Below are 105,667 nucleotides of genomic sequence, written 5' to 3'. Positions count from 1 at the left end.
ACCATGTCCTGCCCTGAAAGACCTTCAGAAACGAGTACTGATACAATCTGGACCACTTCCCGTACTGAGGCGGCATCTCTGTGAATCTGCCTGGGTGGGTCTGCTTCAGTCACAAAGCGCTAACACCTCCACACAGGTGTGCAACTCTGACTTTCTAAACACTGCCTGACGATGCAACTGATGCTGTCTGGTGTAAAGAAGTTTGCTTCTTCCTTTTTTTTTTTTTTTGTCCTGATCATGCTGATTAAACAATTGCATTTTCAGAAACCTATTTTTAATTAAATTTTTACGTGACTCTCCTTAACATTGTTTACAGATAGAAAATGTTTCTCATTTCAGTTAAACTAATAATACCATTGTATACCAACCGCTTTAAACTAGACTATCTGCACAGGTTAAAAATATACAAAGACATCCATTTTAAGAAACACAAATCAAGCAGCACCAATTTTACTTTATAGCATTTATTATAGTAAAAGTTGCTCTTGTAAAACACTAGTGATTTTTGGTCCGTATCTTATTTTCCATTTGACGTTGAAACATTTTACATTATTTACAAAATAAATTGCAATATTTATGATACATAATTTTTTCTTCCTGACCTTTGGAACATTACAGTTTCAAGTAACTAAAAAATAAAAACATGGCGACTAGATGTACTGAAAAGTACATACTGAACATATTTAATCACCACAGTAATTTAAAAGTCCTGATCTTTACTTCTTAAGATTAAAATTCATTAACATGAAGTCATTCAGGAATCTCCGGGATTTCTCTATTATCCACAATGAGAGTATGAATAATCCCTTCTTTCCGCTTCCCACTACTGACAGCCTTTATGTAACAGTCATGGTTCCCAATACTGAAGTGAGTTTCAGTCCCGTCATCTACAAACTCACCCTGGGCAAACAAAAGAAGGAGGAATTAGTGTTCCAGAAACATTTATCTTTGTCTAGAGCATTAACATCACCTAAAAAGGGAGGTATAATGAAGTACATATTAGTTCAATGTTAAACTTTGCAAGATTAAAGTTAGAAGCTTGTATTTAGATGCTTTTATGTCTCTGTTATGAAGGTTTCTTATTTGTACCCCCTACAATCTTTAAGAATCTTAAGTTGCAGAGAAAAAAAAAAGTGTATCTAATGGCTATGTGTCTATAACATATACTATGTAGACAATGTAGACTATTTTCAAAAGTAAAAATAATAAACCTGATAGCAAACATTTATTAGTGATTTATTCTATACAAAGAATGGTTTACATGCATTATTTTATTGCATCCTCACAATAACCTGATTGGAGTACGATTACTATCCACATTTGATATGTGAGGAAACTGAGGCACAGAGTGGTTAAATTACTTGCTGAAGGCCCCAGTCAGTAAGGGATGGAGTGTTCTTAACCACTCTGAAAATCTGATTCCCCAGTGTATAAGGTGGCTTACAATAAATACATAACATAAAAAATAACATAAAACCAAACACTACTGAGTCTAGACTTGCTCTGTCCAGTACAGTAGCCACTGGCCACATGTGGCAACTGAGCATGTAATGAGGTGGGTCTAAAATGAGATACTCTGTTAAGGGTAAAATATACACTGGATTTGGAAGACTTAGTATGAAACAAAGAATGTAAAATAACTCAGTAGAAACTTTTTATATTTATTACATGTTAAATGATATTTTTGATATACTGATTTAAATCAAATTTTTATTAAGATGAACTTCACTGTAAAACTTTTGAAATCTGGCTACTAGAAAAGTTATATATGAAGCTCATATCTGTGGCTCATATTTCTATTGAACAGCACTGATCTAGAGTAAAAAGATAGGGGCCAAGTAGTACAGAGAAGGAAGGAAGAACAGGAGGCTTAGAGGATAAAAATGAATTATGCAAGGAAGCACCATCAGACTCACAACCTGGCTATGAGCTTCCTGGCAGCCAAAACAGACAGAGCAAGGCCCCGTAGCTAACATTATCTAACCAAAGAAAGCACAGGAGGCATCAGAGAGGGAAGATTTTTCTTAGCTCTGGGAAGAGTCTGGCCAACACGGAGGTGTACTGACCACAAGGACTGGGGGTGCTGGTCCTGGAGTCTAGTGTGTTCTTTTTACCCCTTTTCACATTGAGCTTTGAAAAAATCCTTCAGGTCATACTTCTGTAAAAATCAATTTAGAGGGCAGAGGAAGGGTTGAATAATACAATCCTTGTAAGTAGCTTCTTGGTAATATGACAGATACATAGTCTTGGTCACGATGCTTTGAGATGAAAAGGAAATGGAGAAAATAAGCTGTAACTCACAGGCAGCAAGAGCAGGTGTACATAGTGCTGGGGAAGACTGCCCGGATATGGAGCTGCCAAAACTGCCCTGCAAACTAGGTTGTAGTTACAATGAGGAGGCAACTGGGTGAGACAGAGCTATTGTCCAAACACTTGTGGTTTCTTGTCAATTACTGAGAAACAAAGACATTGTGGATGGACATTATTTTCAACTTCCTACTTATTTACAACCACATTTTTAAATCTCTCTTTACATTTGCACTGGAGAATTCCTGGAGGGTGGAAGGAATGTGATCCCAAACTGCAGACTCTCCATCTAGAGAATTCCAGGGTAGGAAAGAAAGAATAGGAAGGACTAGCAGATGTGGCGTCGGGCACACAGTAGGCATGGAAACTTAAGCTGGTCCAAAAGGAGACATAAAATACTGAAGAGCTCTCCAAGCCTCTCTGCATAAAAGTCTCGATGGGTAGGTTTAACCCAGAGGGTGGGTCAAACTCTGGAGGATCAATTTTGAGTGAGCCCTGGTTACACTTCCCTTCAAGAATTAAAACTAGGATTAAGAAAGAGAAAAGCATTAATCTTTGTAACTTTTGATTTCTGGCTTGGGCACTTCCTTAGAAGCAGATTGGCTATAAGACCCAGCTAGTCTGCTGAATAAATTCATCCCAGACCTTCCCTCCAAGCACATCTCCTCACCTTCCCAGACCTACAATAGAGAAGGGAGGTAACAGCAGCAACCACAACTTGCAGCTAGCTAAACTGTGCCAGGGGAAGAGAGCTTCTCCTGATCTCTAGCCCTGGTGTTCATGTCTGAAGCCATGAAAGGGGACACCAGGGCTGGTATACCGCCTGCTTTCCAGCTGACCCCAGAACACATGGGAATTTCCACCCAAAGATTTCAGCTCCTGCTCCCACACTCCCAGCTGTCCAGGACCGCCTCCCCTGCTTCACTTCCTCCCCTGCTGTACATACCACTATTATTTCCTTCCCGCTTGAGATGCACTCCTATATTCATCCCACCACAGCCCTAACAGTGCAAGCAGCAAAAGCCCTACACACTGGGGTTTGGATGGGGATTTCATTGTGCTCGGCTTCAATGGGTGGGGTAGCCTCTTAGCACTGCTACTCTACAAATTCCACTTGTCTTCTGGGGTTCATGACAGTGCCTTTAGACAGCTACCTGCCTTTGTGTCACCTGACATTGTGTGCATCATTCCTTTTTCACAACCTCTGCTTTTAGAAAAGTACTATCTGCTTTGAGTGTATGGTGTAAAGCCTTCCTATTCAAAGTGTGACCTGTGGACCAGCAGCTCTGGCAACACCTGAGGACATGTTAGAATATGCATTTTAACAAGATCCCAACTGATTCTATGCATGTAAGTTTGAGAAGCAATGGTATAAAGCACCCCTTTAACCTGGATAAATACAGGAGGACGCAACCTCTGGGGAGGACTTTTTTTTTTTTTTTTTTTTTACAAACCCTTGTGTCGAGGGCTGACTTTCAATAATAGTTTGCAGCAAGGGAGCTGCTCTGCTAGGTACGAAACCCGGACCCAGAAGCAGATCGTCTACGAACGGTTTAGCACCAGGGTCCCCACGAAACGGGCGTGATGGGCGAGGGGGCGGCCACCTTTCCAGCCGCGCCCGTGACCCAGGACGAAGGGCTCTCCGCACCGGACCCCGGTTCCGAAGCGCGGCAGATTGCGCTGCGCCTCCCCGGGGAGGATTTTGTAAATGCCGGAACTCTTTTCAGGGTAGAGGCTGGTCCAGGAGAGGAAAGGTAGAGTATGAGGTTGGTGCCGGACATAAGTTGTTACCAAACTCTCACTGCCCCAGGCACTGCCCAGGAACGGTCTTCAGATTTTGGAGTCAGGATTACTTCATCTCTTTTTTGTTTTTAACCAACAGGACCTTCGTTACTTATAAAATCTCCATAGTTAGGAAACACGGCAACGTTTCAATGGTCACTCACGCACATGGTGAGAGTAATCAAAAGGTAAACTTACTGCTGTCTCCATTTTTTTACCATTGCACCATACATCCATAGTGTCTTTTTCTGTAAAAGTAACAGATGAAAAAAAAAATTATAATCTGTGATTTAAAGTTAACACTTTATTATTTTAAGAAGAGTTTGTTAAACTGGATTTTGAAAACTCCATTAATTCCATTCATGGCTTTGAAATTCTTCCAAATTTGAAGAAACTGTGTTTATCTTTTGTTCGCAGACAAAATAAAAATGAAAGCAATCTTTTAAGAGAAAATCATGATCCCAATACAAATTAATGAAGACTTGTTAAAGAAAATCTTTAAAGGAGGATGCAGACAAATGAATGCGAAGAGGGACCTTTCCACACAGAATGTCTTTTTTTTCATATCATCTGAAATGTTTTAATAAAATTTTAAGGTCTGGTTGTGAATCAAAGAAGGGTTTACACACTCCCAGGATTACAATGTGTTTCCATTTAGGATACCAATATATTTTAGCAAATTAAAGAGTGCTTTTGGCTTTTTAAAAACCTATGTACTTCAAGTAATGTAATATTTGACCTTATCCCTTTTATATTTTTATTTTTTGGATTATAGCAAGTATTGCTTTTCTTTCTTTTTTTTATTGGAGTATAGTTGATTTACAATGTTGTGTTAGTTTCAGGTGTACAGCACAGTGATTCAGTTACACACACACACACACACACATACTCTTTTTCAGATTCTTTTCCCTTATAAGTTATTACAGAATATCGAGTAGAGTTCCCTGTGCTATACAGTAGGACCTTGTCATTTATCTATTTCATATATAGTAGTGTGTATTTGCTAATCCCAGACTCCTTATTTACCCCTCCCAGAACGTCCTTTAACATCAGTGACTAGATGATTCCTCCTGCCTCTCACTAACCCAACCGGATGATGGCACAAAGAGACCACCAGAAAAGGCTACCTTGCTGTTCATACAGGACAGATAGCAATTTAGCCTTAAATTTCATACTGGATAGCACAATAATCTCTATTCATTTTGTTATGGTTTCACTTTGGGGAAAATTACTGGATCATAAGAAAAAAAATATAGGTATGGTACTTGATGGACTGTTCAGAGTACAGTGCTGACACAATAGAGCAAAATGTTGCCACAATACACTTGGGCATTAGCTAAGCGGCCGCAGCTCACTCCAGGGAGGTGTGTACATGTATGCGCGTGTCACAAACGCATGTGCATTTTGGGGGAGGATCCCTAGAGCCACTTGTGAATGTCAGTGTCCCAGGGAGTGGCAAGAGGGAGGACTGCACTCATTAAGCAGCCAGAAGATGAGCTTCAGGGTTATTACGAAGACTAGAGAGAAGCGGGACCTGTGTGTGCACACGGAGCCCAGGGGTCAAAACCTGCCTGGGCCCCAATGTTCACCGCAGCATTTATAATTTATAATAAATTATAATAAATTATTAGCTATTTATAATAGCCAGGTCATGGAAGCAACCTAAGTGCCCATCAACAGATGAATGGATAAAGAAGATGTGGTACATATATACAATGGAATATTACTCAGCCATAAAAAGGAACGAAATTGGGTCATTTGTAGAGACGTGGATGAACCTAAAGACTGTCATACAGAGTGAAGTAAGTCAGAAAGAGAAAAACAAGTATTGTATATTAACGCATATATGTGGAATCTAGAAAAATGGTACAGATGAACCAGTTTGCAAGGCTGAAATAGAGACACAGATGTAGAGAACACACATATGGACACCAAGGGGAGAAAGGAGGGGTGGTGGTGGGATGAACTGGGAGATTGGGATTGACATATATACACTAATATGTATAAAATAGATAACTAATGAGAACCTGCTGTATAAAAAATAAATAAAATTAAATTTAAAAATTCAATTAAAAAAAAATTACATGCTTTCTTCTGGTAATTGTTTGCATTTAAATTTCAAATCATTAAAAAGTACTATTCACATTTAAAAAAAGAAAAAAAAAAACCTGCCTGGGTGTCAAGGCTGAGATGCCTTGACACTGACAAGCCGTCTACTCCAGGAACACGGTCTCTTCTCCCTGCACCTCGAGATGCGAGCCTCACTTAGAGAGTGCAGAAAGGACTTTGAGCTGGGCTAGAGGGAGAGAGAGAAGGGCAGAGGCGCCCAGGAGGTATGGGAGGGGAAGCCCAATGGCAGCCTGAGTGGGAAGCATCTATGGCCACAGTTGTGGGCAAACCCAGCTCAGCCGCCTGGATCAGAGCATACGGTGCTCAAATAAACCACGACAGTGGTGACAATCGGAATTTTATTTAGTGGGACAACTGAACGTGTACATGTACTCAGATTTTCTATAATAGCAGTTATTAACATGCCTCTGAAGAACACTGCTAATCCAGAAGCCATAAAAGAAAAGGGGTAGGTAAATCTGACTACATGAAAGTAAAAAAGATTTCTTCATGATTAAAAAAATACATGCATACGTATAAGCAAAGTCGTATAATAAATGACAGACTGGGAAAAATACTTGAAGCTCACAATACAAAGAGCTAATTTTAGTAATATAAGGACTCCTAGCAATCAAGGAGAAAAAGACCAACAACCCAAGAGAAAACAAGTCAAAGGACACATACTGGCATTATCAGAAATGAAAGGACCTTAAACACATGAAAAGAGGCTCAACCTCACCCAATTTTGAAAAAGGCAAATAAAAAACATACTGGAATACCATTTTTCACCTAAAAGTAAAGTAGCTGGTAAGCCACTACATTTCTAAACACAACACTGTAAAATTCTGGAAGATAAAGATGAGCCCACAAAAGCTTCCAGAAAGAAGAAACTAATGAGATTCAGACTGGCATAGAACTTCTCATTCAAAACAATGGAGAACAGAAGACACTGGAACAAGGCTTTCAAATTTCTCAGGGGAAAAAAAAAAACACATTTTAAAGCTAGAACTCTATACTAAGCAAAAGTATCAACTTCGTTTAAGGGTCACATAATATTTAGCTCCTAGACACCCTTTATTAGGAAATCACTTAAGGATATTTTCCAGTAAACAAAGGTGAAACTGGCAGTTGTGGGATTCAATAACTGATGGAACTAAAGCCAGGGTTCCATGAAAGCAAGCCCAGGACGGCCACTGGGCAGCAGGCCTGGGAAGCAACTATCTAGTTTTGAACAGGAAGTCAACAGACGCCCAGGAATACTGTCATTAAGAATGAGAAGATTTCGAAGCAATAGATAATACGAGTAAAAAATGCAGACAGACATTAGGAACATTAGCAAAGAAGATATATTTCCATTTCCAACAAGAAAAGAGAAAAGCCACCAGAAGAGCCCAGAAAAACAAAAGACTAAAAAAAAAAAAATTAAGGTCCAATTGTGAAGAAAACAAAAAATGAGGTATAATTTTGAGAAACTGGTAGATTATAGAACAGAAAACCCACTTGACCTTGACACTAAAAACAGCTTCCTTTGAGTGGCACAGGGGGTGTGACAATAATACAGAGAAAGAATGTAACCATGGCCCACTCCAAAAATATTTACAAAATCACAATAATATAAATGTTATTTATTGGTTTTTAATTTTAGAATCAACCTATAGAAAAAATACAGGAGAACACAGTTATGGCTACAGAACAGAATACAAATATTAACTACTCTGATGATGTCAAAGAAAAGGTAGAGAAGACAGAAGTTGAAGGTGGTGAAGGTGGGAGAGGAGCGGCGGGGGAACTATATGTTCACAGCCTCACCTTACTCAACCGGGGATGAAGTAAATTTGAAAGCTGATGATGAAGATGGTGGTAGTGGCAGCAGAGGCATGAGTTTTTTACTGTCTCCAAATTTCCCCTGCTAAAACAGACAGGGCAACAGAACAGAACCAAAGACCCCATGGACAGTATCTACGCCACAAACTCTACAATACCAATAGGTGGGGGAACCACGGGCAACTACGAGACCGTAGCTGTAGTATTGGCAACCACGCAGAAGGAAGCAGAGGGAAGCAGCAGAGCCCCTGGTGGACCTAAGAATCCCCAGACGGCAGTCCCGGTTCTAACTGGAGTGTTCGGAGGGGCGATGTGTGAAGAGCAGCTGAACTAGAAGGGGTTTTACATCCTGACAGTGGATGGGGTGTGGCAGCGGCGGGAGGGGTCTGAAAGGGCTACAGCAGTCTGGGCCCCAGGAACCCTCAAACCAACCCGCCGAAGCTCCCTTCCAGTACAAACCCCACACTGAGAAGAAACCTGTGGGAAGACAATCCAAACTGAGCACCCAGGGACACGAGAGTTAAAGAAAGAGAAAATCTAGAAAAAATGGGGTAAGGAAACAGCAGCCATCTCAGAAAGTGTGCCCCAATGATTTTAACATCATCCAAAAACGACAGAAAAGGGAACTCAAGAACCTGAAGTTTAAAAAGCTACACAAAACCACACTCCCTTCTAAAAATTCAGAAAAACTAAGATCATATAAGAATTATCAAAGAAAGGTATTGAGCTCTAGATCCATACAAAATTGTAAGAAAAAAGAACAGACTACCATCATTACAGAAAATAGAAGCATCAGAAAGACATGCTTACGTGAAAGGTAAAGCTGTAAAATACTATTTCAAAATGAGCTGAAAGAAATTAAGAAAATCATACAAGATATGAAAGAATGACTAAACAATGATTAGAAAAACTCTGAGAAATGAAGTATAGAACTCAGTAAGAATTAGAAATAAAAATAATTTCAGAAATGAGGACTAAACTAAAAGGAACACAAAACAAACATAATAATTCCTTAATAGAAACAGAAAATGAAGAGGAGGAAAATTTTTTAAATCAAAAAGAAATAAAGATGACAGTACAAGTCACAGGCTGGAAGAAAATAACTGCAAAACGTATCCGATAAAGAATGTGTATCTAAATATCTTTGTTACATTTTTAGAATTACTGATTGACAGGAAGTATTTAAATGGCAACCTAGACACAGTCTTTTAAATATAACTGAAGCCAAAATGGTTGAAAAAATTAATCTGCTTTTTCCTCATGATACGTAAAACAAATCTCATAATGCACTAAAGATTATGGTTCCAATTTTTTTAAACTTGTTATCTAAAATATACTAAGAACTCTTAAAACTCAACAGTAAGAAAACAAACCACCCAATTGAAAAATGGGCAAAAGCTCTATAGAAACAGCTCACCAAAGAAGATACACAGATGGCAAATAAGCATATGAAAAGATGCTCAACACCACATATTATTAGGGACTTGCAAATTAAAACTGAGATATCATTACACACTTATTAGAATGACCAAAATCCAAAACACTGGCAACACTGCTGGCAAAGATGTGTAGTAACGGGAACTCTCACTCATTGCTGGGAGGAACACAAAATGGTACAGCCACTTTGGAAGACAATTTGGTGGTTTCCTATCCTCTTCAAGAAAAATTGACCCAATTTCTTTAATAAATAAACCATACAGGAGTTTTTTGGTTTCCTTTTTTTCCAACTATGTGCATTTATTACCTGATAAACATTTTTCATTCTTAAAAAAAAAATTTTAAGGTACTTTCTAGCATTCAACTAGACTATATACTCTTTTTTTTTTTTTTTAAATAAATTTATTTATTTTTGGCTGTGTTGGGTCTTTGTTGCTGCACGCGGGCTTTCTCTAGCTGCGGCGAGCAGGGGCTACTCTTTGTTGTGGTGCGCGGGCTTCTCATTGCGGTGGCTTCTCTTGTTGAGGAGCATGGGCTCTAGGTGCAAGGGCTTCAGTAGTTGTGGCACGTGGGCTCAGTAGTTGTGGCTCACGGGCTCTAGAGCACAGGCTCAGTAGTTGTGGCGCACAGGCTTAGTTGCTCCGCGGCATGTGGGATCTTCCCAGACCAGGGCTCAAACCCGTGTCCCCTGCCTTGGCAGGCAGATTCTTAACCACTGCGCCACCAGGGAAGCCCTAGACTATATACTCTTAAAAGACACAGACAAAGTCTCTTCATTTATGTATCCTCAAGGCCTGGTACACAAACTGCCGTTTAAGAGGTTCTCAATAATAACTAAATAAATGAATCAATGAATTAATGAGATGATCTACATAGTCTTAACTTAGTGATATGAGAAGCAGGAAATACTAAGAGTAACCAGAAGAGTGAAAAGGTAGTAAATATTTGTCTTGCAAGTTTTGTAGGCCCAACAGAAACTGAGAACACAGATGGCAATCTGTAATAGCAGAACTTAGCTTAAAGAGCAATGGCTTACTTTTTATTTTTTAATCTACTTTATCTGGACTGATGATTTTGATCTGCTGCAGTTCTAAACCTATTGCTACCTAGAGAAAAATTCCCTTTTTACTGATGTATCTTTAATTTCCAACTGCCTTTAGACATGCTTTTAAAGAGAAATATCAATTAATAACAAATGTCTACATCAATATTTCTTTTTTTAAACCCAAGTTTATAATCCTCGAATCCATCACTATAAAATCTGGCTCTCATATTCTCCATATAAATCAGTCGATTCAATGAATACTTCATTTCCACAGGACACATGAGAAATACAACTGCACTTAACATTCTGTCCTATTCAAAGCTCCCATAAAAGGTCTGGACAGTTAGAGGAACTAATTAAATGGCCACCATAAAAAGCCAATAAATTCTGCAGAAACGGCTCTCACTTACCCAGCACAACTCTAAAGTCCTCACCATCCAAATGTAATACCCAAGTATTGGTGGTTTTTGATCTGTTCTCCATATACTTCTTGAGACTTTTCCCATTAATTTCCAGAGTATATTCATAAGCAAAACCACTGACAGCATCTATATTTATGGTTGCTTTCATCTTTGCAGCTCCAACACAGAAGGTTTCTTTGCCCACTAATTTGAACATCCATTCTTTTCTTATCTCTTCCTAAGTAATAAAATATAAAAGTTGAAAACACATAAATGGAAGAAAATTTAATATTTTCACGATACAAAGGTTTTAGAAAATAAAGTCATTTTAAGTTTAAATATTAGATGTTATAGTCTATGAATTGCACAACTATTATTAGTTTGCTTTGTATGGCAAAATGATACAGGCCAATATATAAAGATAACCACTGTAAGAGAAAAGCCTTGCATTCACATATGAAGAATCTACATTAGCAAAATCCAGCTTCCCTGTACACAGTATGTACACATATTTTACAAAGTAACATTTTTCCCTACCTTTCCATCTACATATACTACTCGTTTGCCTGATGTGGTCCCATGTTCGAATTCAATCTTATGGACTCCATCACTTAAAGCAACATCCCAAACAGCTACGAGATCTGTCATTTTTTCCAGGCTGTAAGGAGGGCTAAGGGAATAAAATTAAGCAATTATAATAGGCCAAAACAGTAATAGAAAAACCAATTAATCCTTCCAAGGTGAAAATATCAGATTTTAAAAAGCCCTGAAATTATAAAATATTAAAGTGATATTAGCTAAGAAAGCCTACTTACAGCACATGTAACTATCTTCTCCCTCTTATGCATTCTTCTTTTAAGATGAAATTACTATATATGGGTATATAGACAGATAATTCCAAAGTCACCTTAATATAATAGGATTAAGAATCAGTCAGTTTATCCACGACAGTATTCTAAGCTAGGCCACAGAATAATGCTTGGAAAGGTCAGTAAAAAGTTTCTACTTCTCCCTCCCGTCACTTAAAAAGCACAGTATTTAATTTTGGTTTTACTTTTTCAGATCCAATCACTCTAAAGCAAGAATTCTCAAAACATTTTATACTTAAACCAATAACCAGGGATTAATTTTAACAAAAAAGGTTCTAATTTATAATACTAAGACTGAGGAAAAAAGAAGTCATGGAAGAAATGTTCTATAATGGATATAAAAATGTTATGGAAGATAGTAATCTTGTCATTATTACAGGAAATCTTATTAAAAATATAAAAGATTCTGTTTTGTCAAGTTTCTGGCACAATTTAAACACATAGTTTATATTAATATTTTAATATAAAATATATATTATATGTGTGTCCTATGTGAATAACCTGTTATGTATAATGCGTATGTAACATGTAAGTACTATTTTGATACTGATATAGATCTTTAGCTTTGAGAGAAGTAACATTTATTACAGCAATAATGATCATAGCTAGCAGTTATTTAGTACTTACTGTGTGTCAATCACTGTGCTAAGAGCTTTATATATATTAACTCAAAGAGTCCTCACCATGAGGTGGGTACTATCATTATCTCTATTTATAGATGAGGAAACTGAGGCTCAGAGAGGCTAAGGGCTTGTTTAAGGTCACAATGACAGTAAGTGGCAGATGGGATGTAAACTTAGTAGGACTCTGGCTCCAGAGTCTGTTCTCTTAACTACATCCTGCTCTTCATTCACTCTAATCTCCTTTGTAGGCTCTAAATCAGAGACAGTAAATGGATTTTATATCATTTTGAAGTGACTGCCAAGAATTTTGTGCTGAGACGGATTTGGAGACCTTACATCCAGGTCCTATGGAAAAGGATGCCACATTAGTGCTGGCCACCTCTATGCCAGGTGTTTACCGCCCTTTCTCGAAATCACAGAAAAGCAAAACTATGTGTTCTGCAATATTACAAAATGTGTCCTTTAAAAAGTAGCCTGGATAAATAACTCTCCTGAATGATTAAAACCATCTTGAAAGTTTCATAAGCTAGTTTTATTGCAATGCAAGACATTTACCTTTCGTCATCTTCAAAGATAGGACTGTCATCTCCAGATGCCATGGTTGGCAAAACAGTCTTTAATCCAATTAGCAGCCAGGAAAGAGAAAAGGAGAATTGCAGCAAAGAAAGACTGAGAGCAACAAAGATGACATTTGCAAAGAGTTTTTCTAACTCTGCAATCCATTTCTTAAATTGCATGCAGTTTCTGATGAAACAGCATTTACATACAATAGAATTGCAATATCTAATTTTCAGGGAAAGAAGTTAAATCACGCAAATTAGCCAATCATATTTTTACCTGTTATGGATTTATAATTTCCTAAAACCAGAGAATAAACTCTAGTTTATGCCACTGAACTAGGGAAGCCAGGGAAGCCCCCTGAACTGTATATTTTAAAACGGCAAATTTTATGTCATATATATTTTATCACAACTTAAAAAATTAATACTGTAATATACAAAAAAACCTATTGAATTATATACCCTTTAAATGGGTGAAACGTATGGTATATGTGTTAAGCTTGCAAGAAGCATCCAAGGATATGCCAGTTTGCTTTCTAAGAGCAAACTTAATTTGCCCACTTACTCAAGCCCACTTAATTTACTAGTGCCAATAATGAATCCATAAAAGTTACGTAGTTTGCTCAGGTCACTAGAAGAGCCCAAGCCAAAACTAATGTCCAGAACTCCTGTGTAATTAACTAAACAGTATCTGGGCTGTAATGCTAAAATCAGAAGCACACATAATACTCACACGCATAGGAAACCCCCCACATTTGAAGATTTGGGATTAACAGTTGTACCCCTGCCAAACCTACTGAAAAATAATTTCAGCTATTTTTTTGCTCCCAAGATCTACTCTAGTCTAGCCTTTTCTGTATAGATGTCCAAGGGTGCTCACTCCTTGTAAAAAACGGGAGATTGACAATCTTTTTGGTCTGGAAACAGCCAGAAGCCACAAATTGTTTTTAAAAAGATATTAAGGGCTTCCCTGGTGGCGCAGTGGTTAAGAATCCGCCTGCCAATGCAGGGGACACAGGTTCGAGCCCTGGTCTGGGAAGATCCCACATGCCGCGGAGCAACTAAGCCCGTACGCCACAACTACTGAGCCTGCGCTCTAGAGCCCGTGAGCCACAACTACTGAGCCCAAGTGCTGCAACTACTGAAGCCCGTGCGCCTAGAGCCCGTGCTCCGCAACAAGAGAAGCCACCGCAATGAGAAGCCCGCTCACCGCAACGAAGAGTAGCCCCTGCTCCCCGCATCTAGAGAAAGCCCGCGCGCAGCAACGAAGATCCAACACAGCCAAAAATAAATAAATAATTAATTTAAAAAATTTAAAGATATTAAAGAAGACCTTAGCACCCATAAAAGTGATCCAACAGGCAAAGAAAAAAGCTAAGCATCTTGGAATGAAAGCTAAAGATTCAAAACATATTGTACCTAAAATAAATCCCTCTTTTTTTTAGCACCTTATATATTTGTGGATTTTTCTAGTCTGAAAAGTATTTCTTAGGGGGACTTCCCTGGTGGTCCAGTGGTTAAGGCTTTGCCTTCCAATGCAGGGGGTACGGGATCCATCCTTGGTCAGGGAGCTAAGATCCCGCGTGCCTCGTGGCCGAAAAACCAAAACATGAAACAGAAGCAATACTGTAACAAGTTCAATAAAGACTTCAAAAATGGTCCACATCAAAAAAAATCTTTAAATGAAAATTTCTTAGGATATCTCCTATGAAAGTGGAGGGTATCCTGCAACTATCAAAGCAAAGAGAATACATAGTAATAGAGTAAGCCAACAGCATAATATAAACTTAAATCAGCATCCTTTGTAAATCAGAGTAGACTTTGGGATATCATTCAAAATTTGCTCTACAACTTTTAGAGACTCTAGAAAGTTCAGTAATTCAGCAAACTTGAAAGAACTGCCCAATTTTCCATTATAAGGAACTTCAAATATTATCACACTAAGATAAGGCATGGTACCATATTAATTATAATTATATTTTATATAAAGTATAAAAGACAACACAGCAAATTAGAAAGGTTAGAAATCAAGATCACAGAAAAAAATTTTTTCCCTCAACTATCAACATTCATTTATACATTCAACATTTATTTACAGAGTATCAGTTTAAGGTGTTGAAGAAGTTTTGGAAATAGTGGTGACGGTTGCACGACATCATGAATGTACTTTATGCCACAGAACTGTACATTTTAAAACAGCAAATTTTATGTCATATATATTTTACCACAACTTAAAAAATTAATACTGTAATATACAAAAAACCCGTTGAATTATACCCTTTAAATGGGTGAAGTGTATGCTATATGAATTATATCTCAACAAAACTGTTTTAAAAAAAAACCCCAGGTGCCCTGCCAGTAGTGTTTCTTGGAATATGATTACACCTATAACCAAGAGATGATCACAGCTGTCCATGTCCCCGATTTCTACCTTACTCATATGAATAATGAGAAATATCTGTCTCACACACATCTCTAAGCTACAAATTGGACTTAATAAACACATGTCATATTCTAAATTCATCCACCATACATACATTTAATTATCACGACCATGTGACCAAACTGGAAAATGATCATTACAAAGAAAAATCCCCTGTATTTCAGCACAAAGTTTTAAGAATGTAAATAAAAAGGATGGAAAAACAAATTCCATTTATTTTCACTGATAAGGACAATGTCACTCACTCACTTGAAACTTTACATGTCTTCAAAGGAAGCTTTCTGAGTATCTGGTGATATACCCATCAGCATAATCCTTTAAAATCCCTTCCCTAGCAACCCAGCATCCATGTATCAGAGAGTATGACTTAAATATAAAACAGTTTCCACTGTTCATTTAACCCCAGCTTGAATTTTGCTTTAACTTAGGTTTAGTCGTATTGGAGACTGTAATGGTTTATCCAAGCTAAACCTAAGTCAGTTTTAAAAATTACTAAGGTACTCACAGTTCCTTTTCAGCAAAGCTCTAGGTAAGGCCAGCTACAAGGCAGGTCAAACTTAAAGAGGTGTTGACACCGTCCGCCCGATCCCTTGTGAAGCACTGGGATCTCCAGCAAAGTCTGTCAGAAAGCTCCCTAAGCCAGGTGTTCCCAAATGCGAGGCACAAAAACGTAAATAACTTTTCCGAGGTGCATTTTTGCAACGTATACCACAAGCCTTACGAGGGATTCTCTCTAAACAAACAATCGTGCTCAAAAAACCAGACGGAACAGTGCTCAACGAATTGCTTTTTGTAATAGCTAAGAACTCAAAACCACCTGTACGTTCACCATCAGAGAGATAATCCATTAAGTAAATCACAGTCCTGTCACTCAGCGAGCGTCAAGCCCCGGCCTGGCGCGGTCAACCCGGCCCCAACACAGCCTAGCGCGGCCAATGAAAAGGATGGAGAAAAACATCGAAAGCCGCGCGCAGACGCGTAGGATGTATTAGCAAGACAAAGAAGCCGAGCTGCGGCACTTTATGATCCAGGTTCTGCAAAAATACAGCCCGCTCATGCTTGCAGGGAAAAGGGGACTGGAAGGAAATACACCTTAATGTTAACCCGAGTGTCTCCCGGGAGCGGGGGTTCGGCTCCTGCGCTTCCTTGCTCGTGCTTTTCTGCTCCACTTTTCCGACGGCGACAAGTATGAATTTATACTCGGGGAGAGGCCGGAGCCGCGGGTCACGGGGCCTGGTCGGGTAGGGGCGCCCCGCCGCCCGCCCCGGTCCCTGCCCCGGCCGCGGCCCGGCCGCCGGGAGACACCAGGAGCCCCCTCCCCGCCCCCCGTGCGGGCCCGGGCCTCACCGCAGGGTCGCCAGGCCGCGGAGACACCGCCCACCGCTCGGCGCGCCCACCGCCGCCGCAGCCGCCGCCGCCGCTGCCGCCCGGAGATGGCGGCCGCCAGCGCCGCGGCGGGGTCGCCTGGGGCTGCGGGCAGGGGCTTCCGGGCCGGCCGGGCCGCCCCACCTGGAGCGCGGGGCTCACCTGGGCGCTGTGGGCCGCGGTGGGGCTCTGGGCCCAGCGACCGGTGGGTTCCGCCGACTCGGCCACTTAGGCCGCGTGGCCTCGTCCCTTCGCCGAGAACCAGACGCAGCCTCCGCGGAAGCGAGAGCTCGGCAGGCGCGAGTCCCGAGCGCGCCGACTCTCTGTCGCGCTTCAGGTCCCCGGGGGGTGCCCCGCGGAGGCCGCCGTCCGCCTCCCCGCGCGGCGACCCAACCCCGCCCGCCGCTCCAGCCGCCGGCTTTGCGTTCTCGCCCCCTCCCTAGACGCCTCGGTAAGAACCAGCGGATAGCCGGCGCTGGTCGGACGCTGGGGAAAACCAGGTGGGCCAAACCCTACCTGCTCTGTAGCCGCGGGGCAGGTAAATCCGATCGTGGCATTCGCTCTTTGAAACCCTGTAAGGCCTCTGGCTATTTCTTTAAAGATCAAAACTCCTTAGGGTTGGCGCGAGGCCCTGTGTTTGATGTTGCCCCTGCCTCCTCTGGCTTCATTTACATCATCAAATGTTGCAAGGTCCTTCTCACCCAGGGCCTCTGCAGGTGCTCTTCCCTCGGCCTGGACGCTCCTCCCTGCCTCTTCCCTTAGTTAACCTCCATTTTGCTGTTGAGAGTGTTCTTCAAATATCATTTCTTAAGGAAAACTACGCTGGCCCCTAAGGCTTGCAACACCTGGAATTCTCCTCAGCTCCATTCAGGGTGTGCAAGTATTCTTTGTAATCTTTGCTGAATGTGCAGTGTAATTGTACACCGAGGTCCGAGAAGGCGGGGACCGTGGCTGTCGGTTCTCACTCTAGCATCTCCCACGTCTGCACAGTGCAAGGCTCTGATAAATGTTTGTTGAATGAATGAATGAAGAACAGGCCTGAGTAATGTTTTAGGTGGCCTCGATTTTTTTCACTTTAAGGAAGAGACAGCATCACTGCAGGGAGGGAGGACGGTGGGTGAGTGGGCCATCTGAGAAGAGCAGTGAGTGGTCCCTGTGGAGAGTGGGCCCCAGCAACAAAATGGAGACATGTGAAGGGATTCTCCGGGGGTCCTGGGGCTCTGAAGATTTGGAGGTACAGGGACATCTAGGCCCCATAGTGTAATTTCTTCCTGCAGCTTGATGTTAACGTTAAAAAGGATTCTTTCACCTCTGGGATTGGTAGTGAGGATGCCGAGCAAGTGTGTGAGAGAAGGGGAGTTAAGAAACAATAAAGAACAATCTATTGATTAGGTCAACCTGTCTGCAAAGTAGTAGACTGAATCTCAGAGAGCACTGATTTCTTGTTTGCCACCCTGTATTGAAAGCTCCCTGAAGACAAAGACTTTTCATATTTGTATTTTTTTCTGCACTAGTGTCCTGAAAAGAGAGTTTTCAATAAATGATTGTTAAAAGAATGAATTAGGGGACAAAGGTAAAAGGCCTCAGAGTGGTGATTTCCAGAGATGAGACAAGGCTAGCTGAAGATACCTCCCTAATTCCTTTCTCCCAATCCTTAGTTCTTCTGAGAAACAGCTGTGAGTTGTTGGGCTAGGACCAGGAAACCCTGGTTGGGCAGCAGCTCAAAAATGTTGTTTAATGAAGAGTCATATTTTCTTATAAAACTTTGGGAATCAGAATATCTTTTACAGGACCAATGATGTGTAATTTATCGAATGCTTGCTTTGTGTATCATTGCCTGTAGTTCTCACAACAGTCCAGTGATTATACTTAGACCCATTTTGCAGAGACCCAAAGCCCTTCAGAAGTTGTAGAGACAGGCCTGTGGGATTTGAAAAGTTCATATTAACAAGGCCTGTTATTAGAAAAGTATTAATCGTGCATGAACAGAAATATAGGTCCTGTCTTAGAGGCCTGGGGAACCCCTCTGCCCAGGGGCCCCAGAACGTAGTGGGGGTCAGCCCACTCATGAAGTGTACCCAAGTCTGTCCCCAGAATAGGCGAGGCAGTCTGATTTCTCCGCTGGCTTCTTCTGTGCCACTGTTTCCTCCTTGGGTATAGGTTCTGGGATACCTGGAATTAAGGAACATACCAGTTTGGGCTGTATTTTCTACCTACTCATTCCCTGGGCCCAGGACACTGGAGATAGGAATAGTCGCTTGGTATCAAACAGGATTGTCCTGGAAAGAAAGTCTGAACAAAATGCTGTGAAAGGTATTGAACTGAGTGTGAAACGTACTTATGTGGCTGATCCTGCTTTTGACTTTATTTCCACTCTCAGAGTGTCTTCTCGTTTCCCAAGAAGTACCTAAATGTTGCTTTAACCTCTTAAGCTGCCTCTCACCAACCTGCCCATGGACGTCAGTGATTTATCTTAAGAGAGCAGCTAAAACTGCCTTCATTCACAATAGTCCATGTTTTCATCGGGCCTCCATTGGAAAAGGAAATTGTTAATGGATTGACTGATTTTCTGAACTTACTACTTAAACAGCGTGAATGGACATCAAAATAAAAGGGAAAAGTTGCATAATCTGATACCTACAGGTTTAAAACTTTCCATGTGCCCTTCCAGTGTTGGTCCAGCGTGACTGTTGGCTGTGTGTTAAAGGAAGAGGCACCAGTGCTTTTCAAACGAGCCCAGGGCCCAGGACTCTGGCCTCAGAGGATTGTATGTCAGCACCAGTGCCAGTAACCACAGCCTCCTGTTGCCAGCCAGGCTGCCGCTGCTGCTTGGGTCTCTCTCCTTCGGCCCACGGAGGCTCTGGCTCCATCTACACAAAACACAGAAAGTGGAGAAGCAGCGAACCAAGGTGATTTTGTAGAACTTCAACCCAGAAAAGTTTGACAATTTCAGGAGAAAATAGGTTTTGGTCTGAGTCATCTGGAGAGTGGGGTTTGTAGATACCCCCTTAATTAGAGCAAAGAGCCAAAGGAAGGCACTTTTTAAGTGCCTAAGGAGCATTCCAAGGCACATGTTCCAATTGGTTAAGACTAAAAATCTGTATCTAGTTCATTTTGAGAAATTTTAAAAATATGGAAAAGTACAGAGAAAAATACGCATATTCCCACCACCCAGAATTGACCATCATTAAATGTTGGCTCAATAAAAAAATCCCAGTAGAAGATAAAGCCATATCTGACTTTCATCCCCAGCACCATTACTTTCTTCTCCTCCCCAAAGGCCAGCATTCTCATGAATTCGGTGTGTTTGCTTCCAAGTCCACGTTCTATAGTTATATAGAAATTATATACACGAGTACATGTTTTAGGGCATGATATAGTTCTGCTTTTAAAAATTATTTACATGGTACCATAAGTGGCAACTGGGAATTTCTGTGAGAGCAGGATGGGATTATAGGAAGCCACCCTTTGGAATTCCTGTTGTTGCCAGAGCTGCTCCTGGTCTCTGCTCACGACCCTTCAACCCCGACACCTTTAGCACGAGTTAACCTAAATCTTTAAGTTAAAGGGTCCAGAGATAAGAAAGGAATCTATAAACAAAAAAAAAACAGATGGAACCAGCTGGGACCAAGATGGTGATGAATCTGACCTACAACAGACCCTGAGTCTCATTATACGTTGATTTAACTACCTTAGCATATTAAATGACACACCCTACCAGCCACCATGACTGAACATTATAGAACAAAAAGGATAAAAATGGGGTGGCACGCCACTCCCTTGGAAAAAGCCCTGCCCCTTCCCTGGTAGAGTAATGCACATGCCTCCCTATCATTAGCCTCACTCCTCCTCCCTTTGTCTTTACAGTACTCTTTAACATTAAGTCCCTCTTGCCAGGTGGGTGAGAAGATGATCTGTGAACTTAGTTCCCCCCTTCTCTATTCTTTGGCCACTGAATAAAGCCTGTGCTGTGTTCATCTCAGCTTTGGTTTCATTATTCACTCAAACCCAAACGGAAAAAGAACCCTCCCTGACAAAGCAGAGAGCCTTGGCCGGACTATGGCCTGAGTAGGGTCCATACAACTTAATTCAGTAACAGTATCACCATCATCATTACATTTATTCACTATTTATTGACAGTCTGTTATATGGCAGGCAGCGTGTAAGGGGATATGACAACGAGAAGCACTGATGGCTTTTCCCCACTCTTGAAGTTTACATTCTAGTGGAGAAGACAGTCACAAAAATTAGCAAACGGACTGAGGTAGGTTGCCTCCACGATGGCTCCCGGAGCTCCCTACTTCCTAGTATCCACATCCTTGTATAGCCCTTGTCCAAGTGTTAGCAAGGTTGGTTTGTGCGATCAGTAGCATACAGCAGAAGTGATGCTATATCACATCCAAATCAGGTTATAAAAAAGACTTCAGCTTCTGTCTTAGGTGCTCACACATCCTCTTCATCACTTCCTCTGTGGGAAGCTGCTATGTATGTGGACACTCAGGCAGCCTGTGGAGAGGTTCACTTGACAAGGAATGAACTGAGGCTAGCCAGCAACCACATGAGTGAGCTTGGAAATGGATCCTTCAGTCCACTTGAACCTTGCGATGACTCTAGCCCCGGCCAACCCGTTGAGTGCACCATCACGAAGGAGTCTGTCCAGACCATACAGTTAGCCTACTCCTGTATTCCTGACCCACAGAAACTTCCAGATAATAAGTGTTTGGCTTAAGCTGCTATGAGTAGGGGTAATTTGTTATGCATCAATAGGTAACTAATACAGAGACAGATGAAATAATTGCAAGTTGGAATAAGTGCCTGCACCAATCCTACGGTAGAGCAGATGCCCGTTGGGAGAAGTGGTATGATCGAGTGGTTAATGAAGTGGTTCATGGAGTCTGAATGCTGGTTTCAGATCCTGGATCCTGGCTCAGCCACATACTAGCAGTGTGACCTTAGCAAGTCATTTCTCTAAACTTCTATTTTCTAATTTGATCATTTGTAAAACAAAGATAATAACGGTACTTACATTAAAGTTGTGAAGCATCAACAAGTTAGAAAATGAAAGTGCTTAGCCCAGAGCCTGACACATTTTAAGGGCTCAATTCATTTAACTATTGTTATGCTGTATGGATTCTTAAGCATTTGTTATTAATATATTTGCCTGAGCTGTTTGCTTATTGTCTTTCATACTGGAAAATGGCTACTGAAGGTGAATGCTGCCGTATAAATCTGACTCAGATGTAACAATATAATTCAGCACTGTATTGAGCACCTACTGTGTGCCAGGGACTAAGCTAGGTGCTGGAAAAAGATTAGGTATGATCCATGTCCCCATGGATCATTCCTCCCCAGGGGAGGTAGAGCAAATGTATTGGTGTAATAAAGGATTCTAAGTCTAAAAGACTTGTGAGTTGAAGAATCTGCAAGAATTCCTCACCAAATGCCATTCATATTTGGTATACTTTTTATTGTGGGGAGACACCTGATAGTTCTCTACTCAGGAGAAAATTTGAGAATCAGTTTAGAAATTTAGAAAATAGATCTGTTTTAATTGCTAATGTAGGCTATAAATTACACTGCGGGGGACTTCCCTGATGGTCCAGTGGCTAAGACTCTGCCCTCCCAATCAGGGAGCCCGGGTTTGATCCCTGGTCAGGGAACTAGATCCCACATGCCTCAACTAAGAGTTCGCAAGCCACAACTAAAATATCCCGCATGCTGCAACAAAGATCATGCACACGGCAACAAAGATCCCACGTGTTGCAACTAAGACCCAATGCAGCCATGTTAAATACATACATACATACATACATACATAAAACCTTAAAAAAATTATACTGGGAAGTCAGCACAGAGGAAAGCAGTACGACGAAATGAAGACAGGCTTTGGATCTCAGCTTAAATGTCACTTCCTCAGGTAGGTCTCCTGTATGTAACCCTATTCTCTTCCTTCATAGCAATTATTATAATTATATGCTTATTTGTATTTGTTCCATATTGCTCTTCCCAACTATACTGTAAGCTCCATAAGGGCAGGAACCACATCTAGTTTACTCACCACCGTAGAAAGTATCTAGTTCAATCCGTGGTACGTAACAGGTGCTTAATAAGTTTTTGTAAATGAACGAATGTTAAATGAGTGTTAGAACCATTAGAATCCTGGTGGGTAGATGAGGTCCATAGAAGACTCTTGAGACCAGTGCAGCAGGATGCTGACCTAAAGACTGAACTTGTGTGCAGGGCCCTTTCCTTTTCTAGCAGAGAGGTGCTAGAAAAGCCTTAGGGGTTCAGAAGAAGGAATTCCTTTGGAGGACAGTGCTCTAGAGCTTCCTCCCCTCCACTTGCTACATACAAAATCCAGGAGTGATGGGAGAGAGGTTCTATTGTTAGGAATTAGAGAATAAACAGCCTTTTTTGCTTTGAAGATTGTGAGGGATACTGGTGATCATCCATCTAGCGTCCATTTTCCTCTTGATCCTTACAGAACTCCAATTTTACCCAAGTAGCCATGCTTCCTTCTTGTAATCCATGTGACTCAAGGAGCACCCACCCCAGAGGGTAAACTTTTCCTTGGTAACTTGATAAACTTGATATCCTGTACTTTCCAATAACTTATCCTTGGTAACTTGTTGAACCACTGCATCAACCAAGTCCAAAGTCTATCTTGCCCCTGGACTTCCTGTTATGTGAGATAATCAATTTCCTTATTGCTTAAGAAGACAGTTTGAGTCAGATTTTCTATTCTATTTGCAGGCCAAATAATCCTAATTGACCAATGATGTTTGGCCTCCTAGCTATATTTAGGGCAGCTACACTCAGAAAAGTGGGTAAGTCACCCTATTACCCTGGAAGAGTCAAGCAGTGAGACTCTTTGTGTTCCAAGTGTTGAAAATGAAAATCTGCCAACCAGACTAGTGTGAATAGCTAAGTATGGAAAGGGCACGGGGTGGCGGTGGGGTGAGGACATGTTTGCATGGGGCAGACAGACACAGAGATCAAACTCACAGTGGCTCCAGCTGCCTGGAAGAAGGCTGAGTATGGGCCTGAAAGTTGAACCCTAAAAGCTGTGACCCTGAGACCTCCTTGTGAGAGACACCATGCCCTCCGTGGAAGATCCCTGTTGGCCATTGTGGGACCTGCTGGCTACAGACTTGCATCCTTTGACCAATTGGAAAGTACAGGTTGTCAACAGTGACATCGTGTGGCTATAAGATGCAATGACAGAGGCCACCAGGCCTTCCCTTCGGGTGTGTCACAGCTGGATTTTCCTTTGGGAATTTTTGGATCGCTTAACCTGCTGTGAGTTTTTGAAAAAGGTGGGCAGGGGCCCTATTTGTAGATTCTGAATTTATTAAAGTGCTACAGAGGGGATTGAGATGATTTCCTTTTGTGGAGAAAAAGAACACTGATCATATTTGTACACTGTGGAGCCCCCCCCCCCTTTTTTTTTTTTTTTTAGTTTTTACTTATATATCAGGATGCAAGAAAGTTAGGCTTGAAAAAACCCAGACAAAAGCCTTTCCATTTTATACTCCTTTTGAAAACTCATCTATGTTTCCCCATCACCTCCAGGACAAAGTCCCAGCTCCTTAGCACGCCTGCTAAAGGCCTTCCTCCTCTGATTCTCCAATGATGCAACATACGCCTCAGCTTCTTCAGGAAGCCCATTGTATTGGCCAGTGCTTTGGGAGTTAGGTTTTTGGGGAGGGCAGATATGAGCTGTACCAAAGGAGTCCAGGTTTAATTAGAGAGAGAGAAAAAAAGTAAGGTTTACTGAGCACTTGTGAACTAGGCATTATAATAACATGCTTTGGAGTTATTATCTTAATTTGCACATGAAGTTTTCTCTAAATACTGATAGGGACAGAGTAAACGGCCAAAGTAGGTGATTAAATAGTTAATTCCACTAGGGGATTGTAAGGAAAAAGTATGGGAGACCCCTGTAAGTTAATGATCACTCAAGAAAGCAGGCTTGGGACTTCCCCGGTGGCACAGTGGTTAGGAGTCCGCCTGCCAACGCAGGGGACACGGGTTCGAGCCCTGGTCCAGGAAGATCCCACATGCCGCGGAGCAACTAAGCCCATGTGCCACAACTACTGAGCCTGCGCTCTAGAGCCCGTGAGCCACAACTACTGAGCCCGTGTGCCACAACTACTGAAGCCTGCGTGCCTAGAGCCCATGCTCCCCAACAAGAGAAGCCACCGCAATGAGAAGCACGCGTACCGCAACGAAGAGTAGCCCCCGCTCGCCGCAGCTAGAGAAAGCCCACGCGCAGCAACAAGGACCCAACACAGCCAAAAATAGATAAATAAAATAAATAAAACTTTAAAAAAAGAAAGCAGGCTTGCTTAGCAACAAAACCATGCAACAGAAGCATGACTTGCCCCCCAAAAAACAGTGGTGGCATGAGACACACATCCTGCCCAGTGAGGTCAGTAAATTAATGATTCCTAGGACATGCTTCTCTGTGCACACTAAAAACAAAAATATAAGGAAAAGGTGACATTATACTGAAACCCGAGATGATTTATCATATTTTAGTATGTTACTGCCTTTTTGCTCATTTCCATTGCGCCATGACAGTCCCAGTTCGACCATGTGGGGACAAGAAAACTCCTCCGCCTGATGTGGAAGTGGAACTGATGATGGAAGCTTGATATCTACTCAAGAATGAGGAAGAAGGTGGTCTTCTTTTCCTTTGATTATAAAACTAGCCCACTAAGTTCTCGGAGCGGCATTCCCTTGCCCACCGGCTTGTAAGCCTCACAAGCGTCCTACTCTAATAAATCACTTCTGATCTATCACTTTGTCTCTCAATGAATTCTTTCTGTGCTGAGACATAAAGAACAGGAGGTCCTTGAACCCCCTCTCCCTCCACGCATTTCTGCGGTTTCAATACCTTTCCTATCTGTATTGCTGGGGAACTCTTCACCATTCAGAATCATTCTTCTTATGCATCACTCTAGGTTTGTAGTTCTCTACCTTGGCTGCACATTGGAATCACCTGGGGAGCTTTACAAACTACCAATGCCTGGGTCCTACCCAGCAGATTCTGATATACTTAACTTGGGGTCTGAACATTGTTTTCAAAGCTCCCCAGGTGATTCTAATGTGCAGCCAGGGTTGAGACCCACTCGGGGACCGAGGTAAATCCTTTTCTTTCCCCTCTGTGCCCTAGACACCTTTCTCTGATCATGCCTATCACACTGCACCTTAATTTCAGGGTGTATACCTATCTCCCTAACTAGATTTTGAACATCTCCAGCCAGACACTTTTGCATTTTTGGAGCTCGATGTATGGCCTGACACTTCGTGTTGATTTGGAAAATGTTTAATGGGAGGGTAAAACGTCATCAACAAACACTTATTTGCGTCCTCCAAATGCCAGGCGCTGCACCGCTCAGCCAGGTCTGGAACATAGAGAACACGCTGACGAGACCCGCAGCAAGAGCTAGCAGACACGACGTGTGTGCGTGTGTGTGTGTATGGAGGGCAGTCTGCAGCGGCCACGTGGCCCGGGCCTCACTTTCACCGACAGCCTCAAACGTAAATTTCTTAAATCTTCCAGGCAAATAAGGATCCAGGTAAGTGAGACAACTTGAGCCAGAGCCTATTTTCAGCTGCAATGGATGTGCGCAGGCGCAGACGACAAAGCCAGCCCCGTACACACAGGTCTAAGTCAAAGGTAGGCCCCGCCCCCAGAAGCGGAGCCAACCAGAGGGCGCGGGGCAGGCCCAGCCTCCCCGGGCTGTCCGAGAAAATCGCTCCGGCGTTTAAGCCAGAGCATAGGCAGGTCCCTCGACGCGCTCGGGCTCGATTGGCCGGCCTCCCACGGCGTGGTAACGGTCGCAGAGGCGGGGCCGGAGGCCGCTGAGCCGGCGGGGTTGGGCGCGCTGCTGGAGGGCGGCGGCGGTTGAGTAAGGTGAGCGGCTCTCGGGGTTTACAGAAGCGGCCGCTGGAGGCCCTGCCTGAGGAACCCCGGGAACTGACCACACCTGCGCCCTGCGAGTGGTCAGACTGACCCTTGCTGGGGTTCCCAGAGAGGAGCAATGAAAATCCCAGTATAAAGGCCGGGGGGAGCGGGGTGACCTGAGAAACCTGGTTCAAGTCTGGCTTCCCGCCCTTTGTGATCTTTGGCTTCCCGTTTAACGTCTCAGCGCCTCAGTTTCTTCATTTGTAGGACACAGCTGGTAATTCTTGCCTTACATGGTGGTTGAAGGTTAAATGAGGTAGTAAGTGTGAAGCGTGGAATGATTGCCGGCGCAGCCTGGATTCTGGATAGGTTGTAGTTACTCCATGCCCAAGCGTCCACTAGGGCCGACCCGCTCCACTTTGCAGTTGTCAAGGTGTCTGAGAAGGTCGCTTGACTAGTGAAGGCTCGTAGCAAAAGATGGGGGATACGCGGACGGGTAGAGTAGGTATCTCCTTCTCCGGTTTATTAGGCCCATTTCAGAATCGGAGGGGCCTTTTTATGCGGAGCCTAATTTGATTTTATTAAGAAAATCAATGAGGTGAAAATATTGCAAGGCTAAGAGACCCGTAACACGCAGACCAAACAGGTTTTTGTACCACTTTATTTTCTAACCGTAATAATGTTAAACACTGGGCACGCATTACCTCTGTTGGTTTCAGTCCTCTGTATGAGGTTTTGTTTTGTTGTGTTGTGTTGTTTTACTTTTGGTATTGCCAAGTAGACCCGGGCCTTCCCCGCCCTACTTTGGGGAAGAGGTGGCTGACTAGGGTTTTGCCCGCAGCTTCTGCTTGGAGGCGTGTTCTGACCCTTTATGTAACCTCTCGCGGGGCGGAATGATTTGGTTGAGATGAGATCCAGTGCTAATTCCGTTTCCTTATTTGCGGTAGATTCAGTTCTTTTTAGGAACGTTAAACAGCATGTTGGCATATTTTTGGAATAGAGCTTTTGCACTTAATAGACAATAGAGACTTTGAAAGCATTGGATGTTCCATTTATTGCAGTAAAAGTGAAATATGTACTTTTGAGAAAGCTAATTGCACATTTTGATGTGACTCACTTGTAGTGAAAAATAATTACATTTTAATTTATGGTGCATGTTACAGGGGCTTCAGACCTATAAAGGGCAAGTTACCAAAGGACTCTTGGGAGACCTGGACAGTGCAAGGAGATAGAAATGTGTTTTGCTTCTCTGCGCTTGGCTTTCTATGCCGTGTACAAATGAACTCCAACCCTGCAACTCCTATTCTCACAGTCTTACTTTAGGTGTGTTATGACACTGATTAAAGCAAGCTGCACCTTCTGCTTTGGCTTTGGGAAGCATTGGGTCTCTTCTGACTCAGAGTTCCAGACCTATGTCCTGTTACAGCTTGTAGTGGGGTAAAGGCAGCTGCAAACTATTGGCACATTAATTTCACAGTATGGACTTCTGAAAAGGAGGGCTCGGTCACAGGTGAAATTGTGAAAGTTGTTCTCCCTGCCTTTGCTTTTTGTGTTCAGTGGTATTGTCTATCTGAGAGTACCCCTGCCAATGAGAATTATTCTACCTTTGAAGCCAGAATCAGAATTGATGCTAGATGATGATGGAATTGGACTCCCAGCTAAATGTTTCAACAGAGCGGGGACAGGAAAGATAAGGGGAAAGAAGACAAGGGTGAAGGCACGTGGTGGTGAGCATCGGAGGCCATTAGCTAATTCAGTTGTTCCAGCTTCTGTTTAGTGGTTACCACCAGTACGACGGATGCCTGTTCTGGGAATAACACATGACCATTCTTACTAGGAGATGAACTTTTTAAGATTTGGGTTTCTTTATCTTTTTGAAACTTAGATGAAGATCCAGTTTCAGATATGAGAGTCACTGAGTGATCATTTCATTGAGATCAACTTGAATGACCAGGTGAAAAGTACAAGAGGAATGTGCCATGACTGAGGTATGTCTAATGTGACAGATAACTCTCTCTGGATGTTGAGAGACTGTGGAAAGGATCTACTAATTGTGGAATACTATACGTATATTTCCTTTTGACCTCCTCATAATCCTGTCAGATACTTTAATTTTTTTTTTTTTGGCCACACCCCACCACAGCATGTGGGAATCTTAGTTCCCCAACCAGGGATCGAACCCATGCCCCTGCATTGGAAGTTCAGAGTCTTAACCACTGGACTGCCAGGGAAGTCCCTCCTATCAGATATTTTAAACTCAGTTAAGGAAACTGAAGCCCAGAGTGGTTAAATAACTTTTTAAGATAACACAGATAGCTGGTCACCAACTCTGATCACCACTTTTGTCCTGTGTGCCAGGCACTGTTCTATTTGTCCTTTCTATATTAACTTTCCTAATCTTCACAAACACCTATGAGCTAAGTACTTTTATTATATTCATTTTATGATAAGGAAATTGAGGCACAGAGAGATTAGTACTTTCTTGGTTGCATGGCAGAATCCATGATTCGAACCTAGGCATTCTGGCTATACCAGCCTTTTAGTTAGTATTTCCTTTCCTTTTGCTTTTATTGTTATTTAACAAAATCTTTTTATTAAAAAATGAATTTTTATTATGAAATCAAACAGAAAAGAACATACATAAAGATGTGTAGCTTAATGAATTACTAAAAGACGATACCACCTAGGTCAGGGTGAAGAACCATGCTAGCTGTGTTAAGACTTTGCTCCATCCCAATTACAACTACTTGTGTACTCCCATTAGTAGCCATTCTTCTGACTTTTATAGTATTTGCTTCCTTGATGAATAAAATTACTTACAAGCAGTTTTTGTTAGCAGTAACTAGAGAATGGGTAACTGACCATTCTGGTGAATGTAGTGTTAGTCCTGCACCTGGTCCTTCTTGTGGCATTTCTAAAAGAGCCCCCACACAAAGATCCACCTTGTCAACTCTAAGGTAAAATGAAAGAACATATCGTAGAGGAAATAATCCCCACAGGACTAAAAAAAAAAATACTGCCAGAAAGTGTAGAGTCTGCTCTTCCAGGGGAAAGTGCAGTGAAACATGGTGTATTTGTAATAGATGTTCTGTTCCCCTGCACAGAGGTGCCTCCTATACTCCCTGTCAAACTCTAATGAAATAATAGAATGCTTTAGTGAGACATGTACAAAGTTTCAAATAAATACATTAAGTGCAAAAATAGTTGTTGATATTTACTCAAACATGGGTGTTTCAGTATTCACTTACATAACAAATTGATGGCCACAGGCGTTAGTTTCTGCAAAAATCCCCTGGTCAGTAATGTGTTAAATCATGTAGAAAACAAAAAGTGGAGCTACACATCTTTGTCATAATAATAGTAGCTTTTATAATTGCCCATGTATTTACCATGCCATTTACTTTTACTGAGAACTTTAGTTTTTCATATGGCTTTGATTTACTGTCTAGTGTCCTTTCATTTCAACCTGCAGGACTCCCTTTACCATTTCTTGTAGGGCAGGTCTAATGGTAACGAACTCCTTCAGCTTTTGTTTATCTGAGAATGTCTTAATTTTGTTCTCTCTTTTGAAGGACAGTTTTGCCAGATATGGGATTCTTGATCGACAATTTCTTTCTTTCAGCACTTTGAATGTATCATCTCACTACCTTCTGGACTCCAAAGTTTCTGTTGAGAAATATGCTGGTAATCTTATTGATGATTCCTTGTATGTGATATGTCACTTCTCCCTTGCTGCTTTCAGGATTCTCTCTTTGTGTCTTTCAAAAGTTTGATTATAATACTTGCTGGTGTAGGTCTGTCTGAGTTTACCTTTCTTGGAGTTTGTTGACCTTCTTGAATATATATATTTGTATTTTTCAACAAATTTGGGAAGTTTTCAGCCATCATTTCTTTAAATATTCTCTCTGCCACTTTCCCTCCCTTTTCTCCTTCTGGGACTCCCACAGTTTGTATGTTGGCCTGCTTGATGGTGTCTCACAGGTCCTTTAGGCACTGTTCACTTTTTTAAAAAAATATTTATTTATTCATTTGGCTGTGTCGGGTCTTAGTTGCGGCATGTGGGATCTTTTGTTGCAGTGTGCGGGCTCTTCTTTGCAGTATGCAGGCTTGCGGCATTTGGGCTTCTCTCTAGTTGTGGTGCGCAGGCTCCAAAGCACGTGGGCTCTGTAGTTGCGGCACTTTGGCTCTCTAGTTGCGGCGCGCAGGCTTAGTTGCCCTGCAGCATGTAGGATCTTAGTTCCCTGACCAGGGATAGAACCAGCGTCCCCTGCATTGCAAGATGGATTCTTTTTTTTTTTTTTAATTAAAAAAAAATTTTTATTTATTTTTTGGCTGCATTGGGTCTTTGTTGCTGCACGCGGGCTTTCTCTAGTTGCGGCAAGTGGTGGCTACTCTTTGTTGTGTTGCACGGGCTTCTCATTGCAGTGGCCTCTTGTTGCAGAGCACAGGCTCTAGGCCGGCGGGCTTCAGTTGTTGCAGCACTTGGGCTCAGTAGTTGTGGTGCACGGGCTTAGTTGCTCCGTGGTATGTGGGATATTCCCAGACCAGGGATTGAACCTGTGTCCCCTGCATTAGCAGGTGGATTCTTAACCACTGTGCCACCAGGGAAATCCCTGCAAGATGGATTCTTAACCACTGGACCATCAGGGAAGTCCCACACTGTTCACTTTTATTCAGTCTTTTTTTCCTGTTCCTTAGACTCGATAATTTCTATTGTCTTATTGTCACATTTACTGATTCTTTCTTTTGCCTGTTCAAATTGCCTTTGAATGCCTCTAGTGAGTTTTTCATTTCAGTTATTGTACTTTTCAACTCCAGAATTTTTTTGATTTCTTTTTAGGTTTCCCATCTCTTTATTGATATTTCCGTTTTGTTCATATATTTTCTCTTAATTTTTCTCCACATCTTTCTTTAGTTCTTTGAATATTTTTAAGGTGGTGGTTTTAAAATCTTTGTCTAGTAGTTCTGCCATCAGGTCTTTTTTTTCAGGGACAGTTTCTGTAGATTTGTTTTTTTCCTTTAAATGGGCCATAGTTTCCCGATTCTTTGTATCCCTTATTTTTTGTTGAAAACTGAACATTTCAATCTAATAATTTGGTATGTCTGGAAATAAGATTCTCTTCCTTCACCAAGGTTTTCTGTGTTTTGTTTTTGTTTGTTTGTTTGTTTTAAATTGTCATGGCTGTCTCTGTGCTGAGGATCAGCCTGAGGTATAAACTTAAGGTCTTTTTTTAGCCTGCACCTTTCTGGGCATGTGCAGTGACTTTCTAATTTCGCATATGTGCATTTAGTTTTATTTTTTTTAATTATTATTTTAAAAATGTTGTCTGCATTGGGTCTTCGTTGCTGCACGTGTGGTTTCTCTAGTTGCGGCGAGTGGGGCCTACTCTTCGTTGCAGTGTGTGGGCTTCTCATTTGTGGTGGCTTCTGTTGCAGAGCACGGGCTCTACGCGCATGGGTTTCAGCATTTGCAGCATGTGGGCTTAGTAGTTGTGGCGTGGGGGCTCTAGGGCACGCTGGCTTTAGTAGTTGTGGTGCATGGGCTCAGTAGTTGTGGCTTATGGGCTCTATAGTGCAGGCTCAGTAGTTGTGGTGCATGGGCTTAGTTGCTCCACGGCATGTGGGATCTCCCCAGGCCAGGGATCAAATCCGTGTCCCCTGCATTGGCAGGTGGATTCTTAACCACTGCGCCACCAGGGAAGTCCCTGCATTTGCTTTTAAATGTCCTAGTTTTTGAAGGTATGGTTTCCAAAAGGGGAAAAGAGAAAAATGAAGAGAAGAAAAGGACAATGGTCCTTTAAATCCCCGGTAAGTCACTTTAACCAGCCTGAGAGGAGCTTATAACAATGCGAGGAAGTACAGTAACACCCTTGCCTCTTTGTCTGCTCCTCTGAGATCAGAAGCAGCAATCAGTCAGATCACAGAACCCCAGAATTTGGAGGACAAGGTCCTTTTTGCCCACCCTGACTCACATAAACTGGGTATAACCTGCTCCTGGTACATTGTGCACAGCTGCCTGCCTTAAAGCTGAGGGTGGGGAATAGGTGGCTTTTACCCTGCCCAGAGGTGAAATTGACTGAAATTAACCACAAATCATCATTTAATCCTTCAGTGGAATTTGCAAGCCTCAATAGACTCAGAGTTCCAAAATAGTTAACATGAGACAGATTCTGCCAGTGAAGTTTTTTCCTAGTTGGGGAGACTCATTCCTGATGCTTCCTACTCTGCCATCTTCCCAGAATCATCTCTTCCTGATCTTGAAGAAATGGATGATTTCAGATTTGGAGCGGAACTGGTTCAAGATATCAGACAACAAGGAAGCTACTAGTGGAGTCATATCAAAAGGATAGGCTTGAATAGCCTTCCCCCAGCCAAAGATGAGACCACATAAGCTTTAATAATAATAATAATAATAATAATAATAATAATAATAATAGTGAACTGAAATCCATAAAATATGTTTAAATTCATGACCTCATACTGATATTAGATTAAAAAATTTTTCTTCAGTAGGTCCTTGTTGGTTATCTATTTTAAATATAGCAGTGTGTTTTTGTCAGTCTCAAACTCCCAATCTATCCCTGCCCCCCCAACCATAAGTTCATTCTCTAAGTCCGTGAGTCTCTTTCTGTTTTGCAGATACGTTCATTTGTATCATTTTTTTTTAGATTCCACATATAAGTGGTATCATATGATATTTGTCTTTCTCTGTTGGACTTAACTTCACTTAGTATGATAATCTCCAAGTCCATCCATGTTGCTGCAAGTGGCATTATTTCATTCTTTTTAATGGCTGAGTAATATTCCATTTTATATATACCACATCTTCTTTATCGATGGACATTTAGATTTTCTTCCATGTCTTGGCTATTGTAAACAGTGCTGCACTGAACATTGGGGTGTATGTATCTTTTCGAACTGTGTTTTTCTGCAGATATATGCCCAGGAGTGGGAATGCTGGATCATATGATAGCTCTATATTTTAGTTTTTTAAGGAAGCTCCATACTGTTCTCCACAGTGGCTGTACCAATTTACATTCCCACCAACAGTATAGGAGGGTTCCCTTTTCTCCACACCCTCTCCAGCATTTATTGTTTGTAGATTTTTTGATGATGACCATTCTGACTGGTGTGAGGTGGTATCTCATAGTTTTGATTTGCATTTCTCTAATAGCAATATTGGACATCTTTTCAGGTACCTCTTGCCCATCTGTATGTCTTCTTTTTAAAAATAAAAAATTATTTATCTATCTTTGGCTGCGTTGGGTCTTCGTTGCTGCGCGTGGGCTTTCTCTAGTTGCAGCAAACTGGGGCTAGTCTTCGTTGCTGTGTGTAGACTTCTCATTGCAGTAGCCTCTCGTTGCAGAGCATGGGCTCCAGGTACGTAGGCTTCAGTAACTGTGGCACGTGGGCTCAGCAGTTGTGACGCGCAGGCTCAGTAGTGGTGGCACACGGGCTTAGTTGCTCCACGGCATGTGGGATCTTCCCAGACCCGGGCTTGAACCCGCGTCCCCTGCGTTGGCAGGCGGACTCTCAACCACTGCGCCACCAGGGAAGTCCCTGTATGTCTTCTTTGGAGAAATGTCTGTTTAGGTTTTCTGCCTATTTTTTGACTGGGTTGTTTGTTTTTTGGATGTTGAGCCGCATGAGCTGTTTGTAAATTTTTGAGACTAATTCCTTGTTGGTTGCATCGTTTGTGAATATTTTCTCCCATTTTGTGGATTGTCTTTTCATTTTGTTTGTGGCTTCCTTTGCTGTGCAAAAGGTATTGAGTTTAATTAGGTCCCATTTGTTTATTTTTATTTTTATTTCCATTACTCTAGGAGATGGATCGAAAAAGATATTGCTGTAATTTATGTCAAAGAGTATTATGCCTATGTTTTCCTCTAAGAGTTTTATGGTACCTGGTCTTACATTTAGGTCTATAATCCATTTTAATATTATTAATAATAATGATAATAATAATAATTGCAGTGAACTGAAATGTATAAAATATGTTTAAATTCACAGCCTCATACTAATATTAGATTTTTAAAACAGGATTATCTTCAGAAGATAAAGAACCAATTCATTTTCTTGAAAATTGGTACATCAGTGGAATCACTATTAATGTGGGACCTTCTTGACGTATAACAATGACCCAGAGGAGAGGAAGCTAGGTTTCAGAGGTGGTTTACCCTTATTCTGAGAGTTATAGCCCATCTAGGTAACAATTTTAAATGGGGGAGTGACTTTGATTTTAGCATTCATTTTCACAGATTTTTCTTTGGATTTGGCAAATGCCTTCAGGGAAAAAGTGAGTTTTCATCTTCTTGATTTTTTTTCCCTTGATAATTCGTCATTATCTTATTAGTTCTTTAATGCTTTTAAGAAGAAGACATTTCTTCAACATAGTTTATTCAGCTTTTTTCATTGTCTTTGGAGGCAGAGTTGCCCACTCTACTATTACCAAAAAGTAGGCTACTTACCTCATGGAATTTAGTCTTATCTAGACGTATTCATATAAAACAAATTACACAGGTAATTAAGCTGTGTAATTGTAGAAGAAGTCTAAGATAATATACAGTGGTAAGATTAGGTAAGATCTATTTCATTCAGCATACTAATATATGGCAATGACACCAATTATCTATTAGTTTCTGTTTCAGGTTCTCCATACTTTCTATATGTTATCTGACTTAATTCAACCTATGAGATATAGGTATTACTATGTTTTCTCTTTTACAGATGAAGAAATTAAGGCTCAAAGATGTTGAGTTTGTCCATGTCACACAGTTTAATAAATGGTTAAGCTGCTAGTCACTCAGGCCACCTGACTCTGAACTGTAAACCTTTATACTTTACTCTTTGTAGTGCTAGAAGAGCATATAAAAAGAGGACCTGATCTAGTCATGGGATCAGGGGAGATTTCCCTGAAGAAGGAAATATGAGTCGAGAGCTGAAGGTCAAGTATGAGTTAACTAAGTGAAGAGGATAAGAGTGCCTAGGCCTAGAACCTGGAGGGAGATGACACTTTGAAGACTTGAAAGAAGTCTGGTGTGGCTGTTAGGGAGATTGTCAGAATATGTGGCTCCACACTCTTGGGGAATTCTCTTACATTGATATTTACTCCCCTTATGTCTGCTACAGACGTATTCTTCCCACTTTAGAACTGGCTGACTCCTGATGGTGATGCAGTAGGAAGAACACAGCATCACCTCTGAAATATTCTTGCCAAAAAGTACTGAACCTGAATTTAGTAAAGCCTTTAGATGTAACTAGTTTACAAGAAACATAGGGGATGAAGAAATATGTTAAATGATAAGAATACAATAAGCCAAATCCGAAATGTGAGTAATTCTATAAGACAAATGGCCTATTCAACAAATAAATGTCAGGTTAAAAAAAAAAGCGGGTGGGGGGAGACGAGTGAGATTGTTACAGATTAAAAGAAATTTAGGAATACTATATGCATTCCTTGAAAAAAAAACCCCAAAAGACATTTTTAAGACATTTGGGGGAGAATTGAACATGGACTAGATATTAAGTGATAGTAAGGGATTATTACTATAATTGGGTGTGACAGTGGTATTGAAGTTGGCTGTTTAAAAAGGGTCTGTATTTATTAGAGATGAATACTGAAATATAAGTGGGTAAGGAAGAAATGAAACAAGTATGGAAGAATGTTGGTTATCATTGAACCTGGATTAATGAATACTTGGGTTCATTGTACTCTTTCTCTACTTTTATGTATTTTTGAAAATTTCTCTAATGAAAAGTTTAAAAACTAGCTAAAAGGTGATAGCCGTTGAAGTTGGCTGATATTTTTGAAAAGTATCTTTATTTAAAATAAAGGTGGGAGGGATGAACATAGTGGGTGACTTAGTTGTTGGAGCCCAGAATTTAAAGGGGAGAGAGTACTCTGTGATGTCAAGCAGCAAAAATGGCAGAATTTGAGAATTTGTAACGTGTTACTAGGTTTAGCTGAAAATGAATTATTGGTGGCTAGTAAATTGTTGAGTTGGATTTCACTACCTGAAGCAGATATAGAAGGACAGAATGGTGCTTTGCAAGAAGTACTGAACTAGCAGCGGGGAGACTTACTTCTAAGGAATCCTGGGAAGATCATTTTACCTCTCTGGGTCTCAGATGGTTTTAGCATCTGATATATTCATACAAGTCTCCCAACACTCTCTCTTGCCAGCTCTGGGCAGCTAGAGATTTTGGATTAAACAATTTCCGAGGTTCTCTCAAGCTCTGAGATTCCATGCTGCTAATGAATGTGTGTGTGTGATTGTGCCTCTGCACAGGAGCAATTAGATATCAAAAAATCCAAGGAAATATTTTCATACAGAGTGGCACAGTCTTAGACAACAAGAGCAAGTGATGGGAGGGTCAACTTAATATAAACCTTTGTGTGTGCCATACAGAATCCTTTGTTGCTAGCTTCTTAGCTACTTAATAAATAAAGACCACCTAAGAATGTGACACATCATTTACCCTTCGAGTTAGTCCAGTGAATTGTTAGACTGGCCTATAACTTTGGGTCAGACACAGTTCTTTTAGTTTTTTTGGGAAGCAGCTTCCAAAAAACATCAATTTATTTATTAGCATCACTTGCTTTTCACATTATCTAGTTAAAACAAATAGTTTTCTTTGTGTGTATGTATGTAAAACCCCATAATGCTTTATTTCTGGAGGAGAACATTATAAAATTCTTAAAATCAGTTTTCTTAGAAGTCATAAAAGTTTTGACACAGGAATACTTAAATTGCCTAAGAGTAGTAGGTTCTTTTAGGTGTAATTTCCTTTAACACCTGTTGCACTTTTTTCTTAATTTAGGCAACTCACAATTTTTTATTGCCAACCTCTACTTCCTTTGACTCTACAAAGAAAATTGTATCTACAGCAGCCCCTAAAGCCCAGGAGTCCAGCAAATCATCACACAGACTCATGACTGAAAAAGAGGTAAACCTAAAATATTTGAAGCCAGTGTTTGTCAAAGTATATGTCAAAGAATACCACATCTACAAATGTGAAAAATCTTACTCTCAAAGGCTGCTTTAGTAAAATCATTTTGGGAAATGATGGGTTAAAGACTATTAAGTGATACCGTTATTCTAAGACTTCACAATACAATAAGTCCCCTACATACGAACCTTCAAGTTGCTAACTTTCAAAGATGTGAACGTGCATCTGGTTCCAGCAAGGAACCAGAACCTGTGCCATCAATGTCGGGCGTGAGTGAAATTGCAGCTTGCCCTCCGTCTCCTATTGCTGACGATTCTTCAGCTCTACCATCTCCCACCTCCTCTCCCTCCTCCAGTCAGTAACTCTTCCTGCCCGTTCATGTGATACCAGCCCCTGTATGCCAGCTGTTGTACTGTACTACTGTACTTTGCAAGGTAGTGTACTGTAGGATTAAAAATGTTGTGTTTGTTTGTTTTTTATGTATTATTTGTGTGAAAAGTATTAGAAACTTATTACAGTACAGTGCTGTATAGCCAATTGTGTTAGTTGGGTACCTAGGTACCTAGGCTAACTTTGTTGGACTTAAGAACAAATTGGACTTACGAACACGCTCTCGGAACAGAACTCGTTTGTATGTAGGGGACTTATTGTACTATCAGTCTCCAAAAAGAGGCTTTAGTATACAGTATTTCCTACTTATTTAACACTAATCTGATGAATATTTCATTAGACTGGTGTTCTGCAGCACATACTTTGGAAAATACCATTCTCAACTATTTTCAGAATTTGCAAACAGTTATGTTTTTCTTTCTCTTAAAAGAGCTATCAGGGAACGATATGTGTAATTGGGTCATTCAAAATGTGTGACATTGTTATTTATAGAGTATTTTGTTTTTATGAGTCATAGTAGGCATCCACTTATATACCCACACAGAGGTTTTGGCTCCTAAAACAGATACTAGCAATAATTTTAGTTCTGTGTCATTAATCTTTGTGACCAGAAGACATAAATAAGGGAAAAGGTTGTGGGAGGGAGGAGAGTTATAGAAAGGATAAAGAAAGGGAAGAAAGTCAGCAGTCAAAAGGAAAGATTTGTTTGGCACTGTGAGTCATAGTGCTATCAGAGAGCCATCATAATAATTTGTTTTTTGTCGTGATAGATTTTTTTTTAATTGAAGTATAGTTGATTTACAGTACTATATTAGTCTCCGGTGTATAACATAGTGAATCAGATTTTACTCCATTAAAAAATATTATAAGATAATGGCTATAATTCTCTAGCTGTATGGTGTATCCTTGTTGCTTATCTATCTTGGTAGATTTTTTAATGTCTGAGGGGCATTTGGATGTGGAGAATACTTTTAAAAATTGTCTAGGAGGTTGAGAGGGGAAAAATTGTCTAAATTATTAATCTTAAAGTTATTATGATATTTACATACTCTACACTAATGAAAATGTATAAAGTATATTTTTTCAAGCATTTAAATAGATTGAAAATTCACTCAAATTATGTTTTCACAAATAAGTAAGGTACTTAAGGTATTTTAAAAAGAACGCAAAGTACCTCACACAGTGATTTCAAAATTGATCATTGTACTTAAATTAAGAGCCCGTTATAAAACTGTTAATATCATGGATTTAAATGTGTCATTTAAAAAGATCTCCATTTCTGTTCTTATCTGTATTTTATGTTCTTATTTTTCTTCCCATTGTTAGGTTTTTATTTATTTTAGTTTTTATTCTTTTTTAATCTAGAGAGTGAGAGTTACCCTCTCAGGTTTATGGTGTAAATACATATTTAGAATCAGCAATACAAAACTTGAGTGTCTTTCAGAATGATTCTACTAGAATCAGTTACCTGGATGGGCAGACTCCTTTTCATAGTTAGTTCCTTGTATAATAGACAAGTTCTATCTAAATTACTGGCTCTGTCAAGTCAGATATGTTTTGATTTTGTTGTGACCCTAGTCATGGTTAAAGTAACACTTGTTTCTTAGTGACTCAACCTTTCTTTACTCTTCAATTAATATAACCTAATTTGCAGCTTTTTATTTTGATTGGGGCCTGGTCTGGTTCAGTTAAATAAAAAACCTAAGGGCGGGACTTCACTGGTGGTCCAGTGGTTAAGACTTGGCCTTCCAATGCAGGGGGGCTGGGTTCGATCCCTGGTTGGGGAGCTAAGAACCCGCATGCCTCCTGGCCAAAAAACCAAAACATAAAACAGAAACAATATTGTAACAAATTCAATAAAGACTTTAAAAAAACAAAAAACCTAAGTTCTGTTTGTTTCACTGAAATTACAAGGTTTTTTATTTTTATTTAATTTATCCATTGAAGGCCTATATGTGAGTGTTCTGGAATTATGTAATTATCTGTGCTTATTTGCATCCTTTTTAGTCTCTTAATTTTGTTAGAAACAAATTTGTTTTAATTTTAATCATTATATGTGTATAAAAATTCCTATTAAAGCTTTTGGAGAAGTCTGTTATTCTGGAAACAAAGGTAATTATATACAAGGGTATTTCTTCACCTTATGTCTTAAAGTTGATCCTTTTCTCCCTCGTAATTGTAGCTGGAAGAAGCAGAATGGGAAAGCATAAACGTGCTGTTGCTGATGCATGGCTTAAAACCTTTATCTCTAGTCAAAAGAACAGATATGAAAGGTAATCAGGTCCTATTCTTGCTTCTTAAGATAAAAATGTTCTTCTTCTGTTAAAAAATTTTTGATGTTAAATTTTTTTCCTTTATTTTTACTATGTGTATTACATTTCAAAAAATGTAGATCTCATCATTTTTGACAAACAATCATCACAAAGGATGAGGGAGAATTTAAAAACTTTGATGGAAGAAACATCACGTCAACAGAACATGATCCGGGAGCTCATAGAAACTAATAAGCAGCTTAAGTAAGAAAATGGAAAAAAAAGATCTCTTTTGAATTGTTTGTGTACAAGTGGTATGCATTCTAAAAATAACTCCCTTGAAAAAAATCTTGAAATTTAATTTTCCATTTTGATTAAATATTAAATTAAAAATGCTTTTAGTAGGTAAATCTTTTGGTAATAGCTTAGCTTAGATATGTAATGGTATCCTATATTTCTTCAGTTGGTTTGTGTTATAGGATAGAAATTTTAAGAATGCAAAGAAATTTTAGAAACTCATTGTGTTGTTAGGTGGATATGTTTGTTGATATGTTTTATTTTTATTACTAAGGGAAGGAATTGTGTGTCTGTTATTAGAAATGAACTTCAGCTACAACAAAGCCGAGCAGCAGATCAGGAGCAACGAGCTAATGACTTGGAACAAATTATGGAGAGTGTGAAATCCAAAATTGGTGAAATGGAGGATGAATCCCTAAATAGGGTTTGCCAGCAACAGAATAAAATAAAAGAACTTCAGAAGGAGCATAAAGTTTTACAGGTACTGAGCTAAACATTTTCTTACATGATAGTATTAAGACAGCTTGTCAGGGTTACAGGTGACTTCCGTGTTGCTTAATTCAGTGGTCCTTATCTTACTTGACCTATCATTGTCGTTGCCTTGAAATACTTTATTTGCTTCGTTTCCAGAACATCCTCTCTTCTGGTTTTCCTCAACCCCACTGGTTATTTTTCAGCTCCCTTCCTGATTCTTCTCATCTTCCTAACCTCTTAGTGTTGGATTCCCCAGACTTTTCTCTTTCCTATAAATTCTAACTCCCTTGGTGATGCTCAGTCTAATTCACAGCACTTTTAAATCCATAGCGCACACCTCTTCCCTTAATTTCAGACTCACGTCCTACACCCTACTTGATATCTCTACTGGATGTCTAATAGACATCTAGAACTTGTTTACATGTCTAAAACTGAGTTCCTGAATTTCCTCCCCAAACTTTCTTCTTTTAGTCTCCATTCTGATCCAAGTCACCTTCATTTCTTGCCTGCTTCTCTCTTGGTTTCCCTGCTCCCACCCTTGCCTTTTTCAATGTGCTCTCAACATAGTAGCTCAAAACACTCCAATGACTTTCCTTTTTTGTTTTTTAAGAGGAAAATCCAAAACTCTTACCATGGACTTACATGATCTGGCCCCGTGTTACCTTCTGACTTCATCTACTATACCTCTCGCATATTTTGCTCCAGCCACAATGATACTCTTGCTTTTCTTTGGAATTTTCCTTGACCATTCTCACCTCAGGGATTTTGTACATTTTGTTCTTCCTTTTCCCTCTGCCATGCATACTTTTTTAAAGATAGCTGCATGGTTTGTTTTCTGTCTCCTTACTCAAGTGTCACATCACCATCTCTCAGGGATTCCTTTTTTGACTACTTTGCTTACAGTTGGCAGTCCTGTCCCCCACATATCATATTGCCTTCCGTGCTTTGTTTTATCCATAGTTCTTAGCACCATCTAACATGCTAATATACTATATACACGTTGTTTTGTTTATATATCTCTCTGTGTTAGAATGTAAGCTCCATGAGGGCAAATATTTTTGTCTATTTTGTTTAGGGCTAAGAAAGTGTCTGCTTTATTATTAGTTGTAGATGCTCAATAAATACTTGAATTATTGAGTTAAATTTACATAACATTTATATGGAACATACTTTGTGATTTTAAGTTGTTTTATTACTTTTTATTGAAATAACAGTGTTATAACATTGAATACTTAATTTCCTAATTTAAAAAACCTCTTATTTCAAACCTCTGGTGTTCATTATGATTAAACGAAATAAATCTTTTGTAGTGATAACCAATATTTAGTTTTATGAGACGTTACAGATACTTAGAAACATTATATCATTATAAATGCTTTTTGTCGGCACAACACTATATGTACCTATTGCACACAGGCAGTTCAGGCTGCCTAAAAGGGACCACTACTCCTCAGGCAGGGTCTGGATGTCCCCTCAGTTTATACTGGCAGAATTGGAAGCATCTGATGAGTTAGTATAAATTTCAGGAGCCAGAGAGAATCAACCAGAGATATAAGAAGTTCTGGTATGAGGCCGCAGGCAGTTGGTGTTCTGCCCTCATTTAGACTGCCAGCTTGGGGCGGACAGTGCTCTACCTGCTGGTATTGATCATTGTTCTGGAGAAGACACTGTCATTCTTTGATGGCCAAGTCTGTTTCTGTTATTCATCAGTCAACAAAATCTTTTACTGTTAGAACTTTACATTTTTAGGTTTGCTTTGTTAGGTTGCTTTCCTCATCAACGGTACATTCTATACTCTCTCTACAGGGAGGGGGATTTTGGAAATATTTCTGTATGCATTTGATTTTGACCTTGCTCTCAGATATAGGACATGCGGAAACCTGAAGCTCTTTAACTCGTTAACTTACTGATGTGAGAAAGCAGCCATCAGGTGGTACTGACAGAGGGAGATGAGAGCAGGGGAGAGCAGTGTTGTTTTTTGTTGTTTTTTTTTTTAAGGACGATGCCTATTTTTTTGCAGAGAGGTTGATCTATAAAAAAATCACAAAGTCAAATTATTAAAATATAAGACTTATGAATGTACCAGGGTTTTAGGCAGTTGAAAGAATAGATGCTTGAGGATTCATTGGTAAGAAGTGACTTGGGAGTGGCATGTATTTTCTGTCAAGTAGTTCATCTGTTTTAAATGAATTATGGGCCATTAACTTTTTGTTTCAGGTCCCAGAGATTTGTTATGTAGCTTATAAATTGGTACAGAGGAGGTCTCATGTTCCAGTCTGCCATGGGGGACAGGATTGGGGTGTGAAAACCTGGTGTTGGGGTAGGGTGTCTATGCTAATTTGATCAGTTGAAATTAGTTGCTTGCTTGTTTGCCGTTTAAGTACCTAAAGGGTACTTTTTATAGAATGTAACAGAAATTGGCAAACCCAAGGAACTGCTGCCCCTCAATGTTGCCTGATTGTCCAATTCTATTACAGACTAGTCATATATTCTGTACTGTACTAGTTAATCTGTACTTTCTTGGGGAAGATGGAAGTGCCCCTGGAGAACAATTATTTCACAGTTTGAGGCACATTTTTCTTTTTTTGGCATATGCTTGTTTCCAATTTTAGAATGGTTTAGTGCTGCATATTTTGCAGTTGAGAGAAAGGAAACATTGATTTTGTGTGTATGTGGCAAAGAGATCTAGGAAATTAACAGATGTTCGACAATAATATTTTGAAAGATTGCTGTTGAGAGATTGCTGGGGAAATGCAGAAACTAAAAGAAAACATTGTATTTGCAGTTTCTATGCTCTTCAGTACAGTTTCCCTTTTTCTGTACTTAGCTTCTGTGGATAAAGTTTGATAAACTTTTGGGTCCTCTAAAGATCTAAGCAGATAATTTCAGTTTTAAGTCAACGTGAACAGTATCAGGTAGTTAGTTCTCCCTCTTCTTTCTTCATAGAGAGTATATGGATCCGGAAACTGATTTTTACTATTCTTTTAGTGGTTACCTCAAAGATTAAAATATGCACTCTTGACTTCTCAAAATGTAATTTTACTTTGTATTATTTACCTTATTCCATGACATTGTAACAATCATAAAACAATTTTTAACATTCTCCAACTTATATTATTGTTGTATATTTCAATTCCATATTTATTTTTATTTTCTCTCCATACATTTATTTACTGCTGACAGTTGAAATAGCACAAAATACTTCTTTCCTGTTATTATTTAAACTTTTAAAAAGCAGGAAAAAAATTTAGCTCTATACTCTGTGCCCTAATTATTATGTATTATCCAAACCACCTGGTGTAAAGCCACCAAGCTCTTTTTTACACTTCTCCACAAGTTCTTTAGCTTCAATTTTTTTTTTTTTTAACTTTGTGTTGGATTCCTCTATTGACTTTAGCTTTCTAAAATACACAGGGAGCCGTGAAACTTGAGTGGTTTTTAGGGCCAAATGAAAAAATAGATCTAATGTATATTAAAGTCAGCAAGATATTCTTAATACATGACTGCCTTATAAGTAACTGATATCTAGGTAGGGAGGAAAGAGATATAGGAAGGATGGCATGGGCTGTTAAAATTGTTACTGCACCCTCTCCAGATTCTTGGACAGCAATACCATAGAAATGAATATCGCTCCCTCAAGATTCTTAGGCAAGCAAAGCTTTTTATTGAAAGGATAGCTTGAGCACAAGAGAGAAGGTGGAAAAGAGTGCCAACTCCTTGAGGACTTTCAGGGAAAGGGTTTTAAAGGCCGGGTGAGGGAGGGGGCCGCAGAGTGCCTGATCAGCTTGTGCTCAATTCTTGCACTGGTTGGCATCAAGGTGAAGTTTCAGGTATCATCAACCTTCTAGTTTCAACCAGTCTGGTGTCTACATGCTTGCAGTCAGCAGTTTTCCTCTGGCGGGGGTCTGCTTCCTGCAAAAATAACTTAGGAATGTGTGTCAGGCCTTTATCTGTATCTGTCAGGGAACTGGGAGTTCAGTGACTCTGCTGTGTGGCAGATTTATAGTCCCACTTTTGTCTTTTGGAAACTATGTACATAACATCAGTGGAACAGAGATAATCTTTTATTCCTATGGGTCTTTGGGTATTATCTCACAGGCCCCAGCCTTTAGGCAATTTGGGTTTTTTTGTTTTGTTTTGTGTTTTTGTCGTTTTGTTATTTATTTATTTATTAGCTGTGTTGGGTCTTTGTGGCTGTGCGCAGGCTTTCTCTAGTTGCGGCGAGCAGGGGCTACTCTTCGTTGCGGTGCGCGGGCTTCTCATTGCAGTGGCTTCTCTTGTTGTGGAGCACGGGCTCTAGGCCCGCGGGCTTCAGTTGTTGCAGCACACAGGCTCAGTAGTTGCAGCACACAGACCCCATCAATTGAGATGATCATGTTTTTTTTTTCCTTTTATTCTGTTAATGTAGTCTATTACATTGGTTCAACATATGAAAAACCCTTTCTTGCATTCCAGGAATAAATCCCACTTGGTCATGGTGTATCATCCTTTTAATATGCTGCTGAGTTTGGTTTGCTAGTATTTCGTTGAAATTTTGCATCATTGTTTAAGAGATATTGGTTTGTGGTTCTCTTTTTTTGTGTGTTGTCTGGTTTTGGTATTAGGGTAACACTAACCTCATAAAATGTCTTAGGAGAGATACAGTTGATTCTTGTATCTTGCTTTTACACCCTGCAACCTTGAAAAATTCAATCATTCTAGTTTCATGGCTAATTTATAGAGGTGGAATTGGGACCCAAGTCACTTGGCTGTAGAGCTCCTGCCTGGCTTCCAAGGTGGGGCTGAGGCAGAGGGTAAATTCTGGGTATAGCTGGTGGTTACTGACAGAAGGTATGGTACCAGAAGCTGGGTCTCCTTTTTCCCCCGAGGGTCTCTTAAGTCTGTGCAAACTTGACCCTATGGGCAGGTGAACATGTGCTTAGATATGGCATTGTCTTCTGAAAGTGGTGTGTCTTAGTATTGTGCAGGCCAGATGGGGATAGGGTTTCTCACTGAGCTTTATAAAAAGTGTATTAATAATAACGGTGATGGTACTGTTGATTATGAGCTTTCTAAGGACACTGAGGGATAGACACTATCGAATAATGGAAAACCAGGCCAGTGATATTTCACTGAAGGCAAGAGAGTGTTCAAGATTTACATTCCCTTGTATAAATCTTGGGGTACATGTTATTTCTGAACAAATTCCTGGTTTCTCTGAGTTTGCAGTCTACCACATTACATGAATGCCTAAGTTGATTAAACCATCTGAAATCCTGAATTATCATTGATCACTTAAGAATATTAATTTTAATTCTTGGTTCTTTTTGACATCCTTAATATTGGTCTCTTCCTGATTATTATTTTCATCTAAACATATATATATATAAAATTATATCAGTTTTATGGAGATTGAGTTCTTTTACTCATTATGAAACCTTGAATGCATGCAATTATAAACTATATTTTCCCCATTTTACACTGATTTTACTTGTTATAGTTTTTGCATTTATGACATATCAGTGTTTCTGGAGCTTGCACCCATTTAAAAACAGCCTCAGTACTGAAGTTCTTGAATGAAGCTGCCTGATAGAAATTGTGAGGATAGCTTTGTGTACAATATTGTTAGGACAGCATGTCCTAGATGTATATATCATAATTATATTTTTTGAAAAATTTCTTACAGGCAAAATGTGAGCATTATGAGAAAAAACAAATGGAGCAACAAGAGACTATTGCTTCTTTGCAGAAGGATATCTATACATTAACAAAGGAGGACGAAGAGCGCGTCATCACTCGAAACAGAGTGTTCTCCTACCTCTGCAAGAGAGTTCCTCATACCATCTTGGATAGACAGTAATGTTTGCTACGTAAATTGATATGTAGCTAGAGTCATCATTTTTTTAAAAACAGATTTCATCTTGGGTGTGGTTATATCTCTTTTAAACTGGTTAAGTATTCCTCTCCCTCTTCTCTGCTGTTTGTTGGTTTGTTGGTTTGTTTTAAATGTCATTAACTTTTTGAAGAAAATGGTCAGTTGTCCTGGAGTACATGCTAGATTTGTCTGTTTGCTTCCTTATTATGTCATTTAATTTATTCTTCTGTCTCCTATATTTGCTCTAAACTGGAAGTTAGAGCTAAATTCAGATGCAAGTATTTTTGGTGAAATACTTCGTAAGTGGTAATTTATGCTTCTAATTATAACATATCAGGAGGCACATAATATCTAGTTGACCTACTCTCAGGGATGCTTAGATTGTTCAGGGGTTTAAATAATAACAATCTGATCCTTCCACTGTAAAATTTCTCATTGTCCTTTCATCTAATGGTTTCCCCCATTGATGATCTTGTTTTCAATTCTGCTATCCCTTTTTTTTCTTTTTCTTTTTTTCCCGGAAGTCTTCCATTAAAAAAAAGAACCTTTCCTTTTGAGTAGGGGCTATTTGGTTGCCCTATATGGTTTGTTACAGGGAAGCACAATGCTTAGTTCTTTCTCTTTAATTCTAATTTTTTAGAGTAAACAGTTGTTGCCCTGATGATCTCCAATGATAAGCAGTAAGATTTTTTGTTTGTGCCTATCTCTCTTTTTTCAAAGGTTGTTATTAACTTGTGGGGTTTTAATGATCAAATTATCTTGTCTTTGGCCGGTGGGGCCTTTTTCATGTTGGTATTATATCCCTTTGACCCAACTCTATTAATCTTTGTTAGATTTCTTACTTTTAGGCAGAAGATACATCCTGTACATTTTTCTGCCCTAGGAGCTCTTTTGAGGAATGGAGTTAGGTATTTGTTAAAACTAACACTAAACATTTAAAATTAACTCATTTAAAATGAATTAATTAGACATTTCGCAAAAGAGCTCTGGTTCCTTTTAGTCAGGAATGGTTTTTAGAGACCACAGTTTGAGTGTTTAGGTTGCTTATCTTATGTTATTGATTTTAGGGCTTTTTAGTGGCAAGTACTAGGAACTATATATATTTCTGAGAAAAATTTCTAACTGAAGTTAACACTACTGGGTTTTTATTTAAACTCTGATTTTACATTTGTAACGGTTTTCTTTTACACTGAAAATCCTTATTCCTAAGAATAATATAATTATTTATTGGCCTTATCCTATAATATATAAAAATAGTTTCAAAATAATAATACCAGAATTGCTACTAACAATAAGCCAACTGAATGAAATTTAAATTTCTTTGCAATTATCTTTGACATTAATAATATATTCCACTATGGGTACAGTCAAAATATAGTGTTCTAAAATATCTTGAAATATTTCTTTTCTGTGTGTTTGTGGCACCAAATTAATATACAGTTAGGTTTACTTGTTTCAGTTTGTTTTCAGTTTTTAGGGCTGGCTTTTTAAATTTATTTACTTTTGAATATGTAAGACGTTTATACAATTATAAAGTCAAAACTGTAATTATTTATATTTGGAGAGGTTTTGTTTTCATTCCCGTCCCCTTAACCCTATTCCTTACTTCTCCCTATAGATAATTTTTTAGTGTTATTTTTAGCAAATACAAACAGTATGGATATTATATTCATATTTCTTTTTTTTTCTATAAAAGATAGCACCTTGTTCTTTTCACTTAATAGTATAAACTAGTTACATTTTAACTAGTCTTATGTGTTTACATAGTAGGATTGGGGATTTTTACTAATTAGGTATGTCTGTTTTATACTATAAAAATAAATGAAGTCACATATAAGTTAAAAACAAGTTGAAACTATAGATTGTTTCAATAATTATTTGAGAGATAATGCACACATATACATGTACACATATATATACAGTTTTTATCCTTTTGAAGGACGAACAAGGATAAAAATATAAATAATAAATAATTTAAATAACAAAATGTAGTTGGAGGTAGGTGTGAATAAATGGAAAAGCAAAGAAAGGAAAATAGGAGTAAGGAAGAACAAAAAGAAGGAGAGAGATAATTACAGTGGGAGAATAAAGTAGGAAGAGAGATGGAGGAAGAGGAATGAAAACAAAAACAAATAACAGGCAATTTGAGTGAGTGAGAGGGCAAGAAAAAGGGAGAGAAGCATTGAGAAAACTTACCAAGTACCAGATGAAGTCAAGCTAATTCAGGTGTGAATTTGTCTGATGGCCTAGAGATTCTCCACTTTATTTGGTTTTTAATAAAACAAATTTTCAGTTTGAGCACAGAACTTAAAAATTGTGAATTAACCCTTATATAAAAATGCATCAGTTGTAGCCACTACAGCTATTGTCAAAAGTTACAAAGGCTTTGGACAAAACAATATAGGACATACACAGATGAGTAAAGCCATGTTTGCTGCATTTATGGACCTGATAGCTTGTTGGGTAGATAGACACATACTCAGGTAAGTAAAATAAAAGGCACATTGGTATGTGCTGTAATGGTAAGGCCAACAGGATACTAACTGGGCGTGGCATAAGGAGAGCTTAGTTTCCACTGAGGAAGAAGATGGGGATGACCAGAAAGACTTCATGAAGGAGATGACTTGTAAACTAGGTTATTAGGAACTGTAGAATTTTTTTTTAAACACAATAAAAGAGTTTAATAAGGTGTCCAGTTTACAAAATAAATCTATAAAAATCAATAGCTTTTGTTTTATACCAATAATAACCTGGCAGAAAATGTAATGGGAGGAAAATTCCATACACAGTCATACTCAGTAAATATGAAATACCCAGGAACAATTCTCCTGAGGTGTGTTGAAGTCCTAGAGGAATGCTTTAAAATTTATTTGCCGATGGAAGACATATCATGTTCCTTAAAGGGAGCAGTTGATAGGTAGTTTGAATTTTGTGTGTTGTAATTCTCATTACACTTGTATTAATTTGTTCTGGCATCTGTATTCCCCACGATGCTGTAAGCTCAATGATGCCAAAGACTCCGTGTCATTCCCTGCTGTGTTCTAGTGCATGTCCACGAGGAACTGTAGAATTTTAATAGACGTTAATGAGGAAAAGGGTATTCTAGTTAGAGAAATATGGTGGCTGGGAAACAAAATGTATTTGGGAGTGGCAAGTAGTCCAGGTAGTCCGAGAGGTCTGGAGCATAGGGTGCACAAGGTGATGGTACCTTAGGAGACAGTATGGAAGGAAAGGTGTGCTAAAACTTTGAGGGGCTTCAACTCCAGGCTGAAGAGTTTAGGTTCTACTTTCTGTGTAGCAGGATAAAAAAAAACCAGGATTTATGAGCAAAGAAATTAAACCCAGAGACAGACAAGTTAGTGATCAGTTTTAATTGTCTAGTTGGGAGATAACAGAGGTCTATAAAGAAAAAAGAAAGAGAGGTACTGAGAGATGGACAGGAATTGTCTAGACTGACTGACTGTAGATGTTGAAAGAAGAGCAGTCAAAGATAGCCAGATTTCAAGCTAGGTTTGGGGAATGGGGAAGGAGGATAATGGGTTCATTTACGAACATGTACTTAGGCACTTTCCATCAGCCACAGAGAGATATCAGGCCTACAGTTAGAAAGGCTGAACTCCAGAGAACTTTAAAATTTAGAGAGAGAAAGAAGAGGCAGAAGAGGAGTTATGTTTGGGTGTCAGGCTAACCAAGGAACAAGAGTGTTTGAAGAAGGAGAGGGTGGTAAGAAGTGTTACATGCCACCTCATTGGTTTGTGTTTGCCTTCCCACTGTCTTATTTGCTCGGAATTCCTGGTTTGACACATAATAAGTCCTCTTTAAAAGTCTATTGAAGGTAGAGGTAACAGTCATTCAGGATGAATGAAGTTTGCTATGAAGGAAAAAGATAGACATGGAATGGTAGCATGGGGGAAGGAAGGGGTGAGAGGGCTTGTGAAGTGTATAAAGGAAATTAAAGCATATTTGCAGGATAATATGAAAGCTGGTACGCGTTGGGATGGGGAAAGTTGAAGAGAAAGAATAATCCAGAAAGTTATGGTATTAAAAGCACAGTTGGTTGAATTAGCACTGAAAAAAAGGAGATGGGTAAGTTTCTCAAGATAGGAGTGAAATACTATACATTCTTGCTTTGAGAAGAATAATATGTGAAAGTATAGTGTTATTTTATTTTTCTTTGAGGATTTTTTGAATTACAAAAGCAATATGTGCTTTTAGAAATTCAAACAATACAAAAGTATGTAAAGTAAAATGTTATAGACCTGCTTACCCTCCTAATTTCCACATCCCAGAGATATCACTTTTAACAGTTTGGTTTTTGTCCTTCCTAGTGTTTCACAGCAATAGTGCTGTTGGCTTTTGGGTGGGACCATTCTTCATTGTGTAGGGCAGGATGAGCATTCATCATGTTCATTGATGAACTTTTAAGCATCGTTGCCCCCTCCCCAACTATTCAGTGTGACAACCAACACTGTCCCCTAGTTGTGGTATTATCCCTCAGTTAAGAACCCATAGAGTTCATTTTCAATACATATACAGATTCATTTACAACTGTTTTCTTATAAAAATAGAGTGATATTATACATTTGGCTATGCAACATTTTTTTCCGTTATCAATTCTCATTAGGATGTACAAATTTACATTGTCTCTTCTCATGCCTCATCATTTTCTATAATATGGATGTGCCATTATTTATTTAACTTTTCCCTTGTTGGCGAGTATTTAGATTGTATCTGAGTTTTCACTCATAAATAATGGTGCATCGAGCAACTTTGTTCATCTTGAGTTACAGCCTTAGGCACATATTTCTGTGGGAGTGATTGCTAGAGGTAGAACTGTTTGGACAATATGCATTTAATAATTTGAGATTTAATGTCTGTGGTTATTTAAAAATATATACATTAAAATTAAAATATATGGCATAGTATGATACTTGCTTCTGGCAAAAATCACTTAAATTTTTTATGAATTTGCAGATAACCTGTATGTTTATCACTGTAATTTGCAATTGTATAGAGAGAATAGTAAATGTTCCAATACCACATTTGAAAATAACTCAACTTATCTGTTTTCTAGGTTGCTTTGCCTAATTGATTACTATGAATCTAAAATTAGAAAATTTCATAAACAAAGGTACGACTAGTCCGGTATTACAATTTTTAAAGTTATTATCTAGTCATGAATTACAACAAAAGTTTCTATGGACTTTTGAAACAAATATGCTTTGGAAATCTACCTGATATATGTATAATTTACCTAATATGTTTAACTACAAATTTCTTTTTTTATAAAGATCTTCAAGACTGTACCACTTATGTTAAAATATATTGTTGCATTTATATTAAAATATGTATATTTAATATCACCAAAGTATCGGTCACAGAAGAAATAGTATTTTTCTTTTGTTGAAGTATTATAATTTGTTCTACTGATGTCATCTAACCACTAGATAGTTACTGAGTGTATCCACAACGTGTGTAGGATTGGATTAGCTGCCTGCCAAAGTACAGCCTAATTAGTATGCAGATTTATATGAGATAAAGATAAAATGTCATAGTGAAAAATCAAGTATATAGAGTAAAACATAGTTGTCACATCTGATTAAAGAAATAAGGGTAAAGTTTAAAAATAATGGTCTTTGACTAACCAAAAATAGCTGAATGATATCTAAGGCCAAATAATCTAAAGTGCTTTAATATAAAGTCATTAAAACGGTGGCTATTCTGTTTCATTGTTTATAAATGGAACAGTTCTTTTAACAAATATTTGAGCACCTACTTTCTGCCAAGTTCTGTTTTTGTTACTGAACAGATAAAATAGATAAACTAGAATAAAGCAGATAAGTTCTCTGCTTTCATTAAGCATACATTGTCTAGTATTCTTGCCCCAAGAGTACTGACTCCAGAAACTCAGGAAGACTGATGGCAGAGCTGTGCTGGTTGCTGATTCCTTCTAGCACCTTGGGGACTCTTAAAAAAGAGCAGGATGCAGGGAAGAAGGGAAGAAAGAAGTGAAAAATGAAGGAAGGGAAGATGAGAAAAGAACAACTAATGATAGAGCAACTCCTTGCTTTGTTCTATTCAGAAAGTAGTATTATACCAAATAACTTCAGGGACCTTCTGATTTTCAAATGAAACTGTGTCGTTTAGATGGTAGGCATGGTGTTAGATTGATTCTAGAGATAAGACAACGTTTTATTTATTTGTTTGTTTATCTTGGCTGCATCAGCTCTTCCTTGCAGCATGCGGGGTCTTTTTTTTTTTTTTTTTGCGGCGCACAGGCTCTTCGTTGATGCACGTGGGCTTCTCTCTAGTTGTGGCGTGCTGGTTTTTTTTTCTCTCTTTAGTTGTATCACGTGGGCTGCAGAGTACGTGGGCTCTCTAGTTGAGGCATGCAGACTTAGCTGCCCCGCGGCATGTGGGATCTTAGTTCCCCCACCAGGGATCGAACCTGCATCCCCTGCATTAGAAGGCGGATTCTTTACCACTGGACCACCAGGGAATTCCCTAGGACAACGTTTTGAACACAGTTCTTACCTTCCAGGAGTTTGCAATCTAGTAAGGGAGATTAAATATAAACACATTAATAGTTAAAAATAATATGAGACTTAAAAGACACTAAGACATAATGTCACAATAGAGTAATTACTAAAAACTGTACAGACAGTAACTAATACAGGAGTTGATAACAGGAACAAATTTGTTTTAGATGGAGTAACCAGGGAAGCCATTACAAAGCAGATGGGGGTTGTGCTTGAGGTTGAAGAATAAGTAAAATTTGGGAAAGTAGAAAGGCAAAAAAACCCACTGCTTATATGCTTTGAGCAAAAGTTCATAGATGTAAGAGAGTAGACTTTTTTATGGTACTATAAGCCAGTTTGGCTGGACTTCATACAGGACCAAGAGTAAGCTATAAATGAACAAAAAGACATCATTTGCCTTGGAAAGAAGGAAGGCGCTTTTTCCTTTGATACAGAAAAGCTGGGTGAGATGGGGTTGTAGGTATGTGTATTAGTCAGGGTTCTAGAGAGAAACAGAATCAATAGAATGTACATTTATATGCAGAGAGAGATTTATTTTAAAGTAGTTGGTTCATGTGATTGTGACGCTGGCAAGTCTGAAATCTGTGAGGCCGGCATGCAGGCCGGAGACCCAGGGAAGAGTTGACGTTGCAGTGTTGAGGCTGAAGGCAACCTGAAGGCAGAATACCTCCCTTCTTGGAGATTTCAGTCTTTGCTCTTAAGGTCTTTAACTAATTGCTCAAGGCCCACCCACATTATGAAGGGTAATCTGCTTTATTCAAAGTCTATTGATTTAAATATCACATCTAAAGCATACCTTATGACCATATCTAAATTGGTGTTTGACCAAGTAGCAGGGCACCATAGCCTAGCCTAAAATGAACAATCATAGTATGTAAGAGTAAAGAGAAGGTAAATGAAGAATTTCATTTGAGAGGTTGTAAGCTGTTAGGCTCACAGAATCAGGAAAGTAATGAAAATGAGTAAAGCAGGTTAGGTGGGAACTGTGGCAAATTGGAGAGCTGTGTACCATCTGTCTTAAGGGGGCAGTTAAACTGTACACTCCGGCCAGTTGATGCCATGCAGGAATGTGAGCCCACTGTGGTTAAATCTGCTTTTTGAGAAGTTAGAATGTTAGGTTTATAAATGAAATCAGATTTTTAATGTTTGCAACTAAAACTCAGTGCTCTGCAACATATTATATGGTCCCGACTGAATATTATTTGAAACCTTTGCTCTATATCTTTAGTAAATTGTAATCTGGATTCAGGAGTTGGTTGACTTTTTTTCTGTAAAGGGCCAGACCGTATGTATTTAGGCATTTTAGTCTATATAGTCTCTCACAACTACTCAACTCTGCTGTTGTAGCATGAAATGAGCCATAGACAATAAGTAAATGAATTGGCATGGCTGTGTTCCATAAAACATTAATTTAAAAAAGCCTGCTAGATGTAGCCCACAGGCAACAGTTTGCTGACCACCGATCTAGATGATGAAGAGAGAACATTTGGGATTTGTAGTAAGAGTAGAGAAGATTTAGTATAGCCATCATTGAAATGTCTTGTGTAGAATGTGGTGTGAGAGGTTGCCTCTGAAGTTGTGCAAACTGGCATTCTCTGACTAAAAATAATAAAAGGATTGAGCCATTGGGGGTGGTGGTGTTGAATCTGGTTGTCTTGAATTTGTAGTGAAAATCTGGGGTTGAGGAATGAGGACCTTGGAGGAAAGGAATTACTTTTTTGCTTAGCAATCCTATCATCACTGGTCTAGCTGAAGTGAAATATAATACTTTGGCCGGAACAAACTACGCTCAGGTCAGATACTTGGATTGAATGTCTCTCATTAAGGGAGAAGGATACAGGAAGAAAACAGGGGCTGCATTATACATAATGTTCTCACGGGTGGAAAATTAGAAGTCATTTATACTTTGCAGTGATGAAGAGTCTGCCCTGAGGAGAGTTTTTCATAGTTCATTGACTGAACAACGTTTATCAGTCTCTTTTCTAAGAGTAAATACTAACTTGATAGATTGTAGCAACTTCAAGGTGGATTTTGAGATCCACTTGATTATTTATATAATATTTATATGAATATTATATATATTATATTAATAATATAATTATTTATATTAATTATATCACTTAAAAAAGAAGGCGAAAGAGAAGAGAAAATGAAGGAAGATGGGCTATGATTTGGAGGCCTAAGTGGGATAAACAGGAAGCAGAGGAGGAGGACGTATACACCTGTAGAGCTAGGGGAGCAAGACCAAAGGAAGAAGACAGATGAGACATGGGCCTCTTGCAGAGGTAGAAGCCCTCTGTTTAGCACCCATTTTTTAAAGGCAGCATTGTCCAAAGTTTTTCTCATCATGAAACACAGAAAGTGATGTTTGTGTACCACACTGGGGTCTGGCCAGTTGTCCTGAGGGCTGAGAGAGATGAATATCTTGGCACATTTGTATTTCCTTTGCACAGCACACCTATGGCACACCATCTGGACCCTCATTTTAGGGCGCAGGCTTGAGAAGGCCTCCAGAGAGCTCGTGAAAGGCAGTTTCTGAATACTATGGACTGGTATTCCTTTCTGCCTCCATACATGAGAAAACTCAGGGAAAGCAAAGGAAGCTGCAATCAAGGCAGCAGATATTTGAATCAAGTGTTAAGCAGTTGGAAATCTTAGAAAACTGCAAACATGGTATAACCTCTGAAACAGGAAAAGTAAATTTTAAAATGATAAGCTCTCAGCTATGTTACTTTACCTACTTTTTAAAAAAAATTAATTAATTTATTTATTTTTGGCTGCATTGGGTCTTCGTTGCTGCGCGCGGGCTTTCTCTAGTTGTGGCGAGTGGGGGCTACTCTTCGTTGCGGTGTGCGGACTTCTCGTTGCGGTGGCTTCTCTTGTTGTGGAGCACGGGCTCTAGGTGTGTGGGCTTCAGTAGCTGTGGCACGTGGGCTCTCAAGTGCAGGCTCAGTAGTTGTGGTGCACGGGCTTAGTTGCTCTGCAGCGTGTGGGATCTTCCCAGACCAGGGCTCGAACCCATGTCCCCTGCATTAGCAGGCAGATTCTTAACCACTGTGCCACCAGGGAAGCCCCTACCTACTTTTATTTACCCAGAAATATATATCACTGTAGATTACTATATCACTATATGGTAATATAGATTAATATATCACTATAGATTACATGGAATATATTGCTGGCTTTTTCTATTAGTATTTCCCTGGCTTGGTAGATAGAGTAAAGAGCCAAGGAAAGTAACGTAGGAATAAAACCTACAGGCCTCAGATTGAGTTTCTTCTGAGATGTCAGAGACATTTGGAAAGTTACCCCAGGGAAAACCGTTCTATAATGAATTAGTAAAGTGAAGTCCCCTTGTCTAATTCCATCCTTCTTTTTAGATAGAAATTTTTAAAGTGGTCTTGGGAAATGGAAGCAGGTGGCTTTGAGGTTAACCTCTGGCTGAACATGATTTGGATTAGGCAAGAAAATAAAACACAGGATTTCTCTAGTTTTGCTCTTTCTCTCCACGCCTAAGGAGCACGATCTTCACCACTGGGTCCCTCCTGAGGCTTCTGGAGGCCATTGGAGAAAGGGTGGGAGGAATTTGGCTGTGGGGATCCCATGTCCAAATGAGAGTTTGTGGATGCTTAGAATTGTTTTTACTTCAAGAAAACCACAAAATCTGTCAATGCTAAATAAAGAACTACAGGAAAAGAAAGTGAGGATTCTGTACTGAAACTCATTTCCCTTTAGGTCTGCATACATTTAAAATTGGTCTCCTCTACTATATTCTTATATTAGGTTTCTCTTGAGAACAAGTGTAGCCATAGTGGCAGGTATTTGAGAGTATATATAGGGAATGATGTGAGTGCATAGGCTTTGGGGCCAGAGATTTCAATTTGAATCCCACTACTACTACTAACTATTTGAGTGGCTTTGAGCAAGTTAAATACGCAAACTCCTCACCTGTTAAATGTGAAATAGTTTGTATAAAACATCTATCTTAGTACTTGTTATATATAGAGGCTACTCAGTCATCCTTATTTTAGTCACCTTTCCTAAAATGGTCATTTGTTCAAGGCTAGCATGTGTTTTAGAAGAAGGTCTGAGGGATATATTAGTACCGCTGTCTCGAATAGAAATGTAATGCAAGCCACATACATAATTTTGCATTTTCATGTAGCCAAGTTAAAAAGTAAAAAGAAACCAATGAAATACATTTTAATATATTTTATTTACTATCCAAAATATTATCATTTCAACATGTAATCAATAACATTATTAGATATTTCACACTCTTTTTTCATTCTAAGTCATTGAAATATGGTATATATTTAATTTACAGCACACCTCAATTCAGATGCTAAATTTTCATCAGAAATATTTGATCTGTATTTAGATTTCATGAAGCCTAGTTCAAAAATAGACTTACATACTCAAATTGTTCTATACATACCTAAAAGTTTTCTAGCACCTGAATCAAGTACAGAAAACTTCTTTAATATTTACATCCACATTTACAAAACTGGCTCATCTTTTTTAGAATAATTGGTTTGACTGAATTAAAGGTATATCTGCTTGAAAACTATACCCACCTTAAATTCACTAACTCTTCTATTTAATTCAGGGTACTGCAGAATTGAAAAGCAGCTCTAAATCAGTCAATAGCAACAAAAAGTTCTTCAAAGTTTTCTTGTCGTTTTTACAGCCAATTTATATGCACTGTGGATTAAAACTAAAATCTTCTACCATAATATTAGAAAATGTGTGTAAACTCAATATTTATTTGTGTTATGAAAAGTTTTCATTTCAGTGTAAATTCTCATAACCTATTAGCTTGTCACAGATCTGGCTTTCCTTTCTTTGGAGCTTCAAATATATTTTTATTTTATTTTATTTTGTTTTATTTTTAAATATTTATTTATTTATTTATTTTTGGCTGCGTCGGGTCTTAGTTGCAGCACGTGGGATCTTTCCTTGTGGTGCATGAGCTTCTCTCTAGTTGTGGCGCGTGGGCTCCAGAGTGCATGAGCTCTGTAGTTGTGGAGCTTCAAATTTAGCTTACTCATATGTAGAGTGATGTTGGTGAGAAAACATAAACCACACTACCATTTTTGTGTTTGGTTATTGAGCCTCTGGCAAGCATTTTGTTTGTTTGTTTCAAGAAAATATTGAATTCAGGTTAACAGTACAGTTAGTCTTTGTAACTCTTCCATGACTCAACCAATAATCATTGGCAAAATACACAAGATTGTTAAAGTCATTGTTTTCTATTTGTTTCAGTGGTTCTGCAAACTGGTATAGCATTTACACAGGTGCTGTATAATTTTAACAACTATATTCATGACACTGTCATAGTCTGCTTCAGAAAACTGAGCACATTTCTAATATGTATTATACAGTATAACAAAGCAATGAGAAACATCAGTCTTTTGAACATTCCAGTAAATCTGGATTTTTGACATTACAAAGCTAGAGCACCTTCCATTGTGGAAAAAAATGATTTTTTCATATCTAGCTGAAATTCTTCTTTGATAGATACGTAAAATTCAAAGACACACCTTAAGTGTGATTTTTTTTTTAAGACCTCAAATTGTCAACATTTCTTGGTAAATCTGGAAGTCCTCTGAGACAGAACATTCCCAAAGTGTTAATTGAGATATGATTCATCTAAAGATAAAGAAACATATTTGCAATTTTTTAATTAAATCAATTCATCTTTGATGTTTTAAGAAGGGTCTTGTATTCTCCAGGCAATTGTTCGTGGGCTTAATTGAAGATCTTTCACTTTTTTATAAAAATAACTTTTGTTTTCTCATAACTTTCCAACAAAATTTCCATAACAAATAATTTATTTCATGTAAGGACAGTTTCTGTTTTTGTGCAACACTTCAAAATGTTTTTTATAGGTGGCCAAAATAAGCTCAGATTTTGCTAAAAAATTATTTTAAAAGTTTTTGTTGTATGGTTAATTTTTTCGGTGACTTTCGTTCTTTTTTGACTGTTGAGAGGAAACTTCTTAATATATTCATTATGATTTGCTGAAAATACTTCCTATCGTTATCTACTTTATTATCCTAAAAGATTTTTTATATAACAGCTTTTTAAAATAAAAGCTTTATTGAGATATAATTCACATGCCATAAAATTCACCATTTTAAAGTATACAATTCAGTGATTTTAGGATATTCACAAAGTGTGTCATCATCTCCACAGTCAATTTTAGAACATGTTCATCACCCCATTGAGAAACCTCATTAGCAATCACTCCCCGCCCTGAGCCCCTACTCTGCTGCAACCCAACATCACAAAATATACAATTCCATTTACATGAAATGTCCAGAATATGCAAATCCATAAAGACAGAAGTAGATGAGTGGTTGCCTAGGAATTGAATTGTAGTGGAGTAGGGACTCAGGGCAGAGAGGAGATGGGGAGTGATTGATAATGGGTACGGTATTTCTCAGTGGGGTGATGAACATGTTCTAAAATTGATTGTGGAGATGGTGACACAACTTTGTGAATATCCTAAAGGGATATCTCATTGTGGTTTTGATTTGTGTTTCCCTAAGGACTGATGATGAGTGTCTTTTTATATGCTTATTGTCCATTTGCATATCTGTTTGGGAGAAATGCCTACTCACATCCTTTGCCCATTTTTAAATTGACTTTTTTGTCTTTTATTGTTGAATTGTAAGAGTTCTTTATTAATTCTGGATACAAGTTGCAAATATTTTATCCCATTTTGTGGGTTTTCTTTTTTCTCTTGATGGTGTCCTTTGAAGCTCAAGAATGTTTTAATTTTGATGAAGTCCAGTTTATCTGTTTTTTTTCTTTTGTATCGTGAACCAGCAGCTTTTCCATTTTGTTCTGCAGCAAATTATAGTAGCATTCATTAGGAAATTTGCGGCATACGTTCTTTCAGTCTCTTTTCTTTACCGTTCCAATTATTGTACTGTGTCAGATGTTATCATCTCCACTTGATTCTGTTAAAAATCTGTCCGTAATTATTTTTTAAACCCAAAAAGTTTAGTTCTTATAATTAAAATAATAACTATATCATTATAAATTATGATTTATATAGGTATCACCATAAATATAGTATCAGAACAAACACCTTACAGTGTTATATTGGTATATAGGAAAAAAAATCATTCTAACTGAATCAATCCATTGATACTGACTAGACTGGTGGTGTGTTTGTATATAGTACTACAAACCACCCACGCACCCAGTGCACAACTAGCCCACAACATTAATACCTTAACATGATGCATGGTAGTGGTATGTAGTCCTAAACAATAAAGTCGTGTTTAACAGAAGAATATTTTACACTGCTTCAGTTTTTAAATTCTAATTAAAATGAAATAGAAGTAAAAGTCTAGTTCTTCAGTTGCATTAGCTGTATTTCAAGTGCTCATTGCCCGTGTGTACCTAGTGTTTACCGTATTGGACAGCCCTGTGTTAGTGTATCAGGATTTTTAAAAACATTAATACTGATTTTCTAGTCCTTTATAGCTCACAGAATGCTTTGATGTCTTTTTTACTTTTAACATCAATTCTATGAGGTAGATGTGACAGAAATTATCTGTTTTATAGATGAGAAAACAAATTTTGAGAGACTGACCTACCCAAATAACACAACTGGTTAATGGTGATGTCAAGACTTGAATCGGGGCCACTAAGTCTGTGGCCTTGTCCACTTATACTCTGCATTTTTTTAAAAAAAAAATTTATTTATTTATTCTTGGCTGCATGGGGTCTTTGTTGCTGGGTCTTAGTTGCTGTGCGCGGGCTTTCTCTAGTTGCAGTGAGCGGGGGCTACTCTTCGTTGCGGTCTGTGGGCTTCTCATTGCGGTGGCTTCTCTTGTTGCAGAGCTTGGGCTCTAGGCACGCAGGCTTCAGTAGTTGTGGCACGCGGGCTCAGTAGTTGTGGCTCACGGGCTCAGTAGTTGTGGCTCGCAGGCTCTAGAGCGCAGGCTCAATAGTTGTGGTGCACGGGCTTAGTTGCTCCGCAGCATGTGGGATCTTCCCAGGCCAGAGCTCAAACCTGTGTCCCCTGCATTGGCAGGCAGATTCTCAACCACTGCGCCACCAGGGAAGTCCCTGCATTTTTTGATATAGATTTTTTGGTGACCTAAAAGTACTAGACGGAAAAAACAATATGCTTTGTTTGTTTATTCATTCAACAAGTGTTTTTTCACCACCTCTTATGCCCCATATTCTTCTGGGCAGTGACATACAATGGTGAACAAGACAAAGTTCTGGTCTTCATGGATCTTACCTTCCGATTAAGGCATTGGTGAACAAATATATACTATAGTACTAGGTAGTAAGTAGTATGTTCTAATACCATTTTCTGTGAGAATAAGTAGGAAATTTGGCTTAAGTTTTAGTTCATGTTTAGGTTATCAAACCCTTATTGTATTGATTTAATTTTTGTTAGCTAGATTTGTTTTCTTTGAAGATAAATTTTTCATAAATAACACTGCATGTATCTTTTCATAGGCAATATAGAGAAGATGAAAGTCAGTCAGAAGAAGACTACAGAAGTCTGAGTGCTTCACCCACTTATAAAGGCCTTCTAATGGTATGGGGACTATATGACTGATAAATACTTTTTTTATAAAGCAAAATGATAATCTAAATAATCTCCCAGGAAAGTTAACTATTTTTTTATGAAATGTGTTGCAGTCATTACAGAATCAACTCAAGGACTCGAAATCTAAGATAGATGCACTTTTAAGTGAAAAGGTGAATCTCCAAAAAGATTTGGAAACCAGGTGAGAGAAACTTAAGTCATTTTTATTTAACTTCCATTTAAGCATAAACTGGAATTTTGAATATTAAATAAATCATTCTGTCACCTTTACTCTAAAACTAATGTTGGGGACCTCATACTCATACTCATTTTAGTCATTTGTCTCTCATATCATGGAAAGAGCAAAAACACATACATAGGCAAGGGAAGTGAGAAAATAGGAAGAAGATAAAACTGGGTAGGAACTCAGAATAGATTCAGTCTTATGCCAGCAGGTTTCCCTTTCCCAAATAACTATTTTTTATTTTAATTTTTTTTTTCCAAATTACTTTAGAATGTCTTATTACTTCATCTTATGCCTGTGTTGTGGGAAGGGGGGGAATTAAAAAGTTTAAATGGCATACAACAGAAAGGTTTATTTATGTACAGCATACTACCACAAAAGGATGGCACTCTACCTGTTAACAGAGAGTAATAAGGAATGCACACTGTTTAGACTTTTTTATTCAACAAATATTTGTTGAATACCTACTGTAAGTTATACATGGTCTTAAGTTCTGGGATAATATATAATAAGCAAAACAAATACCTTGTTCTTGTAAATCGTATACTTTAATGGAGAGGAGACTGATACCTACAGTAAAAACCATTTCTATAAAGTTTAAAAGCCTGCCACATAATAATATGTAAATTTATGGTTATATAAGTATGAGGTGAAAATTTATAAAGCATGCATGGGAAGAATGAAGAGTGAATTTCGGATAGTGGTTACCTGTGGTATGGGAAGGAGAGCAATGACAGTAATCAGGGTCACACATGGAGTTTTAAGTACATGTATAATGTTTTAGTTAAAATATTTGAAACAAATTACTGTTCAAGTTTGATAAAGCTTGAGGGGTGGACACAGCACTATTTGTCTTACTATCCTCTATTCTTGTCTCTACATTTGAGATAATTCACTATAAAAACAAGCAATAGATTAATAACAATAAAAATGGGTAGAAAGTTTTGAACAGGGAATACACAGAAGAAGAAACCCAGTGGCCAATAAATACCTCATTATCAGTCATGAAATATTTTTTTAAATTAATTAATTTATTTATTTTGGTTGTGTTGGGTCTTCGTTGCTGCACTTGGGCTTCAGTAGTTGTGGCACGCGGGCTCAGTAGTTGTGGCTCGCGGGCTCTAGAGCACAGGCTCAGTAGTTGTGGAGCACGGGCTTAGTTGCTCCATGGCATGTGGGATCTTCCCGGACCAGGGCTCGAACCCGTGTCCCCTGCATTGGCAGGCAGATTCTTAACCACTGTGCCACCAGGGAAGCCCAGCAATCATGAAATATTTTAAGAATTTTTAAGCATATTTGTGACAAGTAACAGGGTATACACTATTGTTTATTATTAAATATCTTTACAGTATAGTTTTATTAAATAAAAATAAGTGCATTCAACATGATTTATTTTCTACAGGCCCACACAGCATGAATTAAGACTTTATAAACAACAGGTGAAGAAGCTGGAGAAAGCCCTTAAGAAAAGCATCAAGTAATTATATTTTACCAAAGTTACAAATTTATTAGGATTTCGTATCTTATTATTTATTTTTATTACCTGTCAGCTTACCTCATAGTGACCTTGGCTCAAAATTACCAGGCTGATGGGGGGAAATGACGTTAAAAAGGGATATTTCTGGTTCCACAGTTTTAAAAGCTTCTACTGTATTGGATTTGGCTGTATATGCATCTTAAGTAAGAACAAGGAAAAGGTAATTGTCTGATATAATAAAAGGCAAAGATTTTAATTAGAAAGTTGTCTTTGGAAGTCATGGAGGAATTGCAAGAGAATCATTGAAATTAGAGGTGACAAGGCCCAAATTTTTGTGGTGGTAGTTATGACATGAATAATATATAGCCTCATCATATTTTAAAACTAAAGGTACCAGAATGAATGCAGTGTGCCATTCATATCCACCACCTCTCTTTTATGACTTTGAAAAGCATGTACTCAGAGGAGTTTCAAAAAGTTGGTCCTCAAATAGTGATAGTATTTTCTGAAGATTAGTTATGTGTACTCTTTGATTCAAGGGAATGGGACTTGAAGTAGTGCATTGGGACTTGAAGTAGTGAGCATTGAGATGAAATATTTTAAAAATGACATGAGTTAAAATATGCATTAGATGTATTAAATCAGTTGTATTAGCGTATGTTGATTCAATTTTCAGTGACAGCTGTTTCCTCCTTCTTATGGCAGCACATGCCACAGTGAAAGGCAAGTATTCTGGCCATCCAGGAATTACATATTGAGTTAAATTAAGGAAGGAAAACTAAAAAAGAAAAGAGAAGTGGAAGGTTTGGAAAGGTTACATTCATTCATTCAATTAATATTTTTTCCCTTCCTACTATTGCTTGATATTTTAGGTACCTGTAGTACCTCTTCCTGTCTGCTTGGCATTCTGCATACTGAAATTACAGTGGTAAATCAAATAGAAAAGGTTCTTGCTCTCATGAAGGTTACGTGAAGGGGGAAGGGCAATGAAAAAAATAAATAAGACAATTTTGATATAGTATAAGTACTGAAGATAAAATAGTGTGAGAGTTGCTATTGTATGAGTTTGGACAAGAAGTGGTAGTGACATGGTCAAAGGTGACAGTAGTGGAGATAGAACTGATAGGACTTGGTGATGGATTGGGGATATAGGCAGCTGAGGGGAGGGGTAGAAAAATCAAGACTCAACTTAAAAAAATCAAAAAATTAACTAATCAAGACTAAGTTTTAGTCCTGAATAACTAGGTAGTTGTTGGGGCATTAACTGAGATAGGAAAATTGGTCAAGGAGCAGCTGGGAAAAGGAGGATGTAAGGGAGATAAAAAGTCAGAGAAGAAGGTGTAGGGGAGGAAAACTTCTCCTCAGCCCTCTTAGGGTCTCTGGCTGGGCCTGAAAATTAAACTGACAAAGACAGATTAACATGTGAAAAGTGTGTAAATTTATTTAATGTAAGTTTAACCTGACCTGAGAAGAAATGAAGGCTTGAAGAAACTGTTAAGCCTGAGCATTTTACTACTAGGTTTGATGAAGAGTGGAAAGTTGTGGGAAAATGTGATAGTACAAGAGGGTATAAGCTAAGGGTGATAAACTGGGGGAAATTCAGATTCCTCGTCTTCAGAGATAAAGATGCTCCTTTCCTCTGGGTACAGGGAGGGCACCTGTCACATGAGGGTCTTATGGTCTGCTTCAGGGGAGAAGGGGGAGGTCAGAGAGTCCTTCCTGCTCCTGCCATTTCTCAAATTCCTTTAGCTTAAAACATTTCTTATGTCAAAGTGGCATATTTTGGATTTTTTGTTTGTTTTTGTTTTTGGCCACACCATGCAGATTGTGGGCCCTCAGTTCCCCAACCAGGGATTGAACCTGGGCCACGGCAGTGAAGCCCGGAATCCTAAGCACTAGGCCACCAGGGAACTCCCTCAAAGTGGCATATTTTGGAGTGGCATATCCTGATCCCCTTCAAAGGAATCTTAGGACTTCAGTGTAAATGTATCAGTGAAGATACACACACACATAAAGGCATGCACATATATTCATAGAGATATCTAGTCATTTCCTCATTATTCACAGATTGCATATTTGTGAATTTGCCTATCTGCTGAAATTTGTTTTTAATCCCCAAATCAGTAGTGGTGGCACTTTCACAATCATTCATGGACGTGCCCAGTATACACATTTTCAGCTGTTGAACAAGGTGATGCTCTGCCCTTTTGTTTTAGCTTTCATAATGTAAACAGTCATTCTTTTTGCTGTCATATGCCACTTTTATTTTTTCATTTTTTGCTTTTTGTTGGTGATTTCTCCAAGATGGTCCCAAGCATGGTATTGAAGTGCTATGTAGTGTTCTACACACAAGAAGGCTGTGATGTACCTTACAGAGAATATACATGTGTTAGAGAAACTTCATTTAGGCATGAGTTATAGTGCTGTTAGCCATGAGTCCAATGTTAATGAAACAACAATATTTAAAAAGATGTCTTTATAAACATTAGCACACATAAAACAAGGTTATATATATTGATCAGTTGAGGAAAATGTGACCAGAGGCATGCAGGAACCTGATCCTGTATTTCCCCTAGCAGCAGTGGTTCAGTCTTCACTAATTCAGTGTACATGGTAACTTTATAGAGTATAACTACCATGAATAATGAGATTTGATTGTGTATATGTTTTATGTTATTCATTTGGGAACTGGTTTTTAGAGTGACTTCACTATCAGACTTTAAAATTGTGATTCAGAACCAATCCCTGCTATATATTTCTGTTGAATTTTGAAGAAATGATTTGCATTTTGAAGAAAGGATTTGTGTTTTTAGAAATTTACATTTGGAATTTTAAAAAATCTATCATTAATTTGTTTTTAAGTTTGGAACTTTTGTAGTATCTAGATGTGAAACAGAGAATTAGGAATGTTAGATAACTTGCCCATATTGCACAGGTGGTACGTGGAAGAACTTGGAAAGAAATCAGATCCAAACCCAAGCATTTGGACTCTCAAGCTCACTCTTAACCACCACACTGATAATTAAAACCAAACAAAACACCCAATGAAAAAAACTTCTTCAATGTAAAAAATTTTCAAATTTTTATTTTCTGCAGGGGCATAGGTAGAATATTTTTTTCAAAGAACTACTGTGATGTTAGGGAATAATCAAAAATAAAAATCTCCAGGGGGATGCGCCGGTCCCCAGCATAGCGGCCGCTTGGCCCTCTGGGCCGGTTGCTTCCGAGACTGCTGCTGCTTGGCTCCTGGCTGTCCTGTGGGCCGTGTCAGTAACCACGGGACCTTGGGGAGCTGCCGCCGGCGGCAGCGAGGAGTCACTTAAGTGCGAGGACCTCAAAGTGGGAAAAAATATTTGTAAAGATCCAAAAATAAATGATGCTACACAAGAACCAGTTAACTGTACAAACTACACAGCTCATGTTCCATGTTTTCCAGCACCTAACATAACTTGTAAGGATTTTGGTGGCAATGAAACACATTTTACTGGAAACGAAATTGGTTTTCTCAAGCCCATATCTTGCCGAAATGTGTTTGTTAAAGTTTTGCACTGTAGGATTTTGTGGAATTTGGAGCCTACTTGATTTCATTCTTATTTCAATGCAGATTGTTGGACCTTGAGATGGAAGTAGTTACATTATAGATTATTATGGAACCAGACTTACGAGACTGAGTATTACCAATGAGACGTTTAGAAAAACGCAGTTATATCCATGAATATTGTTTAAAAGAAACAGATTTGGGTCTCCTTGATTTTAATAGAGAACTCTCAGTGTGTAGATTTCCAGATTTTCCTTTTTCCGTCTTCACATACCACATTATGGATTCTGTTTAATTTTTTGTTGTTGCTGATGTTTTTGTTTTGTTGTGTCAGTTAAAAACATATTATTCTGAGATTTATTTAATAGAACTTTGAGATTTATATGATAATACAGCCTTTCTTAGGCTACTCTCTCTATAAGATAGATAGCTTATTACTCTGATATTAATGTATTTTCCAAAGGCAAGTTGCCACTTGTCCTTTTTGCTTCTGAAAAATAAAAGTATGACTTATTCAAAAAATTAAAAAAAAATCTCCTGTCAACCCAGTGAATTCTCTCCACATATGTAGGAAAAAAAAGAAACAGTTTTATATAACAGTTGGAATAAATATCCAGCCAGACTGCAGTGTGCATTAGAGGCAATCTGCTAAAGAGATTTCAAAGACCGAAAGAAATCTCACCCTTTAACATAGCCAGGCAGATATGCAGTCCATCACATACATGGAATTGTCTTTAGCCAAAGGAAAAATGAAACGTATTGTATCTTCATGACAAGGAGGAAGTTACAATTTAGAGCCAGGAGCATAGGCTAAGCTCCAACAGGGAAAAGGGAACAAGGCACCCTCTTCCCTGATGTCCACCTTTCGAAGCGATGGTTCTAAGGTTCCCAAGAAAGACATTGCTAGGATATAAAATTGGCAGGAGGCTTACGTAAATTTTAACAAGATCTACGTACTTCTTAGAAAGGATTTATAACTACAGGTTTTCCAAAGGAAATGCTACAAGAAAAGGAGGGGAAAGTCTCTCCCCCCCTTTTTTAAAGAAATTTATTTATTTATTATTTGTTTATTTATGGCTGTGTTGGGTCTTGGTTGCTGCGCACAGGCTTTTTCTAGTTGTGGTGAGTGGGGGCTACTCTTCGTTGCGGTGCGCGGGCTTATCGTTGCGGTGGCTTCTCTTGTTGCGGAGCACGGGCTCTAGGCATGAGGGCTTCAGTAGTGGTGATGCATGGGCTCAGTAGTTGTGGCGTACAGGCTTAGTTGCTCCGCGGCATGTGGGATCTTTCCGGACCAGGGCTTGAACCTGTGTCCCCTGTATTGGCGGGCGGATTCTTAACCATGGTGCCACCAGGGAAGTCCCTCTTTCCCTTTTATAACTAGAGAAAATTAAATTTTTTGCTTTAGTCTGTAGTTACCTTTCAACTAACCAATCTTCAATATCAAATTATATTAATTTAACGTGGGAAAGCTTCTTGTTTGAGTTAACATTACAAACAAGTTGGTTATAAAATTCTGTTGCTGGGAAGTGATCAAATAGGTCTGCCAGTGCAAGATAACCAAAGGTACTACACTAATTCCATTTAATTTTTCAGTCGTATTTATATTTTGCTAGAAGAAAATAAAATCAGAATTTCATCACCCTAGTGTTGAGCTGACGGGAGTTGAGGTGGTCAGTTAGGACAATGAGCCAAACTGAAATTAAAAATCAAGGCTTTATTGACTTACTGCAATAATATAAGAAAGAGGCCAAAAAAGGACTGGCTCCTCGGTATTCCATTTTTCCCCATGGAATGGCACCAGGTAAGGGTCAGTCAGTGACATGCTGCACACATGACTCCTGTTGTTTCATGGGCCTAGGGGAAGGGCAGGAAGTGGAAAAATACTGAGTCAGAGTGGAAAAAGTATTTTAGTTAAGGCTCCCCCATCCATCCCCCAAAGAGAACTCCAGAACAGGAGTCACCATGAGATTATGGAAAGGCTTCAACAGACACAGTTAAAAGCTATAAAGTGTCTGCACATAGAAACTTATCAACACAGTGTTTAAAGTTGGGAGTGCAGTTTTCTGGATTTCCCAGACTCCACAAAGAAACATAGCTGTTGCTGCTAGCATTGTGGAATGGGTGTCTGCTAAGTATGTGAAGAATTCCTTAGCCATTTTAGGGGATTTTTATGGCCTTCAGGCTCTGCTCACTACTCTGGAGACTATAAAACAACCCTGGAATATTTCTGAGTACAGCATATTCTGTTCAAACACAGGTTTCTAAAACACCAATTAAGTCATATGCAATTGGAAAATAAGGGAATGATTAATAGTATAACATAGAAGTTGCATTGTTTACATGCACTTTTTCCCTAGGTACAAGGAGTTAGAATAGCAGTATAGTATAGACTTCAGGAAGGGGAAAGCTTTGCTAGTACATAGGCACCTGCCCTTTCAGATCTATCTTAAGAAAATTTAAAATGAGAAACTGCACCCAGGGCTCCCTCCCTGACCCTCAGCATTAGACAGACTATAGGCTGGAGGCAGGTTGCACTTCTTTCCTCACCTATTTTAACCTCAGCTTCTTTGGCCAGGAGCTCCACTTCGATCTTCATAGTTTTGGCATCCTCAAGCCAACATTTCTGCTCTGTTGGCTATGCATTTGTAATATCGCCTGAGGCAACCTCCAGACATACTTGAGCTGTCTGACTTATCTCCTGAGGCACCAATTATTGTTTTTGTTAGTTGTCTAGTTATAAAGCTGCATCAGTTTTAAATAGTCTGGTTGCTAACACTTACTTTTCTCCTGAACCCTGTTATCTTCACATGTGTGGTTTTGCAGAATACAAAAGTTTTCAGGAGTATTATGCTGTGGCAAATATTTACTGTGAGACTAGGTGAACCAAAGGTCAATTCCCCATGAATCCCTAGCTTTTACTAATCCTTACCTTCTGTAAATTTAGAAAAACAATGGGATTAAATAAATTAATACATGTGAGTGCTTAGAAGAGTTCCTGCATAGAGAAGTTTCTCAATAAACACTAATTATCGTCATCACCAGGCTCCCAATATATGTTAGTTATTATCATTATTACATTGAGGGTATCTCTTTATTCACCTAATTAATTGAATCACATTTCATTTCCCAGAGTGACTGTAAGCTGGTACATGCAATGATATATTCAGGTTACTATACTGGCAGTTAAAATATTGTATATCCATAGTATAATATTTATTAATCATACTTGCAAACAGTTCATTGATAAATTAAACTTTTCCACCTGAATGAAAGGTTAACTAACATTTAAATTCAGATATGTCAGTTTACTTGTAGTCCCACTATAGAGCTGTTGGCTTTTCTGTGTCACTTTTGTATTCTAGACAGTATGCTCCTGGCACTGCCTTTAGGCAAAACTGCCAAATATGTGAATATGCTAAATAGATGGGAAGTCAAGTGGAAAATAGATTGTGAGGTCTCTGTGTCTATTAGAGGAAGGAGGTTGACTTTTTATCTAGAGCTAATTTTGTTTATTTTGTTTCTGGCATATGCTCACCAGAGAGCAGAGAAAAGCAATTGAGTGAAGATCAAGGGGAATACATGTGAGTGAAGGAGATAATTGTAAGGTGGTAGTAAGAGATGAGGTAAGAAAGGAGTCGGGAGGAATATTGGAGAAGTTCAAACCTAACCCAAGGAGATTGGATTTAGTTCTAAAAGTAGTGGGAAGCCACTGTTTTTTAGTAGGCAAATGACAAGATAGACTATCGCTATTCTATTTTGCAAACAGCAAGTCAAGCTTATTAACGAGTGTTGGAATCAGTTTAATGGGTCAGGGTTCCACAGGAAACTGATAGGCGTACTGGTTAATTTGAAGTGGGTTTAATAAGAGACTTTTTTCTAAGGCATGGTGGGTGGGGGAGAAATGTTTACTACAGCCTTGACTTCAGAGATATTTGGAGAAGGGCTACTAGGTGGATACACTCATGTTTTTAGGTTTCTGGACAAAGAGACTTTCCCCCAGAGTTCTGGTAGCCACCTGAGACAATGGTCTTTTGGGTTTTCATGCCCTCTTGACTGGCAGGTATCACTGTTGTCTTCTCTTTGGCACAAGAGACGTATGAAGAAGGAAGGACCAAACTGCCTAGCTCTTGCTGCTGCAGTGCCCAAACTGTTTTCCCTACCCATTGTTTGTTGATTCCCTTACCTACAGCATCAAGCTTGGAGCACCTTGGAAGTTGCTTTCATCCTTTACTGTAGTTCTTTCCTCTTCTATTTTTTATAAGTGCTGGGGAATGGTTAGAACTTTCTTCATCAGTCTGATCCCTTTAGTTTTCAGGGATGCCTTCTATATTGTGTCTATTAAGAGGGTCTTCTTGTTTTCCAGTGACAACGTGGCTTAAAATTTAAAAAAAATTTATGTATGCATATATGCATGTATGTGCATGCACATAAACACACATATATATGGAAAATGACAAAGCTTTTGGGAGGGTAGCTGGATCATTGGCTTATTTTGTCATCTTAATCCAGTGTCTAGTAAAGCATTTTGTATTATCTTGGTTTTTTTCCCCTTTAGATTACAGGATCTTATCAGTCAAAAAAAGGCTGAGGACAAAGAGGGAAAAGATGAGCCCAGCAAAGATAACCAGCAGCAGACCCTAATTGACCAGAGATACTTTCAGGTATTGAACAGTTGACAGAAAGACTGGTGTTTACAGTGAACCTTGGTTACAATCACAGTATAACAAATTATCAATTGGTAAGGAATACTTGTATCCTTTATTTGTGTTGCTTAGCCTGTCTTGTCTTGGCGTGACATGCTACTTGGCTAAAAGTTGGTAACTTGACTGAGAATTTGTCTTACCCTTGAAAAGAGACTTTGGCCTAGTTCAAAGTAGGGTAGTGAAAAGCTGGTAAGATTTTAACAGATTTTATAATCCTTTTCTCTACCTGCTTAAGCCATTTCCCTTTTTATTGTTTTTGTTTTTGCTCTTGTTGATATTATTATTATACAAGTAAATCTATTTCTTAAGGTTCTTGTATGCTTTTTTTAAATTTAGATATTTAGTCCATCTGAAATTTAATTTTCTATGTGGTATGATGTAAAGATCTAACTGTACTTGATTTATAGACCATTTATTATTGAATAAATGAGCAATTAAGCCTGGTAGTTTACTGACTGAACTGGGCCTGCACTCATATTTTATTGGGCCCATACAGGTTTTTTTAAACTTTGAATTAATTACTAATTTTTTTTTAATTAAGAGATTTTTATTTAAGTCCTTATTTCTAGTTTCTCTTAAAAAGCCAAAGAATCTGCAAATTCTTGCATAGTCGTTATCAGCACAGAATTAGGCCTTTCGCCTGTCACGTATGGGCATGTGCTTTTCAGTTAGCCACAGTCCCACCCCATCCTTGCTTCACTCATTTATGCTCTTACCTGGCTTCTATAGGCATTTGAGTTTGCAGCTTCTAGTTGACCATTCTTTCTCTACTTTATTGAATTGAAACGTATATCATATACCATATGCCCTTAGATGCATAGGTTTGTTTCTAGACTAGTCTCTTCCATTTCTATACTAATTTCTGTAGTTTTATAGTAGGTTTTGATACCTTTTAAGGTAAGTGTCTTGTTATTGTTCTTTTAAATTTTTTCCTTGGATGTATTTTTAGCACATTTATTTTCCTGTATGAATAATTTGTCAAATTCAAAAATAGATCCCATTGAGATGAGCTGAAATTGAGTTAATGTTTTAGACTAATATTTGGAAAAATAACACATTTACAGTTTTTTAAAAATATTTATTTATTTATTTGGCTGCGCCAGGTCTTAGTTGCGGCATGCGGGATCTTTATTGCGGCATGAGAACTCTTAGTTGCGGCATGTGGGATCTAGTTCCCTGAATAGGGATCGAACCTGGGCCCCCTGCATTGGGAGCGTGGAGTCTTAGCCACTGGACCACCAGGGAAGTCACCACATTTACAGTTTTGAATCATCTCAGAAATATGTCTCTAATTTTCTTTGGGTCTTCCTTTCTAGCTTTCAATAAAGTTTTATATATTTTTAAATTTAGCTTTTGCCTATTTTTTGTTCTGTTTATTTCCTAAGTTATCTAGTTATCTTATAACTTTTATTGCTATTATGAATAGGATCCTTTTTCCATTACATTTTCTAATTGATTGTTGCTGGTTCTTCATACATCTCTGTGTTGACTTTATGTTCAGGCACCTTTGTGAAAACTGTTTTGTTTTAGATAACTCTCTTGTATCCACTATGTAACTAAATTTCATTTTGTTTCTTAGATTTACTTTGAGAGGCTTTGTTCTTTCAACAGGGGAATTAAACCATTCATGGACACTGAGACCAACTTATATATCTTCTTTTATTCCTGATATCTTACTTTCTGTTTTCTATTTACATGGTTTCTTGTTCCATTCTTTTCTTTCCTGAGATTTGCTAGGTGGAGATTCCTTTGCTCTTCTTTTCTCTTCAACTAGTTAGGACAGTCATCATCTTAATTCTTTTCTATTCTTGTAAGGATTACCCTTAAAAACCTTTTTTTTTTTTTTTTTTACCCATACCAAGAGTTTGTCAGTACCTGCAAACTCTTTCTGAATAAGATGAGACCTGTATTGTGACTTTTCTTTCATAAATTCTAGTCTCTCTGGGAATTTTTATTTTGCCATTTATTCATTGTTAATACATCTTTTGCTGCCAGTCATCAGAGTGTGGCTAAGTTATAAAGAAGAATATAGACCTCTAGGAAATCTTGGGGTTTTGCTCTATTGAACGTGCTCGTCTGGGTGATTTTTGGGCACCACCATCCAGAAGTGCTGGTATCCAGATGCATTTCCCTTTGCAATGAAGAGTCATTCACTTCAAAACCCTCTGAGACGGATTATTAATCCTGCTTTGCAGGAAAGGAAAACCCTCATTCTCGGCCACTGGCCACCCCTCTCCAGAGGCCAGGTGCTAGTGTGAAATGGTGTGCTATCTAGCTATAGCTAGTGTGCTATCGCCCAGGTGTTCCGAGCCAGAAGGGGACTTTTTGGGAATGACCATGCTCCATGGAGGGACAGAGCCGGCCCCCAGCTTCTCTACACAGAGCCCCCTCCACTAAAGCTCCAGAAATCAAATACTGTAATTGCCAGAAGAATCATTAAAAAAAAAAAAAAGTCCAGCCACTAACCTCACATGCAAATGGAATAATCACTCTGGATTCCTCATTGTGAGCTGCTCTCCATACCCTGAATTACCTTTGAATTCCATCTTGTTTTTCCTTTGAATTTGCGTCTCTTCAAGACACAAGATTAAAACAAAATTCACACTAAATTGGATTTTAAATGATCTTCCTTTTATTTATCCTTCGTCTTTCTTATGTGGATATGCAAGTGAGAAGACTGAGACTGGATAGTCCCAACATGCTCACTCCCTTAATCTGTCCGTCTAGAGGTTTGGCTTCTACAAACCAAGGCAAGACTTCAGCATCCATGACCTTCCCTGAATTCCAAAGGGCAGATTTGAACAGTTGCTAATCAAGGGAGGAGGAGCAAAGAAACCACCTGAGGCAGGATTGAAGGGACCAGAGAAGATCATCACGATTAGGAGAGATGAGATTAAAGGAGTGCAGGCCCTGCTCACACCCTAATCTTGTCAAAGACCCCACCTTTGCACCACTGTTACAAAACCCCTCATCAAATCCTCCCAGATCAATTGCAGTGTGGAGCATAGTGCTCGGTAGATGGCCTGCCAAGCTGAGGTGATGGGCACAGCCGTTTCACACTAGGAACTCTCGTCTGAAGAGTGGGGTGCACTTCAAGTGAAACTAGACAAGCACGAAGGAAAAGGAAAAAAAGATACACAGGTATTCCACCAGATGTGGCTCTGCCCACCAGAAGCACAAGATCCAGCCCCACCCACCAGAGCACAGGCACCGTGCAGTCCCCTCCACCAGGAAGCCTACACAAGCGACTGAACCAACCTTACCCACTGGGGGCAGACACCAAAAATAATGGGAACTATGAACCTGCAGCCTGCGAAAAGGAGACCCCAAACACAGTAAGTTAAAATGAGGAGACAGAGAAATACGCAGCAGGTGAAGGAGCAAGGTAAAAACCCACCTGACCAAACAAATGAGGAGGAAACAGGCAGTCTACCTGAAAAAGAATTCAGAGTAATGATAGTAAAGATGGTCTAAAATCTCGGAAATAGAATGGAGAAGATACAAGAAACGTTTAACAAGGACCTAGAAGAACTGAAGAGCAAATGAACAATGATGAACAACACAATAAATGAAATTAAGAATTCCCTAGAAGGAATCAATAGCAGAGTAACTGAGGCAGAAGAACAGATAAGTGACCTGGAAGATAAAATAGTGGAAATAACTGCCACAGAGCAGAATAAAGAAAAAAGAATGAAAAGAATTGAAGACAGTCTCAGAGACCTCTGGGACAACATTAAACGCACCAACATTTGAGTTATAGGGGCCCCAGAAGAAGAAGAGAAAAAGAAAGGGTCTGAGAAAATATTTGAAGAATGTAAAATAGCTAGTTGGAAGCAGCTGCATAGCATGGGGAGATCAGCTCGGTGCTTTGTGACCACCTAGATAGGGAGGGTGCCAGGGAGATGCAAGATGGAGGGATATGGGGATATATGTATACATATAGCTGATTCACTTTGTTATACAGCAGAGACTAACACAACATTGTAAAGCAATTATACTCCAATAAAGATGTTTAAAAAAAGAAAAAATATTTGAAGAGATCATAGTCGAAAACTTCCCTAACATGGGAAAGGAAATAGTCAATCAAGTACAGGAAGCGCAGAGAGTCCCATACAGGATAAATCCAAGGAGAAACACGCCAAGACACATATTAATCAAACTATCAAAAATTACATACAAAGAAAAAATATTAAAAGCAGCAAGGGAAAAACAACAAATAACATACAACGGAATCCCCATAAGGTTAACAGCTGACCTTTCAGCAGGAACTCTGCAAGCCAGAAGGGAGTGGCAGGACATATTTAAACTGATGAAAGGGAAAAACTACAACCAAGACTACTCTACCCAGCAAGGATCTCATTCAGATTCAGAGGAGAAGTTAAAACCTTTACAGACAAGCAAAAGTTAAGAGAATTCAGCACCACCAAACCAGCTTTACAACAAATGCTAAAGGAACTTCTCTAAGCAGGAAACACAAGAGAAGGAAAAGACCGACCAAAACAAACCCAAAACAATTAGGAAAATGGTAATAGGAACACACATATTGATAATTACCTTAAATGTAAATGGATTAAATGCTCCAACCAAAAGACACAGACTGGCTGAATGGATGCAAAAACAAGACGTGTATATATGCTGTCTGCAAGAGACCCACTTCAGACCTAGGGACACATACAGACTGAAAGTGAGGGGATGGAGAAAGATATTCCATGCAAATGGAAATCAAAAAAAAGCTGGAATAGCAATACTCATATCAGACAAAATAGACTTTAAAATAAAGATTATTACAAGAGACAAAGACACTACATAATGATCAAGGGATCAATCCAAGAAGAAGATATAACAATTGTAAATATTTATGCACCCAACATAGGAGCACCTCAATACATAAGCCAAGTGCTAACAGCCATAACAGGGGACATCAAGAGTAACACATTCATAGTGGGGGACTTTAACACCTCACTTACACCAATGGACAGATCATCCAGACAGAAAATTAATAAGGAAACATAAGCTTTAAATGACACAATAGACCAGATGGACTTAATTGATACTTACAGGACATTCCATCCAAAAACAACAGAATACATTTTCTTTTCAAGTAGTCATGGAACATTCTTCAGGATAGATCATATCTTGGGTCACAAATCAAGCCTTGGTAAATGTAGGAACATTGAAATAGTATCAAGTATCTATTCTGACCATAACGCTATGAGACTAGATATCAATTACAGGAAAAAAAAACCCTGTAAAAAATAGTTTAAACACATGGAGGCTAAACAATATGCTACTAAATAACCAAGAGATCACTGAAGAAATCAAAGAGGAAACCAAAAAATACCTAGAAACAAATGACAGTGAAAACACTATGACACAAAACCTGTGGGATGCAGCAAAAGCAGTTCTAAGAGGGAAGTTTATAGCAATGCAATCCTACCTCAAGAAACAAGAAAAATCTCAAACAACTTAACCTTACACCTAAAGCAATTAGAGAAAGAAGAACAAAAAAACCCCAAAGTTAACAGAAGGAAAGAAATCATAAAGATCAGATCAGAAATCAATGAAAAAGAAATGAAGGAAACAATAGCAAAGATCAATGAAGCTAAAAGATGGTTCTTTGAGAAGATGAACAAATTGATAAACCATTAGCCACACTCATCAAGAAAAAAGGAGAAGACGCAAATCAACAGAATTAGAAATGAAAAAGAAGTAATAACTGACACTGCAGAAATACAGAGGATCATGAGAGACTACTGCAAGCAACTATATGCCAATAAAATGGACAACCTGGAAGAAATGGACAAATTCTTAGAAAAGTACAACCTTTCGAGACTGAACCAGGAAGAAATAGAAAATATAAACAGACCAATCACAAGCACTGAAATTGAAACTGTGATTTAAAATCTTCCAACAAAGAGAAGTCCAGGACCAGATGGCTTCACAGGCGAATTCTATCAGACATTTAGAGAAGAGCGAACACCTATGCTTCTCAAACGCTTCCTAAATATAGCAGAGGGAGGAACACTCCCAAACTCATTCTACGAGGCCACAATCACCCTGATACCAAAACCAGACAAAGATGTCACAAAGAAAGAAAACTACATGTCAATATCACTGATGAACATAGATACAAAAATCCTCAACAGAATACTAGCAAACAGAATCCAACAGCACATTAAAAGGATCATACACCATGATCAAGTGGGGTTTATCCCAGGATGCAAGGATTCTTCAATATATGCAAATCAATCAATGTGATATACCATATTAACAAATTGAAGGATAAAAACCATATGATAATCTCAATAGATGCAGAAAAAGCTTTTGACAAAATTCAACACCCATTTATGATAAAAACTCTCCAGAAAGTGGGCATAGAGGGAACCTACCTCAGCATAATAAAGGCCATATATGACAAACCCACAGCCAACGTTCTCAGTGGTGAGAAACTGAAACCATTTCCTCTAAGATCAGGAACAAGACAAGGTTGCCCACTCTCACCACTATTATTCAACTTAGTTTTGGCAGTTTTAGCTATGGCAGTCAGAGAAGAAAAAGAAATAAAAGGAATCCAAATCGGAAAAGAAGTAAAACTGTCACTGTTTGCAGATGACATACTATACATAGAGAATCCTAAAGATGCTACCAGAAAACTACTAGAGCTATCAATGAATTTGGTAAAGTAGCAGGATACAAAATTAATGCACAGAAATCTGTTGCATTCCTATAAACTAAGGACAAAAAATCTGAAGGAGAAAATAAGGAAACACTCCCATTTACCACTGCAACAAAAAGAATAAAATACCTAGGAATAAACCTACTTGAGACAAAAGACCTGTATGCAGAAAACTATAAGACACTGATGAAAGAAATTAAAGGTGATACAAACAGATGGAGAGATATACCATGTTCTTGGATTGGAAGAATCAATATTGTGAAAATGACTATACTACCCAAAGCAATCTGCAGATTCAGTGCAGTCCCTATCAAAATACCAATGGCATTTTTCACAGAACTAGAACAAAAAATTTTAGTTTGTGTGGAAACACAAAAGACCCCGAGTAGCCAAAGCAATCCTTTTTTTTCTTTTTTATAATATTATTTATTTATTTATTTATTTATTTATTTATTATTTATTTATTTATTTATTTATTTATTATTTATGGCTGCGTTGAGTCTTCATTGCTGGGTGCGGGCTTCCTCTAGTTGTGGTGATGAGCGAGGGCTACTCTTTGTTGTGGTGCGTGGGCTTCTCATTGCAGTGGCTTCTCTTGTTGTGGAGCACGGGCTCTAGGTGCACGGGCTTCAGAAGTTGTGCAACGTGGCTTCAGTAGTTGTGGCACATGGGCTCAGTAGTTGTGGTTCGTGGGTGCTAGAGCGCAGGCTCAGTAGTTTTGGAGCACGGGCTTAGTTGCTCCGTGGCATGTGGGATCTTCCCTCACCAGGGCTCGAACCCGTGTCCCCTGCATTGGCAAGCCGATTCTTAACCACTGTGTCAGCAGGGAAGTCCCCCAAAGCAATCTTGAGAAAGAAAAATGGAGCTGGAGGAATCAGGCTCCCTGACTTTAGACTATATTACAAAGCGACAGTAATCAAGACACTATGGTACTGGCACAAAAACAGAAATACAGATCAATGGAACAGGATAGAAAGCCCAGAGATAAACCCATGCACATATGGTCACCTTATGTTTGATAAAGGAGGCAAGAATATACAATGGAGAAAAGACAGCCTCTTCGATAAGTGGTGCTGGGAAAACTGGACAGCTACATGTAAAAGAATGAAATTAGAACACTTCCTAACACCGTACACAAATATAAACTGAAAATGGATTAAAGACCTAAATGTAAGGCCAGACACTATAAAACTCTTAGAGGAAAACATTGGCCAAACACTCTATGAGATAAATCAGAGCAAGATCCTTTTTGACCCACCTCCTAGAGAAATGGAAATAAAAAGAAAAATAAACAAATGGGACCTAATGAAACTTAAAAGCTTTTGCTCAGCAAAGGAAACCGTAAACAAGACGAAAAGACAACCCTCAGAATGGGAGAAAATATTTGCAAGCGAAGCAACTGACAAAGGATTAATCTCCAAAATATACAAGCAGCTAATGCAGCTCGATATCAAAAAAACAACCGAATCCAAAAATGGGCAGAAGACCTAAATAGACATTTCTCCAAAGAAGATATACAGATTGCCAACAAACACATGAAAGGATGCTCAACATCACTAATCATTAGAGAAAGGCAAATCAAAACTACAATGAGGTATCATCTCACACCAGTCAGAATGGCCATCATCAAAAAGCCTACAAACAATAAATGCTGGAGATGGTGTGGAGAAAAGGGAACCCTCTTGCACTGTTGGTGGGAATGTAAATTGATACAGCCACTATGGAGAACAGTATGGAGGTTCCTCAAAAAAACTAAAAATAGAACTACCATATGACCCAGCAATCCCACTACTGGGCATATACCCCAAGAAAACCATAATTCAAAAAGAGACATGTATCACAATGTTCATTGAAGCACATGTTACAGTTGCCAGGACATGGAAGCAACCTAAGTGTCCATCGACAGATGAATGGATAAAGAAGATGTGGCACATATATACAATGGAATATTATTCGGCCATAAAAAGAAACGAAATTGAGTTATTTGTAGTGAGGTGGATGGACCTAGGGTCTGTCTGTCATACAGAGTGAAGTAAGTCAGAAAGAGAAAAATAAATACCGTATGCTAACATATATATATGAAATCTAAAAAAAAATGGTTCTCATGAACCTAGGGACAGGACAGGAATAAAGACGGAGACGTAGAGAATGGACTTGAGGACACGGGGAGGGGGAGGGGTAAGCTGGGACTAAGTGAGAGAGTAGCATTGACGTATATACACTACCAAATGTAAAATAGATAGCTAGTGGGAAGCAGCTGCATAGCACAGGGAGATCAGCTTGGTGCTTTGTGACCACCTACAGGGGTGAGATAGGGAGGGTGGGAGGGAGATGCAAGAGGGAGGAGGTATGGGGATATATTTATATGTACAGCTGATTCACTTTGTTATACAGCAGAAACTAACACACCATTGTAAAGCAATTATACTCCAATAACGACGTTAAAAAAAAAAAAAAAGATTAGAAAGAAAAAATCCTCTTGGATTAGGACACAGGTTTTCGAGGCAGAAGTCCAGTGTGTCCCCCTTTGCCTGGCAAAGTAATAAAGCTATCCTTTAATACTTCACCCCCCCTCCCCCAAAAATAGACGAAGAAGAATATACTTTGTTGTCAATAATAATTCCATGGAGGGGAATTAATAAATTTTTCCATTATAGGGATGTGTTTAGGGTCTTTTTAAAAAAAATTTTTTTTTTTTTTTTTGGCTGTGTTGGGTCTTTGTTGCTGTGCTCAGGCTTTCTCTAGTTGTGGCGAGTGGGGGCTATTCTTCGTTGCGGTGCACGGGCTTCTCATTGCGGTGGCTTCTCTTGTTGCAGAGCATGGGCTCTAGGCGCATGGGCTTCAGTAAATGTGGAGCGCGGGCTCAGTAGTTGTGGTGCGCAGGCTTAGTTGCTCTGTGGCACGTGGGATCTTCCCGGACCAGGGCTCGAACCCGTGTCCCCTGCATTGGCAGGCGGCTTCTTAACCACTGCGCCACCAGGGAAGCCCTGGAATGTGTTTAAATAGAAGTGAAATGTTGAGTACACGCTCTTGAACTAAAAAATAAATAAAAAATTAAAAAGCTCCAAAATAAACATCTCAAGTCATATTACCAGGAGACCTGTGAGTTGTAGCTTGAAGTATGAGTAGGGACAAAAATTCAGTATGAAAATGGTGTGTTGTCTTTATAATTCCCTGATATTAGGGAATTATTGGTTTTTTATTTATTTTTATTTTTATTTATCAAATAGCCTGGGCTTGATGTTGGAAACAAAGGAAATGGCTTTACTCTTCTCTCTTTTTGTTTTAGAAGTATTTTTTTGATTTATTAATTTATTAATTTATTTTTGGCTCCGTTGGGTCTTCGTTGTTACACACGGGCTTTCTGTAGTTGTGGCGAGCGGGGGCTACTCTTCATTGCGGTGCACAAGCTTCTCATTGTGATGCCTTCTCTTTGTTGCAGAGCACAGGCTCTACGCATGCAGGCTTCAGTAGTTGTGACACATGGGCTCAGTAGTTGTGGCTCATGGGCTCTAGAGAACCGGCTCAGTAGTCGTGGTGTACGGGCTTAGTTGCTCCGCGGCACATGGGATCTTCCTGGACCAGGGATCGAACCCTGTGTCCCCTGCGTCGGCAGGCAGATTCTCAACCACTGCACCACCAGGGAAGCCCCAATTCTTCTCTCTTTAAAGTGGATGTTTTGAGTCTCCCTTTCCTTGAATAATATATAAATTAGAACTCATAGCTTTTGGCACGGGGGTTATAGTCACATATTATACATATCAGTATATTTAAACTTCAGTCCAAGCATTGATGATGTTAGGGAATTATTGGGTTTTTATTTTATTTTTATTATTTTTTTCTTGAAGTCTAGTTGATTATAATGCGTTAAGTTTCTGGTGTACCACAAAGTTATTCAGTTATGTATATATCCATATATATTCTTTTTCATTATAGGTTATTACAAGATATTGAGTATAGTTCCCTGTACTATATGGTACGGCCTTGTTGTTTACCTATTTTATATGTAGTAGTTTGTATCTGCTAATCTGAAACTCCATATTTATCCCTCCCCCAACTTTCCCCTTTGATAACCATAAGTTTGTTTTGTATGTCTGTGAGTCTGTTTCTGTTTTGTAAACACATTTATTTATATCATATTTTAGCTTCCACATATAAGTGATATCATATGATATTTGTCTTTTCTGTCTGACTTACTTCACTTAGTATGATCATCTCCAGGTCCATCCATGTTGCTGCAAATGGCATTATTTCATTCTTTTTTTATGGCTGAGTAGTATTCCATTGTGTATATATATGTACCACATCTTCTTTATCCATTCATCTGTCGATGGACATTTAGGTTGTTTCCATGTCTTGGCTGTTGTAAATAGTGCTGCTGTGAATATTGGGGTGCATGTGTCTTTTTGAATTATAGCTTTCTCTGGATATATGCCCAAGAGTGGGATTGCTGGATCATATGGTAACTCTATTTTTAGTTTTCTGTGGAACCTCCATACTGTTTTCCACAGTGGCTGCACCACCTTACATTCCCACCAACAGTGTAGGAAGGTTCCCTTTCCTCCATACCCTCTCTAACATTTGTTATTTGTAGATTTTAATGATGGCCGTTCTGACCAGCATGAGGTGGTACCTCATTGTAGTTTTTTTTTTTTTTTTAACATCTTTATTGGAGTATAATTGCTTTACAATGGTGTGTTAGTTTCTGCTTTATAACAAAAAGATATGGAACGCTTCACGAATTTGCTTGTCATCCTTGCACAGGGTCCATGCTAATCTTCTCTGTGCTGTTCCAATTTTAGTATATGTGCTGCCGAAGCGAGCACTCATTGTAGTTTTGATTCGCATTTCTCTAATAATTAGCAGTGTTGAGCATCTTTTCATGTGCCTATTGGCCATCTATATGTCTTTGGAGAAATGTCTATTTAGGTCTTCTGCCCATTTTTTGATTGGGTTGTTTGCTTTTTTGTTATTCAGTTGTATGAGCTGTTTGTGTATTTTGGAAATTAAGCCCTTGTCGGTCGCATCATTTGCAAATATTTTCCCTCAGTACATAGGCTGTCTGTTCATTTTGTTTATGGTTTCTTTTGCTGTGCAAAATCTTATAAGTTGATTAGGTCCCATCTGTTTATTTTTGCTTTTATTTCTATTGCCTTGGGAGACTGACCTAAGAAAACATTGCTACAATTTATGTCAGAGAATGTTTTGCCTATGTTCTCTTCTAGGAGTCTTATGGTGTCCTGTCTTATATTTAAGTCTTTAAGCCATTTTGAGTTTATTTTTTGTTTCTGGTGTGATGGAGTGTTCTAACTTCATTGATTTACATGCAGCTGTCCAGCTTTCCCAGCACCGCTTGCTGAAGAGACATTTTTTCGTCCATTGTATATTTTGCCTTCTTTGTCAAATACTGACTGTAGGTGTGGGGGGGGGGATATTATTGTTAATTTTCTTATTTATAATAATGACATTATGATTTTGTAGAAGAATATGCCTACTTTTAAGAGTTGCATGCTTAAGTATGTATGAGAGTGAAGTGTTATCATGTCTGCAGTTTCTTCAAATGGTTCAGCTCAAAATATAGAGTGAGCAAATATGGCAAAATGTTAACAATTATTGAATCTAGGTAGTGATTACATGGGTGTTTGTGATGGTTCATTTTATGTATCAGCTTGACTGGACCACAGGGTGCCCAGATATTTGGTCAAACGTTATTCTGGGTTTTTCTGAGAATGTTTCTAAATGAGATGAGAAACTCTTTTTTCTCCATACCTGTCAATAAGGACCACCACTAGTGGTTTGCTTAAACTGGCAAAGCCAATAATATACCTTCACTGTCATGCCTTAGGGGTATATCAGCTCTCCAGCCCTATATCATAATTTAGTTGACAAGGAAGGATCTTGATCATCTTTCCCTTCTATAAGATATCACATTGGCCAATTACATTGATGACATTATGCTGATTGGACCTACTGAGCAAGAAGTAGCAACTTCTTGGTAAGACATTTGCATGTTAAAGGATGGGAAATAAATCTAACAAAAATTCAGGGGCCTTCTACTTCAGTGAAACTTCTAGGGCTCAAGTGGTGTGGGCATGTCAAGATCTCCCTTTAAGGTAAAGGATAAGTTATTGCTCTGGCCCCTCTTACAACCAAAAACCTGGCACAACACCTAGTAGGCCTCTTTGGATTTTGGAGGTAACATATTCCTCATGTGATGTGTTACTCCAACCCATTTACTGAGTGATCTGAAAAGGCAGTAGTTTTGAGTGGGGCCCAGAACAAGGGAAGGCTCTGCATCGGTCCAGGCTGCGGTGCAAGCTGCTCTGCCATTCGGGCCACAGGATCCAGCAGATCCGATGGGGCTTAGACTGTCATGGCAGGTAGGGATGCTGCTTGGAGCCTTTGGTGGCCCCTGTAGGTGAATCATAAGTCAGGCCCTTAGGATTTGGGAGAAAAATCCTTTCATCCTCTGCAACTAACTACTTTCCTTTTAAGTAATAACTCTTGGCCTTCTACGGGGCCTGAGTAAAAGGCTTAACGGTGGGCCACAAAGTTACCATGTGACCTGAATTACCCGTCATGAGCTGGGTGTCATCTGACCCACCAAGCCATAAAGTTGGGTGAGCAGAGCAGCACTCTGTCATCAAATGAAGGTGGTACATATGAAATTGGGCCCGAGCAGGCCCTGAAGGCACAATAAATTACATGAAGCAGTGGCCAAATGCCTGTGGTTTCCCACTCTTGCTGCACTACCTTCTCTCCCCCAGCCTGCACCTGTGGCCTCATGGGGAGTTCCCTATGATCAATTGACATAAGAAGGGGAGACTTAGGCCTGATTTACAGGTGGCTCTGCATGATCTGTAGGGACCACATTAAAGTAGACAACTGCAGCACTACAGCTTCTGTCTGGGACATCCCTGAAGGAAAGTAGTGAAGGGAAATCCTCCCACTGGGCAGAACTTTGAGCAGTGTACTACCACTGCACAAGGAAGGAAAGGAAGAGAATGTCTAGAATACAGGACATCCCTTAGGGCATCTCTTAATTTTGCCATGCCTTGTGATAAAGGTCAATGGAAAACTCCAACAACCTGGTCTAGGCAGAACTACTAATGGCCCAGACCCTTCAGGAATGAAGATTTGGATTACCCCAGCAAGTAAAGAACCAGGACCAGCTGAGGTGCTTGCTGAAGGCAAACATAATTAAAAAAAAAAAGGTAATGGAAGAAAGTAGTGATAAATACCAGCTGTGACCATATGATGACTTATAGAAATGAGGATTATAATTGTCATGTGTATTTCCTCCTTATTTGGTTATGAATATGTTCACATGGGTGTATGTGTGTATGTATATATTTGTAAATACATATATATATATATATATATATATATATATATATATATATATCAAATATCTTTGCTTTTTTCCTGCTCTTATTCTCTTATCATATAATGACTTTATGTCATCATACTTGAGTATTGTTATTTTTATATCATAGTTTTTAAGTTACAGGGTATCAAGGAGAAGAGTAATCCTCACGTTAGGACTTCACCTCCTCTTCTGGCGAAGGGGTTAGGACATTTTTGGTTGTACACAGCACCGTTGTATCATGTTAGGTGATCCATGATCTTGTTATTGTCTTTATTTGGAGATTAAATACGGTTTAAGGCAAAGTGTATGGGTGCCAAGTTGACAAGGGGTGGACTTGTGATGGTTAATTTTATGTGTCAACTTGACTAGGCCAGAGGGTGCCCAGATAATTTGGTCAAACATTGTTCTGGGTGTGTCTGTGAGGGTAGTTCTGGATGAGAGTAACATTTGTAATGGTAGACTGGGTAGAGCAGATTGCCCTCCTCATGGTGGCTGGGTCTCATCAAATCAGTTGAAGGCCTGAGTAGACCAAAAAGGCTGAGGAAGAAGGAACTTTCTGCCTGCCTGACTGCCTTTGAGCTGGGACATCAATTTTTTTTCCTGCTTTCAAATGTTGAACTGAAACATTGGCTCTTCCTTGGTCTCAGGCTTGAGGGAATTCAGACTAGAACTATGCCATTGGCTCTTCTGGGTGTCCAGCATTGCTAACTGCAGATCTCAGGACTTGTCAGCCCCTGTAATTGTGTGAGCCAATTCCTTATAATAAATAAATACACAGACATTTGCACACACACATACACATCCTATTGGTTCTGTTTCTGGTGAACCCTGACTATATAATATAGTATTTATTGTTTATATTCTTTTTATTTTCTGTATGTTTCAAAATTTCCTTGTTGAAAAATTGGGAGAAAAAGTCATTCAAATCTCAGTCAAAACTTAAATCTCAGGCTTCCCTGGTGGTGCAGCGGTTGAGAATCCGCCTGTCAATGCAGGGGACACGGGTTCGAGCCCTGGTCTGGGAAGATCCCACATGTCGCAGAGCAACTAGGCCCGTGAGCCACAACTACTGAGCCTGCGCGTCTGGAGCCTGTGCTCTGCAACAAGAGAGGCCGCGATAGTGAGAGGCCTGTGCACCGCGATGAAGAGAGGCCCCCGCTCGCCGCAACTAGAGAAAGCCCTCGCACAGAAATGAAGACCCAACACAGCCAAAAATAAATAAATAAATTTATAAAAAAACAAAACAAAACAAAAAACCCTTCAATCTCTCATCCAGTTCAAGGCTTCTACCTTATGCTTACTTTATCTCATGTCTGACCTGTACTTCTCCAAATAAGCAGTGTGGCAAGCGGGTGCGATCTGTTTCTTTATTCTCATTGCTCCCCTCCGCTCCTAGTCCTCTGCTGTATCTAGCTTCTTCCAGGTTGTCAGTGAGGGTGAATGTTGAGTGAGAACACAAAGCAAAAGGGTAGAATCTTTCTCGACTGGTGCTGGTATAATCTAGCACTGGTACCCTTTGTGTGGCTAATGACCAAATACTGCCTGTTTTTCTCAATCACGGAATGTGTGTGTGTGTGTGTGTGTGTGTGTGTGTGTGTGTGTGTGTGTGTGTGTGTGTACGTGCAGTTATTTCCTCCCCGCCAACTAGGGACCTTGGCAATGTACCATTCATTCTGTGGGCAATGCATTTTCCAGCTGACCTCTTATGAATCCCTCTCCTCCTCTTGTTCAAGTGACACTCCCTTAGGGTCCTCCAGCTATAGGTAGTTTTTTTTTTTTTCCATGAAAGCAAAGCTTGACTGTCTTCCAAAGTATCCACTTGGTCACAGGGTGTATTCTTACCACCATGTAAAAGGGCAGGCTTCTCTTGTTGCTGCCTCCTCTTCTTGCTCTATTCTATCTTTGTCTTTATATACGTATCAGTTTATTTTTGCTGTGTAACAAACCTTTCTAAAACTTAGTGACTTAAAATAACACCCCTTTAATATTATGGTGCTTGGACAGCTGGGCAGTTCTGTTGATTGCAGCTGGGCTCCCTCATGCATCTGCAATCTGGTACAAGTCAGCTAAGTGGCTCTGGAGTTGTATTAGAGTGATTGGGTTGACTGGGTTATGTGTCTTTCATCATTCACCATCTAGCCTGGGCTGGTCCACATGGCAGCAGAGCTCAATGGGAGAGAGCAGAAATAATCAAGGCCCCTTGAGTCTTGGGCTTCAAGCTGACACACCATTACTTCCTTTTCTGTATGCCAAAGCAAGGCCCAAGATTACCCCAGATTCAAGGAGTAGAAAATACTCTACCTCTTGATGGGAGAACCTGCAGTGTCATACTGCCAAGGGGAGAGGGTATAAGGAAGAGTAATAATTGCAGTAATTTTTGCTAACAGTCTACTACAAGGTATGGATACATACTGCTAGACATGTATGTAATCCCGCTTGGTTCACTACCACCCTCATGGAATGGAATTGTGCTATGACCTTCTGGCACTCAGCTAATATCAGCTCCCTGATCTCTCTTAGTAGTTCTGCTGCCCTCCTTAATCTTTGGTGTGAGGCAGAGGGAGAAGAAGGACTATGTTCCTGTGCTCATTAATAATTTAATGAAGGGGAATTAATTATTTTTTTCCATTAAAATGGAATTCAAAGTAGAGTTTAAGTATAATAGAAGCAAAACATTGAAATGCATGTACTAAACCAAACAACAGCAACAACAAAACTGTTTGTTAATAAGCATCGGAAATCAAATTCTCAGGAGACCTGTAGCTTTCTATGGGAAGAAAAGAAAAATAACACAGCATTTTTCACTCACTTGTTCTGTACAGTCCTTTGAAAGACACTTGTTTTGGTGAATCCTGTCCAATGAATCTCTAACTCGGTAATGATGTTACATTGATATGTAAAGCACTCCTTTAACATATATCACTTTGATAGGACTGTGATAAACATTTCAACTAAAAACACTGTCTTTTTTAAAGGTATTAAGGAGCATCAATTCAATTATTCACAATCCAAGAGCTCCAGTAATAATTTATAAACAGAGCAAAGGAGGAGCCCAACATTTTAATAGAGATCTTGTTCAAGATTGTGGATTTGAGCATCTTGTTCCTATAATAGAAATGTGGGCAGATCAACTGGCTTCCTTAAAGGTAAGGGGTTGAATATTCTTTACAGGCTTTGCAAATCTGTAGGAGTCCATGGGCTTTATATACTTTTATTCTCAAGCAAAGTTTTATATTTGGTGTGCTTTTACCATAGACTTTTTCTTTATAATTGCACCTTACTGATGAAAAATGTTGGTTAATGAAAGTATCGTTATGCTCTGACTTCCTGACTTTTTTTTCAAATTCTGGTGGCGCTTACTGTTTAATACATTTTTTTGGCACTGAATGTGTTGCCTTGAATTGCTAAAATAGATAACTGCCTTCTTACCAAATGAAAAATTAAAGATATTAATATGTGAGGTCTGGGTACTAATTGGAGAGTGTTAAATAAGTGGAGGACTAAAATAAGAAGTTGAGAAAAGTAGAATTTCCTGTATTTCTTTCTGTATTCTAGAGTTGCACTGTCTAATACAATAACCACTAAGCCACATGTAGCTTTTGATCACTTGAAATGTGACTAGTCCCAACTGAGATGTGCTGCAAGTATAAAATTATACACCAGATTTAGAAGACTTACTATGGAGAAAAATAGTTAAAATATTGATTATCTGTTAAATGATAATATTTTGGATATATTGGGTTAAATATATTATTAAAATTGTCACCTATTTCTTTTTACTTTTTTAAATGTGGCTACTAGACAATATTACTGTGACACACATTACATTCCTTTTGGATGGCATTGTTCTAAAGGGCCAAGCACTGTGCCATGCACATAGTAGATGCTCAGTAAATATTTGTTTATTGATTGACCAGTCTTAGACTTCTAAACTTCCAGGAGCCCGGCCTCTTGTGCACAGTTTTAAATAGATTAGGACAACATATCTAGGCCAGGAAAACTAAGTAGGCTGTCATGAAAATCAAGTTGAATTACTTTAGGCATCCTTTTGAATTAAAAACTTTCCTGGAGATACATACTATAACATGGATGAATCTTGAAAATATCCTAAGTGAAAGAAGCCTGTCACAAAAGGCTGCTAATTGTATGATTCCATTTTTTTTAATGAAATGCTCAGAATAGGCAAATCCATAGAAACAGAAAGTAGATTAGTAGTTAGTTACCCAAGGGCTGGGAGCAGGAGAGAACGGGGAATGACTGTAAGTGGGTACAAGGGTTTCTTTTTTTTTTTTTTTTAACATCTTTATTGGAGTATAATAGCTTTACAATGGTGTGTTAGTTTCTGCTTTATAACAAAGTGAATCAGTTATACATATACAAGCAACCGCATGGCACAGGGAGATCAGCTCGGTGCTTTGTGACCACCTAGAGGGGTGGGATAGGGAGGGTGGGAGGGAGGGAGGGTTTCTTTTTGGAGTGATGAAAATGTTCTAGAGTTGGATAATGGTGATGATTGCACATCTCTGTAAATAAGTCAAAACTACTGAATTGCACATTTAAAGAGGATGAATTTTATGGTATGTGAATTACATCTCAGTAAATCTGTTATTTAAAAAATCAAAGGCAAAATATTAAGGACAAGCTTATTTTTTATTCATCAATAATTCAAAATAATTACTTAAATAACATATGCTACTAATAAATAACATATAATTACTTTAAACATCCAGATTCCAGATAATCAATATATATATATGTAAGGCCTGGAGAAAACTAATTTAACAGACTTTTTCTAAACTGATAATGGTATTTTAAAAAAAATAATGATGATCGTTAATATATATATTAAAACTGCTTGGATAATTATATTTTATTAGCATTATTACGAAAACTTTAAAAATCAGTAATAGCATATTGTTTCTTTCGTAAAGGATTTGTATAAGTCCTTGAAAATACTATCTGCAGGACTGGTGCCTTGGCATAATTTAAAGAAGCAGGATGAAAATGAAGGTGTCAAAGTTGAAGATCTATTGTTTATAGTAGATACCATGTTAGAAGAAGTGGAAAATAAGGAAAAGGTAATACTACCTAATACTTACATAAATGTTCACATTTTAATGTACTCTTTATCTTAGAAACTAATAATGATATGGATATAGATATTCTACTAGAACTCTATTTCTCTTTTTAAAGTTTTTATTAAAGATTTGGAATAATTCTAAGATGTAAACTATCTTTCTTTTTCTTCCTCTCTTTTGGGCAGGACAGCAATATGCCAGACTTTCAAATTTTGCGAGCTATTGTTTCTCACTTCCAAAAATTATTTGATGTGCCTTCTTTAACTGGAGTCTATCCCCGAATGAATGAAGTTTATACTAGGCTTGGAGAAGTGAACAATGCTGTGAGAAACCTCCAGGAACTCTTAGAACTAGGTGATGACCCTTTGTCATTTTTGGCCCCCCATTTAAGAATTATTATTAATAGATCAACAAAAAGTAGTTAAAAAATCAAGGCTAACTGAAGCATAAAGTGTTTGATTTAATGATTTTGAAAACTCTCTTTTAAAATATCCTATCCTTTTATTTCTCTTTTGCAGATAGTTCATCCTCATTGTGTGTGCTGGTGAGCACAGTTGGAAAATTGTGTAGGCTGGTTAATGAAGATGTGAATGAACAGGTTATGCAGGTATTGGGACCTGAAGACCTCCAAAGGTATTTATTTTGAAAAGGTTACAAAGTATCATCCAGAATGTTTGGAGTGGTAAAATTAAAGCCTTTCAAAACTTCATAAGTTATTTACCTTTCCTGTTTGAAATAGCATTTTTTAAAATAACTTGACAATCTAAAATAATCTCACACCTTAGGGATGGAGAGAATGTCAAGCATTTTCAAGATAAAAGTAGACTCTAGGGCCTATAGGTTTACATAGGGTGGGTCAGGACTCCAGCATTATTGCTGTAAGCTTGTTCCCAAATTATATATGGAGAAATTAAAACTTTATTAGCAACTTCATGTGAATTCAGAATACGTAAGTCCAGTTTTTAGTACAATACCATCAATCACTGATCACTAAATAATCACTAAGAGTATGTGTATTATTTGATGAGAAGATGTTAAGGATTTTTTTAAAAAGCTAGGCATCTCCAACATAAGACCTAATGTTTTTTTTAAAATATTGAAATGTTATAGCTATACTCTTCCTCCCTCCTTCCCCAGATTTTATAGCTACATATGTTCTGCAAGCTTTCCAAGAAGAACCCTTACCTGAGACTTGAGTTTTCTGATACTTGATGCTTTTAAAAGGAATGTATGTCTCACTATTGGTCTTTTTCTCCTTCCCACAGTTTTACTGATTACTGATACTTATTCTTAATGTTTAATAGAATACAGGATATAAAAGCCAGTTCTTTTTAGAAAATGTTATAAAAGCATGGTCTCTTAAGAATCCTCAAGCTAAATAGAAAGTTCCTATATTAGGAATGTTATATAGATTTAACTTTGGAACAGATGATTACACTGAAAATAGAATTTTTTTTAGAAAAGTGTTACTAGATGAACAAAGAGCTGAAAAAGGACGGATTGCAGTAAATGATCATTAAACTTATATTTAAATTAGCAGGACAATTTCTTTCCATTTTGAAATGTTCTATGTCCAATGAGATGCAAGTTGGAAATTGAGTGTAAACTGCATTTTTTTTTAAAAGCATTATCAACAAACTGGAAGAACATGAGGAATTTTTCCCAGCATTTCAGGCATTTACTAATGATCTACTTGAAATCTTAGGTAAGATCTTCGTTGGCGGTGGTTAAATTTTGAGTCTCAAGATGTCAGTGGGTTTGAGGAAACAGTGCTCCTTCGTATTAGTATTAGTGTTTTTACCCAGAGTGGTAGAAAGTGTCTGCAAACCACTAACAGTTCTGGAAACAAACTTCTAACTTGCAGTTAAAGTTGGTTGGGATTAGTCTGCAGAACAGAGAAGCATATATCCTTTAAGGAGCTGGGGGTGCCTTTGTTTTAGGACCTTAAAATGAGAAATGACATTACTCTGGCTAGGCCCAGTGTAACCTTGACTCTGTCATTGGCAATGAGAAATGTCCTTAGAATTTATGATCTTGTAAGGTGTCTTTTTTTCTTCTTCTTCTTCCTCCTTCTCCTTCTTTTTCTTCTCTCTTTTTCTTAAAAGATAGTTCCTACTTACTGTGTTTTTTAGATATACAAATTAATTTCCTTCTCAGGTGGTGAGAAGTAATATAAAGTAAACATCTGTAGAAAGGAGATAAATTTATAAATCTATAGAAGGGAAGAGATACATTTTACACTCTTGGTCAGATTGAGGGCTTCGTCAGTAGTAACATCTCTTAAAGGGAAAAAAAATGTAATTAGCTTAGGAATCATAGGCAAAATAGAGACCCAATTCTCTTTAAGTGTGATTATATATGGCTATAAAAATAATTTATCTTACGGTTAAGAACACTTTTTAGGGAATTCCCTGGCGGTCCAGTGGTCATTAGGACTCTGGGCTTTCACTGCCGAGGGCGCAGGTTCAATCCCTGGCGGGGGAACTAAAATCCCGCAAGTTGCGCAGCATGGCCAAAAAATCACTTTTTTAAAAAGGTTAAAGTGATTTATTTATTAATGAATTCTTTTTTTTTCCGTATAGCTCATTTGAAATTGAAAGTGTTTTTTTGTTTTTGTTTTTTTGTTGTTGTTGTTGTTGTTTGGGAAAGTGTAATTTGAAAGTTTAACTTGAGATGTGGAATTGTATAAATGTGTTGCCTTGTATCTCAAAGAGCCTTGTTTCCTGCAATAATATGATCTTACTTGCTTTGGGGTAGCAATTAACTTAAACAATGAGTTTCGTGTCATTAATAAACATTTTAATAGGTGTGCTAGCAACACTTATTTCAGAATCCTTCTATAGAAACTTCCCCTCAGATATGATACTCAGCATGGTTCATGGGGGATCATTTGCTTCAATTCAACAGGTGTGATTTTAGAATGCGGGTCAGGGAATAACTTGATCTTTGTACCTTACCACAATGTAAGATGTGAACCAAATTCTCTGCTGTAGATTTGCTGATATTTTTTTCCTTTCCTATATTTTGATAAGTGGATTCAGATAAGAATTCTGACTGAAGTCAGGAGCATAAACATCATGGGTCATGTGTTTTGGCTAAAGGAAGAACCATCAAAATCCAGCTAAACATGGAGGGAGAGAGATGGAATCCAAGGAATCATGTTTTATGTAAAGGAAATGAGTTTATGAACAGTGACCTAGCAGAATAATCTAGAAAAAAGTGGTGAGAATTTAGAGAACCTGCCACTGGGGCTTACCTTAAGTAGGGCTGGAGTCTACATAATCAGAGAAAGGACCTTCCTTAGTGGCTAGGAGCTTCCAGGTGGTGAATTCTAACTTAGGCTGGTTGGAAGAAGATAGTCTTAGGAAGAGAAGTCAAACTCAGAAAGAACCTGGCAGAGAAGAACCTGAACTATCTGGTAGGCTGGACCAGGCTAAGCTCTATAATACATTGCATCTGAGATTTTACTCTGAGACACCTCACACCTTTTATTAGGTAGATAGGCTTCATCCTAAAAGGTAGACCTAAGAGCCATCCTACTAATGAGAAATCTTTATCATAAAATTAGGACAGGACTGTGTTCCAAGAGAAGAAATCCCTAAGTCCTTAGATGAGGGCCCATGAGAGAGAGCGCCTCTACTGGGGATTTCACCATGTAGGCTCACCCATGTAGTTAAAGAGGCAGTAACATAATATCATAAATGTCACTAGTAGGATCTGTTCATAAGAACACACTGCTAATGAGATTAATATCAGAGTCAGAGGATGCTTTTGTAGGTATGTGGTAGCTGTTACCCTTTTTTTTGCCCTGTGAAGCATCTCTGTCTGAATCAGTGATACACTCATCACCACTATTGGAGAAAAGTTTCATGTGCATGAAAGCACTAGTGATGTTGCCTTTGTGTCTGAGGTTTGCCTTTGCATAGAGATTCTCATTTCATCTGAGCCTAACAGTGGATAAAGCTATTCTTTTATTATTTTTGTTTTTCTGTTACAGAAATTGATGACTTGGATGCCATTGTACCTGCAGTAAGGAAATTAAAAATACTTTCACACTGAAAACAAATCATTTTTACTGTGTAAATTGCATTCTTAACATTCTAAATATTTTGTAGGATTGATCTTACTCTGAGACAAGGGTTATAAAATGTATATACTCTCAGAATTCACCCCCTTCTTTCTGTTGAGTCGTTCTCCATCCATATAATTTTTATTAATTTTGAGATTCTTTTACAGAAAACGTTGCTAAGTTTAATTACTAAATTAACTTTAGATCCTTTAATCATTTCTTAAGCAATTCTTGAGTGCTTAAAATGTAAGACTGTTTTAAAGTACAGTGTGTAAGAGAGAAACTCAGGGAGAGAAAGTGCAAGTAATAGAAAGGTTGCATTTAATTAAGTTCAGAGTTTTTTGGCCTGGGAACAAGGAATGCCAGTGGCTCTCTTTAGTCCAGCCAGCAGGAAGCTGTTGCTTTCCTGGCAAGGAAATGGCACATTCTATTAAGATATCCCTCATGACACTTGCCCTTTCAGAGCAGAAGGAACAAAAGGAAGAAGGAAAAAAAGTTTTATCGTGTTAGGGTAGGAAATGAATTATGAGGTAAAATAGATGAGTACGTGTGAGTCTCTCACAAAAAAGTGTCCTTTTTGCTATCTTGATGTGATGTACCTTTTATAAGGGCATGATATCTTAAATAAAATTTTTGTTAAGGATTTCCAAATGTAAGTGTTCTCAGTGACTTACTTGTATTCCTCACAAAAAATGAGTCATATTCTCTTACTAGGCTGAGCCTTCCTTGGGCACCCTTCCTGGTTCACCCTTGCTGCGCTTTACATAAGAGCAGCTTTCTTGATGCTTTCTACTTATTCTCTGTTCTCCATATTCATTCTCATTTTCTTAAAGGACAGGTGTTCGGCTTCACATCCATGAGTACGGGCCACTTTTGGTTACTGCCGCTCCCTCACGCACTACCCCCGCCTTTATAAGTAACGGGCCTAGGAAGACTTCTCAGTTATTCTTGTCCATTGCCATGTAGAATATTGTAAAGAATTTACAGGAAGCAGCATAGTGGAATGCAGAGAGTAATGTCAAAAGATAAGCACCCAGATCTTCAGTGTGGTGACCTTAGGGATTACACTTAAGATAATATCTTAGGTTTTTTCTAGATTTAAAATTCTTTGTTTTGTTTGCCTACAATTACATTTCTAAATACTAGCCCACAATTTGTGAAAGAACCTGTGTCTTCGAGGGTTGGGTAGAAAAAGTATTTGGATATTCAGTAATGTAAATGCTCTTAGTTGATTAGAATACTCCAAGAAATTGTTATGACCCAGTTTGGAAATCCAACAATTTTTGAAAGGAAGAAATACAGTTTTTTAAATTCAAGTATAGTTAGTTTACAATGTTGTATTAGTTTCTGGTGTACAGCGAAATGATTCAGTTATAGATATAGATACAGATATAGATATATATACGCACACATATTCTTTTTCATATTCTTTCATATTCTTCTTATGGTTTATTATATGACATTGAATATAGTTCCATGTGCTATACAGTAAGACCTTGTTGTTTATCTATTTTATATATAGTAGTTTGTATCTGCTAATCCCAAACTCTTAATTTATCCCTCCCCCACCCTCTTTCCCCTCTGGTGACCATAAGTTTGTTTTCTATGTCTATGAGTCTGTTCATTAATAAGTTCATTTGTGTCATATTTTAGATTCCACATGTAAGCGATATCATATTTATCTTTGTCTGACTTACTTCACTTAATATGATAATCTCTAAGTCTATCCATGTTGCTGCAAATGGCATTATTTCATTCTTTTTTATGACTGAGTAGTATTCCAGTGTGTGTGTGTGTGTGTGTGTGTGTGTGTGTGTGTGTGTGTGTGTATAACATCTTCTTTACCCATTCATCTGTCAGTGGACGTTTAGTTTGCTTCCATGTCTTGGCTATTGTAGATAGTGCCGCTATGAACGTTGGGGTGCATGTATCTCTTCGAATTATCATTTTCTCTGTATATATGCCTAGGAGTGGGATTGCTGGATCGTATGGCAACTCTAATTTTAGTTTTTTAAGGAATCTCCTTAGTGTTCTCCATAGTGGCTGCACCAATTTACATTCCCACCAACAGTGTAGGAGGGTTCCCTTTTCTCCACACCCTCTCCAGCATTTGTTATTTGTAGACTTCTTAATTACTGCCATGCTGACTGGTGTGAGGTGGTACCTCATTATAGTTTTGATTTGCATGGAAGAAATATAATTTTTAAATTATGTTAATCTAAATTTTGTCAGCTAGTTTAAGAGCCTGTGGTTAACTCTTAGTTTAAAACAGGGGTTTTCAAACTCTTCCTCAGAGGCCTAGGAGTTTTTTGGAGGGCTGCTGAGAAGGGACAGTGCTGCTAGTAGGAAGAACATTAGGCCCTCTCTATCAGGTGTACTTTTATCCAGTTTTAATTATCTAAAATATAAGTACTGCAACCATTGTTTAGCTCTTGATTTTTTACAATTTTATTGATGTATAGTTGACATATAATAAATAGTGCGTATTTAAAGTATACAATTTGATAAATTCTGACATACATATATACCTGTGAAACCATTACCATGATCAAAATAATGAACATACCCATCATTCCAAAAGTTATTTCTTTGCCCTTCATGATCCCTCCCCAACCCCACCCCCATCCCTAGACAACAACTGATCTGCTTTCCATCACTATAGACTAGTTTGCATGTGATGGGATTTTATATAAATGGAATCATACAGTATGTTCTCTTTTTTGTCTGGCTTCTTCCACTCAGCATAATTATTTTGTGATTGTGAATGTTGTTGGATTTATTAACAGTCCATTCTTTTTAATTGGTGTGTAGTATTCCATTGTATGAATACACCAAAATTTGTCTATCCATTCACCTTTTGATGGAAATGTAGGTTGTTTCCAGTTTTGGACTACTACAAATAAAACCACTATGAACGTTCATGTTCAGGTCTTTGTATGAACATAAACCTGATATCCATTGTCTTGAAAACTATTGTTTCGTATTTTTTGGTTTTGGTTTTGGTTTTGGTTTGGTTGGTACAGGTGGAAGTGTAAATTTTCTTTCTGCTACTCTGTCCTGGTTAAAAGTGGAAGTGTAAGTGTATTATCTGAAAACATGTAGGGTTTCTTATGTTGTCTTTTTATTATTTTTTTTCTAATTGTATTGCATTGTAGTCAGAGTACATGGTCTTTTTGGTACTGAATCTTTGGGGTTCATTGAGACTTTCTTTGTCACTTTATTGTGATGAATTTCCACATGTTACACATGTGCTTTAAAAAGTCCAATCTTTAATATATACATATATATACATATACTTACATATATGTATATATTGTGCTATTAATATGTTGTTTAAATCTACTTCATTTCTATCAATTTTTTTGTCTGTCTGGTTTGTTAGTTTATGAGAGATACTGAAATCTCTGGACTTGTCAAATTTTGTTTTCTATATTTTGGGCCTATTTTATAAGTACTTATAAATTCATAGTTGATAATATCTTCTTGATTAGTATCTCTCTTGATCACTACCTGTGCTTTTTACCTTGAAAGCAATTTTGTCCTTTTAATTAATAGTTGCCGGAAATTTCTTTTCCTTCTTCTCTTTTTCATTTATTTCACTAATTTTTTAAAAAAATTTATTTATTTTATTTTTGGCTGCGTTGGGTCTTCGTTGCTGCACACAGGCTTTCTCTAGTTGCAGCCAGCAGGGGCTACTCTTCGTTGTGGTGCGCAGGCTTCTCATTGCAGTGGCTCCTCTCGTTGTGGAGCACAAGCTGTAGGTGCACGGGCTTCAGTAGTTGTGGCTCGTGGGCTCTAGAGCGCAGGCTCAGTAGTTGTGGCACATGGGCTTAGTCGCTCTGTGGCATGTGGGATCCTCCCAGACCAGGGCTCGAACCCGTGTCCCCTGCATTGGCAGGAGGATTCTTAACCACTGTGCCACCAGGGAAGTCCTATTTCACTAATCTTTTTTGTGTGTTACAAAATATAACACATATGCTAAGTATGGTAAAAACCATAAATGTCAAGTATAATGAATGATTATAAAGTGAACACCCATGCAACAATCAAGAAACAGAACATTCACCAGCACTCCAAAAGGCCTCCCCCACATACCCTATGTGCCTTCCCCCATTAGCCTGACTTATGTTAATCACTTACTTGTTTTTTTAAAATAGTTTTGCCAGTTTTGTGTGTACGCCTAAACCAAGATAGTTTAGTTTTGCCTGTTTTAGAACTTTATAAAAATGGAATCATATTGTATATGTTCTTTTTAATTCTTCTTTTGTTCAACATTATGTTTGTACTATTCATCTATGTTGTTGTGTGTAGGTCCAGGTCATTTGTTTTCATTGGTGTCTAGTATTCCTCTATGAATGTTCCATAATCCATTTGTCTGTTCTACTAGGGATTGGCATTTGGGTTGTTTCTAGTTCTTGGCTGTTGTGAGCTACTGCTGTGAACATTCTTGTATGTGCATCCTCGTTCACTTGTGTGCAGGTTTTCTAGAAGCAATATCCAAGAAGTAAAATTGCTGGGTCCTAGAGTAAAACACATCTAACCATGTGAATGGAGCCTCTGGGGTTGTATAGTGTGCAACTTTGATAGAGAATGTATATTTCAACTGTAGAAGAAAATGCCAAACTCTTTTCCAAAGTGGTTGTACCAATTTATACTCCCACCATTAATGTATGAGAGTTCCCACTTTTCCATATCTTGACCAATTTTGGGTAAGTCAGATTTTTTATTTTTGCCAGTATAGTGTATAGAGCTCTTAGTGTGGTTTTAATGTTTATTTTCTTGATTACTAATGAAGTTAAACATCTTTTCCTTTGTTTATTGGCCATTTGTATTTATTTTTTGAAGTGCTTGTATGTATCTTTGGTTCACTTTTCTATTGGACAGTCTGTCTTTTCCTATTGACTTTTAAGAGTTATTTATATATTCTGGACATGAGCCATTTGACAGTTATATGTGTTGCAGATGTATTCTTCCATTCTATGTCTTCTTTCCATTTTCCTCTAGTTTCTTTTTATGAACTGACAAACTTAATTTTAATATAGAGAGTATAGTTAAAGATGTTAGAGATTTATAGTTAGTGCTCTAAGTGTCTTATGAACTCTTTCTCTAGTCACAAGTTGTAAAGTTATTCTCTTATATTATAGCTGTACAGTTTTGCCTTTCACACTTAGTCTAATATACCTGGAGTTGTTTGATTTTTTTAATGTGGTGTAAATAAAGGACCATTTTACATTTTCCATCATAGATACCCAATTATCTCAGCACCATTTATTGAAAAATCTATTTTATTGCCCCTCTGCTCATAGTGCTACGTCTGTCATGAATTGAATATCTGTGTGTGAATGGGTCTGTTACTGGACTCTCTTTTCTATTCTTTTGGTCCAGTTGTCTCTCCCTGCACTAGTACCCCACTGTTTTCATTATTTTAACTTTAAAATAAACTTTGGTATCCAGTTGAAGGCTTCCCACCCTTTGTGTTTCCATGTGTATTGAATCTGATTATCAAGTTACACACACACATGCACACACACTACATATTGAGATTTTTTTTTCATTAAACATAGGATCAGTGGGGAAAATCAGCATCTGTAATGTTGGGTCTTCAAACTCCAAATACAGCATAGCTCTCCATCTGGTTAGATTCACTTTAACATTTATAATAAAGTTTCATAATTTTCCTGTAGGGATTATTGTTGGATGTATTCATAGTATTTGATCTTTTATACATTTATAAATTATCTTTTTAAAATTTCATTTTCCAACTATTTCAGGAACAGAGAACTAAAATTGATTTTTAAATATTAACTTTGCAGTTGGCAACCTTGCTAGAAACTCTCTGATTAACTCTAGCAGTATATCTTTAGATTATTTTGGATTTTTATGCTCATGATCATATCATCTGTATATAACAACAGTTTTGGTCAGATATACCTGTTTTTTCTTGCCCAACTACATATGCCACAATACAGGGCTGAGTAGAAGTGGTGATAGGAAGCAGCCCTTTCTTATTCCAGATTTCAAAAGGAAAGCATTTAATGTTTCACCATTAAATATGATGTTTGCTACCATTACTATAAACAGATCTAAACGACCCTTGAGTATATCTTTTTCATCCTTTTATTTTCAACACTTCTGTGTGTTTGAAGTGAACCTCTTGTAAATAGCATATAGCTGTACTTTTTATTTTCATGGAATTTGACCCCCTTGCAGGTTTTACTAGTGGGTTTATTGTGATTACAAATATATTTAGAAGTCCTTTGCCTATCTTCTTTTGTATTTTCTATTTATCATATTTTTCTATGCTACTTTTTTCTTTCCTATTTTTGGGGGGGTATTGACTTTCTCTTTATTTTTTTTCTTCTTCACTACTGATTTGGAAGTTTTATATTTCAGCTCTGTTGATTTTTCTATTGTTACTCTATTTTATTGGCTATCTTAAAATTTTTAATATACACTTAGTCAAGGTCAGGAGATAGAAACTACATTGCACAGGTAGCCTAACAGGAAAAATTTAAAACAAGAATGGCTAACTAGTAACGGTAGTTACCTACTAAAAGGGGAGAAAAGAAGACTCTAAGGGGTATGCAGTAGCGACTTCAGAAAGCAGATACTACCCCCCAGGGATAAAGGAGAGTGAACAAGGAAGGAACTTAGAAACTTAAAAATTGCCTTCCCACTAGGCCGAGATTTAAACCTTTGAGTAGAGGTCTGGCTGCTATAGGAACAGGCAACCAACTTGTGGCAAAGAAACTTGCCAGAGGGTGCTGGATGGTGCTGAACCATGAAGGCTGTATTTACGTTTGCAAAGCCCAAGGGCGTGAGCCAAGAGTAAACTGTGGCGGTGCTTAGGTAACCGAGGACAGCCCTCACACAGCTAGGAAAAAAGCACCTCAGTAGAAGAAAGAAAGGCCCCTTCTTCCCACTCTGGCCTTGCAGTGTCTCTCCAGTGCCCTCAATTGGCAAGCCTAACCTCAAGCCCCCTGGCAAAGGAGAGGAGGCTGTGGGGTCTCTAGTATCAAAGCAGGGCAAAGATGGGTTGATTTGGAGCTGAAAGGTAATAAACTAGTAACTGCCACATACTTATAATTAATTTTTAAAATAGAAAACTATCTTTAATTTCTTAAATAAGGAATTTAACATTCCTCTGAACCAGCTTCATGGTCCTTCTTAGATGTCAGTACTAGCATTTCAGTGCCACTGGCTTTTTGAACCCGGTTTTTGCAAACATTTTTGGTTGCTTGATTACTTGTTTATATTTCTTAAACAATTAAGACTTACTTAGGTTTGCCAACATATTTTACAGATTTCTTTGCTCTCCGTTGTTTCCCACATGCCACTTCTGCCTTAATGTTACATTTTCCTTCTTGCTGAAATACATCTAGTGGCCATTTTTCAGTTGGTATTCCCACGTGCTTCATATTTTCAAAATTGGTTTTGTTTTTATAATTTTTGCCTGTGAGCTTCCCTTTAGTGGGAATTATCTGCTGCAGTGGTCCAACATGTGCCCTAGGTGGTCATGACAACCCTAAGGGCTAGTTTTGTGGTTGCCTCTGTCAGGGCTTCACATGGTTCCAGGTTCTAAACCAATTCTCACATTAGTTTCCAGGTGTAGAGGTTTCCACACCAAGTCAGTTGTGTGTAACTTCAGACCCCGTGGTCCTGTAGGAGAGAGTAGGTGATTGTTTCCACCCACTGCTGACAACCAACTCCTTGTCCTCATTGGCAGCAAAGGCATTTTCTGATGACAAAACTTTTCAGGCTCCTGTGCCTTACACAGTAGCTTTGCCTTCTCTCTGGTGTGTGCTAAAATTCTGGTTCTCTTCAAAACACCCTCTTCAACTCCTATACCCTGCTGTAGATTTTCTCTTTGAATCATCACCAGAACTTTGCCTGTGTTACTTTTTCATCAACCATGTTTAAAATAAATGTTGTTCATGGTTTAACTAGGTTTTCTGTGTGTTTGGAAGAGGAAGGATAGGTTTTCACTTGTCTGCTTTGTCTGCCATCTTGCTCAGTAGTTGTTTTAGGGTTGCTAATGTTCAGGACGTGATATATGATACATTCCCTTCTACTCCTCTGGCACTTTATCATTTTCAAGGAACTTGTCTGTTTAGTGAACATTACAATGCCACTGTGAGGTAGATAGGACAGGCATCAATTGTCCCATTTTATTATGAGAATTTGTCACTGAAAACAGCAGAAACAAATTTTATTACACGTCGGCCATGTACTTAGCATAGCCTTGGATGATGGGGGCGAAAATCAATTCAAGTAGCTTCTAGGTCAATTGGAGAGTAAACAGAAACATTAAATACCAAACACAGTACAGGTAGTTGCTTAGCATATGACCTTAGTAGATATTTAATAAACATTTTAAAAAATTAAATGTTACATGGCAGGGATTTGCTAAAATGAAAAATGTACAGTGTTGATAGTAGATGCTCTAGGTCAGGGGTCCCCAACCCCCGGGCCACGGACCGATACTGGTCCGTGGCATGTGAGGAACCGGGCTGCACAGCAGGAGGTAAGCGGCAGGTGAGCGAGCGAAGCTTCATCTGTATTCACAGCCTCTCCTCATCGCTCGCATTACCTCCTGAGCTCCACCTCCTGTCAGATCAGCAGCGGCATTAGATTCTCATAGGAGCTCGAACCCTACAGTGAACTGCGCCTGCGAGGGATCTAGGTTGCGTGCTCCTTATGAGAACCTAATGCCTGATGATCTGAGGTGGAGCTGAGGCAGTGATGCTAGTGCTGGGGAGCGGCTGCAAATACAGATTATCATTAGCACAGAGGTTTGACTGCACAGAGACCATAATAAGTCAGTTGCTTTCAGACATATCAAAACCCTATCAGTTGGGTATAAAATGGTAATTCACTATTGTTTAGATGTACGTTTCTCTGATCACTTAGTGCAGTCAAGGCATCTTTTCATGTGTAGCCTGCATTCAGGTTTCTCTTCTATGAATTGCCTGTTGTGGAAAAGTATCTTCAAGGTGACCCTTAGCTTCTTCTACAATGTGAGGAAATTATAATGAGGAGGGTATAAAAATGTTAAGGACTGCTGCTAACCAATGACTGAGTTTTTAAATACTTGGCCAGGATAAGAGTAGTCTCTCCTATTTTTGTAAAGCTATGATTCATTCTCCACCCCACTGCAATCTGATTTGTGCTTCTGCTATTTCTTTTTAAAGTGGAGCATTAAATGTAAACCAACCCTTTCTATTTTTGTCAAGGTCTAAAAACATCCGTTTAGAAATATGAATACAATTAACCTGACATTTGCAACAACAACAACAAAAAAATCCCTATCAGTGAGTGGCAAGTGAAAACAAGCTCAGGGCCCCACTGATTCTGCATTATGGTGAGTTGTATAATTATTTCATTATATATTACAGTGTAAAAATAATAGAAATAAAGTGCACAATAAATGTAATGCTCTTGAATCATCCTGAAGCCACCCCCTTCCCCGCCCCAGTCTGTGGAAAAATTATCTTCCATGAAACCGGTCCCTGGTGCCAAAAAAGTTGGGGACTGCTGCCCTAGGTGGGGGAAGAGGCCCTTTCAGTGTGGGGTGGCTTAACGGAGGAGGTGGGTTTGACATGGGCCTCTAAGAGGTGAGTAGGATTAGTAGGCAGGATATATTTGGACTATTCTGGAACAGAGCATCTGCACATGAATAAGGTAGCAGAAAACTGGAGACCTGATTATGTTAGGTCTGAAACACAAGGAGTGGGCTTGAATTTTGTAGAAAGCAGGAAATAATAATTTATAAGTGAGAGTAACATGACAAAAACTTTGTTTTAAGATGTTACCATTCTGCAGAAAAGTGGCAGTGAAGGCAGTGGTAGGGAGAGGAAACAGATGGCAGGGGGTACTGCCTGAGTAGATAAGTGAAAAGAGGATGTGACTCGACAACAGCTCTAGGAGTGTGAGAAAGGACAAGAATATGTGGTTTTATAAAGTCTGAAATGCAAAAGAGGCACTTGTTTAAATATACAATTTACATATTTTGCTTTTAACATGTTGTTTAGGTGAACCAGCCCTCTCTTAGAAGAGTGGAGCAGAATTCCCAAACCTATCTGAGAGAGATACAGAAAGCCCCTTGTTCTCTGGCACTGACACTCGGCAGCAGCCTCCAGTGCTCTATGGGAGTGCAGACGTAGACCTGGGTTTGAAAATCTCCTTGCATTTTCCTATGGAAATAATGCCAAATGCTAGAGTTCGGTCCCAGGCCATCCCACACTGGAGTGCTATCACTAACATTGTTGCCATCAGGAAAGTACATTTTAGTTCCAAATCAGATACATGAACAAACCTCCAGGCAGAGAAGTACCAGAGGTGGCAGCCAGCAGGGCTTAGGTAGAGTTAGCTCTTGGCACTTTTTGGTGGATCACTTTTTAGTCCCATAAAAGAAGCCTCCTCCCTTGGTCAGTCACTGCCCAGGAATACTGATAGCTGCTCCACAAACAGACCTCCCTCACCCTCTGTGTCTGAGACAGGACCCTTTTGGTGCATA

General features: G+C 38.6%; 2 protein-coding genes, 1 non-coding gene and 1 pseudogene across 11 annotated transcripts; 2 read left to right on the top strand and 2 right to left on the bottom strand.

Annotated features, from left to right (window-relative positions):
* Positions 1-503: 503 nt before the first annotated feature.
* FAIM (Fas apoptotic inhibitory molecule) lies at positions 504-17,435 on the bottom strand. 5 transcript variants are annotated; one of them, XM_068545988.1, is made up of 5 exons: positions 17,282-17,435; positions 11,443-11,575; positions 10,915-11,143; positions 4,288-4,337; positions 504-900 (listed from the first exon to the last, which is right to left on the bottom strand). In XM_068545988.1, exons 1-5 carry the CDS (start codon positions 17,320-17,322, stop codon positions 751-753), a joined length of 603 nt encoding a protein of 200 aa, XP_068402089.1. In that variant the 5' UTR covers positions 17,323-17,435; the 3' UTR covers positions 504-750. The 5 variants fall into 5 exon arrangements, with proteins under 5 accessions (XP_068402089.1, XP_068402092.1, XP_068402090.1 ...); XM_068545991.1 differs by lacking the exon at positions 17,282-17,435 and adding an exon at positions 16,928-17,137; XM_068545989.1 differs by lacking the exon at positions 17,282-17,435 and adding an exon at positions 16,748-16,821.
* Positions 17,436-26,605: 9,170 nt separating this feature from the next.
* Positions 26,606-95,778, top strand: CEP70 (centrosomal protein 70). 5 transcript variants are annotated; one of them, XM_068545982.1, is made up of 18 exons: positions 26,606-26,687; positions 28,564-28,666; positions 37,500-37,625; positions 40,201-40,291; positions 40,411-40,534; positions 40,868-41,048; positions 46,707-46,876; positions 51,970-52,026; positions 61,925-62,006; positions 62,111-62,199; positions 63,644-63,718; positions 71,812-71,917; positions 88,980-89,150; positions 90,936-91,082; positions 91,268-91,436; positions 91,601-91,715; positions 92,708-92,787; positions 95,080-95,778. In XM_068545982.1, the coding sequence occupies exons 2-18, from the start codon at positions 28,658-28,660 to the stop codon at positions 95,139-95,141; spliced, it is 1,854 nt and encodes a 617-aa protein (XP_068402083.1). In that variant the 5' UTR covers positions 26,606-26,687; positions 28,564-28,657; the 3' UTR covers positions 95,142-95,778. The 5 variants fall into 5 exon arrangements, with proteins under 5 accessions (XP_068402083.1, XP_068402087.1, XP_068402086.1 ...); XM_068545983.1 differs by lacking the exon at positions 26,606-26,687 and adding an exon at positions 26,788-26,955; XM_068545986.1 differs by lacking the exon at positions 37,500-37,625.
* LOC137766643 (TM2 domain-containing protein 1 pseudogene) lies at positions 66,023-67,531 on the top strand (annotated as a pseudogene).
* On the bottom strand, positions 83,355-83,461 carry LOC137766906 (U6 spliceosomal RNA). Its single transcript, XR_011074434.1, has one exon. It is a non-coding gene; the product is annotated as a U6 spliceosomal RNA (small nuclear RNA).
* Positions 95,779-105,667: the final 9,889 nt, after the last annotated feature.

This window comes from Eschrichtius robustus, chromosome 6 (genome assembly GCF_028021215.1).
Source record: "Eschrichtius robustus isolate mEscRob2 chromosome 6, mEscRob2.pri, whole genome shotgun sequence".
NCBI classification, from domain to species: domain Eukaryota; kingdom Metazoa; phylum Chordata; class Mammalia; order Artiodactyla; family Eschrichtiidae; genus Eschrichtius; species Eschrichtius robustus.
The sequence above is the reverse complement of the archived record's forward strand: the minus strand, read 5'-3'. Positions and strand labels throughout refer to the sequence as shown.

What these genes read in the sequence shown, in the direction of transcription:
- FAIM (XM_068545992.1), bottom strand. Translation starts at nt 12,996, where the DNA reads ATGGCATCTGGAGATGACAGTCCTATCTTTGAAGATGACGAAAG. An exon ending in ATCTTTGAAGATGACGAAAG is followed by an intron (nt 11,576 to 12,952) that starts GTAAATGTCTTG and finishes TTATTCCCTTAG; the next exon opens with CCCTCCTTACAGCCTGGAAA. An exon ending in TAGTATATGTAGATGGAAAG is followed by an intron (nt 11,144 to 11,442) that starts GTAGGGAAAAAT and finishes TTTATTACTTAG; the next exon opens with GAAGAGATAAGAAAAGAATG.
- CEP70 (XM_068545982.1), top strand. An exon ending in AGAAAATTTCATAAACAAAG is followed by an intron (nt 52,027 to 61,924) that starts GTACGACTAGTC and finishes ATCTTTTCATAG; the next exon opens with GCAATATAGAGAAGATGAAA. An exon ending in CCAGGAACTCTTAGAACTAG is followed by an intron (nt 91,437 to 91,600) that starts GTGATGACCCTT and finishes TCTCTTTTGCAG; the next exon opens with ATAGTTCATCCTCATTGTGT.